At 54.2% G+C, this 139,969-nt stretch overlaps 2 protein-coding genes across 9 annotated transcripts in view; both read left to right on the top strand.

The window, feature by feature from the left end:
- MANBAL (mannosidase beta like) overlaps nt 1-14,997 on the top strand; it is a 22,934-nt gene extending 7,937 nt beyond the window's left edge. For 3 of the 7 annotated variants that reach the window (XM_026503466.4, XM_026503467.4, XM_044385810.3), the window contains 2 exons: nt 1,427-1,635; nt 14,056-14,997. In XM_026503466.4, the coding sequence (XP_026359251.1) occupies nt 1,486-1,635; nt 14,056-14,163 (258 nt within the window). In that variant the 5' untranslated portion in view covers nt 1,427-1,485 and the 3' untranslated portion in view covers nt 14,164-14,997. Of the gene's footprint in view, nt 1,096-1,426; nt 1,636-14,055 lie in introns of all 7 variants that reach the window. The other 4 variants (XM_044385811.3, XM_044385812.3, XM_057312533.1 and 1 more) reach the window with 3 other exon arrangements.
- A 21,043-nt stretch (nt 14,998-36,040) lies between these two features.
- Nucleotides 36,041-86,040, top strand: SRC (SRC proto-oncogene, non-receptor tyrosine kinase). Of its 2 annotated transcripts, XM_026503471.4 has the most exons (14): nt 36,041-36,210; nt 53,601-53,671; nt 64,887-65,054; nt 65,915-66,172; nt 67,772-67,871; nt 75,303-75,401; nt 75,567-75,670; nt 77,502-77,651; nt 79,045-79,200; nt 81,040-81,219; nt 82,338-82,414; nt 83,094-83,247; nt 83,390-83,521; nt 83,801-86,040. In XM_026503471.4, exons 4-14 carry the CDS (start codon nt 65,923-65,925, stop codon nt 84,007-84,009), a joined length of 1,611 nt encoding a protein of 536 aa, XP_026359256.1. In that variant the 5' UTR covers nt 36,041-36,210; nt 53,601-53,671; nt 64,887-65,054; nt 65,915-65,922; the 3' UTR covers nt 84,010-86,040. The 2 variants fall into 2 exon arrangements, with proteins under 2 accessions (XP_026359256.1, XP_026359258.1); XM_026503473.4 differs by lacking the exon at nt 64,887-65,054.
- Nucleotides 86,041-139,969: the final 53,929 nt, after the last annotated feature.

The following is a 139,969-nucleotide window of genomic DNA, read 5'->3' as shown; positions in this document are numbered from 1 at the left end:
TTCCTGCTGTGCCCTAACTTGAGTGTGTATTTAACTTAACAAGCATCTCAGTTTGGGCCAGCTGTATTTCAACTCCCGATAACCACATGTGGCTCATGGCCACCATATTGGATAGCTCAGATTTAGCAGGAAATCGCATTGTGGCACAGATCTCCGAAAACACAGAAGGCTTTGGAGTCAGGTGGGCCGCGTTCCAAAGTCCGTTTGCCCCTTTCTCGTTGTGGTGGGCAGAAGGAAGCCACTTGTGGGCGCCGTGGTAGAGGGGAAGCGGTTCAGTCATACCAGGGTAGGAGGCCAGCAATAAGGAAGGCACGCTGGGGAGGTGACACTTGAGCTCAGCCTTGGAGGTGGAGTGGGGGCTTCACCAAGCAGTCAGAGTGGAGAAGGGCATTCTTGGCAGAGTGTGCAGCCTGGGCAGAGGCCCAGGATTTTGAAAGAGCCCATGCTCTTGAAGAACTACAGGCAGTTCTTTCAGCTTGACCAGGGTATTAGGAGTGGGGGCCCTGGCGAAAGGAGAGGCTGGCTGAAGCTGGACCTGCTACCACTGGCCAGCACTGCCCCTGTCATTCATGTCCCCAGCATCTCTTATTCGGGTTACTGGCAGTGGCGGCCGCCTCACTGGCCACTGTGTCTGTCTTCACCCCCTCTCCCCACCAATTAAAATGTAAGTCAGATAATGTCACTTCTCTGCTCAAAAGCCTCGGTGGCTTCAGTCAATCCAGAAATGCCAGGGTCCTAGTGGGTCAGCCCGCACTGCTCCCTGGTCTTCCCTCCTTCGTGAGCGCTCTTCTCTGGCCATTTTGGATGCATTTCCCTGCCCTGGGGCCTCCACAGTTGTTTTTCTCTCTCAGATGTTCCAGTGGCTCACTCTCACACTTCATGGCTCTGCCACTCAATTTCCATCTCTTCAGAGGGCCCCTCCTGTCTGTCACCCTGTACAGAATAAAACAGTGCCCTTCGTCAGTTCTGTTCACAACAGTTGTCACCAGCTGGCAAAGCACGTCTGGATGTGGTGTTAGCCGCTGCCCTGAGACGCAGGCCCCAGGAGAGCAGGGAGATGTCTCTTCTCTCTCTTCAGTGCTTGGTGTTCAGCAGGTATTTGTTGAATGAATACCCGGAGGAATAAATGAATATGTGAACAGAACCTGAAACGTAGCAGGCTTTCACATGTATGTTGTTTAGAGATTTTTGTCGAAGTGTTTGCCTTTACTTGTTTTCCCTAACTTTGTATTTGGAAAAATTTCAAATATACAGTAAGTTGAAATAATAGTCCAATGACTCTCCATATATCTTCCACTTGGATTCAAGTACTGTTAACATCTCACCACACTCGCTTTGTATATTCTTGCAAGTATGTGTGTGTTTGTGCAAGTGGAACCATTTAAAAGTCCGTTGTAGAAACATGACACTTAACCTTTATGTTTAGAAGTTGTCTCTGGAGAGTGGTGAATCAGAGAAGACCACAGGCAGCAGGTGGCCGAGGCCATGGCCTCCGACCTGGACTTCTCACCTCCCGAGGTGCCCGAGCCCACTTTCCTGGAGAACCTGCTACGGTACGGACTCTTCCTGGGGGCCATCTTCCAGCTCATCTGTGTGCTGGCCATCATCGTACCTGTTCCCAAGTCCCACGAGGTGGTGAGTCCTTCCCTGTGAGCCTCCGCTTCTCAGACTGGGTTCTAGGTACTAAAAACAGATACCATGGCAAAGAAGATCGGTTGGGACTAAGCCAGATTCCCGCCTTGTGGCATTGAACCACATGACCAGTGTTTTATTTGTTCATACGCATTAAGCAGATTTTTATTTACTGCCTACTACATGTCAGTCTGTGGCAAGATGTAGTGTCCGTCCTCATACAGCTTCTAGTCCTTGAAGGGCAGGGCAGATATGAAACAAATACGCAGGTTTCCATGAGAAGCCCAGGGCAGTGTGAGGGCGCATGTCAAGGGGAAGGACCTGGTCTTACCCTGGGTCAGGGGAACTGCATTTGCAAGGGCCCTAGTTCAAGTCTCGGGATGGCTGTGGCCACAGCACAGAGGGCCATGATGAAGGTGCAGCCAGGGGAGGGGGTGGGGCCCAGAGGGTTTTAAGACACTGACAGGATCAGGTTGGCTTTTTGTTGCTTTGACTTTATTCTATAGGTCTCTCTATTCTGTAGCATACTACCTCCTTCCACCACCCTCTCTCCCCACCCTCCCTTTTCTCTTGACTTTGATTTGTTGGAGAAAGCAGGTCATTGTCGTCTATAGGATTTAGCTGATTGCCTCTGTGCAGTGTCATTTAACCTGTGTCTCTGTTCCCTGTATTTCCTGTCAATAGGAAGTTCCATCTAGATGCTTGAGTCAACTCAGATAAGGTTATTTGGTGAGAATACCTCCTAGCTGGTGCTGTGGAGTTACTGTTACATGTCATTGATGAGCATGTGGTGTCTGCTTGTCACACATTTAGAGATTCCGGGATTGATCGGTGGGTTCAGGTGGTGTTAGCTGATCCCTTTATTAACAAATCCCCACCAGTTTTTCACCTAAGTGTTTTCAGCATCCATTGCTGAGCTCCAATATTTCCTTCTGCATTTATTAGCTGGCATTCTTCAACGAAGAAGACCTTTTCCTCATTGCCTATATGGTTATTCTGAAATGCTGTTCATAGTAAAGGCTGGATAAATGCTTGGTTCTTTCCATTTATTAATTTTTAGAGCAGTGAGTTTGGACTCCAGCAACCTCCAGTCTCGACCAACGAAGCTTTGATTTTCATATCATTTTGCGCACGCGCGCGCACACACACACACACACACACACACACACACATTTATTATTTATTTATATTTATATCTGGGTTTTTTTTTCAAGATTTATTATTTGAGAGAGAGATGGAGGGAGGGGCAGAGGGAGAGAGAGTCTTAAGCAGAATCCACGACGAACACAGAGCCCGACACCTGGCCCGATCTCACCACCCTGAGATCGTGACTGAGCCCAAACCAAGAGTCAGACGCTTAACTGACTGTGCCACCCAGGCACCCCTTGAACATATATTTTTATATATTTGATAAGTTTTTAGGTTTTTTTATGTTCAAATGGTTTCAAGGGGAGCCTCATCACGTTGTGTGAAATATTATTACCAGGGAAGTTCATTTGAGACTCATTGCCTAGGACTTCTCTTGGGGATGGGTCACATAAGCACCCTCTGTTTATGGGCCAGAATTCCAGACTTCCAGAAGGAAAGCAGGTATGTGGCATAAACCATATTGATTGGTTTAGGTACAGTGAGTCACTCTTATCAGTTCTGGGAATTGTGGGAACCACCCAAAATCCAATTTCCCAGGTGCTAGCCAGGGGCCAACCTTGCAAGTAGGCCTTTCTAAAGATAGCAGGTTTTTTTTTATATTGACTCTATTCCACATACTTACAATATATTTATTATAATTTAAAAATAACTACATTGTTTTTTACTACTAAGACTCAGAGTGAAAGATAAGATTTCTTTGTGGTTCTTTCTGGCTTTAGAATATATCCCAGTAGGGATGTATGGTCAGAGTACTGGGTTTAGTAATTCTTCTCTTCTTATAGTTATACTCCCATTGTGATATACAGTTAGGCTAATTTGCTTCAGCTTGTTTTGAAATTTTAGGGATTTTTTCCATTTTGATTTAATTAAAAAATTACATAAACTGTTTATGTACAATATTTCTCCCAAAGTCAAAATGATACAGATTTATCTATTTATATATATATAAATATTCTCCCCTTTGATACATAAAAGATGGCATACTATCAAATATAGTTTCACATGTTTCTTTTTTCACGTAACAACATATAGCATATTCTGGAGATCCATTTTTCTTGGAGATGACTGTGTCCCAGAGACCCTGCCCGTGTAGCTGAGAGGATAATGGCCATTTACTGATGCAGTGGGGAGCCCTGGGGAAGGAGCAGCGTGGGGTGGGGCTGGGGAAGAAGTGTGCTGAATTCAGTTTGAGACAGGTGCCTTTAAGGTATCCAGGTGGTTCTGCCAAGTAAGCAGGTGGATCCACAGGTCTCTAGCAGGAGGAGGGTCCGGGCTGAGTGCTGACCAACACGTGGGAGTTGAGACGGAATTGAAGCCGGGCAAGGACGAGGTCTCCGGGGCGAGAACATGGGCTGAGGTGAGCAGAGGACCCCGGCTGCAGCCCCAAGGCACTCCAGCATGTAGGGGGCAGGCGGGGGCTGGGGGTGGGCAGGGAGGCACAGCCACTGAGGGCACGGGAAACCTTGGTGAACATGGGCAGACTCATGGCCTCTGAGGGTTCTGTCCATCTCTGTTTCTTATTCTGGTATTTTGAGAAGGAGGTCACAATTGGAATTTTTCCACGCACAATTGTATCACACTCTGAAAACGTAATCCCTGTGCTCTGGGGTTCTGTCCTCACAGACACGGCATGCTATTGGGTATTAACAACCATTTTTATTGTCATTGGCCACTGACGAAGCCTGCTACGAGTCCCGAGGGAGGGAGGTGATGAATGTTTTTATTTTATAGGCAGAGATGTAGAGTCAGAGGTGTGTGGCGTTTTCGAAAGCTGCTCCTCACCTCCTGTTGTGTTCTTAACCCTTCCAGGCTGGCCATAGAGGCCTGGGTCCGTTTAGCAAACAAGAAAAAGGGGGTGATTTTTACTCATCTCTTTGAGGTTCTTAGTGGCACAGTGGGTTGAGGCCTCTTGAGGCAGGGAGTTGACAAAGGGCTCAGCCATATGCCTGCTCCGCCACTTTCCCCCTCTGCCATTTAGAAGTTAATTTGGGACAACAGCCTCGTCTTTTGAAATATAAATATAGTACATACCATCTCATTTTAATTTATCTTGCAGTTTAGGGGAATAAGGCTCACATAAGTGAATTGCCTTCATAACTGAAACTTACTGTTTTTAGCTTTTTTTTGTTTTGTTTTTTTTTAAGCTTTTCAATGGATCAGTAACAAAAAATACAGTACTGGTAATTAAACTTTTTATTGGTGTATCAGGCCAACAAATGGCCCCCAGTTATACAGGGATTCTACTGCCAGCTTTCCTCAGTGTGCCCCCAGAAGGCAGCCTTCTCTTACTCCCCACACTCCCAGATAGATGGAAGGGAACACAGTATTCTGTGCACAGTCTCATGAAGAGAGGGTGAGTGCTGGGACTGTGCTCAGAGAGGCTGACCTGCAGCTAGCTGGGATTTGGAATTTGGATGGGGATGGAGCAAAGAAGGGGATTTTACTTGGGGCCAGGGAGCTCTTAGGGAGGAAGGGTGCCTGTGGGGATAGCTGGTGGGGACCCCGGGCAGCCCGAGGGCAGGAGGGAAGTGGAAGGTGCTACTGGAAGTGGAGGGTGCCAGGAGGTGGGAGAGGGTAGAAGTGGGGGTTGGAGGACCCAGAGAACAATCTTGCTCTCTTTGCCAATTTACTTAGGGCAAAATCATCCCTCTTGCTTGGCCTATAGAAACAAGGTTTATTAGTGGCTTTTTGGGTCAGAAGATAATATTTTTGGCTCTAGATGATGGGAAAGCCTTTGTAAAGCAAAAGAATGTCTTTCCTGTTGTTCCAGTAAGCCGATTTTTTGCAACTAGTTTATGACTTCAGTACTTCAATACTTAGCAGATTATTTGAAAGCTCTTTTGGGGGTAATCAGGGAAGAAAAAAGGAACACATTCAAATGCTTCCCACCCCACCCCCTTCTGTTCATAGTGGGAGCAAGAACCAATTTGCAAAATCAAAACTAAAGTCCTTTCAGTCCTAAGCCAAATGAGAACGTGTTCATGTCGACACCTCATTAAACCAAGACCCGAGAAAACAAACACTTGTGTGACCCTGATTGAGGCCTGGGCCACACTTAATCCAAGCATTTTCTCGCAGGCTGGATTCTCAAATATGAGATAGTAGATCCTTACACCATTTCTGTCTAGTCCAGGATGGTACATACATGTCATCCCTCGTGCCACGTCTGATGGATTGTGTCGTGGCCATAGCGGGTGGATTCTGGGCCTGCTTCTAAGCTCCAGGTAAAGTAATTGATCATGGCTGTCTGCTGTGAGCAAGGGCCTGGGAAATCCTTGGGCTGGTCCACGATTTTCCATCTGCACCTGCCTGGGGGGTTTTCAAAGGCCTGGACTGCACCCCTAGAGATTTGGATTCTGTTGTTCACTGTAGCCCACTTTGGTATTTACTCGAAGTGCCCGGGTGATTCTATTATGCAGCCACTGGTCTAGTCTTTAGACTGTTTCTCTGAAGCACAGCCCAATTTTGGGAGGGTAGGAGGCGTTCAGTTCTACATGTGTTAAGTTTGAAATAATAGCAAGACATCCAAGTGGGAAAAAGGGAGCCAGTGAGAAGTTGGGGATAGAGACCAGGGGAGTATTTTATCCACATGGCTTTACTACTGGAAACCCGAAGAGTGAGTTGCTGAGTTTCTCAAGGGAAATTAAGAGTCAGGGAAGGCCTGAACTTGGGGCCTTCCTGACCTGCTTGAAGTAGCTTCTGTGCAGTGTGAGTATACCGAAAAGATGCAGGTGCCGTCCCAGAGCAGGGGTGCAGCTGGGCCTCTGGAAGAGGTGGCGACCAGGACCCTGTCCCTCACCATCTGCATCACCTCGGTCCCCACTCCCTGTCTGCCTCCTGTCTTTCACTTCTCTCACCAGGGCCCTGCTTCCTCTGCTCGGGGTCCCTGCGGTGAGATGAACCATGGCTGCTAACAGCTTCTAAGTGTATGTCTTTCAGCTGCAGTGTCTGGAGGCTGCCTTCTTGCTTGGTCTCAGTTCCAGAATCCCCAGGGAAGGAACTGTAGCTGACCCAGCTTGGGACAGCTAGGGCCTGTGTGGCAGGAGGGGCAGGCCACGTCCTAAAGGAGCAGGGGTGCTGTGCAGACAAAGCTGGGGTCTCCGTTCGGGTGGCTCTCTCAGAAGACAGGGCAGAGCAGCGGGCAGAGGGGCCTGCCGTCTCCCAGGAAACCCCCGTCATTTGAGGAGAGCACATGTCCATCCCGGTCCCCACAGAGACGGTGCAACAAGGGCTACGGAGCGACAGAGGAAAGGCTGCTCTCCCCCGGAGTTTGGCTTCAGTAGAACAAAGTTCTTAACAGCTCCTGAATCCCTAGGGGTTCCTTGGATAGGCTTCAGAAGTCTGCATGCTCCCTGAAAATGTGAACAAAAATGTGATGTTTTTATGCTCAGGCGTATCTTCTGGGAAGATAGGCTATAGCTGGTCTGAGAGTGGGGTGTGGTTCTTTGATGAGGCGGGGGCCAAATTCCAGGAGTTTAAGGAATGGGTAGTGAGGACATATAGGTAGGCAGCCCCTCTCCCCTCTCCCAGAAGCCTGCCGGAGCTTACTCCCAGCCTCTTTTGGATCAGTTTCTTCACAGAAGGCTGATCCAGTTAACCCGAAGCAAGTGGGTGTTGACTTTTAGTTCAGAGACTCACGAAGCAGATCATAGTGGTTCATCTGGAGTGAATCACAGATTCCCCTAGAGTTCGGGTGCTGACTGTTCCCATCTCTTCACATGTATATGTCACATCTCTGCAGCTGCTGGTACCTTCGCTCGCACTCTGCTGTCTCTGTGTGGACCGCCACAGTCTCTTCTTGCAGTAATGGGGACTCTTTCTGTTGAAAGTTCCGAAACTCACCTCCAGCAGTTTCACTGGAAAGAAACTGTATTGGTTCTTAGAACTGGGAATTTCAAGGCGCAGCTGGGCTCAGAGGCTCTAAAGGTCTTCAGGGCTCTGTCCCCGTCTCCTGGCTTCCCTGCGAGTGTTGGCCTCATTCGTAGGCCCTCGCCATGTGTCTGGAAGATGGCTGCAGCGGCCCCTGTCTGCTTCCTTACTGCTCATCATTTACAAGCAAGAGAAACCATCTCTCTGCCTATGGTCACTTTCCAGGTCTCATGGAAGGTCTCTGCTTGACTCTGGCTTGACCACATGCTTGCACCTTGCCCCATAGGTGGGAAGGGGCAGTGGTACCGTTTCTGGCCGGGCCACATTTAACTGGCCACACTTGTGGCCACAGTGACTGAGAGTCCCCCCTAGAACCACATGGGACCGAGAAGGGGCAGAGCCCCCATGGGAGGGGGGTTGGGCAGACAGACAGCTGATGCCCAGCATTGTGACCCAGTGGAACTCCCCAGAATAGCAAGAGTGGTGGCTCTCAGTGTGATGCCCACATAGGCTTCGCTGTCTGCTAGAAAGCTCTGCAGTGTTGGAGCCCTGAAAAGGATGGAGCCTTCCCGGCAGTGGCCTAGAAGTTCAGGACCCTGTTGGAAAATTCTGTCTGAGGCTGCCAGAGTAAATAATTAACTCGGGCAAGTGTATATTATACCTATTCTCAACACCTCAGGAGACAGGCTCGGAGAACGAACTTTGCAGTTTCTGCCCGGTATTTTTTTAAGCTTGGGAGCAGTTTGCAGCTGAATTGGGCTGCAGGGTGTTTTTTACTTAACGAGCCCTTGTGGAGAGATTGCTGTGTGGTGGGCAGGGTGACGGTCTAAACATGGTTTCGAGATGTGTCCCGTCTCATGGGAGAGACCGCCGGACACACAGACAGCCACAGGCCAGCCAGTGGGAAGGGCCTGCAGTCCTGCTGAATTGAGTCTGGAATAAGTTCCAAGGCTGTTCTCTGTAATCACAGTTCTCCTGGCTGCCAGGCGCGTCCTGGACACCGTGTCTTCGTTCGCCTCTCGGAGCCCACGTGGACAGCCTCCCCCACTCCCTGTTCCAGCTAGTCCCATCCTCCTCTCAAGGGCCGTGCCGGCACGACCTCTGCAAGGTCTTCTCAGCCCCTACCCTGCCCAGGGCCTGGGACGAGAGCACGCAGTAGGACGGACGGGAGCATCAGTCCTGGGTACACCTGGTCTGAGTGTGGCCCACCCTTCACGTCCTTAAGCCTAGGTCCTGAGCTGTAGAGGGACGGCACGCGCTCCCAGCCCAGAGATCCTGGGGATTGCGTGAGAGAAGGTGCGTGAGGGTACGTGCACATAGCACAGTGGTTTTCTTTCCCTGGACTGCTTGAGAGGAAAGAGTGGTTTTGGTCTGTATGGAATGATGCTTTGTTCTGATTTATCAGACTGAATCCACGCTGTATAGTGGAAATCATAAAATTCTGAATGCTTTCCCTGCTGGAAGGGATTGGATGCATTGTGGCACAGATTCGATTATTTGAATCTGATGAATAGCAGCAATTTTCTGGCCTCGTAAGCAGCTGTGGAGCTGCTTCATTATTGATGAGGCCCGTGTCCACAGAGGACTGGAGCCTCCGCAGAGCCAGGCACCACCTGGCGGGGGACGTTTTCGTTTACTCCCAACGGCGTGATTGCCGAGGAAACTTAAAACTGGCTTCAGAGGAGGCTCGGAGTTCCTGGATTTGAAGGTGGGGCTGTAGTGCTTGGAGCCTCCCTACCTTGTCCCAGCAGAATGCGTTTGAGGAGAAATTATAAGTCAGCCATTCGTTCAGAGTCGTTCTTGCTGGCTAGGAATTTGGAGCTACAGCTCTTTGTGGCTAGGACGCCAGCATCTGAATCATGTGCGTAAGAGCTGCTTTTGCTTCCCTGCAGCTGGGGGGGAACTCGACTGCACCCCGATGGACCAGTCACTGAGACTCAGTGAGCCTCAGTTTCCTTGCTTGTAAAACGGGCTCACAGTGGCTGGCTCGTTAGGGCGATGCAGGCTCAGCGAGTGGATGTTTGGTGCACATTGCTAAGCGTGTGTTCTCTTCATTACCCCGTGGCGCCTGGCACAGAACCGCATCCACTGGGCGCCCGCGGATAGGTGGGAGGTCTGGGAACCTTGGCAGAGCAGGAAAGGGAACAAAGCATGTGGGCAATACCGGTGGGCCGGTAGCCCGGCGGGACAGAGTGGGCTGCACGAGGGGGCGAGCCAGGAGGCAGGGCCAGTGCCGGAGTGGAGTGGCCCTGGGGGCCACAGGGAAGCTCTTAGAAATTTGTCTCCTACAAAGTGGCGGACCAGAAGCACATTTAAAGCAGCAGACAGACATGGTCAGGACTGTTGTTTTAGAATAGACTGAAAGCAGTGGGGCGGATGGCAAGGAGAATGTGGGAGCAGCGGGGGGCTGTGGGGTCTGGCCTGGGCACAGTACCGTGTGTCGAGGGGCCGGGTGGAGTCGAGAGCCCCTTGGAGAGTAGAATGCTCAGGAGCTGGGGCACATTGGATGTGGGGGTACAAGGGAACGTGAGAACCCAGAAATGACTTGGAGGTTTCTAGCTTGGGTAACTGGGTGAGGGACGATGCCAGAAACTGAGGTGGGGAAGGGAGGAGGAGGTCTGGGGTGAGGAGGAGACAGATAATATGCTCAGATGACTCGATGACTGTACTATGCACACACACCCACAGAGAGCTGCCTTCGGCTGTAAGAAACAAAGCCCGGCGCGAGGAGCGCTAACCCGCTCTCCTGACTCCTGTTGGAACCGCAGTCACAAACAAGCGGCCCGAATGACCCATCGGCAGAACGTAGAACGGGCCGTTCTTGTCATTCCCCCTGTGCAGCCTGTGGGTCTGGGTGCTGCTAAATAGAGAGTGGATTTCACAGTTAACTCGGGTTCTCGGTCTCTAGCCCTGAGGTCCCTAGGCCATCTGGGACCCTATAACCAGTAAGAGCTGTGGTTCACATCCTGACTCTGCCGCTCACCAAATGGCACCTTAGGCAAGTCACATAATCTCTCCGAGTGTTTCTTCTTCCGTCTGTGCCGTGGGGCTCAGCATGGTACTTCGTGAGGCTAAAATAAGATGTGTCCACACCACACAGCCCAGGGCCTGGCACAGTGTACATACAGCCGTTGTGGCTCTTGTTGTTACTGGTGGCTGTGCCGAGCCATACTTTAGGGAATGTATATTGGGTTTGACATCTGCTAGCGTCCTCTGTGCCCATGGGAAAAGTGAGACCTAGTCCTCAGTGTTATATATATATGTAAATGTTTATTTAAGTCATCTCTACACCCACCATGGGGCTCGAACTCATGACCCCAAGATCCAGAGTCACTCGATCCACCAACTGAGCCAGCCAGGAGCCCTTAAGTGTTTTTTTTTTCCATGATGACAAAAAGTTCCCATGGTTATGGGAGATCTTGCCTGATCTTCCATATTCATTTACTCATTCATTCATTCATTCATTCATTTATTCATTGACGATTGAAGCTGTCTCAAGGAGCTCACAGGCTAGTAGGGGAGACCAACAGGAGAAAGTGTAACTGGTGGCATGTAATGTGGCACTATGTTGTTCCTCAGTACCGGGGGTGGGAGGTAGGGGTAGAGGAAGGGATGTGCCCTGCAGTGAGTAGGAGTGCATTCTTAGCTGGGCCAAACCACAGGGAGGGGTTTGCTGGGTGGCCAAGAAGGGTGCTCCTCTTGTTAGGGGTCACCAGCAGAAGCCCTGGCAGCTGACCCAGTGTGGGGTCTGGAGAAGAGCCCAGAAGAAGCTAGAGATGTGGCCTCCTTAGATGCCATCTCGTGTGTGAAGCATGAGGCTGTGGGAGATAGAAAGCCCCTAGAAGGTTTAAGGTGGGCGGGGGGGGGGGGGTCTGCATGAGACATGGCATAGAGCAAGGAGGTCAGTTAGCAGTGGAGGAACTGATGTAGGGACTTTGGTGCTGGAGAGAGTGACCAAGTCAAGAGGTAGAAGGGGTTGAATCCCCAGAATCTGGTGCCTGATTGGACGGTTGGGAGGAGAGGGGGTGGGGTCACTGGGACTGTGGTGGCTGTGCCTACAGGTGGGGAGGAGGACCTGGCCTGCTAGAGAAGGGGCTGTGCTTGGTCTGGGACAGTGGAGTTGGAGGTGCCTGGGGGGCGCCGGTCCCGGTTGTCTGACAGGTAGCTGGGTCAGGAAAACGTCTGCTCAGGAGAGAGGTCAGAGAGGTACTGGCATGGATAAGGCACCTAAGAGAGGGTCTGTAGAGTGAGGGAGGCCCTGGGGCTGGCAGGCGGGTGTCACCGTCCCTGTGGATTCTGAACTGGACCCCCCTGAATGTGGAGGGGGCACCAGCTTTTAGAGGTTCGGGAGCTCTGGAGAGCCTGGCAGGCTTGGCAAGTTCCCTGTGCGGAAACCATTCATCCCATCAGGGCCTGTTTGTCTCGGGCACTCAGGGACTGACCGGTTTGCACTGGCCTCAGAGGCACTGCACTGGGGACAGTTTCCAGCTCCTGACATCTCCCAAAGACTGCGCCCTGTGGGGTTTGCCTTAAACAGTAGCCTTCCTGCTGTGCTCTGCGCTGGGGGTGGGGGGGTGCTCAGCCTGTGCACTTGACACGCTGGCCCCTCTGAGGTTCTGTTTTGTTTGTTTGTCTTTCTAATGGGCTAACGGTCTTCCTTTCTTTTTTTTTTCTTTCTTCCTTTTTTTTTTTTTTTTTTTCTTTTTGGACCAAGTTACATTAAAGTATCGGCCCAAGTTGACAGGCTGAGGTCGTCCAGCGCTACCATAGGAGATCTGGCCAGGGGAGGGGCCCGCCCCCTGGTTATCTTGGGAAGATCGCCCGTGGGTACCTGGGACTGGGCGGGGCCTTTACATCTGGTGTCTCAGCTGGCAGGCTGGCGGGCTGGCGGGGTGGAGTGGCAGCAACGGTGGCTGATAAGAGGGAGCTGACAGACCTCTGGAGTAGGCCCACATCGGTGTGGACGGCCCCTCTCCAGCCGCCATCACGCCTCTTCTGTCGCCCCAGAGCTTGAGGTGCAGGGCCAGGGAAGGACAGAGAGCAGAGCAAACTGCAAGCTGGGAGTCGGCCAATTCAACCGAGGACATATTTTTCTCTTCCAGAAGTGTGCTCCTTCTTAGTATTCTTCATCTGCTTTTTATTTTCCCATTTTAAATAAAAGAACACAGGTACCAAGAAACATTTCCTTACTCTTGTGCTGGAGCCGTGAGGGGTGTGGGCACCTGAGTAAAGGGGCAGCCACTGCCCATCCCGTTTCTTCCACCAGGAGATGAGGGGCTGCCATTGCTAGGCGTTTAATGTTTTCAAGAAAAGCTAGGGGTCTAGGTTGAATGGGAAATCTACCTGTTGGCTCAGATTTTTAAAAATAAACACTGTGCCAAGTGAACTCCACCTGGGTGCCGGAGGAGGCCGGGGGCTGTGGTCAGTGGTCTCCAGGCCAGACACGCCTCACTCACATCCTGCCTGACCAAGGCACAGTGGGACTTATCCCCTGGGGGTGGGGGAACACTTGATAGGACTGAGTCCCTTCCAGAGTCTTCTCTGACATGATTCTTTGTGACTGTGGCAGGCTGAGTCCCTTTCCCGGGACTGTCTTCACCGTGCAGTGAAGGCCAGGGCTGGGTCTATGGTTTTGGACCTGTTTTTAAAGCAGCAGAGCCTTTGCATAAACCAAATCTTACAGGGAACAGGACACACAGAAAAACCAGGGCTGCCCGGGTTGTAGGGCGAGTCTGGAGTTCTGCCCCAAGGCTGCCCTCTGCCCTCCTCCACAGGGTGCCTCCACCCGGCCCCACAGAACACAGTGTAGTGGTGGCCCAGCTGTGGGCCAGCACTCTACACCCCTCCCAGCCCTGGCATGCTGTGGGTTGAGTGGGAGAAGGAGGACAGCAGGGCCGGAAGGAGAGCGAGCCACGGTGGGTCTGCCCCACAGCCGGCTCCTCACCTGCACTCTGGCTGGTACGTGCGTGGGGCGAGCAGCCGGCCACTGGGTGCAGCCGCAGCCGCTGGGCGCTTTCCATGCATCTTGGCCTCCTCCCATCAGCCCTCCACAGCTCGCATCACTATTTCCATTTCCCAGGTGGGTAAACCAAGACCCAGGAAGGGGAAGTGAGTTGCCCACAGGTCACTTGGCTGGGCCTAAATTCCACCCAGGCCTCTGAGGCTCCAAAGGTTGCCTCCTCCCTTGGGGCATCTTTCTTTATTCTTCGCTGAGGACTTCCCTGCTCCCTGGGGGCAGCCCTGCCAAGCTGAGGCTCCCGGGTCCCAGCAGTGATGGTTCCCATCCCTGGTGTTTCTGGGGCTGTGTGCTTTAGCTTGCAAAGCCCCCTTCAGACAACGATCTCGTTTTTGCTGGTGTCAGACTCGACTCGTCTAAACAGGACTCTCCTTTCTGTTGCCACGCAGGAGGCAGAGCCCTCTGAGCCCAGAAGCGCGGAGGTGACAAGGAAACCCAAGGCTGCTGCTCTTTCCGCCAACAAGAGGCCCAAGAAGGAGGCCAAGAAGAAGCGGTAGAAGAGGGGACCTGCAGAGCCAGGCGGGTGGGGCAGGGGCCTTCGGGGGGCAGCCCTCTGGGACTCAACGTCCTGTTTCCTCAGTCGTCCCAGGGTCAGGGCTGAAGTGGCTGGGCCGCTGTCTGACCACAGAGATCTGGACAATCATGATGGTCCCCAGGCCCCAGCTGGGCAGCCCACCACTTCCTCTTCTTTCTGCTTCCGTGACAGTGTAGAGCCAAGGGACTAAAACAGCGTGTGTGCAGAGGCTGTGTAAGAGGTCTGTCTGTTCAGAAGTTGGGTCAGCTCAGAGTGACATTTGCATACTTAATCATCACGGCCAGCCTTCAGTCCCCCACTTGTGGATTTCCACTACATTTTAGAGTCGTGATCTCATGCTGACAAGCACCGCCCCTGCCGTTACGTGTGCGCTGCGGATCTGCTGATCAGCCGCCTTAGTGTCTGCTGCGCAGATGGAGCCAGGCCAGGTCGTCCCCGTGTGTTTAGGTCAAGACGCCACGGCCACTGCGATGTAGGTGGTCCCTCGGGTGCAACAGCCAGGTCCGAAGCTGGCTGGAGAGCCCGCGGGAAAGCCAGCCAGGGTTACGCCTGCTTCTCCGCTGGCAGACGGAAGGGAGTGGGCTGTATGAGTGCATGTTCTTGGGCCCAGACTTTCTTAGGCTCTGAAATGGGGGGCTTGTCCATCTCAGACCGACCTCTTTTCAACCCGTCTTGGCACATTCTGCGTGTGCCCTTTGGCTTCCATCTGTACACCTCCCCCCCCATTTCTTTCAACCCCAGAACAGTGAGGAAACGTCATCTGGGCAAGTAAATGTCAATAAACTGCTCCCGTGCAGCCTCCTGCGTGTTATCTGCTGCTGAGGGCGGGGCGGGGGGTGGGGGGGTCGGGGCCCTGCCCTGGGTGCCGGGAACTGGCTCCCCGCAGAGAAGTGGGAGAGTAGGGCCGAGGACGGTCCAAGCAGCGCTGCAGGCCGAGCCATTCCGGGACGGGTTTCAGGAAGGGTCCACCCGACCGCTTCATGCGGCCCTTAGTCATTGGAAACACTCGCGAAGGTCCATGCGTGTGTGAGAGTTTCCACCCGGGCTGGGCCCCCCTCATTCCCCAGTTCCCATTTGCCAGAGGAAGACGCTGCTTGTCCTCCAAGCAGCTTGAAAAAAACCAGCTAGAAGGCCTCACGTGGCGTGGGGTGGGTCTCGCAGGTCCGGTCACGTGCCCTGAGTCAGCTGCCAAGGAAAAGCCTCGAGCTCTGGTAACTCTGATTTGCCGGGCTGCTTTCAGCGTGCCAGACACTTCCCCAAATGTCGTCACAAAGAGTGAGGAGCCTGCATCACTTCCATTTTAGAGATGGGAGACTGAAGCCCGAAGTACTTCAGAGTGCCAGAAGTCGGGCTTGGGCCCAAGTCCACGGCCCTTTCCTTGGTACTGAACAAATACTCAGCGAGTGTGGGTATGTGCGGTGTGTCAGGGGCCCCGCTAAGGTCTGGGAAGTCGAGGGGCTGGAGCCTTGGCGGAGCAGGACCAGGCGTGGCCGGATGTTTAATGAGAGCCCCGTGAGATGCTGCATACCAGCTAGGCGCCCGGGATGCAGAAAGGAGGCCGCTTGCCTGGCCCAGTGCGCCTGGCCCCGTGGGAGACTCAGACACGGAAAGAGACTTGGGGTGGGGAGTTGTCCAACAGGGGAGCAGCAGATCCTGTGGGAGGTGAGCAGAGGGACACCCAGCTCCGTCTGGGTGGTCAGCACACACCTGGCAGAGGGGAGGTGACCAAATGGAGTCTTAAAGCCTGGCTGGAGGTGAGACCAGAGGCAAATCATGCTGGGAGAGTGGGGATGGAGAGTGGGGGCAGATCTCTGGAGCGGACCTACTCCAGCCTCCTGCAGGGGAGACAGTTTCTGGCTCACAGGAACAAGGCTGCCTCAGGTCCAACTACCTTAAATCGTCTCCCTTGGAGGCTGTTGGCCAGAGAAGAGCCCTCGGAAGTGAGAGGGTCATCTTCTGCTCCACCAACTCCTCGTGCCATGCTTACTGTGGACAGAGTTCGCAGCCTTTTCTGTCTTGACTGCCAGGACCCCACCTTCATGTGGTTTTCCTCCCGCATCACTGGCTCCCCCTCATCAGAGGGGCCCCAGGTCTCCATCCTCGGTCCTCTTATTTCTGCACACATCCCTCAGAGCTCTCATCCAGGCTCTTGGCTTTAAATTCCACCTACATACCTGCTGATGTCTCCCAAACAAATCCCTCCAGACCCCCGTACTGAGCTCTAGATGCGCATATCTGACTTCCTGCTCCTCTCTCCAGCTGGGTTCCCAACACACGTCTTGGCGCAAATTCCTGATTTCTCATCAGCAGTCCCAAGTCTGAGCTTTTTGTGGCTGTCCCCATCTTAAAGAGCGTCTTCATTCTTCCAGTTGCTCAGGCCAAAAACCTCGGACTCATCCCTGACTCCTCTCTTGCAACACCTCTCCACTTCTGATTCTTAAGTGGTTTCTTGTGACTCGACCTTCAAAATCCAGAATGAGACCTGTTTCACCCCTTCCCTCTGTTGCCTCAGCCCAGCCCCCAGCCTCTCACCTGGATGCTGCAGCAGCCTCCTCATGGGTAGTCCTTTGTCCACATGGCAGCCCGAGGGGTCCTGGTAAAACCTATAGTACCATGTCCCTCACATTCTCCCAGCTCACTCATGGAAAGGTCAAAGTCCGCACTGGGACCCACAAGGGCCTGCAAGAGCCACTCCACCTCCTTCACCTTTCTGCCCTTGCGAGAGGTCATGTTGCCCTGTCCGCTCCACTGCATCCTCATTGGTCAACAGCTTCCTCAGGCATGCCAGAGGAGCCTGCCTCAGGGCCCTTGAACTTGCTGTTCCCACTTTTAGGTACCATGTCTCATATGGTAGACAGAATAATGGGCCACCCACAGATGTCCATATCCTAATCCCTGGAACCTGTGACTAGTTACCTTCATGGCAAAGGGACTTTGTAGATGTGATTAAGGATCTTGAGATGGGATCTGGATGGTTGAGGTGGGCCCTGTGTCATCACAAATGTCCTTATAAGGAGAAGAAGGAGGCAGGAAAAACAAAGAGAAGGCTATGTGATGACAGAAGGAGAAGGTAGAAGAATGTGGGATCACAAACAAGGGAGGTGGGGGCTCTAGAAGCCCGAAAAGGCAAGAGGATGGATTCTGCCTGGAGCCTCCAGAAGGAACACAGCTCTGCTAACACCTTGATTTCAGCCCCGTGAGACCCATTTTGGACTCCTGACCTCAGGAATTGTAAAGTATGACATTTGTGTTGTGTAAGCCACGAGGTTTGTTAGAGCGGCAGTAGGAAATGGATACTCCTCACTTCCCTCAGGTCGGCACGGAGGGAAGCCTTCTCCAGCCAGCCAGTTTCAAATTCTCCCACTTATTTTTTTCTCCTTAGCTTATACCAACAGTGAACATACTAGGTATTTTACTTCCTTTGTCTGTTGTCTTACACCCCAATTGGAATGTGAGCACCAAGAAGAAAGGAACTTTATTGTTATTCCTGCTCCTAGTTGAATCCCCAGGGCCTAGAAGAGTGCTGGGCACATAGTAGGTGCTCAATAAATATTTATGGTATGGCTGATAGTAGGGGAAGGTGGCCTGCCCTAACAATACAGCTTAATGAATAGACATGACACCTGCCCAGATACTTTACATGAATGATGTCGTTCTGTCCTCAGAGCAACCCCACAAGGTTGGTAACATTATCATTCCCATTTTCTAGATGAGGGAATGGAGGTGCCTGGAATCGAACTCAGGCAGCCTGACTCCAGTGCCCGCCCTCTCAGCCATGTTGCTGTTTCCTCCCTTTCCACCCTGGAATTCTCATGGGGGATTCTCTGGGGGAGAAAAGATTGGGCCCAGGTGCTGGAGGCTTCACTATCCAAAGGACTAAATCACTAATGTTAAAATTATGCTCATCAATGTGGAAGACACTCCAGGGTGGAGTTGTTGCTATTTTAATCTTACTGAGGCAAGATTCACATAACATAAAATTAGCCATTTTAAAGTGTACAACTCAGTGGCATTGGTTAAATTTATGATGGGGGCGCCTGGGTGGCTCAGTCGGTTGAGCATCGACTCTTGGTATGATTTCAGGGTCATGAGATTGAGCCCAGTGTCGGGCTCCAGGCTCAGTGTGGAGTCTGCTTGTCCCTCTCCCTCTCCCTCTGCCCCTCCCCCGGCTCGAGCTTATGCGTGCTCTCAAATAAATAAAATCTTTAAAAATGTTTTAATTGAAAAAATAAATTTATAATGTGCAACTACCACCTCCATCTAGTTCCAAACCATTTTCGTCACCCCAGAAGACAACCCCATTCACCCCTCCCCCAGCCCCTGGCAACCACTAGTCTGCTATCTGTCGGTAGGTACAGGTTTACCCATTCTGGATATTTCATACACATTGAACCACACAGTATGTGACCTTTTATGTCTGGCTTCCTTCACTTAGCATGAGTTTCTGAGGCTCATCCGTGTGGTAGCAAAGTGTAGCATTCATTGCTCTTTATGGCTAAATTCTATCCCGTTGTGTGCGTGTGTGTGGAGATGTAGCTGTGTGGTGTTATCAAAGGAATTTACGTCTCTGATTTTCAGAGTCCACCAAGTGGAGATGATCCTATAACCTTATAGGGCAATTATAAAAATTAGACATGCTGGGCGCCTGCGTGGCTCAGTTGGTTAAGCGTCTGCCTTCGGCTCAGGTCATGATCTCAGGGTCCTAGGATGGAGCCCCTGCATCATTGGGCTCCCTGCTCAGTGGGGAGTCTGCTTCTCCCTCTGCCCTTCCCCCCACTCGCGCACGCACATGCTCTGTCTCTCTCTCTCTCTTTCTCAAGTAAATAAATAACTTAAAAAAATTAGACATGCTGGCGGTACCTGGCTGGCTCAGTCAGTGGAGCCTACGACTCTTGATCTTGGGGTTGTGAGTTCAAACTCCACACTGGGTGTAGAGATTACTTAAAAATAAAAACCTTAAAAAAAACTTAGATGTGCTTTGTGTATGTGGGGTGCCTGGAGCATAGTGGGTGGTTTTTATATGGTAGCAGTGAGACGATCACTCGACCAGATTTAACCAGAATTAACATTCTGACCTTGGAGCGCCTGGCTGGCTCAGCTGGTAGAGCACACAACTCTTGATCTCAGGGTTGTGAGTTGGAGTCCCACATTGGGCATGGAGCCTACTTTAAATAAATAAACAAAAAAGATACCACCCCCTCTTCCCCGGCAAGCATTCTGATCTCAGGTCAGCCACGATCTTAGCTTCTTCGGAAGACAAGCATGTCCTTAGCTGCTCAGTCCTGGGAAATGAAAGTTAAGGGAGGGGTTCTGAGGCTGAGTTCATGCTTGCTTTTGTACTTGCAGAGCTCTTAATAGTTCTAGTAGATTATGCTATCAGTGTTGCCCTTGCACATTTATTCAAGAGTTTTTCAAATAATGGAGGTTGAAAGCCACAGGGCAGTGAAGAGGGGAGGAGCTACCTTCAAAAAATTCTAAATAAGCACATGGTAGGAGTTCATTAGTCATCAAGCAAATGCAAATTAAGACCACAGTGTGATGCCTGAATGACTAAAACGGAAAAGACTGACCACACGAAATGTTGGGGAGGACGGGGAGGGACTGGAACTCTCATACTTCACTGATGGACATGTCAAATAGTACAACCCCGTTAGAAGACTGCTGGAGAGTGTCTTTAAAAAGTTCAACATACGTCTACTCTATGACCCAGCACTCCACTCCTAGGTGTTTACCCAAGAGAAAAGAAAATATTTGTCCGTGAAAGTCTTGCACTAAATTCTAGCTAGAGTATTCATAGCCCCCTTATTCCTAAAAGGCAAAGACTAGAAATAGCCCACATGCTCATCTTCAGTAGAATGGGTAAGCTGTAGCCTATCACACAGCAAGATACTACACACCATAAATAAATGAAACCTCCAATAATAAGAATGACTCTCAAAATTATTATGTTGAATGAAAGAAGCCAAGTATACCCACAAACACAAATACAATAAACACTGTCTGGCTCTATTCATATGGAATTCTAAAATAAACTAAAGTGTGGTGACAGAAATCAGATCAGTGGTTGTTCCCAGGAGAAGGATTGACTAGGAAGGGGCACGAGAAAAGTTTTCTGGGGTGATGGAAATGTTCTGTATTTTGATATGCAGTTGCCAAAACCGAATGCTTAAGATCAGAGCATTTCATTACATATCAATTACACCTTAATCAAACATCTTCCTGTGGGCCGGGTGCTAAGCTATGTGCTTTGTAAACATTATGTCATTTAACTTGTCAGCAAATCCCATGAAGTAGATATTATTGTCTCTGCTTTACAAATGAGAAAACCAAGGCTCAGAAAGGTTAAGCAACTTGCCTTGGGACACACAGCTCGAAAAATTAGATTGGAACTCAAGCAGTATGATTCCAAAGCCCATGCCTCAGAGGTTCCCTATTCTGCCTCAACCCATTTTCTTCTCTAAGGTTTTCCAGATGGGGGAATTGTGTCTCAAATAGCACCAGAGACATGCTCAATGCCACCTATGCTCTTTGGAATCAGAATTGAACTAGAACCCAGATCTCTGGAGCTTTCCTACTGTATCACACATCTTCACTTGGGCAAAGAGGTCAAGCTCTTTCCTACTTCTACCCAGCTCAGGGTTGGGAGCTAAAAGTACAATTTTTAAAGAGTCGAGTATAACATTCATACCATAGGAGACCCAAACCTAGAGCATAGATAATGAGACTTCAAAATGAGAAACTGAACTTTCTGGTTTTGTACTACCAGAGTAGTTCCAGAGGTTTTCTGTGAGTCGTGGAGGTGCACCATTCATTCTCCCCGCAATTAAGCCATGCTACCCCAAAGCAGCCCCTCGACTCCCCCCCCCCCCGAAGCCACACACATACCAGACTCACCTGTTACTTCCCTCCATGTCTTCCTGGGGGCAAGATGTCCAAAGCCTCCAGCACATGCAGCAAGCTTCCCTCTAATAAGAGGAACATGCATGAGTTTCTCACCCTCTCCTTGACAAATCGGAGTTCTAGAGGGATTTACCTCAAGAACAACAAAAACAGCCCATCTAATTTGGTTTTAACTCACATCCAATCAGTTAACATTAGGAGTGGTGGTTGTCAGGTTGAGCCCATCAAGTTGTTCTTTTTTTTTTTTTTTAAAGATTTTATTTATTTGTCAGAGAGAGAGAGAAAGAGAGAAAAGGGGCAGGCAGAGGGAGAAGCAGGCTCTCGCTGAGCAGGAAGCCTGATGTGGGACTCAATCCCAGGACCCTGGGGTCATGACCTGAGCTGAAGGCAGTTGCTAAACCAACTGAGCCCCCCAGGCGCCCTACGGCAAGTTGTTCTAAAAGCAATGCGATCTTTGGTGTTCTGAGAGGGCACTGCCTTGTGTTTTGGGGGAATTTGGCTTAAACCATGACAGCTGCTTTCTCCCAGAGCTTGGCTCTCTGAGAGGAAAACCATCTAATAGAAATATGTACATATTTGTAATACATAACTATGTAAAATATATATGTTCCCCCAGCCTGTGTCCATTAAAGAGGAACTTTGGAGAGTTCTTTGTCTCCTCTTGAAAAGTTGCAGAATGTATTTATGGTCTGCCTTTTCTCTGGAACTGGCAAATGGTGCTGTGAATGAATCACCCTGTTTCTTGGGAATGTTTTGCTCCAAGAGCTCAGGGGGGGTACAACAAGATGATAAACAGCCTCTTGAATGATCTCTCCTCCCCTCACTGCAGGGCCTGAGGCCTGTGAGCTCACAGGACTGAAGGAGGCCGAGCTTCTGGAGTCGAGGAACTCCGGCTTTCGCATTTATGGAAGGGGAGCCGCGGCGCAGGGCCCTGGCCGTCTGAGTATGATTCATCCCCACTGCTCCCGGGCCCGTGGCCTTCTTTGCTTTGAGCTTCAGCTTCCTCCTCTGGAAAATGAGGGCAGGAAGCTGATAGCCCTTTTAGTTTTCTGTCATCCGGGCCCTCCGCAGCTACATGGCTGCTTGGCGGCAGCGCTGAACCTGAAACATGGCGCCTGCCTCCTAAGCCAGAGAAGGATCAAGGCCTGTGGCCCCTCACAAGGCGCCAAGCGGTTCAGTTCAGCGGAGGATGGTTCAACAAACACACCCAAGCCCCAGCTCTCTCCAGACCCTGAGCTGGGCACTGCAGACACCAAAGTGGATCGGCCGTGGCCCCTGCCTTCGATTCGTGGGGCCAGGTGGACACACAATTACAATAGACTGTGGCAGGCCTGCTGATATCATTCCTGAGGGGCTTTGGGAATGCAGGGGGAAGGCCCTGACTCAGCCTGGAAGAGAGTGCTGGAAAGTTTGCAGGGGGAGGTGACAGTCAGAGGATTAGCATGGGGTGGCACTGATGAAAGGAGGGGATGGAATGAGACCTTGGGCAAGCCCCTTCCCCACTTGGGGCCTAAGCCTCTCTAGAATACACTCAGGGGGGATGGCTGACTCAGCGGATGGCCGCGATCTCTCCACTCTGGACTGCTCAGGTGGGGAAAGTTCGAGGTTCGTTGTTGAGCTTGGAGGGTGCCTGGTCCAGCAGCTAGGAGACGCTTGCCTTGTCCCGGCATTCAAGGCCTGGCCCTCCTCCGCTCCTAGGCCCACAGTCCTCAGAGAGCACAGGGGCGCCTACCACCCTTTCAGCTCTGACCAAGTAAGTCCCAGTTCGTGTGGGAATAGCCGGAGCTGAGAGAGGTGGGAGTGAGTCACCCTTCCCTCCCCTGACCCCGCGCCCTGTCCTCAGGCCGCTGGAGAATTGCCTAGGGCAGGCGGGGGAGAGCTCTCAAGGCTTAGGCGCTCGGCAGGCTGGATGATATCAAACGGGAAATTATTATTCAGAAGTGTCCGTCCCTCTGGCAAATTGCTGGAGTCCCTGACCCCAGGTGGGCAGGGCATCATCCTGGGGTCCTCAGTCCCATTAGCTGCAATGTCTCACTCCTGCCAGGCTGAGCCCCTGGAAAGTGTGAGGCACACTTGCTCTCCACCCTTCCTCCCTTTCCCTCTGGTCCCCCCACTCCCCTGCCCCTGCACGCCTGGGGGCAGCTAGAGCGGCTCTGTGACTCAGTCCCCTGGGCACCCTGTGTTCCTTTCTTCACTCATTTGGCTTTCTGGCAACTTCTGACCCAGACGCCCCTTTCGGGAAGCCCAGAGCCCCTTCAGAGGCCTCTTGCTGCAACCTTTGGTTCCATGACAGCTCCTTTGGGACACTGCCGGCTTTCTTCTCATCCTGTACACAACGTCCTACCCCGAGCCTCAGTTTCCTTGTCAGCGAAACGGGCGTAACAAAAGCACCTTTTCCAAGGGGATGGTGAAGGGATCAAATGAGTTAACACGAATAAGGAGTCAGTGCCTGGTGCAGCTCAGTCGGTGTTGGCTGAAGTAGCAGTGAGTTTTCAACATCTCCATGGATACCTAAAGGGTTTCTCCAACATAATTTGGCCAAAACTGAACTCTTGACTTTTTCCCCTCAGTGGGCTCCTACCCAGGCTTCCCCATCTCAGTAAATGGCAACTCCATCCACTCAAACTAGAAGCCTGGGGATCAGTCTCGATTTGGCCTCTCTGTGCGCCCACACTCCCAATCCAAGCGAGGACTGCGGGTGCTTCCCCCATGCGCTCGAGTCAGGCGCTTCTGGCTACCTCCCTTCCAGGGCTGAGCCCCCCCGCCCCAGAGGACTGCCCACCTCTCTCTGCCCCCCTCAATCCCCCTCCATGCAGCTGCCAGCGGGATCTTCCAGAAACATATGCTGATATGTCTCCCCTCCTTGCCCTTCCCCACAGCCCAGGAGGCTGGGCTCCACCTTCCTCTCCCATTGCCCTCCTTCCCCCCACTGCTCCACCCAGACCAATTCACATCAGTTCTCACCCCAGGGCCTTTGCCTGAACGCTCTCCCCCCAAATCTTTATATGGCCCTTCTTTTCATCCTTCCAGCTTTCTCCTCTGAGAAGCCCTCCCTGGCCTCCTGTCCTCATGCTCCCCACCCCCTCCCCACCCTGTCCACCACTGACTCCCTCTCTAGCATGTAGCACAGTTGGATTTCTGCATCAGTAGGTTTATTTTCTGGCTTATTGACCACCTCTCACTTCTCTCAAGATCTCACCCAGTGATCTTGAAGGCAGGGGCTGTGTGTATTTTATCGCCCACGGTGCAACCACCAGACAGGAAATGTTTCATCAACTCTTAAGGCCTCAGCCAGGTCTCCAGACCTGGGCTCTGTGACCTTGGGGAAGTTACTCACCCTCTCTGGGCCTTGAGTTTCGAATGCTTGGCAGGTAGAGGGGCTTGGCTGGTGATGGCGCAAGGTGCAGCAGGGAGGGCACGGCGGAGGGCATGGCGCGCAGGCTGGCCCTTTCACCTGCTGTGTATTTCCTGGGCCACGTTTCCTCCTGTTGACACAGAGAGAGCTCTGTGTTTGCGGAGTTGAATCAATATAATAGCCCTGCCCCAAGGCCCTGGAAACACCTATACCAGCATCTCTAGGAATGGGAAGGCTTCAGGGGAGCTAGTTCAAGGCCCAGGGAGCTAATTTAACTATTGGATGATTAAATATATTTAATGATTGGGAGGGAGCCGTGGTGGGAAGTTGAGCACAGACCACAAGCGGCAAGAGGCCTGGTTCAAATTCGTGTTGTGGGGAGAAGCCTCCCTGCCAACTCTGGGCCTCCCCCATCCAACCATCTGGATGGGAGAGGTCTCAGCCAGGGACTGTGGCCCCAGGGAGCTGAGGCCTGGGCCAACACGGGGGCTGGGATCCTTCCTGGCTCCTCATGAGATCCCCACCCCACTGAGCTGGCATGGGTATGGGGAGAAGGTGAGGCCACACTCAGGGTGTGACTTGGGGCAGGGTGGCTGGCTCAGTTCCTGGTCTGGAAGCCTGAGCGAATGTGCTAGCCTCAGGCAGGGGCTGAAATAGGCTTGGCACTACTCCAGCGGACCTGGACAATCCAGGCGTGAGGTTTCTGTCCCAACAAGCATGGGGCCTATTCAGGGTCAAGCCCTGGTCTGGGCATGACCCAGTCCCAACCTCTAACCCCTGGAGCTCTTGGTCTGTGGGTGGGGGTGGGGGTGGGGGTTGGGAAGTAGAAGGGTTAAAATGAGGCTTCCTTGTGAGAAGTGCGGATGGGATCCGTGAAGATTTGGCCTAGGCTGGAGGGTCAGAAGAGGGACCAAAGAATGAACAGAATTAACCAGGGAGGAGAGGCAGGGAGAAAGGATATCCCAAGTGAAGGGAAAGCAAGAGCAAAAGCCCAGAGGTGAGACAGTGGCATGGATAGGGGGCTGACCAAGATGAAGATGGCACTGGAGAGGCTGGCAGGGCCCCGTGGGGCCTCCTAAGTACGGGCTCTGGCTGGAGGCCACAGGGAGTCAGCGAAGACCAGAGCTATGGTTTGAAAAGAGGACCACGAGGGCTGTTATAAAATGAATCGGGGACAGGAGATCAGATGACAGGATGGTGGTGTCTGGATGAGCCAGGCTCCACCTGGACATAGGGGAGAGGACCTGAGAGGGGCGGTTAGGGTGGTAGAGGCAGTAGGTTTTGGGTGTGGGGGTGGGGGTGGGAGGCTGGAATGCCTGGTTTCTGGCCGAAGGGCCTGAGAGGATGAAGCAGCTATTCCTAAGTGGGGGACCCAGGAGGGGACCGGTTTCAGGGGACGGGGGATGTGTTCTGCTTAGGAAAAGAGGGATATGCTAGAGCCCAGGGTGGGCCCTGGGGGACTGTCCTGGGGAAGGATCTGGGGGATGATGGGTGGATATGTGCAGAGCCCTGTGGGGAGGCGGGCAGGTGGAGATGCTAGGGCTGGGGAGGGGGACAGGGTAAAGCTGGGTGGTAGTCCCTTCCTTCTCAGATCTTCTCCCTCTGGCTCCTTGGAGGCAGGGAGCAGGCTTGGTTAGGAAGTGTGAGTGGAAACATTTCTGGGAAGCATGTGGAAACCTATCGGAGGTCTCAGAGGACTGGGGCTCCTGTTGCCTTTAGCAGTGACCTGGATAACACTTCTTCTATTGGCTTCCCTCCTTCCCCGGCTCTGCAGCTTCTCAGATCTGTCCCAAGTGAGCACTTGTCCCAGGGTCGGCTTCGGGAGGGCCTAAGAGAAAGTCTGGTTGAAGCCATGGAACTGTGGGCTCCTCTTGGGCTAGCAGGGGCTGTGTCCTTGTCCTTAAACCCAGGCCCAGGGCCCAAGAGCCCCCCTGCTGATTTCTGCCTCTGTAGAGGGTTTGTGGAAATAAACAGGGTGAGCCAAGGCTGAGGGGAAGGGGAAGAGCAGGGTCCTGGGATGTCAGGGAGAGAACTGCGCACTTCCCCTGGGAGTTTCTGTCTTCCTCATCAGATGGGGCCAGGAGCAAAATGAGCACCGGGACCCCAGGCAGATGCACCTCCAGGGGCCAGCCGAGATCGGGTAGAGAGAGAGGTCAAGTACGTGTGACCGGCTCACCCTTGAGGACTTTGGCTCTCAGGAGCGCTGAGCTGTGGAGCTCTGGGACCAGGCCTTGAACTGGGTGTTCAGATCAGTCGGGAAGCAAAGACTGTCATCAGGGTCACAAATAACCTATATTACTTCTTATTGCCCCAGTAACATGAGCTTACATAGAAAACTGCAAAAGAAAAGACAAGCACAAAGGAAAAAAAATAATTCAGCTCATCTATGCTCCCCCGCCCCTGGGACAACCACTAGAAGCATGCTAGTGTTGATTTTGTCCTATGCCCACTTGTTTTTTTTAAACAGAGATGGGATCATATTATTTCTTATTATTTTTTAAAGGTTTTATTTATTTAGAGAGAGCACAAACAGGGAAGGGGAGAGGGAGAGAGAGAATCTCAGGCAGACTCCCCACTGAGCATGGAGCCTGACATGGGGCTCGATCTCATGACCCTGAGATCACGACCTGAGCCGAAATCAAGAGTTGGATGCTTAACCGACTGCGACATCCAGGCGCCCTGGGATTATATTATTAATACTGCAACATTTTAATTTACTAATATAGCATGAACTCTCTCCATGGCAAAATATATAGATCTACATTGTTAATTTTAAGGCTGCCGTTGTTATCTACTTTATTCGTGGAATCTTAGGCTGGCTGCACCAGAGATAATAGTAACAACAACAGTATATCCATTGACGGAACATCTAGAATGTGTGTGTCCTGCTAATCACTGAAGAGCCATGTGAGGTATGTGCTGTTATCTCCAGTTCACAAATGAGAGAAGTGAGGGCAAGAGGGGTCAAGTGACTGGTCAAAGGCCACAGGGCTATCGAGGCAGGATTCAAAGTGAGGTTTCTGTAGCTGCTCTTTTTTTGTTGTTTTTTAAAGATTTATTTTTATTTATTTTAGAGAGAGAAAGTGGGGGGGAGGGGAAGAGAGAGAGAACCTTTAAGCAGACTCCCCGCTGAGTGAGGAGCCCTACACGGGGCTCTATCCCATGACCCATGAGATCACGACCTGAGCCAAAACCAAGAGTCACCCAGGCGGCCCTCCATAGCTGCTGTTAACAACGGTGTTCAGCCGCCTGGTGGGTACCCCTCCTAGGGACCCCTTATTTGTTTCTACCCAGAAGTTTGGATGAATTGGAGCCCTGTTGTATGCATTTCACCCATGTTCCATGTTCCATGTTGCACTTGGAAGGAAGCTTTATATGGGGGTTGGCAGGGTGGGGTCAGGCAGTCCTCACCATCCCTCCTGCCCGTTCTCTTAAGGCTCCCTGGGCGTGTCACTGAACCGCTTCCCTCAGCGGCTATGGAGACAAGGCTGACCAGAGAGCGGAAGGGACTCGCCTGAGGCCTCACTGTGCAGAGACTGCACTGGACTGGGGTCCTGGTTTTTGGTTCTCTCCCCTGAGGCTGGACAAAGCACATGGGATGCACAGGGACATAGGGCTTAGAGGCCCAAGCTCCAGAGGACCATCCCTGCGGCGTCGGTCCCCAACCCTATATGGCAAGACCCGCCATATAGGAGACCTGTGAATGGTTAACGAGGCCAGGACTGGGAGGGGTGTCAGTGGAAGGCTTCCACGAGGGGCCCAGGGGCGAGGAGGGTTTGGACAAGCAGAGAGAGAGGAGACGGTGGACCGCACCACATGGACAGATGTGTGGAGGCAGAAATGGGACAAGGAGAAGACTGACCAGACAAAGGGTCTGGGAGCCTTCGAGGGGCCAGAGAAGACCCAGAGGCCCCCAGGCCAGCCTTTGGGGCAATCCCCTAACCACCGCAGAGCCTGCCCGGGTAATTCCTGAATGGGAACAGAAGGAGGAAGTTGTATAAGCGACACTCAGCCGGTGAGTGGGAGGCACGGCTTGGTTTCATTTCCAGACTGAGGCCTGGAGTCGTGTGGCTCTGGTGCCCACCCCCACCCTGGCCCATCCCCGGCTGCCTCTACCCTTGGCTCAGGCAGTGGTGAACCCCATAGCCCAGGGAGGCCAGGGAGGAGGCATCAAGGCCAGCAAACAGGGAAGTCCTGTCACATGGAAATGCCCCGAGAGAGTGGCCTGATGCCTCTTTCTCTGCCAGACCAGACAGTGAACTCTGGAGGCCTGGGCTGCTGCTTCCACTTCCTCCCTGCCTGACGAACCCTTTCTGGTCCTTCAAGACCCAACCTAAATGTCCCTCATCTGTGCGGCTCCTAGAGAAACCGCCACCCAGGCAAACTGAGAAGTGGCCACCTCTTCCGGCGCCTCCAGCCCTCAGACGGCCCTTAAAAGTCGCTGGAAAGAACCACCGTTCAGGGAGTGTGTGCAGCGCACAAGGCACCATGCTAGCTGCCTCTTGGCCTTGACACCGTATTGGATCCTCCCTCAGCGTCACTGGTAGTTGGTACAGTCACCAGGTGCTTGACGTCGCTGGCAGCAGAGTGAGGCTTGGCGCGGTCACACGGGCCGCACACGTGGGGCTGGATCTTTTGGACGGGGAAGTTCGCGGCTCCTGGCCCTCCAGCTGGGGCTGCGTCAGCATCTGTTTCCCCTTCTGACTTGAGAGCCCCCAACAGGCAGGGTCTGTGTCCTTGGACACCTGACCCAAAGGAGATGCTGAGCCATAGACACATCTTTGAGCTTCTTTAAATCTGTCTTCACCATGATGAGGACATAGGCTGGTGCCTTGTATACGACAGGGGTTTAATACATTCTTGTGACATCAAGAAGCTTCGATCCTAGTCCAGACCGTCCTCAACTTGTGGTATGACCTTGGGCAAGTCACTTCCATTCTTCTGTCCTCAGTTTCCCCAGCGTTAGAAGGAAATGTTTAGAGACATCTCTCTTGGCTTCCTGCCTGTCCTAAAATCCTTTCCTTTGCTCTGGAACCTAACGTGGCATATACCCCACACCAGTTTCCCTTATTAGTAACATCTTACGTTCGTACGGTACATTTGTGACAGCTAATGAGACAGTACTGGTGTATGATTATTACTAATGTCCACGCTTTACTCAGAGTTCCTTAGTTTTCCCTCTAATGTCCCTTTTCTGTTGCAGGATGCCATCCAGGATGCCGCATTACGTTTCATCATCGTGTCTCCTTAGGCTCCTCTTGGCTGTGACAATTTCTCAGACTTTCCTTGTTTTTGATGACCTTGACAGGTTGTTTTTTTTGTTTTTGTTTTTTGGGTTTTTTTTTTTTTTTGGCAGAGAGGGTGAGCACGAGAGGTGGGGAGGGGCAGAGGGAGAGGGAGAAGCAGGCTCCCCGCTGAGCAGGGAGTCTGCCGTGGGGCTCCATTCCAGGCCCCTGGGATCATGACCGGAGCCGAAGGCAGACGCTTCACCGATGGAGCCACCCAGGCGCCCCGACCTTGACAGTTTTAAGAACTGGTCAGCTAATATTTGTAGTATGTCTCTCTCCTGGAATTTGTCTGATGTTTTTCTCACGATTACATTGGGATTACGGGTTCTGGGGAGGAAGACCACAGAGGCGAAGTGCTGCTCTCATCACTTCACATCAAGGGTACATGTTGTTACCATGACTTACCCTGTTGGTGTCCACCTTGACCACCTGGCCGAGCTGGCGTTTGCCATGTTTCTCGACTGCAAAATTGCCTCCCTGCCCCTGTTTCCACGCTGTTCTCCTTTGAAGGAAAGAAGTCACTAAGGAATGGGGAGTTCTGGTCCCTTCCTCGAGGGCAGAGTAGAGTACTAGCATTTTTTCTTCTTGAGTATCTACTTTTCAAAGCACTCCCACAAAACATTGCTACAGTCCGTCTTTCCCACAAGCCTGGGAACCGGTGGAGATGGAGACATTCCGGGAGGGGAAGCGGAGGCTCAGGGAGGGGCGTGGGGTGGGGCTCAGCGGTTGGGTCAGGTTCTGTGGGTCCCGCCTCTCCCTCCTGGACGTGAAATAGGTGAAGGCCCTGAAGGCCGAGGCTCAGAGAAGGTCTGGGCAGGATGGAACCGCCAGAGTATCATTCTCAGAGGGACTTGAATTCCGCCTGGTTTGAACTCGAGGTTCTGCATTCCCTCACTGTGGCATGTGGCCTCCCTGAGCCTCAGTTTCCTCATCTGTACCATGGGGATAACAATAGCTCCTACCTCATAGTGCTGTGAAGAGCACACGAGATACGCACACAGTGCCCCAGAACGGGGCTCTGCCCAGGAAGCAGTGCGCACATGACGGTGAGCTGGTGCTATGATGATTATTTTTACAAGTATTCTTTGAAGCCCTCCTGTGGTAGGCTGTCTCCTGTCTGCTCAGCAGGTTTCTAACCCCCTCTGATCTGGGGGGTCACCGCTCTGGCTGCAGACTTCCGCCCTGCCCTCTGCCCTCCCGCCAGGCCGGGCGGATCAAGGGCCCTGGCTCCTTTCATCTCTTCTCACAAACATTCTGAGACATGGTGGAAGGAGGCCTCGGCTGGAGGGGGGCTGGCTCTGCCCGCCAGAGGAACCCCCCTGGCCCCCTGTGACCTTGGGAGAGTGTCTGTCCTCCTCTGGGCCTCTGCTGTGGCCTGGGGGGAATGGTGGGATGATGAATGGCTGAATTTCTTGGCTCTTGGCCTTCACAGGAGCCTTCACGGGGGGGCTGGGTATCTCCCTTCTCTTCACATGGGCAGGTCTTTTCTGCCCGTGACGTCCCCTATTTTGTCACCGGACCCTGGGCTGGACAGAGAAGCATTTGCACCTCAGGCTTCCCATCTGTGAATTGGCCATACATACCCAGAAGGGGGGGTGGCTGTGAGGATTTTGATGGTTAACGTCGTGATTTCCTTGGGCTCCGGCTCTTCAAGGTGCCCACGGTCACCATCACTTCCCTGGAAGTTGGGTGGATACTGGAGGAAACTGCTGGAGGCTGCCGTCCTGGTGGCTGGCCTCTGAGGGAGGACATGCTCACCTGCTCCTAGCTCCTTCTGACTCTCATGGGGCTCGGAATGCTTCTCTAGTGTCCTTGGGCTGGTTTGGCCTTTCTCCCTGGAGCTCCCATGTGCATACACAGCAGGGAAGCTGGGGGCTTGGCTTCAGCTGGCCCTCAGCTGTGGCTGCCATCAGCACAGAGGCCTCCAGACTGCTCCTCCCTGCCCCTCAGTCTGTCTCCCACTCAGTGATAGCACATCTCCCCAGGGCCTCCTCTGCCCTCCGTGGCTCCCCAAGGCCTCTGGGACAGAAGCTAAGCCTGGCATTCAGGGGTCCTTAGGCCTCACCTTAGCCACCCGTCCCCCTCACCTCCCCAACTCCAGCCTGCCCATCCTATTGTGCTCCATCGGCACTGCCTTGATCACAGTTCCAAACACAGTGCTGGTCTAGGCCTCCGTGTCTTTGCTCACGCTATTCCCTTTGCCTGGAACATCATGTGTGTGCTATTTTCACCTGCAGTGCTCTCCTCAGGCTTCTACACTCTCCTTCTTTTTTTCACCAGCCTCCTGCTCCATCACACACGCTGGGCAGCTATTGGGGGGGCTCCTCTGGGCCCCTCCAACCCCCAGTGCTTGCCCCAACACCGTGCCTGGTGCACTGGTCGAACTTCTCTCTCCTCGAGGCTATGAGCACCTCCAAGGCAGAGACCAGACTTGGTTTCTTCACTGCCACATCCCTAGCCCCTAGCACAGACCCAGCACCTAGTAGATACTCAGTAAATACTGACCGAACAGAGGAGGGAAGAGTAAGGCTTAGCCTTGCAGACAAAGGGACCAGCAGGTGCAAGGCCTCCAGGTGGAATGACCTGCTAGGATGGAGTGACTGCAGGGAGGCAGGCTTGACAAGGAGGGAAGGCGACCAGGGCCCACGTGGGAGGCCCGAGTGGTTGGTAAGGGCCAGATCAAGCCCACGTACTGAAGAACGGGGCATCTCTGTGTCAACTGTAAAGTGCAGTGCCACGGAAGGGGCCACACCCATCCACAGCCTCAAGCTAGCCCCCTCTTCCACCCTGTCCTTTCACCTTGAGCCCTGTGGCTTCGAACAGACAACTTGCAGTGAACCTTCTGGGGAATGACAGGGCTGGTCTGGAATTTCCCGCTGAGAATCTGTGATGGGTCAGCTTCCTAGCGGCTGCGTCAAGGGTGAGCTGGCCTCTGGATGGGCGTGGTCACTAGGCCACCCTTGAACCCGAGCCACCAGTGCCTTGGGTGACGTACAGGTGGTACTTGGGACTGCTGCCAGTTGTGTGGGGCCAGGCCTCCCTGACACCTTCCACCCTGTCTTCCGTGCAGCTTTGACCCAGGTTGGGTGTCAGAGGGAAGAGGAGGTTTCCAGAGATATAACGTGTTGACATCAATAATATCTGTCATTTGCTGGGTGCTTTGGGTTGGGAGATTGTCCTTGTGGTATTCCAGGCCTGGCCCAGGGCTTTGTATACCGTTGGCGGTCCCTAAATGTTTGCTGTTCATTAATGACGATGAATACTTTGCAGGTATTAAGCAATGAGTTGCTGTTTTGCTAACGATGTTTTAAACAGAATAACGCATAGAGAGTTACTTTTCCACCAGACCCGCGACTCTTGTATCTGTATCATCACGGAAGCTGGTACAGTTGTTGCCCCCCCCCCCCACTTTACTGATGAGTAAATCGAGGCTCAGAGAGGGCAGGATCATAGCGTCAATGAATGGAAGAGTTGGAATTTGAACTTTTGTATGTGGACGTCCCTAGTCTGTGTGATCTCTCCAGCTGCCTGAGCTGTATCTGCTCTGTGCCGGGCATGGGTCAGACCGTAGTCCCTGCCCTCAGGGTGGGGACAGATTTGGAGTGGCCTCATCAGGGGTCTGTCAGGAAGCATGCCCTGGAAGAGGTGGCATTTATTCAGTACCTCGATAGGCAAGGGAGGTTGGGAAGCTAGAAATATGGGGCAAACATTACTGGCTGGCTTACAGCCTGAGCAAAGGCACGGGGGTGAGGGGTGGTTTGAAAATAATAAACACTTCCACCACTCAATAATGAAACCATCATATTGGCCACATCCTCCTGAAGGGCCGGCCTCCTGAGAACCTCAGCCTCTGAGCCAAGCCTCAAAACCAGCGGTGGTTCCAGGTGGAAGGCCAAGGCCAAGACTTGTCCCAGTCGCCCCCGCCTCCTTCAAGAGAGCATGTAGGGATATGAATCCTGAGGGCTCACACATACTAAGTGTAGATCACCTGTTTCATCTTCATGAGAGCCTTCTGAGAGAAGCACGATCTTCAGTCCGTATTGCAGACTGGCACACTGAGGCTTAGGGAAAGAGCATGCTAACTGTCACATATACAAGAAGTGGCAGAGTTGGGACTTGAACCCAGGTCCGTGGATCCAAAGTCTGTGCTTTTAAAGCCCTCTGTCCTCCCAGGTCCAGAAGAAGCCCAGAACTTTCAGTTGAACTCCTAGGGATGAATGTACTGAGTTTGTAAATATTTAGCTCACTGGAAGGAGAAAAAGTCTTTTTTTTCTTATTTCCAAGGTGTAACTATTCCCACCAACTGTGGCCAATATCAAGCTACCATTGTGACATCATTGACCTTGGAGTTGGAAAGAGATGAGCGCAAGTAGCTCCTATAAGTGGTAAGAGTCAGTTCCAGCACCCACGGGGTGACTATCGTATCCCGGCCCAGCGTGGCCAGTGAAGGTTCAGGAGTGAATAAGAGAAACTGAGAAACTTGTTCCTCCAGCCAGGGGCTCGGCCCAGAATCCCAGGAAGCGGGAGCTGCGATTAATCTTGAAGTCAGCCTTGCAAACAAGCACAGCTATTCTAGCAGCCCAGGCTGGCTTCCGGCGCTGACTCTGCAGCCGACCTGCTGTGGGACTTCAAGCGGCTGCTTCTCCCCTCTGGCCTCAGTTTACTGACCATAAGAGCTACCATTAGTGGATACCATTAGCTGAGCCCAAACTAATGTTCTCACCCTAGTCTATTCTGACCTTCTTAGGAGTCCTCTGCGGCCATGTTCACTTCTGTTTTACAGGCAAGGGGACGGGGCTGGGGAAGTTGGTGGGCTTATACACCGTGCACCAGGTGGGCAACTCGTCTAGATTTGAACGCAGATTGGTCTGGCTCTAGGCCTTCCTCATTCCTGGTCTCTTGGAGGCTCTATTGTCCTCTGAGGCCTTTGCTTCCTATATTCTAGGGTTCACCACCTAGCTCCTCTCAGGAGGAGAAGCCTAGGCCTGGTGCTGTTGGACCTGGCTGGGCCTTAGTTTCCCATCTGTGAGATGGGAGAACTTTCAGAGAAGGAGTGAGGAAGCAGGTGGTGGTATTTAAAGCTGGATTCAGACCCACCCTTCCCTATGCCATGATTTCCAGAGGACGAGTGAAGAGCCAAAGGTGGGGTGCAGTTCCGGAGCACGGGCCAGGAGGTGGTGGGGGTAAGACTGTTGGCATAGTGTTTGGGGGAGACTTTGTGGCATAAAGCAGCATTTCCTTATTGTCCCCATTTCTCTGCTAAACTCCTTGCCCCCTGCATCCAGATGTAATTTGCCTCTTTATTTACTTGGAAGTGTGATTGCCACTAAATACTGGCTTCAGCCCCCTCATAAGCAGGAATATCCAGAACTCAGTGACTTCTGATGAGCTGCCTTAGTTACTGTTTTGTTTTTTAAATGCACATTAAAATGAACATATATCGGGGCGCCTGGTTGGCTCAGTTGGCTAAGCGGCTGCCTTCAGCCCAGGTCATGACCTCAGGGTCCTGGGGTTGAGCCCTGCATCTGGCTCCCCACTCAGTGGTGAGTCTGCTTGGCCCTCTCCCTCTGCCCCTCCCCCTCCCCTTCCTCATGCTCTCACTCTCTCAAATAAAATCTAAAAAATAAATAAATAAAATAAAATGAGCACATATCTATTAAAATAAATGTTGTTCCTCCCCAAACTCTTCCTCCTGCCTCTGTCCTTACTTTGGGAAACTCAGGTCAAGGCCAGGGTCCAAGGCCTGGTTCTTGTCAGGTGACTTCCTTCGCTGTGCCTCAGTTTCTTCATCCATAAAATGGGGATAATCATCAGTCTGCCCAGCCTAGGTGTTGTTAGGAATAGAACCTAAAGTCCACCTGAGCCATTCGCGTGGTGCCTGGCAAAGAGCGAAGGCTCCATTAGTGCTGACATTATTATTATTATTAATTATTATAATTATTATCATCCTCATCGGTAATTGCGGAAGAGATGGATTTGGGGCAAATAGGGTGGGTGGGTTGGGGGCGGTTAGGGAGGGCATTTTGGCTTGAGGGTATTTGGGGGTCCGACAGGGTGGGGCGCTATCACGGGGCGGGGTGGGGGCAGGGTTTCTGTGCCTCCACCCCCTTTCCTGCCCCTCCCGGACCCCCGGCTCCAATGGGGTGGGGGACGCGCGTGTGGGTCTCTCCTAGGTCACCGGCGGGGAATCCGTCCCCGCACGCTTCCTCGTTCCTCCTCCTCCCGGAGGCCTGCCGGGCCCCTCCTCCCTGCTCGCGCGCTCCCTCCCTCCTCTTCCCCTCCCCGGGCCGCCTCCTCCTCCTCCTCCTCCTCCCTTTCTCTCTCGATCTGTCTCTCCCGGCCCGGAATCCATTCCGGCCTGGGAGCCGGAGCGGCCAGGCCGCCGTCTGCTCGACCCCCTGGCCGTCCGGCGGTCCGCCCTCCCGTGCGTCTGTCTGCCGGTGCGCCCGCCTGCCGACCGGCCCAGGTGAGCGCCTCCCGCTCCTCCGCGGGCCCCCAGTCCCGGCCGGCATGGGGGAGCCCCCACCCGGGACCACCGTGGCGTCGGATCGCCGGGCCGCGGGGAGCTCCTGTCCACCCCTCCAACCTCCACCCCCGGGTCCGAGCCGCGATCCCGGAGCGCCGGGCGGGCGCACGGGGACCTGCCCGGCGCGGCCTTTTGTTGTGATGCCGCGGGGGGAGGGGGCTGGGCGGGGGGCTCGGGGGTCCTGTCGGCGCGGGGACCACCCCCGGCTCCCCCTTCGCCTACGAGCCCCCCGAGAGCAGGAGCCGGGCCGAACCCCCGGGCCAGGTCTAGGCCAAATCTGAAATCTGAGCCTTTCGGCGCCGCCTCTGGCCGCGGCTGCCGGGCCTGGCGCCCCCGGCCGGGGATGGGAGGTGGAGAGGGGGCGGGCAGGGTGGGCCTGGGGGCGCCGAGCCAGGGGCGCCTGGCCGGGGCACCAGGACCTCCTTATGCTCCTGGGGCTTCCGGTAGGGCCTGGTGCCGCCGGTCTGGAAGGGACTGGGCCACACTGTTGGTCCCCGCTGCCCCCAGCCCCCAGCCTCGCCCCTGGCAGGCCCAGCCGCCTGCCTGCTCAGAAGTTGGCAAAAGTTTTGGGTTTTCTCCACCAGGCCGGGTCCATCTCCCTGCCTGGGCTTCGGCGGGGGGTGAGTTTGAGTGCCAACAGGGCTAACCACTTGCCCTGCTCTGTGTGGTCAGACGACTGCCTACCCTCTCTGATGTGGGGTCTGGCTGGGACTCCTGGGCTGGAGGAAGCATGGGGGTGAACAGAAGAGGCTCGCCTGTGGGGAATCCGTTTGGCCTCTGGGGACTTCAGGCTCAGCGGACAGTGGGTGGAACAAGTGAGGCTTGTCCAGGTGGGGTCCCTGAGCTTCAGACCTCTGCAGTGCGGTCAGTGGTCCCTGTGTTACCTGAGGGGGGTCCAGGCCCAGCCACAGTGCCGCTGACATCAGACTTGGTTTCAGAAGAGGCCAGGCTGGCCCTGTTACTGACCCTCTTCTCAACCTCCTGCCTGGGCAGACAAGACACCGAGACTGCTTGTTTCCCCGGGTGACCTGGGCCAAGGGACGGCCCCTCCGAGCCCCCACATGTGGAACGGGGGAATCTCCGTGTAGGAGCTTGGAGTGTAGTAGTTGCTCAATAAATGAGCGCTTCACTGGATGAATTGCCTAAAATGGGTGGGGGCTGAGGGTGCTGGTCCTAGTGGGGCTGTGTCCAGAAGAGGATGGATTGGTGTCCGAAAAGCCACCTCATCACCCTTGAGAAAGAAACAGCTCCGGCACAGTCCTGCCATCCAGCAGCTGGGCGGCCTTAAGCACCTCACTGCTTCCTCGGGCCTCAGTCTTGTTCAGTATAAAATAGACCGAATGGAGAAACTGAGGCTCAGAGAGGGGAAGTGAGTGGACTAAGCGCACACAGTTTGAAGCTGGAATTACAACCTACACTTCAGAGACCCCAGTCTGGCTGCCCTTGCACCCCTCTCCAGTGCTGCGGGAGCAGGGGTTTCCCAGTCTGAGAGCAGGATAACAACAGTGTCGGGAAAGACTGTACTGATTGATGAGTGATGGCATGGAAGCCACGAGGCCCTTTTGGTGGTGTGGTGGTGTGGTGTGCCTTGGTGATGTGGTCTTTCCACCCAGGGAAGTGATTTACAATGTGTCACCTCTCTCAGCTGACTGCCTGCCTGGGCCCTCCTGAGCAGCCCCTGGCCTTTTATCCTGAAGGTGTCCCTGCCAGCACTGCCCCCTCCTCTGTGAGCTGCTGATTTGTTCTTGCTCTCGAAAGCTTAGCTTCAGGCCCCCCTCTTCCAGGAAGGCTCCCCTGCTCTGCCTCCTCTCCCCAGCCTCTTCCTGGAGCCCGGACGGTCTCCAGCTCAGAGCACCATGCCTGCTCTGGCTTCTTCCCTGATTGTGACCTGGTGGGTGGCTGGGTGGGGGATGTCTGGCTCTCCTAAGCCCCAGGAGCCAGGGAGGAGATGGTTCAGTGACCTGCTGACAAACTACCCCTCCCCCCACTGCAACCCCCTGGTCCTCAGTTGACCCCATTTTGCCAAACCTGCCTAGATGCAAACATCCGTGGCCCTTTATGAGCATCTGCTCTGTACTAGGAGTTTCAAACTCGGGCTGAGCAGTGTGGTGCTAGGGTTAGCAGTGGGAGTGGTAGGAGGCATCAGTCAGGAGGCTTCCAGGAGGTGGTGCGGAAGGAGAGCAAGAAGCTTGCTCAACAAAGAGGGAGAGAGGGTGCTCTTTTCTTCTATTCAGACACTTCCCAGAGTCCCTGGGGTTGTGGAGTGTGGTCAGCCGGGGTAGGTTCTTGCTGCGGAATTGTGAACAGGTCCCTGGCCTCCCAGATATTTGAGTCTAGAGAGTGAGCCAAGTAGCAAACAAGTTGCCAAATAAATTAATATATAATCACAGATGCGATAAGGGCTCAGAGAGAGAGGCGTGGGGTGCAGAGGAATCTTGAAGGAAGTATGTAGGAGTTGGCCAGGCACGGAGCTAGGGGAAGGGCTTGCCAGGCAGAGGGAACTGCATGTGCAAAGGCCCTGAGGTGGGGGAGTGTGTGTTGTTATGGAGAAACAGTGGGAAAGCCTCTGAGTCTAGAGTGTGGAGGATTAAGGAAAGTGGGTGAGAGGTGAAATGGGGGGTGTCGTGGGGGGCGTTATCAGCAGGTTGGACCATGTGGGGCTGTGCGGGCCTCGGGGAGGAGTTTGACCTTCATCTTCGCACGAGGGGCTAATCGGTGTCCCCTGTGTGAACAGCCCCAGAGCTGTTCCGGGCACCTGGTAGAAATCGATCTGTGGGCTGGGCTCCCGAGGATTCTGTGGGGGCCTAGACCAGGAGTCAAGAGGAGGAGGTATTTGAGGCTGGGCTTTGAAAGTGGAGTAGGAGTTCACTGGCAGGAAGGCAGGAGAGGGTGGAGCTCGCGGTTGGGGACGTGCATGCGGGGCGCCTGGAGGCTGGGACTGAGGTGGGGAGCCGGCAGGGGTCAGCTGGAGACCAGAGGTATGATAAGGCCTCAGGAGCCAGACAGGTCTGTGTTTGAGTCTGACCGTCTCCACTTGTGTGTCATTGGGTCGTTCACTGTATCTTTCTGAGTCTCACTTTCTTTGTCTTGAAAATGGGGACAGTAAATATCTCCCCATCAGGTGACAGTTAAAGGAGGACTACGTGAGCGCAGTGCCTGGTGCCAGCAGGTGCTTAGGGACGGGGACCTGCCTTGAGTGGTGTTCCACTGGGTGGCTCAGTGGGTCCAGTGGGTCTGGCCTCATCAGCTGTGTCTCGAAGGCTTTAAATGGATGAGATCACGGAGTCTGAAGGTGCTGGTTTAGGCAGGAATGGCCCGGGAAAGGGTGTCGGCAGCCAAGGCCTCCCCTGTGCTGGGTGATTTGAGTCCTGCTCTGCCCTTGCTGTGCGAGGAGGCTCAAGTGGGGAGAGCATGGCTGGTCTAGCTCAGCCCAGCTTCTCGAAAGCCTGCTTTAGGTGAGATCGATCCATTTTCCAGATGTAAATATTAAGACCCAGGGAGGAGAAGCCACTTCCTGCCTGGGTCGTGTGGCTTCCACACCTCTATCTCCCCTTGGGTCCCTCCAGCCCTTTACTTCCCCCCCACTGCTCTTACCCCCTTATCTCCACAGTAAACCACTCTGGTTTCCACTCAAGCCACTTTGCGGGGTTGGCGGGGGGAGGGTCCTTCCTCTGGGGCACCTCAGTTTCCTCATCTGTGAAGTGGGATAATATGAGTCATGGCTCCTAGGATGCCCCAAGAGGACTGAGTAAAGCATTTAGCGCACACTAACTAGATGCATGGGGGTGGGGAAGACCCAGACCCGACTCAAGTCCTTCCCCCTCTGGCAGCAGACACCCCCTTCCTGTGAGTCAGTTTCCGAAGCTGTGAAAAGGGCCCGGGTCTTCCCCTTAGTAAGGCCAAAGGGAGAGTGGGCTGAGACTGTACCTGCCGTTACCTGGTGGCTGGCTGTGCATCGCAGTTCCGGGAGGGGTCGGCCCAGTACCTGCTTCCCCTGCGTTCACGCCCCGTTCCCACCGCGTGTCCAACGGAACCTCGGCCTCTGCCCACCTCCCTGTGAAGATGGAACCCGCTGCTCTCTCCCAGTGCCTTGAATCTACGGGATGCTCAGTAAATGTGACACCTTTCTCCCGCCCCGTCCCTCGGGGGGGCTCGGATAGGATGGCCCAGGCCTGCACCGCCGAGTGGAGAAGCCTTCTGAGGCCAGTCTCGGCTTCCTGGGGGTGCGTGCTGTGAGGGATTAGTAATGTGTGCCATCGGCAGAGGGTTAGAGCACGCCGTACACGCGCCGTGGGTTTGTCATTCCTGCTCTGTTCTGACCTTCTCCTTTCACAGATGGGGGAATCGAGGCCAGAAAGACCCAGGACATATTATCCAAGCTCGGAGAAAAATGCACATCTCTTGTCTTTTGGTCCAGGGCTCTCGGACTCAGCCAGCCTGCCCCTTCCCACAGGACAGCCTGGGTGGGGCCGAGCCAAGGGGTAGGTGAACGGGGAGGATCCCAGAGCCCACAGACGGAAGCAAAACCCCTGCTCCCCTGCTCCTGCTATAGGACCTTAAGCAAGTGACTCCCTTCTAACCTGGGCCTCAGTCCCTCTCCTCCCAGCAGAGCTACCCAGAGGAGTTCCGGAATAAAATGAGAAACGTCTCCTGCCCTGGTCCTCAGTTTCCTCCTCTGTGCGGTGGGGACTTTTTCCTCACTGAGGGTCTGTGGCGGGGATCTTAGCCGGGGGGGGGGGGGGTCCTCCAGGGCAGGCCTGACCGAGTCCTCTTTGAGCCCATGTGGAGCTGTTAGAGACTGTGGGAACGAGTCCTCTGGGTCCCCAGACCTGCTGGGCGGCGAGGCCGGCACAGGCCGACTCCTGGTGCCGGGGGCGAAGTTGGGGTTGGGGTGGTCTCAGGACACTCAGCCCCCCTGTCCAGGCCTGATCATCTTCTCTGCGCCCGCCCAAATTTGCCTCCCTGACTTTTACTGCATTTGATATGGATGTCTTCCTGCCGTGCCCTCTCCATCTAGGTCATAAGCAAGGTGGCCCATTCCATCCTTGGCCCCAGCGTGGGGTGGGCAGAACTTTTGTTCCCATGACACAGGAGAAGAAACTGAGGCTCAGAGGGGACAGGGGATGGGGCCCGGTCTCCCAGCACAGTGAGGTGTGAGGCCAGACCTCTGGCTTCTGGGTGATTTGTACCATCTGATTCCCTCTGAGTGTGCAGCCAGCTTGCCTGAAATCTTTCCCAAGGAACAGGGTTGGTGTGTTGCTGGGGGCAGGTGGTCCTGACTTTCTGGGCGTCTGGTGCTGGCTGATGGGTCTCCATTCAGCTCCAGAGTATTGGATCTTGCAGGAAGCCCCCAGCTCCACGGATTGGCATCTCCTAGGTGCTCAGGGGATACTCATGACCTAAGGGGGTAGACGTAACCAGGCTTTTGGAGCCAACTGGTTCTGGCTTCAAATCTTGACTCTGCCATTTGCTGTGTAGGATTGTGGGGAAACAGTTGCTTGGGGCCCTAGTTGCCGTGTCTTTGACCTGGGGACGACAGTGGCAGGGCCAGCTTTGACAAGGTGGTGTCAGATGGGCTAATGTGCGGCTGCTTTGGGGTCCGCACACAGTAAGTGCTTCATGGTTGTGAGTGCCTGCGATTTTGCAGGCAGTTCCCTGACCAGGCGGGAATTCTGGACGGGCACTGCAGGCCAGTTGATCCGGAATCCCTGGGACTGAGACTGGATGCTCGTGCCTGTGGCAGGCTTGTCCTATGGGACGGGGCCGAGGGGAAGGTTAACTAGAAACAGACTGTTTTTGCAACTGGGTGGATTGGAAACCACCAGCGCCGTCCAGCCTCCCTGAGCCCGGCTCCCGCCTCGGCCCACCTGTCACTTGCCCACCTGCGACTTGTCAGGGCCTCCCGGTGCCCTACTGCCCGGCATCCGAGGCCTCCTTGCTGAATGGTGCATCTCTCCGAGGGTGACCACTGACGGCACCGTGGGTGCTTTGCGTCTTCGCCTGCTTGGCCTGCGAGGCCGGAGCTCGTCCTGTTCGGGTGCTTTCGGGGGGGGGGGGGTAGTGGAGGCGCAGAGGGGGCCAAGGTGGGCCCGGGCTCCGCAGCAAGGGCTCCTGGAGGTGAGCGCTTCCTCTGCCCCGCCCCGGCCACACCCCCATTTCCCTTGTACTCAGGAGGCGCTTCAGCCTTCCAGAACCCTTGGCTGTCTCCCCGTGTGCCTTGCCCCCCCCCCCCCCCCCCCGTGGGCCCACAGGCCAGCGGCCCTCCCTCTCCGTGCCTGTCAGGTGGCTAAGACGCCCCTGCCTCCGCCTGCGGGAAGCTCTTAGCGAGCGCCCCCTGTGCCCCAGCCCGCTGCGCCCCTTCTCTGCCTTCCCTCAGGGCGCTGACACGTCCTGGCCTGGATGGCAAGTCGTAGGCGGTAACCGTCGCTCCGGGTGTCGCGCTTCACAGTTTATAAAGCGCTTTCCGCAGCCCCCTCAGAGCAGAGCCCGTAATCATCTGCATTCATTTGGCAGATGAGGAAACTGAGGCCCCAAGTCAGGGTCACCCCGGCTGCCCTCTCTGCTTGCGCGGATGGGACCGAACCCCACCCACAGCCCCATGAAGGCCCCGTCTCCCGAGGCAGGAACCCCTCTCTCAGAGCCCCATGAAAGGATTTGGAGGTTCGGAGAGGTGAAGTGACTTGTCTGAGGTCACGCGGCCTGCAAGGCTGGCAGAGCTGGGAGGGTTCCTTCCAGGATCAGCGGCGCGCCCGCGTTCCCGGACCTTCTGAGTGGAGAACCAGCTGCAGCCGTGATCCTGAGGGACGGTAACCAGCCCTTGGGGTTCCTTCAGAAGTCACTGGCTCCCTCAGCACATAGTTGGGCCCCAGGTTGGTGCCGGGCAAGTGGTTGTGTCTGGTCCTCTCAGCGTTCTGCAAGGCAGCGGTCCTGGCCCCATTTCACCTGACAAGCGACCAAGGCTCAGACAAGCAGAGAGACTGGCCCAAGGTCCCGCAGTTCTTAAATTTGGACCCAGGGCCCCGTGAACTCTACAGGCCTGTCCTGCCTCATCCAGGCTGAGCCCTCCTTTGCCTCCTGTCTGACCCCTGACCCTCCTCCAGCCCCTCCCCCGCATTCCTCTCAGGGCGGTGAGGCCAGGAGACTTCTCTGGGAAGCCACCGGCCCCCAACCCCAGGGCTTCTCCTCCACCTCCAACTGCTGTCACCCAAAAGCTGTGTGACTTTGGCGAGTGTCAGCTTCCCTATCTGAAATAATGGGCCTAAGGACAGTATCCAGGTCATGGGCTTGTTCTAGGATCAAGCGAGGTGCAGGATGCTCTCGGCAGAGCCAGCACATAGTATGTGCTGAGTAAGTGTCAGCTGCTATGTTGTGTAATTTGTATCGACTTGAAGAAGAAAGGAGTGACAATCCCATTCTCCAGATAGGAAAACTGAGACTGAGAGAAAGGAAATAGCATCCACCAGGCCACAGAGGGATGTCGCAGGTTCCTGGGGGCACATCCCACTTTCCAGATGGGGAAACTGTCCCCTCCCAGGACTCAGTTTTCTCATCTGCGCAGTGGGTTTGTGCATATTGTGGGGAGATAGTTCTGTCACATCAAACCAATGTGGTTCCTCAGTCAGCAGCCACCCTAGGGTGGGGGTTGGGGGAGGTAGGGGCTCCTGTCTACACCGGTGGGGGCTGTGCCCTGTGCCCTTGGTCCCTGAATTATGCCAAGTTCTCAAGGCTGGGCTTGCCTAGGAGGCTGAACCAGCCCTGGCCAGGCCTTCTGGGTGCCCTGTGGCTACTGGCGCCCAGGTCCCACCACATCAGCCGGTCTACCTGCCGCCTCTGCTGTGTGCCCTGGACACGCGGCTTCTCTTAATCAGCCTCAATTTCTCATCTATGAGATGGGGGCAGGCGTCTTTCTTCACTGGGCTGTTGGGAGGACTGGATAAGCTCATCTCCCCCCAGACGCCTGTCCACACCAGGCTTAGAGAAAGGCCCCAGCTGGTGGTTATGGTTATGAGGATAGGCAGGATTCTGACTGGCAAGATAAGGGGAACAGCATTCCAGGCAGAGGACCCACGTGAGCAGAGGCTCAGAGGTAGGACAGTTTAGCGAGCACCCTGTAGTTAGGTGAGGGTGAGTGGGAGTGGACCGCCACCTTCCAGGATTTGGACCGACCGTGGGGGGGGGGGGGGCGCGCGCGCAGGTATCAGCAGTGACTGCGGTGATGTTGACCTTCCTGCCCTCCAAACTTCCGAGCCTTGGGAGCAGCCACCTGTGCTCCCCACCCCCCTCCCTGCCAGGTGTTCCCGAAGGCCCTGGAACCAGATGAGCCACAGTTCTATTTGGGGACAATTCTGCTGTTCCCGTTTCTCTCCTGTGCCCTAGTTTTAGAAACGACGTGGGTTTGGTTACCAGTTGGCCATTTGCAGAAAGCACCCCCCACCACCACTCCGCCCATACCTTAGATCTGTGGGCAGCATGGGCAAAATAGGACTCATTATTGCCTCTGGGAGTTGTTCCTGGCCTCTGTCCCTGGATTCTCTGGGTAGGGAGTTGGCAGCTGGACTCTTGATTACCTGCTGCTGGTGCCTGGGCCTTGTGCTGGGTGCTGGAGACCCCAAGGATGCCCCCTGGGACCAGCCCGCACCCTGTTGGAGGCCAACAAAGCCTGATCATTGACTTACCGCAGGGCAGGCCCCGTGGGAACTATGGCAGCCCGCTGCAAGGCCAGAAGGGCTTCCTAGAGGAGGTGATACCTGGCTCGAGTCTTAAAGGTTGAGCAGGAGCTCACGAGGAAAAAAGAATGGTGAGGGCATGCCAGGAAGAAAGGAGATCCTGGGTGAAGATCTGGAGGTGGGAACTCACCTGGTGTATGCAGGCACAGCCTGGGGAAGTGGGGAGTGTCAGCTCACGTACAAGGTAGTTGGAAGGTGACTAGGTTGACCAGGCAAAGCCTTAATCCCTTGCCAGGCTTTGCTGAGGCCTCCTGCTGAAGGTGTGAAGGGAAGACATAGAGAAGGGTCAGACCCGGCTCTCCAGCGCTCAATTGCTGTTGCCAAGTGAAGGTAGCCCAGGGAGGCTGGGGTTCTGGATAGAGATCAAGAACCCCTGTCTAGGGCCTCGGAGGGAACAGACCAGGGAGGACTTCCTGGAGGTAGCGGTACGTGACATCCCTGAAAGGATGAGATAGTTCTCTGTGAGGAGGTGGAGCTTGAACCAGGGCTTGAAGGTGTGATATGAGTAGTTCCTCTTGTTGGAGCCCCAAGGAGTGGTAGAGTTTTGACTTGAGAGGGGCTGGTGCCCATCTGTGGAGAGCTCTGAGGGCCTGCTCAGGGAGTCCACATGCTGCCCTTGGGCCTGAGGAGAGACTGCTGGGCAGGACTGATTCATTTGGCATTGTGGCTTTGGTGAAGTGGCCCTGGAGAGGAGGTGGGTGCTGGCCAGACAAATGGCAGGTCTGGGATTGATGGGGGAGCGGCAGGGTGAGGGGTGGGAGCCTCAGCCCCACTGTGCCTGCCTGTACATCCGTTCCCTGCGGGAGCCCACCTAGCAGGAAGTGGTGGAGACATGTTGGGGCCTGGCTGGCCGATTCGGAAGGGGCCTGGGACATGGACTGTGCATGGGGCAAGGGCTCTGGGTTCAGGGCCTGGCCTCCCTGCCTTGTTGGGTGAACCTTGCCAGGGCCAAGGTCTTCCCGCTTGGGTGCAGGGCTAGGCATGGCTCCAGAAGGTCCCCTCCACCCTCTTGAACCCAGAGGGTCTGTACTCTAGACAAAGTGGGTTGAGAACCATGGCTGAAGACTCTGGTGCCAGAAGGGCATGGGTTTGAAACCCAGCTTTGTTGTCTGTCGGCCTGGAGACTTTGGCCAAGTATCTTTGCTGTTCTGAGCCTCAGTTTTCCCATCTGTAAAATGGGGGTCACCCTAGAGTCTCCTAGGGTTTAATGAGATTTCAGAGGGCTGTGCCCAACACCATGCCAGCCCCTGGGGTCTGGCTTTGGAGCTGTTGGCCCAGCTGACCAGGGGTGGTGGGACCTGCTGGGCGGCTGAGGGGTGGTTTCTGGTCTGCCCCGGGCTCAGCACAGGCACCGAGGACAAAGCCCCTTTGTGGCAGGACAGATGGAGCCTGGGAGCCCCCCTCTTCAGGGACCAGAGGGCCGCCCGCCCCTCCTCCTCACCCAGTTCCCCTGGGGGAAGGAGCTTCCTCAGACAGAGAAGATGGGAAATGAAAGTCGGGTTGTGCAGGAAGAGAGGCTGGGCTGGCTGCAGCTGTGGAGGCCAGAGCCTGGCTGGTGAGCTTGGGCGGATCCGTCCCTTCTCTGGGCCACTTTCTCAGGGCCCTGGGCATCCCTGGCAAGTCCCAAGCGCACTGTGTGTGCCCTGTTGACTTATCCATCCATCTATCCATCCATCTGTCCATCCATCTGTCTGTCCGTCCGTCCATCCATCCATCCATCCATCCATCCATCCATCCAGTAATTACCAGGCATCCACTCCATGCTAGTCCCTATGCTTTCGGCCAGTGTCCACTCTGGCCAGCTGGTAGCTAAGCATCCCTGCTGTTCACTGTTTTGAATGGTACACCTCCTGCAGGGCATTCAGCTGTGAGTGAGACCGGAGTGGCCCCTGTGCTCCTCAGGCGTGTGTTCTCACAGTGAGCTGTGTCATCAGAGCTGTGGGCCGTGCTAGGAAGGAGAAGTTGAAGGTCCTCGCTTGGGCTGGAGGAGGTCAAGAGAGGCCTTCTGCGAGGACGTGGCTTTTGAAATGAGACTCAAAGAGAGGGCAGAGCCGGCTGGGTGTGTTGCCATTTAAACAGGTGGCCAGGAAAGGCCCTCTGAGCCCGTGACGTCTGAGTAAAGCACTTGAAGGAAGTGAAGGAGGGGGGTATGGACGTGTCTGGGGACGTGTATGTGCTCTGGGCCGCGGGAGCAGCAGGGGCAAAGGCCTGAGTGAGTGTGTGCACTGGGTTCTCAGGGAAAGGGGAAACAGTAGACAGTGTGAGCAGATCAGAAGTGGAGGGGGTGGGGCTGTAGGGCTTGGGAGGCCCCTGTCAGGACTTTGTCCTTTGTGTTGTAGGGGCTGTGTGAAGCAGGAGCGATGGTCAAGGCTGACATTCCAGAAAGGCTCTCTGCCCCCAGTTGGCCAGCTTGGAGGAGGAGGCTGGGCCTGGACTAGGGGGGTGGCCATAATGAGAGGAAGTGGCTTCAGGATGTGCTTGGAGGTGGGACTGACGGGACTTGGCACTGGGTTCCATGGGGGCAGGAGGAATCATGTTTCCTCTCTTGGGCAGCTGGTGATGAGGAGCCGCGTCCCAGCCACAGACCACTGTGGCTTCTGGTTTATGTTCGTTCCCTCTCCCTGGTTCATCTGAAGGCACAAACTCCCAGTGCCTTCTTCACCTTGTCCTGAGGGCTGGACTGAGCCTTCCAGTTCCTGTGGCTCTAAACAGCCGGACACATCAGGTGAAACTGGCAGGATCCTACCCATTTCACAGATGAGAAAACCGAGGCTAAGAGGGGTACACCCATGGCCTGGATTACACAGTGGGACAGGGTTGAGGCTTGGCCTCTCAGGACTCAGGGGATCTATGGATTTGGGGAATATGGACCCTGCCTCCCCAGTTCCATCTAAAGATTTCTGGGTGTACCTGAGATTTCTTTCCTGCTCTGAACTGTCTTGGGGAGATGGAGATTGCTCAGTGTGACCTCAGGGGTGGGGTCAGGAGCCTGGACTCTCACTTGCCATGTGACCTGGACCTCAGTTTCCTTTGCCGGGGGTCCCTAGCTCACAGCAGTGTTGGGAGGGCCAGAGAAAGTGGTGCATGGGCATACAATAAACATGAAGTAATCAGCAGGCGCTTTTATTATTGTTGTTTCTGTGGAGAGTAAGGACAGGTGTGTAAGTCTGGCCTCTAACTATGTCCACCTACAGCGCTGGGCTTTGGGGCAGGGCTGCAGTTGGCATGTGGTCCCTTCTAGATAACTCCGCACCGGGGGATTGAAGGTCTCTGGAATCCATGCCCAATACCACTTTCCACGTGGGGAACTGGCCACGGAGCAGCTAGCGGACAGAGCAGGGTTTTACAGCAGGTGGCCAGCTGCCTGGCCCGGCTCCTGCGCCGCTCACTTCCGGGCCTTACCTTTCCCCTTCCCTCTAGGGCTTCTAGGCTGTGGACAGGTGGAGGAGACAGGTCCTAGCGGGAAGGGATCCTGCACTCTACAGGGCCTGGAGTCTGGAAAGGAGTCCCCTTCCTGCCCGAGAAGAAACCCATGAGTGGCAGGGGCTGGAATGGTTCTATTTCTGCGGGGCTGGGATTAGTGGGAGCTCCAGGGTCCACTTAGCCTTTGCCTTCTCTGGGCTGCGGGTCCTGTCCCCAGCAGCACCCCTCCATTTCTCGGCTGGCGCCAGCCTGAGCCTGCAGGGCCCCACCCCGCCCCGGCCTCACTGGCAGAGCCGGTTTGAGGCCTGCCAGCCCCGAGCGTGTTTGCTCCACAAACACGGGACCAGACATGTTGCAGCGGCCCCGGCCCATGGATGGCCCCTGGCTCACTCTTCCCTCGCTCCTTGCTCACTCAGCAAACATCCCCTGGTCCCTGTTCTGTGCCCGGGCCTGTGCCGGGTGGGGCCTGGGGCCTGGAGTTGTCTCCGACTTGCACACTGCCCTGTGTAGGTCAGGGAGGTCAGAAACTCTGCCCCAGGGACGCGTCCCGCAGTGGCAGGAGAGGGGGGTGGTTGGGGTGTAGGCTGTGGGGCGGGACAGACCCAGGGCCGAGGCCTATACCTCTTCATTGTCTGGGGCCCTGGGCAGGACACATTCATCCTTCCCTCCCGCCCCCCATCTCTTCCTCCCTCCGTCCTGCCATCCCTCCTTGCACTGGAGTTTGTAAAGGGTCCAGGGAGGCAGGTGGGGAAGCTTTTTTTTGGGGGGGGGACAGCATGTGCCAGGTCTCGAGGCTAGAGGGTGATTACCAGTTGAAGGAAGGGCCGAGGGGTAGGGAGGAAGGAGAAAGCAGCGGGCCATCGTCCCGTGAGCAGCAGGTAGGAGCTCTAAGGCCATCTTGCCGACCACTGTCCCCAACCTGGCCCAGAGGCTCCCTCCCTCAGGTCCGGCAGAGGCATCGTTTCATGGGCGAGGTAAAGGGACGACTGGACTTCCTGAGGTCACACATCGGGGGGCCACCTGTGTTTGGGTTCGAGGTTGGGGGAGGGGTGGAGCTCAGGGCTGACTGTGCGGAGGGGCCAGGCCACCAGGTGCTCCTGCCCACCAGTGTCCCTACACGGAGTTCCTGCCTGGGTGTGGGCGGGGCGGTGGGGCACTCTGTGTTCCCGGAGCAGAGGCAGAGCTGCTGGCAGGGAGTAGCGAACGCTGTGAGCCCCTGAATGCAGTGGGCAGAGGCCGCTGGCTGGCAGTTGTCCCCCCAGGGCCCATCAGCCACCAGCCAGCAGGGGTGGGGCAGCCTGGAGCCCGGGAGAGATGACCTTGGAGAGGCCGGGAGAGAGCAAGACTTGTCACCTCAGTGGCACGGGGGTGGGGGGTGGGGGTGCGGTCGGGAGTGGTATGTGCTAAGGAACCCTTGGCATGCCAGGGCCTCTCTCCGGGTCCAGACACCGAGCCCGGGGTGGGGCGTGACTTGCCTGAGATCACACAGCGATTCTGATGGAGGCCGGTGGTACCTGGCTGGGTCCCTGAAACCTGCCCTAACTGGGCCTAGTGCTTTAAGGAGCTTCTCTTCAGTCCCCTTGCCCACACCCTCGTTCAGGGGCCAGACTCGCCTAGCCGTGTGACCCGGGCCCGGGTGCCCCCTCCCCGCCCCGAGCCTCAGCTCTTAGTCTCTGCGAAGGGGGGTGTCTCACGAAGGCTCTCCGACACTGGGGCCGTGACCTCCTGGCCTGCGAGCCGCCCTGCCCACCCACTGGCCGGGCTGCCTGGCCTAGGCTCTGGGGTAGAGGCTGGACTAGGGTGGGTGAAACCTCCTGAGCCCGCCGACCTCACTGGCCCCAAGATGCTCCCATGGGCAGGAGGACCCGGCAGCTCCCGTCCAGGGACTGACCTCTTGGGCCTTGGTCGGGGGGATGGTGGGAAGTGGATGTGGGAAAGCTGGAGCCACCACTGTGTACCGACCGGTCTTTTTTCCCATTTTGCTGCTGGAAGACTGAGGCTGCATGACTTGACGCTGACCAGCTCCCTTCCTTTCTCTGCATGACCCTGCCTTTACTTGCTGAAGCAGTCGCTTCTGCCTGGATCATACTTCCCCTCCCTCTTTTCACATACGGCTCAGCCTTTGGACCTCAGCCAAGATATCCCCTCCTCTGGGAAGTCCACCATGGTTTAGGCCCCTTCTTGCTCCTCCAGCCTGCTGGGGCTGGAGTTTACTCTGCTCTGACAGGATCGCTGTGGGCTGAAGGCTCAGTAACCTTACCCTGCCCCACCCCACACCCTCAGGGGCCTGAGAAAACCTTCATGGCCTCCCCCTCTCAGTTCTTCAGGACTTTCTGATCTAAATTACTAGATGGATCCCTCTCTGGGCCTCCTTCAGACCTCTTCAGGCCTGGGCCAAACACCAGCAATGGCCCAGTTAAGCTGGGATCCACACAGTCCAGACCTCTCACTCGATAACCCACTGCACATCTGACCTTCCTGCCTCAGGGCCTTTGCACATGCTGTGCTAACTTCCTAGACTGCCCTTCCCATGCGTCCTTTAGGTCCATTGGAGACAGGATGGGCTATGGGATCCCTGGGATCTGTGTTGGCATCTGGGTTTCCACTTCCTGGCTGGGTGACTTCCTGGAGACTTTAGGTCCTCACATGTGACACAAGTATGGCCATGGCTCATTTCAGGGCATTTGGAGCATTTGAAGGGGTAGTTTGAACCCTAGGTGGGAGGATGTGAGGGGGGGAAGTGTGGCCATCAGCATGCCCCAGTCCACCCCACCAGCCTGCATTGGAGCAGCCAATAGCACTGAGTTCCAGAGGGGGAGCTGAGGTGGCCCTAGACCCTACCCAGAAGAGCCCCGCCAAGGCTCCTTCCTCGGGCCCTTCCCTGTAGGGGGAAGCTCCGAGAGGGGGGGACTTGCCAGTTAGCTGCTAAGAAGTGAGATTTTAGTCCCATTATTTAATCGGTGTGTGTCAGTTTCCTCATCTGTAAATGGGGTAAAGAGAGCGGCATATAGTAGGTGTTAAGTAAATACTAGCTATGTCTATTGTCATTGTTCAGATTCCCCCACTCTGGAGCCAGAGAACCTTCCATATTCCGAAACCGCTTGTAGAAGAACACCCCAGTTTGACAGGGAATTCTTCTGAGAGTGTGAAAGGAATGAAGGACTCAGGTGAAGACCCCTGCCTGTGGGGAGCTTCCTTCGAGTGTGGGAGGCCGTAGAGGAGGCAGGAAAGGGATTCAGGCCCCCTCTGTGAAACCCTCATCACGTTCCTCTGGCCTCCTCCGTGGACAGGGCAGTGCTGGTGGTACCTGCCCCAAGGGGCTGTTGTGAGGAGAGAGGGGGCGTCAGGTGGGGACCCAGCCTTGGAGGTTCAGAAGGGTCCCATGTTCACTCCATACATGGCCTTAGGTCAGCCACTCCCCCTGTCCTGGCCTCCATTTTCCCGTATAGACAATGGGCTGGCCGCGGAGCCCTGCTTAGCTGTGCGGATACCTGCCAGAGGCCAGCTGGGACCAGTGGCCTTGGACAGAAGGGCTGATGGCGGCCTAGGGCCCGGACAGCCGGATCCCCAGCGGACCGCTTCTGTCTTGGGTGGTGGCCAGGGCACCTGACTTGGCTTCTCTGAGCCTCCCTCTGTCCCCTCCTCTGCAAGATGGGGCTGACCGTCCCTGCGTAGCTGGGTCCTGGTGAGAACCAGGGAGCTAAGTAATAATGGGAACAATCATGTTCACAACAGTAAGGGTCCCATTTATGAGGCGTGGCCTCTGCGCTCAGGGCTCTGCATCGGTTAGCTCATTGCCTTTGTAGCTGCCTGGGGATGACCATGGCATCTCTGTGGTACCGAGGGAGGCTTTGGTCAGTTTACCCAGAGTCCTCCCATGGGCCGCGGCGGGATCCCCCAACCACGAGGCTATAGCCTACCTGGCTCAGGCAGGTGCCTGATGGGGCCTTTCCAGTCCTTCTCTCCAGACGCAGACTGATGGCTGCCGATGGGCTGTTTCCCTCCCCGCTACCTCCTCCCTCCTCCACCCCAACACATTCCTGGTACGACCTCCACCGCCCATTCTTCCCCACCCCTGGCTGGGTCACTGTTATCAGGAGACATTCCTAGACTGGCTGAAGAGCTCCCACCTTGAGCCCTTCTGAGAGGGGTTGTGACTGCTGATACAGGCCCTGTTGGTGGCTCCCTTGGGGGTGGAGCCCTGGGACATGAGGCCGCAGAGCCCAGACAGTTCAAGTCTGCTTGTGGATGCTGCCTCTTACGAGCTCTGTGACCTTAGGCAAGCACCGTGACCTCTGTATGCCTCAGTTTTCTCATCTGCAAAATGGGGCTGGCCACATCGGGCTGCAGTGGGTTCACTGGGATTCATGCATGGAGTGCATCCACCCATCAACCAGCTGTTGTTATCATCTGAGAACCAATTGTCCCTCCTTTTTGTGGGGCCCCCAGTTGAGATAGTATGTGTCCACCTTCTGAGGGGTGCACATCAGCAGGGCCCCTGTGGGCTGCTTCTTCTCTAGGCCTGTGGGACGAGGGAGAGGGTGGAGCTCTTTTCAGAAGTTGAGAACCTGCTGTGTGACCTTCGGCCGCCCCTGTCCCTCTCTGAGGCTCCTTTTCCAGGTCTGCTCTCTGAGCAGTAGGCTGTGAGGTTCTCCCCAGTCCCTGCTTGTCCCCATCACTGTACTGTCTGTAATTCCTCCCTTGGCTGGTTTAGCCGCTTGACCTTTGCCTGCCATTCCCCGCACAGTGCCTGGAGTCTAGCAGGTGCTCAGCTAAGCTTGGTGGGAGGAGCCAGCGAATGCACAATTGAGGGAATACCCAGGGCTTTCCTATTTCCAGGTCTTTGGGTGCGTGGCTCCCTTTGCCGGGAGCACTGCCCCCAGTCATCTCTGCTTGTGGAACTCCTCATCCTTGAAGTCCTCAAATGCTGCCTCTCCCAGCAAGCCTTGCCCAGCTTCTCCGGGTCCGAGAGGATTACTGGTGCTCCGTACATTTGGTCTGAGGTCTCTGCTGGCACCTGTTACAGTCCAACTCCATGTTCAGGGTAACCTGTTAATAAGCAACAAGGTCCGTGCCCTGAATGGGCACCAGCACAGCGGGGAGCCCTGGGCACAGGCTGTCCTATTTACTCCTTCACAACAACCTTGAAGGTAGATGTTATTATTATCCCTCTCTTTGCAGAACACAGACACTCAGAGACGTGAAGTGACTTTCCCAGCTATGAGGGAGCGAGCACCAGGATTTGAGACCAGGTAAGCCTGCATTTTTTCTTGAAAGGAAAAGAAAAAACGTTAACACACACATAGTAAAAAAAAAAAAAATTCAAAGTACAAAGTACAAAGGAAGACAGGGAAAAGCCTCTCTTGGACCCAGGTCTCGTTGCCAGAGGCAACCATTGGGAAGGGTTCTGGTGTGTCCTTCCAGGGAGATGGAGGCATCTATAAGCATGTAACACACACACACGGTCACATGTGGTATACCCTCTTCTACACCTGACTGTCTTTTCTTGACAGCGTACTTTGGGGATCAGTCGGTGTCACTGCTGTCTTTTTCATGGTTGCATAATATTCATGGTGTGGCCGGAGACCGTGCTTTACTGAATTAGCGAAGAATACTTCGGCTGTTTGCAGTCTTTTGCTTCTTACAGACGGTTCTGATGGAGATCTGCAGTCGAACACAGTATTCATGTGGGAGGACTCCTCTAGGATTAATCCCAGGCTGCAGGGTCAGAGGGCATGTGCCCTTGTAATTTTGACGCACTGCGGGTTGCTCTAGGATTTCGGGGTCTTTGCCAATCTAATAGTGGAACAGCGGCCCTCTGCGGTAGTGTTTTGTCTTGTTTTTTAAATATCACAGCTTTACTGAGATATAATTCACATGCCAAACAACTCAGCCATTTAAAATGTACTATTTAATGGTTTTTGGTATAGTTGGGTAACTGTCACCACAATCAATTTTAGAACATTTGTCTCACCCCAGAGAGAGCTGTGTGCCCGTTAGTCACTCCCCGCACCCCTCCTGTGTCCCTCCGCTAGCTCCAGGCAACGACCAGTCTTTCTGTTTCTGCAGGTTTGCCTATTCCGGGCCTTTTATATAAATGGAATCCACCAGAATGTGGTCTTTTGTGTCTGGCTCCTTTCACTCAGCATCACGTTTTCAGGGTTCATCCGTGTCACGGCATGTTATCGGTCCACCATTCCTTTTTCTTGCCAAGGAATATTCCATCGTCTGGATGGAGTAACCACGTTTGATTTGTCCATTCATCGGCTGCTGGACATATGGTGGTGTCCATTTTTTGGCTATTGTGAATAAGGCCGTTATGACTATTCACATACCCAATTTTTATGGGAATGTTTTCTTTTCTCTTGGGTACATACCTGGAGCAGACCTTCTGGATTGTACGGTAACTCTGTGTTTAATCTTTTGAGGAAATGCCAGGCTGTTGTGCAAAGCAGCAACACCACTGACCATTCCCACCAGCAAGGTGTGAGGTTTCCAACAACCTGCTGTTATCTGACTGTTCAATTGTAGCCTTCCTAGTGGGGGGAAGGGGTAGCTCGCTGTGGTTTTGATTTGCGTCTCCTCAGTGACTCATGAGGTTGAGCCTCTTATGCAGTTATTGGCCATTTGTAGTTCTTCTTTGGAGAAATTTCTGTTCAAATCCTTGGCCCCGTTTTTAATTGGGTTGTTTGTCTTTTTGTTGTTGAGTTGTAAGGGTTTTTTATATATCCTACGCGCAGATCCCTTATCGTATATACGATTTGCAAATATTTTCTCCCATTCTGTGAATTCTTTTTACTTCCTTGATGGTGTCCCTTGGACACAAAGGTTTTTAATTTTGATGGCATCCAGTTTATCCATTATATTGAAGAAACCGAGGTTGTGAATTTATTCTGTATTTTCTTACAAGAATTTTTTTCAGCTTTACTTTGCATGTTTAGGTTCACGATCCATGTTGAGTTAATTTTTGGTATAGGGTTTGAGGAAGGTATCCGGCTTCCTTCTTTTGCATGTGTATATCCAGTGTTTCCTGCACCGTTTGTTGAAAAGACTGTATTTTCTCCATTGTGTGGTGTTGGCCCTCTTGTCAAAACCCAACTGACTGTAAATGTGAGGGTTTATTTCTGTTCCTTAATTCTGTCCCATTGATTTATATGTCTGTCTTCATGTACCATGCTGTCATTCATTCGTTCATTCATTCATTCATTCATTCATTCATTTAAAGTAATCTCTACCCCCAACGTGGGGCTCTAACTCACCATCCCGAGATCAAGAGTTGTGTGCTCTACCGTCTGAGCCAGCCAGGTGCCCCCATGGCGTCTTGATTACTGGAACTTTCCCCTAAGTTTTGAAATTGAGAGGAGTGAGCCCTCAAGCTTTGCTTCTCTTTTTCAAGATTGTTTTGGCTATTTTGGGTCCGTTGACCTTCCATATGAATTTTAGGATCGGTTTGTCAATTTTTGCAAAGAAGATAGCTGGCATTTTGATAGAGATTATATTGAGTCTGTAGATGAATTTGGGGAATATTGCCATCTTAGCAATGTTCAGTCTTCCAATCCATGATCATGGGGTGTCTTTTCATTATTTAGATTTTCTTTAATTTCTTTCAACAATTTTTGAAGTTTCTTAGAGTGTAAATTTTACGCTTCTTTGGTTACTCTTATTCCTAAGTATTTCTTTGATACTATAAATTGGTTTCTTAATTTTATTTTCATTGCTAATGTTTAGAAATATAATTTAGTTTTTATATGTTGATCTTATACCTTGCAACCTTGCTGAACTTGTTTATTAGTTCTGATAATTTTTTAGTGGAATCCTTAGGAATTTCTGTATATAAGATCATGTCATCTGCAAACAGAGATAGCTTTACTTCTTCCTTTCTAATCTGGTTGCCTTTTATTTCATCTTCTTCTCTATTGTCCTGCCTGGAACCTCCAGTACAGTGTTAAATAGAAGTTGTAAGAGTGGACATCCCTGTGTTATTCCTGATCTTAGGGGGAAGGCATTCAGTTATTCACCTATAAGTATGATGTTAGGTAAAAATAAAGATGCCCTTTATCAGATTGAGGAAGTTCACTTCCAGGGAATTTGTTGAGTGTTTTTATCATGCTGGATTTTGTTAAATACCTTTTTCTGCATCTGTTGAGATTTTTGTGTGTTTTTTGTCCTTTATTCTATTTGTTACGGTGTATTACATTAATCAGTTTTCAGGAAGTTAAACCAACCTTGTACTCACCTGGTCGTGATGTATAATTCTTTTTATATGTTGTTGAATCCAGTTTGCTAGTATTTTGTTGAAGATTTTTATGTCTTTTTTTTTTTTAAGATTTTATTTATTTATTTGACAGAGATAGAGACAGCCAGCGAGAGAGGGAACACAAGCAGGGGGAGTGGGAGAGGAAGAAGCAGGCTCATAGCAGAGGAGCCTGATATGGGGCTCGATCCCATAACGCCGGGATCACGCCCTGAGCCGAAGGCAGACGCTTAACCGCCGTGCCACCCAGGCGCCCCGAAGATTTTTATGTCTTATATTCATAAGACATAGCAGTCTTTAGTTTTCTCCTTTTTTTTTTTTTTTTTTAAATGATGTCTTTGTCTGGGTTTGGTATCAGGGTAATGCTGGCTTCTTAGAACAAGTTGGGTGGTGTTCCCAGTGAAGACTTGGTATTAATTCTTCTTTAAACGTTTGGTAGAATTCACCAGTAAAGCCATCTGGGCCTGGGTCTTTATTTGTAAGATGTTTTAAAATTACTCATTCAATCTCTTTATTTGTTTTAGTTATATTCAGATTTCCTATTTCTTCTTATTTTGGTAGTTTGTGTTTTTTTAGGAGTTGGTCCATTTCATCTGACTTTTCTTTTTGTTGGAGTAGGATTGTTTATAGCGTTCCCTTATAACTTTCTTTATTTCCATAAGGTTTGTAGTATCGTTCTCTCTTACATTCTGATTTTAGTAATTTGAGTCTTCTCTCTGATTTTCTTGTTCAGTGAAGCTAAAGGTTTGTCAATTTTGTTGATCTTTTTAAAGAACCTACTTTTGGTTTTGCTGATTTTTCTCTGTTGTTTTTTTAAATTTTCTGGGCCATTAATTTCTGCCCTAATCTTTATTTCCCTCCTTTCACTTGCTTTAGGGCTAATTTGCTTCTTTTTTTGCTATTGTGTTAAGGTGGAAGGTTAGGTTATTGGTTTGCAATCTTTCCTCTTTTTTATTTATTTATTTTTCTTTCTTCTTTTTTAATAGAGGCATTTACAGCTATAAATTAACCTTTCAGTTCTACTTTTACTGCACCCCATACATTTTGATATGTTGTGTCTTCATCTTCATTCACCTCAAAGTATTTTCTATTGTCTTGATGATTTCTTTGACTCATTGGATTGAAGAGTGTATTAATTTTTACATATTTATAATCTCTGTTATTGATTTCTTAGTTCATTATATTGGGTTGGAAACATACTTTTTATGATTTCATTCCTTAAATTGATTGAGGCTTGTTTTATGGCTTAGAATATGGTCTATCCCAGACAATGTTCCATGTGCCATGTGCCCTTGAGAAGAATGTGTGTTCTGTTATGGTTCGGGAAATTGTGTACTTTTAATTTGCATAATCTTATAACTGAGGTGAGCATTGTGTTGTGTGTTGAAGAGCCATTTGGTTTGCTGTAAACTATCTGTGATTATTTTTCTTATTTTGTGGGAGTTTATTATATATAAGGGGAAAACCCTTTTCTCTCATAGGAGTTACAAATATTTTTCTTAGTTTGTTGTTTGCCTTTTGAATTTGTTTATGATATTTATTTTGCCATGCAGACATTTTAGATTTTTATGTAGATAGATTTATCATTTTAAGAATGATTTTTAGGTTTTGCCCTGTGTTAAGAAATGTTTTTCCCATTTTGAGATTAGAAATTTTATTCTCTGCTCCCCTTTTTAAACTTTCTGGTTTTATTTTTGTGTGTTTTAAATCTGATCGATCTGGAATTTATAGGCATATGGAGTAGGTTTGAAACCCAACTTTGCTTCCTGATGGTGGGTCATTGATCTCAGCTCTATCTTAAAAATAATCTACCTTTTTTGCCACTTTTGTTATGTGTTAAATCCCTGTATGTTTGGGGCAATTTTTGGACCCTCTCTTCTTTTACATTGATTTGCCTGTTTTTGTGCTGATATGACACAGTTTTAATTATAGTAATTTTCACTACATGGTCAGGCTATTTCCGCATCATTACTCTTCTTTTTAGGATTTTCCTGGCTACTTGTATACATTTACTTTTACTTGTAACTTTAAAATTGATATACCTAGATTGAAAAAAATCTTGTTGGGGTTTTTATTGGGATCACATTCAGTTTTTAGATTAATTTAGGAAGAATTGATATTTTCATAATGCTAAGCTTTCTTTGATTTTCTTTTCTCTCTCTCTTTTTTTTTTTAAAGATTTTTAAAATTTATTTGACAGAGAGAGAGACAGCCAGCGAGAGAGGGAACACAAGCAGGGGGAGTGGGAGAGGAAGAAGCAGGCTCATAGTGGAGGAGCCTGATGTGGGGCTTGATCCCATAACGCCGGGATCATGCCCTGAGCCGAAGGCAGACGCTTAACCGCTGTGCCACCCAGGTGCCCCTGATTTTCTTTTCTCTTTTAAGAGATTTTGTTTATTATTTATTTGAGAGCAAGAGCACGGGCGTGAGTGGGGGGAGGGGCAGTGGGAGAAGGAGAGAGAGAATCCTCAAGCGGACTCTGTGCTGAGCACGGAGCCTGATGCGATGCTGGATCTCACGAGCCTGAAATCATGACCTCAGCTGAAATCAAGAGTCAGTTGCTTAACCGACTGAGCCACTCAGGTGCTCCTGATTGTACTTTCTGATTGCTGTTGGTATATAGATACATTGTTGATTTTGGGGTATTAACTTTTAATTTCCTTCCACTTAATTTGCTGTTTGTTTAATGGTTTTGCGGCAGATTCTCTTGGATTTCCCAGATCTGTGCTGATAACATCTGCAGATGATGATACCTGTCTTCTCTTTTCTAATTTCATTTTATTACTTCCATTTCTTATTCTTAGCTCATTGGATTGGCAAGGATCTCAGAGCAAGGTTAACTAGTGGGCATGTTTGTCTTTTCTGGACTCTTGCCCTGTGAAGTGTGAAGTGGCTTTTCCAGGCCTGGGCTCCTCGTGAACTCTACCAGACAGTCCCTCCACGGCCATGCACTGAGCTTGGCACAAGTAGGAATCTGGGAGGCCTTTGCCTCATTGTAAGAGCGATTACAAAAGAGCACGGATCTGGGGTGCGTGGGTGGCTCAGTCGGTTAAGCGTCCGACTCTTGATTTTGGCTCAGGTCATGATCTCAGGGTTGTGAGATCAAGCCCCATCTGGGGCTCTGTGCTCAGCGTGGAGTCTGCTTGTCCTTCTCACTCTGCTCCTCCTCTCGCTCATGCACTCTCTTTCTGTCTCTCAAATAAATACATAAATCCTTTAAAAAAAAAAAGAGCAAGGATCTAAAAAAGGTCTTCCACAGTAATGATGATGATAGCTAATATTTATTGGGCACTTCCTATCTGCGAGGCCCTCTATAAGTATTACCTCATGTTTTCTTACAAGACTAGTTATGTGGGAACGATTATGCTGATTCCCATTTTTGATAAGGAGTAGACTGAGGTCCCCTTGGGGCTGCATGACTAGGAAGTGGCAAGCCGGCATCTGAACCTGGCATTCTAGCTCCAGGTCTGTATTTTTGTGATGCTTCTGTTTCTCTGGAAGGTCCAGAGTTTCGGTGGGTGATGTCAGGGGTTGGCCTCTGACCCCTGCATTGCCTCTGTGTCTGGGAGGCAGAGATCGTGGAGTGTGGTGGATGCACCAGGAGCCGTGGGGGCTGCACAGCGGGTGGTACACCAGAGGTGCTGCCCCTCTCCTAGACCTCGAGCATCCCAGCCCTGGTGCACTCACCTGCTGTGTGGCCTCAGGCAAGGTTTGGCTTCTCTGAACCCTGGTTCCATCTGTTAAATGGGCACATTTATAGTCCCTACTTCATTGTGCTGTCAGGACAGTGGAGTATCAACTGCATGTAAAGTTCTTGGCTCTGTGCTCGGCATTCAAGGCCTTGACATGTAATGCCTGCCTCCTCTTGCATTGTTCCTCTGATAATGTTATTCTGTGCCTGGCCCTTGGCCTCTCTCGTTTGATTCTCAGATGTTAGGTTTATTATTATCCCCATTTTAAAGATAAGGATGCTGAGACACAAAGTGACTTGCCCAAGAAGATTTAGCTAGTAAATAGCGGAGGCGGGATTTGAACCCAGACCTGACTGGATTCCTCACTCTCAAATCCTAATCCCCTGGCCTCCCTCTGCCCCTAGAAGAAGTGGAGGCAATGCTCTTGAGAGTAGGGGAGGAAGGGGTGGGTGTGCTGTGACCGAACAGCAGTTTATTCCCGAGACTCTTCTGGAAGTTGTGAGCGTCTGTGTGCCTGGGGAGGGGGCACGGCCAGATCAGGAGGTGAGAGAGAGTGTGGGGCCCTCCAGCAGAGGGGCCGTGGGAGAGGGCGACAGCACCAACTGTGCAGGGCCGGGTGGACCCAGAGAGGGCTTTAGGCCTCATCCAGAGGGGAGTCGCGGGAAGCTCTTCAGTGTGTGTATTTTTTTTTTTTTAAGTCTCATTAAAAAACAATTCTTGACAGGGGCGCCTGGGTGGCGCAGTCGTTAAGCGTCTGCCTTTGGCTCAGGGCGTAATCCCAGCGTTCTGGGATCAAGCCCCGCATCAGGCTCCTCCGCTGGGAGCCTGCTTCTTCCTCTCCCACTCCCCCTGCTTGTGTTGCCTCTCTTGCTGGCTGTCTCTCTCTCTGTCAAATAAATAAATAAAATCTTTAAAAAAAAAAACAATTCTTGACAAAGTAATTTCTAAATGTCAAGTGATACAGCACATAAAGTAAAAAAGGGATTTTCCTCTCTGTCCCACACCTTTTGGATGAAACATCATGAAGAATTTGGAATCCTTCCAGAACTTTCTCTGCACCTCGACTGCACATGCACGTGCTCTCGTGGACACACATACACACGCACTTGCCAGCTTCCTTTACGGAATCATTGTAGCTCACGCGTGCTTCGCGCCGGCACCGCACCGAGCCCATGGCAAGCGCTGGCGCCTTTACTGCTCTCGCTAACCCTGTGACTTAGGTAGCATTATTGTCCCCCTTTTCCAGTTGAGGCAACTGAGGTCCCGAGAGGCCCAGGGGACATTCTGCCCTGGCCGTTCTCTCTCTTGCCCACCCGCGGATCTTCTCAGGCCGTGCTGCACTCTCCATCCGTCCGGTTAGCTGTGCGGCTGTCCACGCCGTGCACAGACCATCATGGATTTATCCAGCCCCTCCCTCACGAACGCGTAGGCCATTTCCGGTTTTCCGTGGAGAGCGCTAAGCAGAGGAGGCCCCCGTGGTCCGTGGGGTTTACAGAGATGCCGCTGGCTGCAGGGGGGAGGGCGCCGCTGGGGGCCAGACTCCCGCGTCCAGGCCCTGGGAGACACGCGCCCGGCTGAGGGAAGGGACACAGGGTTGGGGGAGGGGTGCGTTTGAGGAAGATTTGGGGAGGTGGCCGAAGCAGCGCTGACACGGTGACACGTGACGCAGGGCTGGGGCTACAGCCTCGCGGGGAGATGCCAAGTCAGTCGGGGACCCCTGGGGCATGAAGGGCTGGGGCGGGGAAGTGTCGCTGGCCTGCTTCCTGGTGCCTCTCGTGCACAAGCCGTCCGTCTGGAGACTGCGGTCAGGAGCTTGAGGTTAGGGGCGGCTCCCCAAAGGAAAGGGGCCTCCTTCCTCTGGGAACCTCAGGCACCCCCAGCTTGGAGGCCTCACCACTTCCCCTGGGCCCCCCAAGGGTCTATCTGTACCTCAGAGTGTGCAAGTGACGGAAGAGATGTGGGATTGGCTCCTCTCAAATGGGCAACTCATGGTGACTTGGCGTTTGGGCCCCAGAACCAAAAGGCCCGGAGACACGGTGCCGCCTCAGGAAAGGAGCCCGGGGTCTGGGCGGGTGGTCTCTGCTGCGGTGGCAGCAGCCCTGCAGGGACTCGACCCCACCCTAAATGGCCTGTCTTTCCTGGAGCGCACTCTGCTTTGTCGAGGCCGGAAACCTCTGGCTTTCTCTGGCAGAGGGGCCTGGGCTGCCTTACCTGCCCACGCCCCATCCGCCGAGGGCATCTGGCTGTTCCACCTGAGAGACGTCCTGAGGGCAGGAGGTAGGGCCACAAGTTCTCCCAGCAGACCCCATGAGCAGGCCCGATTCCTGCCGGCCCAGTGTAGTTCCCCGTCCCCTCTCACCCTCGCTGTGGGACCTCACACAAGTTCCTCAACCTCCCTGTGCCTCAGTTTCCTCATCGGTGAAACAGGAACACTACTAGTATCTACCTTCTAGGTTATCGTGAGAATTTGACGAGTGAGTATTTGCAAACCTTGTCCGGGCCCTGGAGCTTCTTGAATAGCCAGGAATGATCCTTGATACTTGATACAAGGAGGCATGGCGTTGTAGGAACAAAGCAGGATGCAAATCGTGTCTGTGCTCATTTAGTCTTTTATCTATTCTGCAGATATTTCCAGAGCCGTTGGTAGATGCCAGGCCTGTCCTGGCCCCTGGGGAGGTGGAGGTGGGTATGACCCAGTCCTGCCTTCAGAGAGCTTGGTCAAGGGCACTAGATGGATCCCTGCTTTGTTTACAGTCATACAAACCCAGGACGCCCAGCTGCTGGTCTTCCTGGGGCAGGGCCAGCAATGTGCCGCTCTGTCCTGAGCGTGTTCCATGTGCCTTCCTCACTGATTCTCCCAGCAGCCCTGTGACATGGGCAGTGCTGTTCTCCCCGACTGACAGAGGAGGAAACTGAGGCACAGGGTCCCATGCTGGGGTGGCAGGGCTGGGATTCAAACACCCTAATACTCTAGCTCTTAACCTCCACACGCCTGCCTCTCCACAAACACGTGTTACTTGTATAATCAGATTTAACCACAAAGACCAACAAAACAAACAGAACAGAAACCTCACAAACCGACAAACATTGCAACCGGAGAACAGGCCACCTTACCTGGATGTACTTTTTCTGAGTGCCCTGCTGGGAGTGGTCTTGGTCAATGTAAGAGGTTGGGACCAGGAACTGTCTTTTTCCCCTCACCCCCTCCCAAGAGGGCACATGCATTTTCTAGGTGCTGGGAGGGTACTCAAGGTCCAGGCCTGGCTCTTCCTCTTTCTCTACAGCACACCAACCAATGACTCTTTCTCTTTCCTTGATTACCTCCAGTGACAGGGTGCTCACCCTTTATCATTTAGTTCATTCTAAAGAAAGTTCAGGCTCCTAGAAAGTTCTCCATTTAAAAAATTTTGAAAACTATACTTAAAAAATATTTTTTTATAGTTTTTATTTCCTCTGAAAGTCCCACCAACAAGTGTCCTGCTAGAGCATGTGTCCTTGGACACAAGGCCTGGCCAGTTCATCTCTGTGTCCCTCTGTGGACTGGCATAACACCTGCTGCACAGTCAGTGCTGTGAATCGAGCCATTGGGTAGGGGGTGCAGTGGTTGGGGCCCAGCCTCCATCAAGCCTGGGGCTGCGAGTAACTGGGTCAGTAGGACCCATGGGACACCGACTGCGTGAGTGCTGATATGACCCCAGTGGATTGGATTGCCATAGAAATTAGTCTTCTTTGTCCCCAGGCCTGTTGGCCTCTCCCTCAGGAGGCCCTGGGGATCCCTTGGGGGTGTTGAGCAGGTCTCCTCAGGGCCTCCCCAGCCCCACATCCTCTGAGCTGGGTGGTCCCCAGGGAGCATGCACGCATGCCCACATGGTGCAGCCTGTCAGCCTGAGGCCCAGGGGGTGCAGGAAGTGGCTAAGCTTCCCGTAGGGAGGAGAGCTTGCAGAGCTGGGCTTGGTGCTCAGGGCCATTAGTCTTGCCTAAGCCAACCGGTCAGGAGCACTTTTTCCCATCCATGGGTTCCCAGAAGAGATTCTGGACTGAGTCCAGGGCTTCCAGCATTCCCTGGAGAATATTCCAAACCCACCTTGCCAGTATGTCCAGAACCACACAGCTGATGTGCTAGGATGACCTGCCATGTTCCCAGCAGGAACATACTTGCCTTGTTCACTTACCAGGGACCCTGATGACCCCATCATTTCCAGATGAAGAAATAGGGCACAGAGAGGTTAAGTCATTTGCCTGAGGTCGCATAGCCGATTAGGGGTAAAGGTGTGATCTGAGTTCGGGGAGTCTGTCTCCAGAGCCCGCCCTGCACCACCATGTCATACCCTGCCTTGCTCATGCTCATAACATGCTTTGGGAGGGTTGAAGGAAGGGAAGGTCTGAGAAGCTCTTAGCATGGGAACTTTCGGGGTCAGAGCCTGATAAATGGTGACCCAAGAGTCAGAGCCATGGCGATTTCTCTTTCTAATCATATCCATACAACAGCCCTGAGAAGTCTGCTTTATCCTTGTTTTGCAGATGAAGACGTTGAGGCCCAAAGAGGGGAAGTGAGTTGCTTAGGGTCACATAGCGGGGAGAAGTGGAGCAGGGCCTCTAGTCCAAGACCCCTGACTCCACACCTGGTGTTCGTGCTGAGACCTCAGGCTGCTTCCCAGATCCTCTGGGACAGCCCCTGCCTTCCACCAGGTGAGGTGATGACCCGTCAGGGCTGCCAAGATGAGGGATTAGGGAGGGGTGGCCATGATGGGTGGGAAGACCCTGGCCAGGCTCACTGGGAGCTGGGGCCAACCAGGATCTGTGGATTGGGAGGCAGGAGGCAAGAGGGGGTGGCAGGGTGGTGGGCATCACTGGTGAGTTTTTAATTTGCTTTTTTCTGAGCCGTGTGTTATCAAGGAGAGGTACAGAAGTCAGGGGGACTTAGACCAGAAAGGATTTGGTGAACATTTCCCAAGGAGGTGGCTTTTGAGCTGAGAACTGAAGGAAGCATGAGTTATTCTGGTGAAGTTGTCAGGGAACAGCATTCAGGCAGAGGGAATAGTATGTGCAAAGACCCTGTGGCTGGGGTGAGCTCCCAGACATCTCTTCTTCTTGCAGCCTCCTGCTGTATCCCTGCCTTGGTTGCAACTTTTAGCACCTTTCACCCTGGTGTGAGACCATTTCAGTCAATCATGTATTTGCTCAGCAAACCCTCAGTGAGCCCTCTCCTATGTGTTGGGTGCCTGGGATATAGACATGACTCAGATACTGTCCCTGCCCATGATGGACAGAAACTGACTCAGGGGGAGGTGGGGGAGGTTAGGGCTTCTGATTGTGAGTCATTTCTTCTGTGTTTGGCCCTGTACCAAGGAAGCCATTTATGGGTTCCATCATTATCCCTACTTTACAGAATAAGAAACTGAGGTTCTGAAAGTCTTACTTACCCAAAGAGGCTAGTACCCTTCTTTGGGCCTCAGTGTCCTCATCTGTAGAATGGGTGGGGGAGTGGAGAGTGTCTGAAGGGCCCTGGCCCAGCAGTCCTTCACCCCAGGGTGCTTTCTCCTCTCCAGCCAGGACCATGGGCAGCAACAAGAGCAAGCCCAAGGATGCCAGCCAACGGCGCCGCAGCCTGGAGCCCGCTGAGAACACCCACGGTGGCGGCGGGGGTGCCTTCCCCACCTCACAGACACCCAGCAAGCCAGCCTCCGCTGATGGCCACCGAGGCCCTAGTACGGCCTTCCCCTCCGCAGCTGCCGAGCCCAAGCTGTTCGGGGGCTTCAACTCGTCAGACACAGTCACCTCCCCACAGAGGGCGGGGCCGCTGGCTGGTCAGTGGACCTTGGGAGTGTGGGTGCCTGCAGGCCGGGCTTCCCCAGGCTGCTGCTTCTCTCGCTGAAAGGGAAGAGTCTGTGGGTTTCTTGGGTTTGGGGACTGTTGGGAGTTTCCTGGAGGCTGTGGGTGGGGAAGAGCTTTATAAACTGGAAAGTGCGGTGCACATCCATTGCCTTTGAGGGTGAATCCCAAGTGGTGCATAAAAGGGTCTAGAGAGATATGGGACTGTAGTGGGGAACAGAGGCCAGAGCGTCAGGGGGCTGTTTGCTCAGGGCAGCATTGGGGACCGGGTCTGAGGCTTTGCTTTTTGCTCTGGTCCGCCCAGAGATGGGTCAGGTCAGGAGGCCTTGGGTGGCAGAGGGGCCAAGGGAGGTTAGGAAGGAGTTTTCGGTCCTCAGGGGCCCGGTCCAATGCCGTGATGCGCCCCTGCGCCCTCTGCTGGTGCTGCGGGGGTATGGCAGCCCCAGGCAAGGGAAGCTTAGTGAAAGATTCGGATGTGGTCCTAGAGCCACACAAAGAACCGCACACACAGTGAACAAGTCCTAAGATACCTATGCAGACGCTTAAACAAGCTGAGCTGGAGACACCATCAGAGATACTCATAGACACGCCATGTACATAGAGACCTGCTTAGGGACCCGTGGATGGGCACAGACCCACGACTATGCAGATGTATGCAAATACAAACACACATGCACCAATAACCTCATACTCCCAGATTAAGACACACACACGGGCAATCAGAAGCCCCTCAAAGACACACACAGGGTACAGACACAGGCTCGGCTAGCAGCACCGTCACAATACCCAGAGGCTCACGGATGCACACGCGTGCAGTGAGAACACACAGAGACACAGGAACACTCGTGGACGCCTTAGACACAGACGCATCCCCAAGTGAGACAAACAGACCCACAAGCACATCCATTCATTCGTGGTGCCCCTTCTGTGCGCTGGGGACACGGCTGTATGCAGAGTATGGGGGAGAAAAACAGAGCAAGGCTTGAAAAATGTGTAGGGTGTTCGAAGGTGGGTCTGCTGGGAAGGAACACAAAGGGCAGGGAGGGGCCTTGGGGGGTGTGGGCGGAAGGTTGTGGTTAAAATGGGGGACAGAGGGGCCTCTTTGAGGGAACAGGTCCTGGAGCCAACATCTCCCCAGATACATCGAGGCACCCAGTCATCACACAGAGAGAAACAGGACCACCCAACCAGGCGCAGAGGCCTTCATTCACTGGTTCATTCACCCACGGTTGCTTCTTGAGCACCTGCTATGTGCCGGGCTCTGGGAACAACACACAGATGCCTGTTACTGGGGGCTCCTGGGTCCGCGGGGAAGACAGGCACCTGCCCGAAGCTGACACGCAGGATCACAGCCCAGTGGGCACATTCACATGTGAAGAGATGTACGTGCCTCCCGAGCACCCTCACAGGGCTGCCCAGACACACGCACACAGGCGGGCACGCTGCGGGCCCACCCCCTGCAAAGGCGACCTCGCCTCTGGGCTGGGCTGTGAAGGTGGCGGGAAACCCTCCCATCCACCCCTCTTTGGGACTGTGGCCCTAGCCATTCTGACACATCCCACCCCTCTCTGCAGGTGGAGTGACCACCTTTGTGGCCCTCTACGACTATGAGTCTCGGACAGAGACCGACCTGTCCTTCAAGAAAGGGGAGCGGCTCCAGATTGTCAACAACACGTGAGTGACCCCCTTTCCCATCTTCCCTTGGGACCCTGGCCTCTGGACCTGGTCTTGGGCCAGAGCCACTTCTGAGCGTCCCAGAGCGAGGGGCAGTGTGATGGGCAGCAGGCATGGCTAGTGCCAAGGCTGGCTGAGGTCCAGGGAACCGTCCTGGGCCTATGGGAGATGAGACAGGTGGTGGTGGTCAGAGCTCCCAGGGTAGGGATCCGGGCTCAGTAACTCAATAGAATACGGCATCCCAGACCTCACAGAGGGTCATATGGTCAGGGCAGGACCGAGCCTAGGACCCAGGACTGCAGAAAACAGGGCCTGAAGCTGGAGGCTGTGCCCGCAGAGGTGCCCTCTTTAGGGACCTGGGGTTGGAGGGCCTGGGCAGCTGGCTGAGCTCTAGCTGCAGGGGGTGGGGCCCAAATGGGAGCGGGTGGAGGACCCATACTGGGCACTCTGTGTGAGGGGGGTTATGACTGGGCATGGGGATGAGATGGTGGGATGGGGTGTGCACATGTGGGTCACCCCCAGAGACTTCAGCCTTGGGATGGGACATCCTAGGGCCAAGCTGGCTCTGGGGCCCCTGTGGGCAGGAGAGCAGGGGCAGGGGGGAATGAACTAGTGAGGGGTGGGTAGGGCTCTAGCCATGGGGTGGGGGTCCTTCCTCTCCTGTTTTCCTCTCCTTTCCCTGTCAGGAGTGTACCGGGGTGGGGTGCAATGCCTGTCATGGGGGGTGGGTGCAGGTTTTGGGCCATATGCCCTGGGGTGAGGGGTGGGGAGCGTCACAGTGGGCCAGGGGGTTACTCTTGCAGGCACTGCCAGCAGAGGGCGGGGCAGAGCTCAGCACCTGCTGCATTCCTGCCCTTGGCGGGGCCTGCTGTACCCCCTCACCTCAGTTGGACTCCCCCCAATTCCTGGCTCCTGCTTGCTCCCTCCAGCCCCCTCTCAGCTTCTCCCTCTCTCTGCTTCTCTCTCGCTGGCCCTTAGGAGGAAGGTGGATGTCAGGTGTGTACGTACTTCACAGGTGGCGGGCTGGGGTCGGGGGGCTTCTCTGGTTAAGGGGGGGGTGGGCTGCTGTCTGCATGTGCCCCCACTGCATGTCCCTGCCTGTGGATCCTGGCTTCCTTGGCTGCCCCCCTCCAGCTTCCCCAGCAGAGGCCCTACCCCCAACCAGTGTGACTAGGTCCTGACCTTAACCCTGGGCTGAGGTTGGGGAGGGCCCTACCATCCCCCTCCTCACTCACCATGTCATGCCTCCTCCCCACCCACCTTCCTGCTAACCCGCCCACTCTCCATCCTGACTGGTCAGCCTACGCTGAGTACCAGCTGCTCGCAGGGTCCGGTGCTGGCCCAGTGAGGCCTGGGTGGGGAAGGGGCCTTCACCAAGCCAGCGTGGCGGGGGCCCAGCTCCAGTCCAGACCCAGTGGCAGGCAGAGGGCAGGGCCAGGGCCTGCTCGGGCATGTGGTCCGTGCTGTGTGCTCCCCTCTGGTGGGGACTACAGGGACTGGAAGTTTCAAGCAAGTCCTCGAAGGAAGACTGTGGCCGGTGGAAGTGGTGGAAGGCGGTGCCTCTCAGAGGGGCAGCTTGCGGGAGGGTGCAGGGCTCGAGGGGCCGGGGTGTCCTCAGGGCTGTGGAAAGGCCAGAAGGTGCTGGGGATAGAGTAGAAGTGGTCCTTGGGTGTCCTCAAAGGCCTGGCGAAGGTTGGACATCACCAGCTCCAAGTGTGTCTTGCTCGTTCATGCCTCCCTGCCCTTGCGCATGCTGTGTGTTCCCTCTGCCTGAAACACCTTTCTCCCGTCTCTGCCTGGCAAACTCCTATTCATCCCTCACGATCCAGCTCAGGACGGCCTTCACTGTGAGGCAAAAGGGAAAAGAGGTGCCAGGTGCTGTGCCAGGCGTTTCTACCCATGTCCTTGTATTTACTCCTCGATGCGATCCTGCCAGGGCTCTGGTGACGGGGGAGGGGCTGTCTCCATTTTGCAAGTGAGGAACCTGAGGCTCAGAGATGTGAAGGCCCTTGACCAAGGTCACACAGCTAGCAGGTGGCAAAGCCGGGATGGGAACTCGGGCAGCAGCTCTCTCCCCATCTTTCCGCCCCCTCCGTGTCAGAGTCCTGGGGCCCCTCAGTGCCCTGGTGGTTCCAGCGGTTTGCATCTGCCTCCCCCACACCTGGAGCTCCAGAAGGGCTGCTCTCGGGGCTGCCACCTTCGTGGGTCCCCGTATCACCTGTTAATCAGCACGGCGGGGGCTGCCTCCCAGCAAGATGAACGACTAGTAATCGGCCCCCGTTTCCTGTGCTCCACGTGCCAGCCTGGTCTCGTGGGGGCGCCCTATTTATATGGCACCAGAGCCCTGGGAGGGGGAACTCTGATTTGCTTTAGTTTGCACAGGAGGAAACTGAGGCCCCGGGAGGTGAGGTGACTTGTTCAAGGTCATACAGCTGGTGGTGGCAGAGCTGGGAGGGGTGGGCAGGCCCTCCTACCCACGGCCCTTGCAGGAGGGGCTCCACAGGGGCCCTGACGAGCCAGGGGGAGGAAAGGGCCCCTGCAGGGGAGGCTGTTTCAGGGGAATCTCTACCAGTGGTGATGGGAAGGGCACCTCAGGCAGGGTCACTGCGTGAGCAAACACCATATGGTGGGAGGGAAGGCTCTGGAAACTTTGGTTCTGCCCCTTTCACCTAGAGCCGGAGGGCTGTCCTCCCCTGTCCCCTGTCCTTTGTCCGGCCCCTCCTCTCCCCTCTTCCCACTTTCCAAGTAGGGCTGAGGGTGTTGGGCCAGGACTGGGGCTGCAAGTGGTCGAGCCCTGTCCATGGGAAGCCCTTGGATAGCAGTGAGGCGCCATGACTGGAGAGGGGACCGGGAGCCCTTCCTCCATCACAATGCTCCGCCACCCCTTTGCCTGAGAAGTGAGGTGGTGATGGAGTTGGGGCACCAGAGGAAGGGGAGGGATGGGGGGCTGGGGGCACTTAGTGACAGATGGGCCACCCAAATTTGAGGTGTTCAGGCCTCATAGCCACCCAGGGACTGCCCTTCATGTCCTTCTCCCGTTACTGCTCAGGGCCCATGATTTATCCCTCCCGCCCCCACCGCCAGCCCCAGCCCGGTCTGAGTGAGGGACTTTCTGAGGCCGGCTGGTGGCTGGGCTGGGTGTCAGGGACACGGAGAGCTTAAGGACCAGCCCATCTGTCGATAGGGTTTGGCCAGGGCTCACTGGGTCTGGGTCATCACAGTAGCTGGCCTGAGACCCTGCTCCCTGAATCTTCATGCCAAACGGCCCTGGGTCCCAGAATCCCGTGTGCCGTGTGGCCTGGGTCTGAGGAGGTCCACTGGGGTCTGAGGTCCGACTGTCCCAAGCCCCTAGCCCTGGTGTCTGAGTCTCTAGGAGTCGTGGCCCTTCTGGGTCTGACTCTGGGTTGTTCCCCAAACTGCCCTTTCCTCCCACACAGATTCCAGCAACTTCTTTGGGGGAGCCATCTGGCAGGCACTGATGTCTCCCCCCTCGTTCTGGGCACTCCAGTTCCACTTCCCATCATGGGGCAAGGGATACCTTTTTACCCTCCTCACACAACCTGCCCTGGCCTCTGCCTGCTGTCCCCCCACTAACCATGTGCCCAGGCCTCAGGGAGCCCTAGCTTGCCTGAAATCCCCAAAGTGCTTATCTGACCGGTCCCAACAACCCAAGCGAGTTAAATATAAGTGCTCAAACTGGAGTAACTTCCCAGGTTCTCAAGCTGCCAAAACCCCGATCCACATGCCAGCCTGGCCGGCTGAAGGATTAGGGTCCAAAAAGAGGATCCTAGGCTCAGAGAGGTAAGGTCAGTTGTCTGAGGTCACACAGCTAGTGAACAGCAGTTGGGATGTAAAACTGTAGCTCGAGGACTCCCAGCCCAGTGCTTTTTCTCTGGCCACATGTGGGAGGGCGAGGGGTAGGGCAGGGAATGTGTGCAATTCGCTTCCTTCCTTCCCTTCTTCACGTCCATCTGATAAGGACCAGAGCCCCGGGGAAGGTGCTAGATGTGGTAAATCTGCTCAGCCTGATTACTTCCAAGTCTGGGCTTAGGTTGGTGTCCCCGCCTGACTGGACCCATCTGGGAAGCTGTGGGGCCCCTGGTGTGGGGCCCCTCATGTGGGACCGCCCCGCCCTTGGCAGCTACCCAGGGCAGATTAGAGCCTGCTAGACCACTGACTGACCTAGGAAGATGTGGCTTGACAGCTCCATTTCGCAGGTGGGCCTAGATGACCGTCACAGTAATTATCTTCATTGACCCTACGCCCAGCTTGCTGCTGACTGATTTATACACAATGCCTGCAAGGGAGATTCTGTGAATATTACTTCCTTTTTATAGACGAGGAAATTAAAACCCAGAGAAGGTAGGGTACTTGCCCAAAGTTACACAGCAAATCCTTACTGGAGACTGGGACTGAGCTGCTTTGGTTTTTATTTGTTTACTTATTTAATTAATTTTGCTGCTTTGGTTTTTAAAAACATGTTGGAGAGTGGGGAGGGGCGCCATAGAGACACAGATTTAATTGTTTTTCTTTTTAAGCCAAATCAAGATGCTAACAGCTCGTGCACATTGAGCCCCTACTATGTGCCAGGCCCTGTGCTGGTATTTTATATCCTTGGAGGGAGGCGTGAGTATCCCCATCCTACAGGTGAGGAAACGGAGGCAGGGCCAAGGTCACGTAGCCTGCAGGTGGTGAGTGGGATGGTGCCCAGGGTGGTCTGAGTCTTGCAGCTCCAGCTCTTAGACCCCTCTCACGCTCGGGCCAGGTCAGAGTTGGATCTTGGGTCCATTGTGAGATTGTGGTGCACCTCATCCCTGCCTTGTGAACTAAATAAAACCCCAAACCTGGACTTGAAACCCCAGACTCATATATGGGCTGATGTCAGGGAGCTGGAAGATCTGCTGGCTGAAGTCTGGGTAATGTCAGCAGGGCTGAACACCGCCCCCCCCTTAATTCTGGGGCCCTGCTTGGCTGGCCTCTGGGCACATTGCTCCTTGCCGGCCTTCTACTCTGAATGCGTGGCTGGAGGCTCCCCAGAGGCCGGCTAGTTTGCAGACTCTGGCTTTGTCAATCTGTCTCGTTTTGTAGCCTCTGACCTAGACCTTGGCCCAGTCTCCTGCCCCCAGCCCTGCTGCCTCCTCCTCTAGCTTCCCCTGGCTCTCCTGAGGGTCTCTGAGCCTCTGAGTGACCTGGGGAAGCTGCAGGGGTCCAGGGGGCCTGCTGTGTCTGGCTGTGGGCACTCGGGCCCTGGTTCTTACCCTTGCCCTGCCATTGATTTGCTGTGTGGCTTTTGGCAAATCACCGCCCTCTCTGTGGCTTATTTTCCCATTGGTGAAATGAAGGCTTTGACTGGAAGATCTCAATTGTTCCCTGTGACTTGAGTTCTTGCTTTGTAGTTTTCGGTAAGTCTTTGCCCAACTCTGTGCCCCAGTTTCCCTACAAAGAAAGTACTAGGTTACTCCAGCCTGGGTGCTTGTGACTTTGGGCTGTCCCTCTGAGCCACAGTTTCCTCATCTGGGGGCTGAGGCCTGCCTTCCTCACAGGGTGGCCTTGAGGATCACATGGGACAGACAGATGTGGACACCCCTGGGTATTTGCACAACAGGGAGATGGATGGTGGTCCTGGGCTTCCAAGGGCCTTCCCTGAGGGTTGGCCTTGCCGCCTTACTCCAGAGCCTTCCCTCTCCAGCAGAGACCCCCATGTGAGCCTGTACCCCTGCCTGAGCGTGCGTGCAGCAATTGCACGGCTGAGCGTTCCTCACAGCCCCAGTCATGCTCCCTTTGCTGTCCAGAAGGTACTCTATACCCTCTGCTTCAGCCTTGACCCACCCCACTGAGCCCCCAGGTCTGGGTGCTCACCTGTACTCTGACCAGTCTTTGGAGAGCTCTCCCCGTCTGTTTTCTCCTTGCTTCAACTTCGCTATCTTCAAAATGGGCTGAAGAATATGTCAGAGGCAGCTCAGAAGAACCAGGAGCCAGGGATCCGGGTTCGAGTTCAGACTGTGCAACTGTGGGCAAGGGCCTCTTTCTCCGGGCCCTGGCAGTGAGGAAGGGGGAGCATACCCTGCGTGCTCTGTGTCTTCTCAGGGTCGTGGTCGTGGTGAGGTCCAAAGGCAGCCTTGGAGCGAGAAGCTCTGCAAGCTCTCAGGCCCCACTGCACCCTGTGGAGGAAGATTCCTTCTGATCTGGGAGTCAGGATCCTGGGCCTGGCTGTGTGACCTTGAGCAGAGGCCTTTGCTTCTCTGGCCTGTCTTCCCATCTGCACGGTGGGAATGGAAGGGTCTGAGCCCTATTTCCCAGGCAGCCTTTCGCATTGGCCTCCCCTCACTCCCCCTGGACCCGTCCCTGTCCCCTTTGGTTGCTTTGGATGTGAGGCCTCTGTGGCTGCCCCGCCTTGTCCCTGGTCCCCAGCACCGCCTGCTCTCCTGCTCTCTTCCTTGCTCTTTCTGCCTCTCTCTCTCACCACCCCCATCTCTGCCTCTTCTTTCCTGTTGGGCTCTCGCTTTCTCCTCTCTCCTCTGTGTCTCTGGACCCCCGCTCCAGCCAGACCTGGTTCACATTCAGATGGCTGCAAAGGTACTTTGCCCCCTCCCCGCTCCCACCCAGGCCCAGGGGACCCGACCGTGCGGGGAGCTCCTCTGCCCCTGTCCCCATCTCCTCCTCATGGGGCAGTTAGTGTAGAAGTGCCCTGGGCATTGGGACTCTGCCACCTCAGCCCCTCTGACATGACTCTGTGTGACTCTGGGCAAGTCCCAGCCCCCTTTGGCCTCAGTTTCCCCTGTAGATGGGTAGGCTGCAGAAGGAGGCCCGTAGTTTTCAGCTGAGGAGTCCCTTAGGGATGACCAGTGGTTTGTGACAAAGGCAAGCATTGCTCTAGTTGGCAGGGTTAGTGCCTGGATTGTCACCAAGCCTCCAGAGGGCTACCCCCTACCTCCACCCAGGTCTCACCCGCTTCCAAATCTCAGGGCTTGGGGAGGCTTTGAAGATCTGACTTGACATCTATCTTAGGTAGGAATCATCTCTCCTGTTACAACTTGCTTGCTTCCCAGAGACAGGGAGCTCCCTCCCTCCTTCCTGAGACAGCTCTTGGCATCTGGAGACGGCTTGGTCTATCTGAAGGGAAGCAGGTTACTTCCCATCCCAGGACTCTGCCCCTGTGAATTTAGGTCTCAGGCTGACCCAGGTCAGTCCTGCCACAGTCCTGGACAAAGTCCGTCTGAGTCAGCTTGGGCCAAGAGGCATCTGGGCTGGGGAGAGAAAGAATCCCAGGCCAGCTTGGCCTGGCAGCACGAGGACTCAAGCTGGCCCCACAGCTCCCAGCGCCTCACTTGGCCTTGGGGACCCCCAGCACAGCACCTGTGAAGATTGCAGCATCGGGGCCCACCACTGATGGCTCCTTCTCCTTTGCTCCTTCCCTCTCCCCCTCCTTAGAGAGGGTGACTGGTGGCTGGCCCACTCGCTCAGCACGGGACAGACGGGTTACATCCCTAGCAACTATGTGGCGCCCTCCGACTCTATCCAGGCCGAGGAGTGAGTATGCCACCTGGTCTCCCCCCCACTGCTGGTTGGGAGCTTCTCTCCTGGGCTGGAGTGGGTGGTCTGGCTGCCTAGGGCCCCAGCCACATCCTAGAGAGAGGCACGGTGGGTGGGTGGAAGCCTAGATCACCAACACCACCCTCCTTCCTCCTGCCCCAGGTGGTACTTTGGCAAGATCACCAGACGGGAGTCGGAACGGTTACTGCTCAATGCGGAGAACCCGAGAGGGACCTTCCTAGTGCGAGAAAGTGAGACCACGAAAGGTAGGAGCCCTCCCGCGGGCCAGAGGGAATGGAGTCTTTTGTGGGTTGTTTGAGCTGGGTATTGTGGAGTGAATAGGAGTTTGGTACCTGGAGTGGGGTAGGAAGAGCCCTCCAGGTGGAGAAAGTGGTAGGATCAGAGGCAGGGAGCTGCATCTGAGGAGCACTGAGCTATCTGGGGTGGCCAGAGATGCAGCAGACGATGACGCTTACCCCCTCTGGCTTCAGTTTCCTCAGAGGAGGCATGGGCACAGGCTGCTGGAAGGCCTGAGGGTCACACGGCAAAAGACTTGTTTCCAGGGTGGGTGCTGATGAAGTAGGCCCCTCTTTGTCTCCCTCTCCAGGGGCTTCTAGAGCTGGACTGGGTGCTAGGAGCCAGCTTTGCCCTTCCCCAGCAGCCCTGGTCCCTGTTCCTTTTCTGTCCCACCCCAGCCAGAGAACGCAGGTCACCCCCTTTCTCTCTGGCCCCTCTGCAAGTGGGTTGCGGTGACCCAGCAGCATGGGAACGAAGCCGGGCCACGTCCCGTGGGCCTGGGGTTCAGCGGGAGGTGGGGAACAGAGCTTCCGTGTCATGTGTGTGCATTTATGAGCAGTTGCACGGCCGTGCAGGTGTGTGTGTGAGTCCGGGCGTGTGTGTGCACGTGGAGGGGGAGTTGTCTGGGTGTTGCTGTGTGGGAGTGTATCGTTGTGGGTTTGTCTTTGTGCCTGGGGGCCTGGGGAGTGTGTCCCTGTGTGAGCATGGGGCCACTGGGTGGGGGCATGCCCTAGTGTGCAGAGACAGATGTGGGCTGGGCCTGGCTCTCGGCTCAGGCCACAGGTGTCTACGTGTACGTGGCCTGGGCCATCTGTTAGTTGTGGTTGCCCGATGCAGGAGCTAGAGACCTGATTACAGTCTTGTGTGCCTGACTTACTGGGTGACCTGAGGCTAGCTGCTTTCCCTCTCTGGGTCTCAATTTCCCCTTCTTTACACTGGAGATTGTAACCCACACCTGAGCACTGTCCAGAGGGCCATGGGCTGTGGGGGCTCTACCCTACCTTCTGAAGTGGGCTTTCTCTGGCTGTTGAAGCCTCGACCCCAGGCCTTTCTTGGGCTCGGGTTAACAGAGGCTTGTAGCTAGGCCTGCTAGGCAGGAGGAAACTTTTCCAGCCAAAAACTTTTCCAGGCTCAAGAGAGGCAGGGAGGAGGCCACCAGGGCTGGCCCCTCTTAGCCTTGGTGGCCTGTAGGCCACACCCAGCATGTGGCCTTCTGCCCATGCCGCAGCCCCAGCTAACCACCCGCTCCAGCTTGGGCCCGGGGTCTGCAGGAAGGTGTGGGGCACAAAGAGTGCTCTTGTGAGAGGGAAAGCAGGTAAGCCAGAGGAACACAGCCAATAGGGCCATTCCTGGCTCCCGGCAAACATTTATTGAGCACCTACTATGTGCCAGCTCCTCTTACATGTGGTCTCAGATCTTCCCGGCATCCCTGGGAGTCGCCCTGTTGTGCAGAGGAGGAAACTGAGGCCCAGAGTGGGCACGCGACTTGTCCAGGTCACACAGTTGGGATATACATTCAGGGTCGGAGGTCTTGCTAGGGCCAAGAGTGCATGGGGAGGTTCTCTGATCAGGGGCCCCTTGGCTCACTGGGCCCCGCCTTGATGGCCGCCCCCGGGCTGGGTGCTCAGAGATAGGGCAGACCGGACCTGGCTCTGCCCTGGGCTGGGGCTGCCGCACTGGCCTCCCTGTCCTCCTGTGTTGGACAGGCACAGAACAGCACTTAGGGCTGTGGCCTGGAGGGGTGGGAGGTGACGGTGGGGTGCGTGGGGGTCACTGCCGCTCTCTGGCCCCGCCTTGCAGGTGCCTACTGCCTCTCCGTGTCTGATTTCGACAACGCCAAGGGCCTCAACGTGAAGCACTACAAGATCCGCAAGCTGGACAGCGGCGGCTTCTACATCACGTCCCGCACCCAGTTCAACAGTCTGCAGCAGCTGGTGGCCTACTACTCCAGTGAGGCCGGGGCTCTGCCCTCCTCCCCGAGTCCTTGTTTGGGGGTGGGCTTTGGGCTCACAAGGGCTGGGGCTTCTGTTATCCTGAGAGTATGGGGCTCCTTCTCCTGCCCCTCCTTTTTCTTTCTCCCTCCCCCCTCCACTCCTCCCCCACCTCTTTCCTCCTCTTTCCTCCCCGTCCCCTCCCCCCACCATGCCCACCCTCCTCTTTTCTCCTCCTTTTCAGCTGGCTGGGGAGGAAGACACTGCTTCAACGGGAGCAGGGAAGGGAGGGGGGCTTAGGCTGCTGTCATTTGTCTCCGCAGCCCTAGGACCGGTCTGAACCGGTTACTGGGAGAGGAGGGGGCTGCTAGACCAGTCTATAGCAGAGGGAGAGAGCGCAGGCAGGCGGCAGGCAGAGGGAGCCAGGGGCGGGAGCCAGGCGAGGGCGCAGGTCTCAGCGGTGGGCATGTGTTCAGGGTCTCCCTGGGGGCACTGAAGCCTCGAGCGTCTGTGTGTCCTCGTGTGGGCGGGTCTCTGTGGGTGCCCGTGTGCGTGTGGCTGTGCCCGGGCCTATCTTGAGAGCGCCAGTTACTCCCCACCTGTGCCACCTGGGCCTCCTGATGTCCCTCTACCAGCTGCCACCCCTCTGCCCCCTTGGCTATCACTGCACGGTTCATTCTGAACACTGTTCCCCGACAGCAAAACCTTCCAGAGATCACCTGGGAATCTCAGGATAAAGACCCCCCACCATGTGGCCTCTGAGGCCTTGGCTGCTGTAAGCCTGGCTGGCCTCCCTGCCTTACCTGGGGCCCCTTGCCCCCATTCACTCTCCTGCAGCCCCTCTGGTCTCCTTTCCGTTCATGCAACCCAGAGGCTTGTTCCTCTCTCAGGGCCTTTGCACGTGCATGAGACAGTGTGCCCTCTGCTTGGAGTGGTGGTCCCTAGTCAACCACTCACTCTCCTGTGGCTCCAGGCTCAGGTACCACTTCCTCCGGGAAGCCTTCCAAGACTCCATCCAGCCCATCTACTGTTGCACACACTGCTCTCCTCTGTCACAGTCGTGGACCTGGGAGGCAATGAAGGGAAGATGGGCTCCCCCTGCCCTGGGAGCTCCCTGAGGGCAGGATTCCACTGGACTTGTCCCCCTCTGTGTCCTTGGTTCCTCCTGAAGTGACCAGCCCTTTAAAGTCTGACGGATGAATGAGTGAATAACTCCGTGAGCAGATGCGTGAGGCAGTGTGGGCCTGTGTGAGATGAGGGTGTGTGACACTCAGGTGTGGATGCCTGGCCTCGAGGGCAGCCCATGTGCCCCCAGAGCCTGCGTGCATACCATGCGTATGTCATACCGTGGGGCAGGGAGGCCCCAGGGCAGACGCCCTGCCTGAACTCTACCTCCCTGCCTCTGTCTTCAGAACATGCTGACGGCCTGTGCCACCGCCTCACCACTGTGTGCCCTACGTCCAAGCCCCAGACTCAGGGCCTGGCCAAGGATGCCTGGGAGATCCCTCGGGAGTCCCTGCGGCTGGAGGTCAAGCTGGGCCAAGGCTGTTTCGGAGAGGTGTGGATGGGTAAGGCCTTGCCCCTGCCCCCCAGAGGAAACCATGGCGTCCTCGGGGGGGCTTTGATGTCCCCATGGGAGAGCCAGGCAGATGTCCACCCCATGGGACGGCTCGAGGCCCCTGTGGCCTGCCCCCTGCTCCCCCACCATGAGTCTCAGTCGCCCGTGCTGACCGGTGGGCCCTATCTTAAACATGGTGCTCCCCCACACCTCTGCGGCACCTGTTCGCCAAGAGCTGCTTGGGGCTGGGCACCCGATTCCCCGAAGACGTTGTGTGGTCTGGGCCAGGTGGCTCCGCTCTGAGTCTGGCTTCCTCAGGGTAACATGGGGGTAGGGATAAGAGCCCCCCCCACCCCGGGGTGTGAGAGAGTGCTGGCCCAGCGTGCATCCACACGTTAGCACTTCGCCATGGGAAGAGAAGCCTCAGCTCGCAGAGCGAGTGCTTGGAAGCCCAGGGTCTGGCATGTTCTGGGCCTGTTAACGATCTCCTGTCTAACCCTGGAGAAATGGCAAAACTGTCTTTGAAAACAAACACCATGCAGCCCTGATGAAACCCAGGCCCCCTTCTGGTGCCCAGTTCCTGCTGACGCGGAGGGAGCAGGGAGGCTGGTGTGAGGCGGCCATGACGGATGTAAGCCTGTGGCTTCTGCTCGGGAAGCTCCGTGTGTTGTCCTGTAAACCACAGCGTGCACTTGGCATCACTGTCTCCACGTTCCTCCCTTTGGGGGAGAGCAGAGAGGGCTCTCTGCAGGGACAAAGGCCTGCAGGCTGGAGGTCAGGCCAAGTCAGGAAAGGGGAGGTGCCGGCTTTGAGCTGGGGAGAGGGGTGAGGGATGTTCCAGAGGCTGTGAAAACTCATTCCTGGCCTGCGTGTGTGGTACTGGCCGTGGATGCTGCAGGCAGACTCAGGAAGGGCCAGGTACAGATCCCCAGACGTCCTGTGCCGCGAGGGCCCTGGAGATAGGCCCGGGCCCCGGCCCGCAGGTGGAGGCCCAGAGACTGGGAGGAATGGGCCCCGCCACTCATCAAAGGACCTCAGGTCCAGCTGGCACAAGAACTCGGATTCAACACACTGGCCTAGCATACGGCTTCCCCCATGGCCTCACAGTTTGAAAACCCAGATAATAATCAAATGACAAGTGTAGCTATTATTTACGGAGCCCTCACAGTGGGCTGGGCCCAGTGCCTAAAATTTCACTTAATTCTCGAACAGCCCCACAGGGAGACGCTACAATGTCTGCATTTTCCAGACGAGAAAACAGCTCCAGAGGAGGGAACTGACCGCCCCACGGTCTCACTGCTGTCAGGAGGCAGAGTTGGGAGTCAAACCCTGGCCAGTCTGACCTCCAGGCCCTCGTGTGCCTGCTCCAGGCCTTACTTTTTAGAGAGCATGGCTCGAGACAGCCTTCCCTTGCGGTGGCTTCGTTCTGAGGCCAGCTCTGCTTCCCCCTCCCCAGCCCCGCTCATTAGCTAACTCCTGACTCACCTTCCGTGTGCTGTCCAGAAGGAACGTGGTCACTTGGGAGAGAGCGGTTGAGTTGGAGACATGATCTTCCATCTCTTAGGTGAATGTGCTGCTTTTGGGGACATTCCTCCTGATAATGGCAGTCCCAACAATAGCTCAGTGGCTGCTGTTTCTTGAGCGTGTACCAGAGACTCATTTAATCCTTGTAATAGCCCCCTGCAGAGTGTCCTGTCATGGCTCAGAGAGGGTCTGGACCTTGGCTGGACTTGTCATATGGCTCGGGAGGCCAGAGCCGAAACTGGTTCCCAGGCAGGCAGATCTGGGTGCCTGTTGAGTGGGAACTGGGGGGCCTTGCCTGAGGCAGCCTGCCCTCCTGCCCACACAGGGACCTGGAATGGAACCACCAGGGTGGCCATCAAAACCCTGAAGCCAGGCACGATGTCTCCGGAGGCCTTCCTGCAGGAGGCCCAGGTCATGAAGAAACTGAGGCACGAGAAGCTGGTGCAGCTGTATGCGGTGGTGTCTGAGGAACCTATCTACATCGTCACGGAGTACATGAGCAAGGGTGAGGCCCGAGCGACTGGCACACAGATGCAAGGGGCAGCCCCTTGCTGGGCAGGAGGGGACGTGCTTCACGTCCCCCCAGATCTAGAGTGTCCTTTTATTTTATTTTTTAAAGATTTTTATTTATTCATTTGAGAGAGAGAGACAGAAAGAGCACAAGCAAGGAGAGAGACAGAGGGAGAGAGAAGCAGACTTCCCGCTGAGCTGGGAGCCCAACGTGGGGCTCGATCCCAGGACCTGGAGATCATGACCTGAGCCAAAGGCAGATGCTTAACCATCTGAGCCACCCAGGCGCCCCTAGAGTATACATTTTAAAAGGTGGAACAGAATAGAACCAGCTTGTCATATCAGTGGAAAGTCAAACCAAGGGTTGCCTTTCTCGTTTCATTTTGTTTTTAATGATTTCCCACAATGCATCTTATCGCCCCCAGCTAGCTGGTTTTCCTGCCATTCTGCAGCTGAAAGAGAAGTCCTCCAGCCCTCCAAGCTGAGCCACTTCTAGGTCAAGGCCCTGGCTTGACCTGTACTTAATTTTTAAATTAATTAAATTGTTCAAAATTTGCTTTTTGGAGGCATAATTTACAAACGATAAAATACACCATTTTAAGTGTGCAGTTCCGTGAGTTTTAACAAACGGACAGTCTGGGTAGCCCTTACCACAGTCGAGCTACGGGAGCTCTCCATCACCCCAGAAGGCCCCCTTGTTGTCCTGTGCAGACGGTACGCTCCAGCCCTACAGCCAGGCAATAACTCATGCTCTCTGTCATCCTAGGTTTGTTTATTCTAGAACTTCACATATGCTATCTTTCACGTCAGAGTTCGTCCTTGTCACACGTATCCACAGTCTGTCCCTTTTTTATCGCTGGGTAGTAGTAGTCGGTTGTAGGCACTGACCACAGTTTCTCTTCTCCCGGAGGGAGGCATTTGGTTGTTTCCCATCCTGCTTTGCCTTCTGAGTGACAGATGCTGAGTGAGACTCATTCAGAGATGGGTTTGCGTGAATTCTGCTGTGCCGCTGAAAGCGAGGCTGGCCTGCCCAGGTGGACAGGATCTGGGAGTCGCTGCTTCCTGGCTCCGGGACGACAGGGCGGGGGCTAGCGCTGCTTTCTCTCTGTCCAGGGAGTCTGCTGGACTTTCTCAAGGGGGAGACGGGCAAGTACCTGCGGCTGCCTCAGCTGGTGGACATGGCTGCTCAGGTGAGTCAGCCCCTCCCACCTCCCACGGCCTTGGCCCTGGAGCACGCAGGCCCACTTAGCTCAGCCGCTTCCAGCCTCTCGAGGGCCCCCTCCAGGCGGCCTGCCTTGACCGCCCCCCCACGCTCTCTGATCCCACCACATTTATTACTGGGCGGAGAAAAGAGCCCTTCGCCAGGTACCAGAAGTCAGTGACATGCTGTGGGACTTCAGGCCTCAGTTTTCTTCTCTGGAAAGGTTATTCAGTCACTCAACAAACATGCATTAGTACTTGGCTTGCTGTAGGTGGTGCTCAACAATCATTTCTTCATTAATCCTTATCCCAGCCAGGGGAGGTAGGGATGGCTGTCCCTCAATTTGACATGAGAAAACAGGTTCAGAGAGGGGACTCGGGACAGCAGGCAGGGCCTGGCACTCATCTGTAGCTGTGGGGCCTCTGGGGCCTCTTTCTCACAATCGCCCTGCTTCCCCGGCTGGATCTTGTCTGTGTTTCCCCTCTGCCCTTGCCCTTTGTCCTGCGTTTCCTCTTTCTTCCGAGTGCTGGTCCTGCTTTTTGTGCCAACGGTGTCTGTTGTAAGCTGACTTCCCTAGCCAGAAGACTGGGAAGGGGAGGGTGACCCGGTGGGGGTGCTGCGGGGGCTGGGGTGGTCCCTGAGCCCGGTTCCTGGGGTTCTGCCTGCAGATCGCCTCAGGCATGGCCTACGTGGAACGGATGAACTATGTCCACCGGGACCTCCGTGCTGCCAACATCCTGGTTGGAGAGAACCTCGTGTGCAAAGTGGCTGACTTTGGGCTGGCTCGGCTCATCGAAGACAATGAGTACACGGCCCGGCAAGGTGGGCAGGGTCTGGGTCAGGGCCGTGTGGCCTTCTCGGAGCCTGTTTCTACATCTGTCCGGTCGGGGATGAGAATGGTACCTCCCGGCAGCGCTGTCCTGACATTCTACTGAGGCTCCCTTGAACTTTCTCCCTCCGGCAGGTGCCAAATTCCCCATCAAGTGGACAGCTCCCGAAGCGGCCCTCTACGGCCGGTTCACCATCAAGTCAGATGTATGGTCCTTTGGGATCCTGCTGACGGAGCTCACAACAAAGGGACGGGTGCCCTACCCTGGTAAGAGGGCTGCCCCATCTTTGATCTCTGAACCCCTTTGCCCTGGTGACCTTGGGCAAGCCACACTCCTTCCGAGGCCTCAGTTTCCCCATCTATATAATAAAGAGGTTGAGCATCTGATCTTAGGAGCTCTCTGGTCAGGGCTCTCAGCCTTGGGGAGGGGACTTACCCATGGTCACATCCCCTGATCCTGGGCGGGAGGCCCTCTGTTGTCCTCATCACCCTCCCCCCACCCAACTTTCCTCATGGAACCAGTCTCATGGCTCTCTCCTCGCACAGGGATGGTCAACCGTGAGGTGCTGGACCAGGTGGAGCGGGGCTACCGAATGCCCTGCCCGCCCGAGTGTCCCGAGTCCCTGCACGACCTCATGTGCCAGTGCTGGCGGAAGGAGCCGGAGGAGCGGCCCACCTTCGAGTACCTGCAGGCCTTCCTGGAAGACTACTTCACGTCCACCGAGCCCCAGTACCAGCCTGGAGAGAACCTATAGGGGGCAGGCTATAGGGCCAGACTGGCTTCTCGGCTTGGATCCTGGGCTGGGCGGCCCCTGATGGAGGGTCTTTCCTCCCTCCACCTGCCCGCGTTGATCCCCTCTGGGGGCTGAATTGCCAGTGATGAGGCCCCTCCCTCTTTTGTGGCACGGAAGGGCTTGGGGCCTGGGGCAGCCCCGAGGACAGGGTCCAAGGCTGGCACAGTGACTGCGTCCTGGCTCCTGCTCCAGCCACATGCGTCCTCCCAACCTTCCCTCCGGGATCTCTGTGCGGCTCAGCAGGAGGAAGCGGGAAGAAGGACGGGCTGAGGACACCCTCTCCCGGCCTCAACCTGCTCCTCGCGTTGGCTCTTTCCTGCTTCCATGTCACCTAGGTCTGCCTCCGGAGCTGGCCGAAGAGCCTTTCCAAAGAGGAGTGACGGGGCCCCTGGCCCTCGGCCTGCCTGCCACCCTGCCCCTTGCCGTCCATTTCTGACACACCTGTTGGTGGAAGCTGCTGAGTCCAGACCCCTCTGCCATGGCTCCCAGGCTGGGCGGCTGAGGCACAGCTGGACTTCATGGTGGTGGGTAGGGTGGGCATCCCCCTCAAATCCTGTTCTTAGACCCAGGGGACCCTTAGAGATCACCAGTTCCTTGTCCTCATAGTACCCGTGGGGAAACAGTCCAGAGAGGGGATGTGACCTGCCCAAGACCACAGAGCAGTTCAGGGTTGAGGTGGGTTTGGAACCCGGTGCTCCCTCTGTCTTCCTCAGGAACCACCAAGATTGTCCTTGGAGGCATCATGGACAGACTGGGGCAGCCCAGGGGACCAGGGGCCCGAGGCTGAGTTAGAGATAACAGAGAGTCCTGTGGGGCTGTTGTGCAGGGAGAGAGGGGAGGCGGTCGGAGGGCGGAGCTAGGAATGAGGGGTGACAATGCACGTGTCGGGAAGTAGATGTCAGTCAGAATGTGAGTGTTTTTTCATCCTTGGAGCTAGCCAGCCATGAGAGCGAGTGAGCTCCCGGGCTCTGGAGGCAATCAAACAGAATAGAAGGTCCAAGTGGTTGGGAGGCCCTGGCCTCAGGAGGGAACCCCTGGTCTTCCTTCCCCCAGTGTGTCCTGTGTCATTTCAATGCCTGGCGCCTGCTCTCCTCCCCAAATTGGCACCTCTGAACTCACGAGTAGGGAAAGGAGTACCTAATGCTGGGGTGGGAGAGGATGAGTGTCCACTGCCAGGCGCCGGGACTGGCTGTATGACCTCGGGTGGCCCCTGTGTCCTCTCTGGGCTGCAGTGTCTGCCTTCCTGAGTGTCTGTGGCCTCTGCGACCGCTCTGCTCCAGACCCTGTGGCCTGGCATCCCTTGGTGAGCCCAGTCTGGGGCGTCCGGAGACGCTCTGGCCCTAGCTCTGGTGTTTAGCCTTAGGGTATGTGGTGGCTCCTCCCTGGGCCTCAGTGTGCCCATCTTAAAAGGGGTGGCTGACAGTTTGTGGGCATCTTGCCAAGGGCCCCTATATGTGTGTGTGTTGTGTGTGTGCACGTGTGTGTTCCTCCATGTGTGTCCATATTTAACATGTAAAAACGCTCCCCTGCTCTGTTCCCCAGACACGTTGTACATTTCACCCGTAGCCCCCTATCATAGCAATAACATTCCTGCTGCCAGGGGTTCTCGAGCCAGCCAGGCCCTGCCAGTGGGAAAGGAGGCCACGCGGTGCCTGCCTATGAAATTTCAACTTTTCCTTTCATACATGTTTATGACGCAAGTCTGCTGTCCGTTCCAGTCAAATCTGGGCTCGCTTACCCCGGTGCGCTCTCAAGCCCCCTTGCAGCTGCCCGGGGCCCTTTGTATAAGGTGTCCTAATACTGTTCTGTTTTTTTTTTTTTTAAATAAACAGTGTTTTGTAGATTTCAGATGACTATGCAGAGGCCTAGGGGACCCCCAACTCTGGGCGGGGCCTGGGGGTCCCGCATTTCACGGCCCAGGCTTGGGGGGAGGGGGGATCCAGAAATGGTTGTAAATACTTTGCATATTGTCTGATTAAACACAGACCTCAATGTTTGGCCAATGGTTTATTGAGCATCTACTGTGTGCTGGAGAGTGAGAGGGGTGGGATGTGAGCACTGACTGCAATCAGAGGGGCCTTTGCTCAGGCCATGCGGGTGGCTAGAGGGCTCTGGGCCAGGGGGAGACCTGATCAGACTGGAGACAGCCGCTTTAGAACATGGCCGTGTGCACATCTGCACCTGCACTTAGGCAGAAGGCTGACTCCTGTCTGACATGCACCCGGGGAAGCCAGGACTCCCAAAGCGTGAGCAGTTCAGGACGCAGATGCCCTGGGTGGATGGTGACAGGTGACACGCTGGGGGCCATGTGGGACCGTCAGGCCTGTGTGGGGTTGTGGACGTGTTTAAGGGGAGATGTGGCAGTGTGTGCTGTGTGTTGGGCTGGGGTGGGGCTGGAGCCACAGAAGTCTCAGGCACTCTAGAGAAAAATCCAGAGACCTTTCCTCTCCTCCCTTTTCCCCCACCACGAAGGGACACAACTGGGTAGTTCTGTGCAACAGTCTATACAAAGAAATTTCTTTTACATCAGATCACACATGTGTCTGTGTGTCACCTCTGGCCGTAAGAATGGTCTAATGAAAAACAAATTTCAAAATTAGGACGTTTCTCTCCGCAGTAGTAGTTTCACAAGCCAGATCCCCTAGTATCCAGGCCAGAATGGACACCCAGAGACTCCATGCGTGTGTGCAGCTCTTGGCAGCATAGTAGTGTGGATGTTTGCGGCTTGCGTCTTGTTTGCTCCTGGGAGTGTGCGCCTAGGATGTGTGTGCCTTCGTGTGCATGTGGGTATGTGCGTGGGCCCATTTACTCACGGGCGTCTGTGTAGGTGTGTGTGGACATGTGTGCAGGGCGTCTGTGAGTCTGGGCTCCCGGGACTGTGCGTAGCTGCGTGAACCTTTAGTTCACAGGGGTGTGTGATTGGGAGGCTGGGCATCTGTTTGCCCAGGGCTGTGTGTGTCTGTACACACGTGTCCAGGGTGTGTGCTAACCTGCAGGCTGCTGGGGTGAGTGTGCACCTGGGAATCAACGAGGTCCGAAGCTACTGTCTGTTTTCTCCAGCTTTGTGTGTATTGCGTGAACACAGATCCAGGTAGTTGGTGCCTGAGCTCCGGCCTCCTGGGGCCTGGTCACTGATGTGTACGGTGGTTCCGTGGGCTCGGAGGGGACACACAACACTGGCCACTTCTGGCAGGGCCCACATGTGCTGGGGCAGGGCTGTGGGGGCTCTGGAACACGCGCCAGCAGGCCAGGAACAGGGACAAAGCGCTCACCCTGTCTGGCAGGTGGGGAGTGCACCTGCGCAGGGCTGGGTGGTGGTCAGGACCCCCCCCCCCCGGTTCCCAAGGTGTGGGGGAAGTCTCTGAGCCCCTTTCTCCGCACCTCTCTATCTCGCTCTGCATTTCTCTGCGTGTGTCTCCCTCTGTGTCTCTCTGTCTCAGTCTGTCTCCATCTCCTGCCCCTGTCTGCCTCTCCAGCTCTCTCTGGCTCTCTGGCCCTGGCTCACTGTCTCAACACTTTTTTTTTGTTTCTTTCTATTCCCTTCCCTACCCTCCCTTCCCCCACTTCTCTGTGGTTTCCAGTGCAGCTGTGTGTGCTTTTGATTTTCTGTCTCTGTTTCTATATGTGTCTCTCCGTTTTAGGCTGTTGCTGGTTTCTGTTTGCTCTGTGCCGGGCTGCTGCCTATTTCTCCAGTTTCTCTGTGTCTCTGTCTTGCAGATTTTCTTCCTTATCAATCTCTCTAGCTTTTGGCTCTTCCTCAGGCGCTCCCACACCTGCACGCTTTTGCCCAAGCTCTTTACACTATGGAGAATGCCCTTTCTTTTCTCTCTACAAGCTAGCAAACTCCTATTCATCCTTAAAAACACAGCTCAGAAGCCACAGACCACCTGCTGGAGCTTTCCCTGAGCCCCTGGAACTTGTAAGCGGTGTTGTACCAGTTCCCGAAAGCTCACCAACAAGAGCTTGAAGGACGGGAAATTCTAGCTGATGCACCCAGATCTGGCCCACATGGGTGGTGCCTGGTCAGGGAAGGGAAGCAGGAAAGCTGCTGTCTCTCCCACCCCTGGTCTCTGGCTCCTTCTCTGGTTTTGACTCCCTTACTCTGGGCCTCTGTCCAGTTTGCTTTTGCTTGACTTGCCATGAGAGAGACAGGATGGAGAGGTGAGAGGTGTGCAGTCTGCTGGGACCACTGTCTCACAGCCTCCCTGCCTGCTCCTCCTGCAGCCCTGTCCCAATTCGAGCCCACTTCAGGGGACTGGGCACCCTGGCACCCCCACGTCCTCCCCACCTTCCCTTCCTGATTTCAGTGGTTTTTCTCTCTTTTTTAAAAAAAATTCATCAGAGAGAGAGAGCTAGATTGAAAGAGGGAGTGGGAGAAAGGGCAGAGGGAAAAGCAGGCTTCAGGGAGCCTGCTGCCGGGCTCGATCCCAGGCCCTGGGCTCATGACCTGAGCCGAAGGCAGACGCTTCACTGGCTGAGCCACCCAGACACCCTCGGTGGTTTATCTCTTATTCTGCATACACTTTTTTCTTGGAGGAAAATTAGATATTTTCCCTCATGAAAAACATAATATATATTCCTTATCGCAGAGTAGGAAAGATACAGAAAAGTACACACAAAAACACCGTGATTGGCGCCCCCTCCACCAGGCCTCCGACCTCGAGAGGGTGGGGCATGTGTCTGTGTGTGTGTCCTTCGGGGTCTGTCGTCTGTTCTCTGCCCACTGGCCTCTGTGTCCCCTTCTCTCTCTGTCTCTCTCTCAGTGTGTCTGTCTGTCTGTCTGTGCTCTGGCTCACAGTCACTGGCTCTCGCTGTGGGCTGCTGGCCCGGTCAGTCAGACATTCACGAGGAAAACTCGTAGAGAAGATGTGCCCTGGGCCCGGGCTGGCGGCGGCCTGCGTGGAGGTGTGAGCCGGCTGTGTCTCTGTGGCGGGCCCTGCGTGCCGGGTGTGTCTCTCTCAGCCCCTCCCTGCCTCCGCTCCCTGGGGTTTCTCCAGCCTCCTCTCCACTGCGGCGCCTCCGGGGTGTGCGGCGTGTGCGTGTGTGGGCTGTGGGGGCACGTGCGCGCCCCTGCTCCCTGCTGCCTCCCAGGCTGTGGCTCTGTTCCTTCACCCTCTGCTCCTTTCATCTCCTCTCCCCCTCATGAAGTTCTGACCAGACCCTGGGCCGAAGGCACGCGCGCGCGCACACACACACACACACACACACGTACACCGCCCCCCCCCCAAGAGGTCCATTGTCTGCGTTTTCTCTCATCTCATCTTTTCCCATTGTTCTCTCATGGGCTCCAAAAAGCTGTGGTTTACAGAGAGACAGAGACTAACAGAGACAGACAGACAGACAGAGATGGAGATGGGAACAGCCAGGGAAGGAGGTATGGGGGGAGTTGAGCTCTGTCCATCTGTCTGTCGTTCATCCAGCCCTCGCTGTCCCCACATCCCCACCTGAGGGCTTTTGCCACCCAGTGTCCAGGTCTGTGCTGCCCTCAGAGGGTGACCCATGGGATCCTGGGTCTGTGTCTCCCCCTAGCTCTGCCTGTGTGTCCATCTGTCTATCGTCTGTCTGCTTCTGCTCTCCCCATGCCTCCCCCTTGTGGTGGGCTCATTAGATGTTCATCTTTTTCTTTGTCCCACCCCCGGGGTGGGGTGTATGTGTATGTGTGTGTGTGTGTGTGTGGCTGGATCTCTGCACCAGCCAGTCCGTCTGTCTTTCTCTACCTCCTGCCTCCATGTCTCTGCAGTTTTCCTAAAGATCCTCCTTCCCTGCTTCTTCTTTCTGGTGTGTGCGTCTGTGTACATGTGTATCTGTGCACAGGCCTCTCACCTACCTCTCTCCCTTCCCCAGGACTCCTGGGACTTGGCCTCCGGAGTGATTTTTTGCTCACACCCCATCTTGGCCCCAGACTTAGCCCCATGTTCCCTCCAGCCTCAACTTCGAGGCCTCCCTCCTGGTTGGTTTCCCTGGCGACCCTTCCCCAGACACCTCATCCTTAAACGCCCCAAACTCAGCTCACCTCCTGCCCTCTCCCGCCCCCTCTGCAGAGGGCCCCATGATGACTTTGTGGGCCCTCCTTAGCTTTGCCTTCATGGGCCCCTTCCTCCAGAAGAAATAGTCAGAATTATATTACAGTATTGGTGTAAAGTCAAATAAATTGTTATATATTAAAACATTGTTTGAGGGGCGCCTGGTTGGCTCAGTTGGTGGAGCATGCGCCTCTCGGTCTCTGGGTCACGAGTTTGAATCCCACACTGGCTGTAGGGGTAACTTAAAAAAAATTGAGCTGAAAGTTTGTCTTCTGATTTTAAGAGAAATTCAATTTTTTTTTTTTTTTTTTTTTTTTTTTTTTGTGGGCGCCTCAAAGTACCGCGGGCTGTGGATTTACCGAGCATCGCCTCTGTGCCTGGCCTGGGTAAACGCTGCTCCTGGCCGCGTGTGCCCTGCTTGCTTTCTGTCCTTTCAGGAACCCCTTCTCGCGCCCCCTGGGGTTTGCCCTTGACCTCAGTGCGAGCGCGCCCCTCTCCCCCGCCGTCTCTGTCTGTGTGTCCCGCTCTCTCTCGCCCTAGCAGCTTTGGTCCTTTCTCTGGGGTCCCCCCATGCGTTCATTTATCCCCCCAGCAGCATGTGGCCCTGCCAGCTGTCCCCCCCTTCTGCCCTCCCAGCTCTGCGGGCCTGTGGAGCCTCCCCGGGGCTGCGCTCCTGCGACCCCGGCCCTCACTCCTGCCGGGGGCTCCAGGGCTCTGCCACCCCAGCCTCCATCTTGTTACTCCCCGGTGCCTGCTCTCCGCTCAGACGTGGGAGCGCCCGTCCCCTCCCCCGTCCGTCCGGGGGTCTCCACGGGGCCCCTGCGGTGTGTCTGGCCCCCGGGGCTGGCGGTTCGGAGGTGGGGCGAGCGGAGGGTCGGGGGCTCCCCCGGGAGGCCGAGGGCGAGGGGCAGCGGGTGAGGGAGGGGACGACGGCCCGCAGGGGAGCCGGCAGAGCCCGCTGTGCCGTCGTCAGTCATCACATCCTGTCTCGTGGGGCCGGCGGGGTGTGAGAAAGCCCCCGGGGAGCCGCCAGGCGGACGGGGAGGGCGAGAGAGGCGCATGGCAGGGTCTCCGGCTTTCTGTTGGTCTCCCGTTCCCTTCCTTCCCTTTTCTCTCTGGGGCTTGTCTGAGCCGCGGCTTTTGTCTGAGCTGCCTGCATCCGTCTGTGTGCGCGCACGTGTGGCATGTGTGCGGCGCGTGCGGTGCAGTGGGGGGCACGTGTAACGTGTGTGTGGCGTGTATGTAGTGTGGCATGTGTGGCACGTGTGCGGTGCGGGACGTGTGTGATACAAGTGTGGCGTGTGTGGTGTGTACAGTATGTTGTGTGTGTGACGTGTGTGGTGCCTTCTGTGTGCATGTGTTGTAGTAGGTGTGGCATGTGCGACGTGTGGTACGTGTGTGGCATGTGTGAGGGGTGGTGTGTGAGGGGTGATGTGTGGCGTGTGTGTGAGGTGGTGTGTGGTGCGTGTGTGAGAGAGGCGGTGCGTGTGTGAGAGAGGCGGTGCGTGTGTGAGAGAGGTGATGTGTGTGGTGTGTGTGTATGTGTGTGAGGGGCAGTGGTGTGTGGTGCGTGTGAGAGGCAGTGTGTGTGTGAGAGGTGATATGTGTGGCGTGTGTGTGTGTGTGAGGGGCAGTGGCGTGTGGTGTGCGTGTGAGGTGGTGTGTGGTGCGTGTGAGAGGCGGTGTGTGTGTGAGAGAGGTGATGTGTGTGGCGTGTGTGTGTGTGTGAGGGGCAGTGGCGTGTGGTGTGCGTGTGTGAGGTGGTGTGTGGTGCGTGTGAGAGGCGGTGTGTGTGTGAGAGAGGTGATGTGTGTGGTGTGTGGTGTGTGAGGGGCAGTGGTGTGTGGTGTGCGTGTGTGAGGTGGTGTGTGGTGCGTGTGAGAGGCGGTGCGTGTGTGTGAGAGGTGATATGTGTGGCGTGTGTGTGTGTGTGAGGGGCAGTGGCGTGTGGTGTGCGTGTGAGGTGGTGTGTGGTGCGTGTGAGAGGCGGTGCGTGTGTGAGAGAGGTGATGTGTGTGGCGTGTGGTGTGTGTGAGGGGCAGTGGCGTGTGGTGTGCGTGTGTGAGGTGGTGTGTGGTGCGTGTGAGAGGCGGTGCGTGTGTGTGTGAGAGGTGATGTGTGTGGCGTGTGGTGTGTGTGAGGGGCAGTGGCGTGTGGTGTGCGTGTGTGAGGTGGTGTGTGGTGCGTGTGAGAGGCGGTGCGTGTGTGTGTGAGAGGTGATGTGTGTGGCGTGTGGTGTGTGTGAGGGGCAGTGGCGTGTGGTGTGCGTGTGAGAGGCGGTGCGTGTGTGAGAGAGGTGATGTGTGTGGTGTGTGGTGTGTGTGAGGGGCAGTGGCGTGTGGTGTGCGTGTGAGGTGGTGTGTGGTGCGTGTGAGAGGCGGTGTGTGTGTGTGAGAGGTGATGTGTGTGGTGTGTGGTGTGTGAGGGGCGCTGCGTGTGGCATCTGCTCCCTCCCGACTCCCTCGCCTGAACCCAGCACGGGTGGACCTCACACGCGTGCAGACACTTCTTTCATTCACTCGGATTTCAATCCTAATTCAGGCCGTTGCTAAGCGGCAGCCCGGGGGCTCGGGCGCCTCTCTCTCCCTCAGTTCATCTTTCTCTTCATCCTCCTTCATTCAGGCTCCACCTCGCTTTTCGCTTTCCGGGCTCCTCTCAGGGTCGTTCCGCGCTCGGTTTTAGACTTCGGTGTCCTGCTTGCATTTGCGTCCGTCTGTCACCTCCCCTCCCCCCACACTGTCTTCCTCCCTTTCTCGCTGTGTTTGCCTGTCTTTCTCTGTCTGTCTCTGCCCGTGAGCTTTAGCGTGACTCTGTGTGTCCCCGCAGCAGGTAGCTTTTCCCGCCCAGGTGTGACAGCACGTGTGTGTGCGTGTGTCTGTGTCCCCCACACGCTCCCCCCGCTCATTTCCTCAGCCCCCAACACTTATTCGGAGACTCTCAGCCTTGCGCTCGTGTCTGTGTGGCCCCGTCAGTGGTCCCTGAACCTGCACCCCCCGCACCCCGCCTCTGCAGGCTTGTTGGGTTTCCAGGGTGGGCAGCTGCCGCTGCCCTTCAGCTCCTGGAGGGTCACGGCCATCCCCGGGGGCGGGGGTCCTCCTCCTCGGCTCTTCCTAGAACACTCATCATGAGATGAGTGTGTGTGTGTGTGTGTGTGTGTGTGTGTGTGTGATGGATCTCCTCTCGCCGTCTTGCTCTCTACTCCCCATCCCCTCTCCGGCTCCTTCTGGATTTTTCAAGACATGCTGGTATCTGTCTTTCACCCACTTGCCCAAACTCTCTTTTTCTCCTTCCACATCCATCTCTGAGGCTCTGTCCAGCATTTGCTTTCACTCTGCGGATAAGCATATGGGGGATCTGTCTGTGTATCCATCCACCCGGCTGTGTGTCTGAGAGTTAGTTCTAGGCCCTTTTCCTAACCCCCCTGCCTGGGCCCCCTGTTGTCTTCCCCTGCACACTGCTGGGCCATCTGGGCCCCCACTTCAGCCTCCATCTCCCCCTGCCCTTCTGTGTGAGCTCCTGGGCCCCTCACCAATCCCCGCCCCGCCCCTGCACCCCTTGAGGCCCCTCCCAGACTCAGCATCCTCCCTGCCTCCTTGTCCCACGTGTCTGTGTCACCGTCCTGAACAGATCACCCTGGCCGGGCCATTCCACAGTGGTAGACGCTTGCTCCAGGAACCCCCAGCCGTGGGTGCCCCCAGCTCCGGGGGCCAGTGTTGGTGATTTCCTTCCCGCCCTGTGGGACCCCCTCCTCATTCAGGTCTCTCCTGGAGTCTCTCTTCCTTTCCATGTGAGGGTCTAGACGTCAGTGTTTCTTGGTCACATTACCTTTACCTTCTTATGTCCCTTTTCATCAGGGTTTGTTCTTACCTGGGCATTGGGGTGTGTGTGCGTGTTTCCGTTCCTCTCTCCCTGTCTGACACATACCTCTTTCCTCTTATCCTTTCTCTCAATAAAAACAAATAAAATAACTTACACACCATAAAATACGCAGACCTTAAGTGGACAACCTCAGTGAATTTTACACATGTCTACACCTGTGGATCCACCTTCCTGGGCAAGACCCAGACGGCTCAGTGCCCAGCAGCCTCCTTCTCCCGTGACCACCCCCACCCCCCGCCCAGGGAACCCCTATTCTGACTGTTCCCGTTTATTTCTCATGGTGGGGGGGGAGGGTTCTCACTATGATACGTGTGACATTCTATCTGTCTGTCTGAGAACTTTCTTAGTTGTTGCTTCCCTTCTGGGAGTTCCTCATCTTTGTTCCTTCCTTCAACCATTGTTAGTACCTCCTAAGACCCGGCTGTGTGTCTAACGCCCTCCCTCTCTCCCGCTCCCCCTGCTTCGTCTCTAAGCCATTATTGAATTCTGCTTCTATTCTGTGCGTCACTGCAGGAGTGTGTGTGTGTGTATGTGTGTGTGTGTGTGTGTCCCCGCTCGCCCACTGCCTCCCCCTCACTCACAGCTTCCCCCCCACCTCTGCCTCTCCTCTCCCGCTCCTGGGGGCTCCATCTAGATTTTTCCAGGTGAGTCTGGCTCTATTTCTCTCTTTCTCTCCTCCTTTCTTCCCTCGCTGTCTCTGAAGGGTGGGTGAGAGTTGGCTGATGCTGTGTGTGTGCGCGCGTGTCTACCCCAGCTCTGTCCTCGCCCCTGCCTGCTGCCCCTCACATCTCCCCAGCCCCCTTGCAAACCCTCTTTGCCCACAGTTGGCCTGCTGCCATCGGGTCTCTACCCGGGATCTTGGACCTAAGCCACCTGACCTGTCCACGCACCAGGTCCATCTCTCCCAGGGCAGAACCCCCTCCTCCAGGCCTCATCCTTCTCCTCCCCTTCCTGTCCCAGGGCTGTCTTGGTGTCAGCACCTCCCTCCCCCTCCCCATCCAGCTGCATTTTGTTCTCAACCCCCCAAAATGGCTCCTACCATGACCTTTCCCACCTGCCAGCAAACCCGGGGTCTGTCTCTGCAGACTCAGGGACTGTGCGTCTCTGGACTCTCCCCCTACCTCCCAAATGGTTCTTTCTCTGTGTCTTGCCCTCTTCTCCCTTCCCACCGGAGCCTGGTGACCTCACTCATTCTAGGCCTCACCTCTCCCTTTGCGGGGACCACCCCCAGGGGGCAGATCTCCCTATATATCTGCCTCCCGGACAGTCCATCGGCACCACTGCCCACTGAGCACCCAAGTCACCCCTGGGCTTGTCCTCGCTCCCCTTTCTCCTCCTTGCCCACTTCCTGTTCTCATGGTCCCCCAAACCGGCCTTGCCCGATTCCATCCTCTCCATTCCAGCACCTTGCCTTCACTTGGGCTCTGTCCCCTCTCCTGGGCTATGCTCCAGTGTCCTCACTGGCTTCACTGTCCCCTGCCACCTGTGGCAGTGCTCTGGCCTGCACTTGGCCTCCCAGAGTGACCTTCAGACATCAGGCAATTCAGTCATGCGTTCAGTCAACAAACAGTGAGTGAGCACCCATGGTGGGGCAGGCCACAGGGTCAAAGCCTCTATGTGGCCTGGTACCCTAGTGTGGAAGGGGAACCTTGAGCCGGATGGGCTGGGGGCAACAGACCTCAGAGCGAGGGTCTTTACATCTCTGTCCACGTCAGGCATTTTGAGGTCTGCCTATGATCTGTCCCTGTGCACCAGTGCATGTGAGCAGCTAGTCTTCCTGTCTCTCTGTGGGTCTGGATGTGTGTGTGTGTGTGTGTGTGTGTGTGTGTGTGTGTGTGTGTGTTGGCCAGTCCCATCCCTGTGCAGTGATGAGCCTGAGGGGATGTCTGTCTGTATGTCAGGGAGGGCCCCTCCTGGCCGTGTGTCCCTGTGTTGTAAGGATCACTGTGTCTCTGGTTGTGTCTCCCCGAGTGCAGGGGTCTGTCTGGCTGATTTTGTCTATGTGTCCTTCTCTTTGGGGGCTCTGGAGATGTCACAGGCTTCTTGTCTGTCCAGTTAGCCACAGATCCTGCTGCCTGGCTATCTGTCTCACGACTCTCACCCCCTCCTCTTCCTTCTCTGCTTCCCCTCTCCCTCTCCTGGGGGCTTTGTTGGGGTTGCACGTCACTGTCTGCGTCTGGCCGCCTTGCAAGCCTGCAAGCAGGCGGTGTGCGTCACACCTCGTGCCGAGCCCCGGCTGCCACCGCTGCCACTGCTGTCCCCTTGTGCGTCATCCTGGAGCCCCTGGCTGTGTGGGGTTCTCGCCTCGCTGCTCAGCTCCCCTGGCTCCCTCCCGCCTTCTGAGCCTTTCCTGAGCTTTCTTCCCCTTCCTTCGTGTGGCAGGCCTGCATCTGTGTGCAGGCATCTGTCTGAAGTTCCCTACTCTCACCTCCTGTGGTAGGGTGCGGCTGGGGGCCTGACATGACTCCTTTAACTTTCTGCCCCCTGTCCTCACTAGGGTCCACCTCTCTCAAGGGGCATGTCTCTGTAGAAACAAATCAAAAGCACTTACCTCAACCTATGGGAAGGCCTTTTGGCTCCCCTTCTGCGGTCCCTCCTCAGCTCCCACAGCTCTAGCCTCCCTGCCCTTGTTTTTCTCTAGATGTAACACGCTGCTCCCACCTCAGGGCCTTTGCATTTGCTGTCCATGCTACCTAGAAGGCTCTTTCTTGAGATCTGTATGCTTGCTTATGCCCTTCAGTTCTCTGCTCCGCTTGGTCTAAAACAGCATCCCCATGATCTCCTACCTACCCTGCTGTGTTTTGTCTTCAGAGCACTTATCACCACTGGCTGTTATTCTGTATGGGGATATATTGGCTTATCTTCAGTCTTTGATGCTAGTGTGCTGTGTGCCTCAGGACGACAGGGAGAGTCTGTTCGGTGCCAGGTCTTCAGCTCCTAGAACACAGTCCTGCATACAGAAGGCACTCATGGTTGATGACTGAATGAACGATCTAATTTCTAAGCCCTGTCTGGCCAGGATGCAGGAAAGTGCCTCTTCCTGTTCACCCCATCTCCTAGTTCCATCCTGGTCTTCCCAATCTGCCCGCCCCTCACCTTGGCTAACTGGTTCCAGCAGCCAGCACCTGGTGGCTCAGACGCCCGCCTCCTCCCAGTCTCCCTGTCTCAGGGCTTCCCCCATTCTCCTGGCAAGGCAGCATGGATCATACACTCCCACCTCCAAGAAGTGGTCAAGCCCACCCCACCTCCTATCCAGTCTCCTGCTTCCACATCCTTCCCCCCATCAGCCATACCTCCCCCCTCACCTGCCTTCAAGCCTCTACACCTTTGTATGTGCTGGTCCTTCCACCAGGAAATCCCTTCCCCGCGAGTCTGCTTAGTGAACTCCTACTTTTTAAAAAAATTAAACACATTTTTATCAAGGTGGAATTCGTATAACAAAATTCACCATTTTAGTGAACAGCTTAATGGCGTTTAGGACATCTACCATGTTCTGCAGCCTCTGTCTAGTTCCAAAACCTTTTTTATTCCCCCCAAATAAAATCCCATAGCCGTTAAGCAGTTACTCCCTGCTTCTCCTCCCCCTTCCTGTCCCTGGCAACCATGGACCTGCTTTCTGGTCTGTGGATTATCTATTCTGGATATTTCATATAAAAGGAGTCATCAGAAATGTGATCTTCTGAGTCTGGCTTCTCTCACTTAGCATAAGTTTTTTGAGGTTCGCCCACACTGTAACACGGATCAGGACCACATTCCTTTTTTATGGGTGAAAAATAATGCATGGTACGATTTATCCACAATGGCTTTTGAGTCTCAGAGAGGCCCCCTGTCAAAGGCTGGACTCTCCCTTCTCTGGCCCTCATGTTCCTGGGATAATCTGGGCCACCCTGGGCTGGCTACATGCTGTTTCCATTTGTGGTTTCTAGAAGGAAGGGGCTTCCAGAAAATCCCCTGCCCCACGGTGTGCTGGTCCAGGCTCCTGGTCACCCATGCCCAGGATGGCGCTCCTGGCAGGCAGGTGCGGGAGGGACTCATGGGTGAGGAAAAGAAGGGGACGACAGAGGGGCCCATGTGGCCTGGCTCTGCGGCCCCGGCTCTCCCTTGTCTTCCCCTCTTGCTCTGAGAGCCTGAGGCCCCAGTGTCCTTTCACCCCATGTGAGGGTGGCTTCTGTCCGTCCAGTTGTCTGTCACATCTCCTTCTCTGGAGCCCTAGCTGACTTTTGGGCATCACATGCTTTCCCGCGTGTGTGCATCTCCCTGTGCTGCATGCACACGCTGTCCTCTTGCTCTTGGTCCATCTGTCTGTGCATCCGACTGTCCCACCACACTGCACTCTTGCTTTCTCCCTGCGCTAGCCCCGGGAGTCATTGTCATTCTCGGTGTGTGTGTGAGACACACACGCACACACATACGCCCCCAGAATGAGAGAAGGGGTGAGAGAGAGCCCCCCGCATGGCCCCTGGCTGTGGGCTTCTTGCTTCTGTGCTCAGTCTGAGTCACTGGCTTTCATCCCTCTGTTCAGTCAACACCCCTCCATGTGCTGGGCTGCACTTCGTGCGTGTGTGTGTGTGTGTGTGTGTGTGTGAGAGAGAGAGAGAGAGTGAGAGAGAGAGAAAGTGCACGGGGAGGGAGAGAGAGTGTCTCTTCCCCTCCCTCTGCCCTCTCACTGTCTCTAAAGCAACACTGAAATCTGCCCCCGCCAAGGTCTAAGCCTCGGCCTCCATGTGTGTGACTTCCCAGCTCTGTCTCTGACTCTCTGGGTCTATCCTTCTCTCTTCCCCAGCACTAACTTTATCCCTCGCTCCCTCTCTCCGCACTGCACCTCTCTCTGTCCCTCTGCTTCCCTGCCCTCTCCCTCTTTCTCCTTCTCTGGGCCTCCCTCTCCTTCCTCCTTGATTTTTCCAGATGTGCCCATGTCTGACTCTGTCTCACACCACGTGTCTCCCTCCCTCCCCCTCTCTCAGGCTCTGTCTTCTCCCCTTCCTCCTGGTCTCTTGGCGCACGCGTACGTGTGAGTGCGTGTGCATGTGTGTGTGTGCATGCACGCAGGCCACGAGTGTGCCTTCACATCTGGGCCTCTTCCCACCCCCCCTGCCTGCTCCCAACCTGCTGGGGCTCCCAGGGGACACTGCCTGGGGGTCTTGTCTTCCCACCTGTACAACCCGCGGCTGTCACCTCACCCCTCCTCACATCTTCATATTTGCCATGAATCTAAACTCACTCTCTCCTTCTGAGACCGGTCCCTGGAGCTTTCAAGTTGGGGACACTCATCATTCCCCCTCTGCTCCCCACACCCACAGAAAACCTTCAGTCAGATGCTGTCCCCTAAGCTGCTCTCAGCCGATTCCTCTCCCTTCCTCACCAGGACGCCCCATCTCTCCCTGAGCTGCCTTGTGGTCTCTCTGCTTCTGTTGCCATCAGGGACCAGAAACACCCCCCACCTCCAGATCTTAAACCCTCTGCAAGGAACAAAGCCAACATCTTTGCCTGTCCCTGCGGCCTCCTCCCATACTCTGGCTCTCTCATCACTCTTCTGCTCCTTGCATTCAGGCTTTGCCCTCTGCCTGGCCAGCCGGCACACCTCTGCCCAACGCCTTCTTCCTCCCCTGTTTGGCAAATTTCCCGTCCTCCCCCAGAGCCCTAGGCTTTGATTTCTTAGGCCCTGGGACACTTTTCTGGGAGACCCCTCTCCTGCCCGGGTCTCTGGGTCAGCCCAGATGCATCACTCAGGATTGCAGTGGGCTTGAGGGGACCATCTAACCCTGGGAGCCTGCACACAGTAGGCAATCATAAATGCACAGCAAGGCCCCTCCAGGAGTTTGTTCTTCCTGTGTGAGCATGGATGTGCTTGGGGGTTTGGGGCTGAGTCTCTCAGTCTGCTCGCTTCCCCCTCCTCCCCACTGCCTCCCTGCTCCCCCTCCTCCTGTCTCCCCACAGTTTCAGGGTGTGCATGTGCACACACACACCTATTCACCTCCCCCTGCTCCCTCTAGCTTTATCTCCATTCACTCTCCATACGATTTTTCTTTCTTTTCTCTTTTTTCAAGGCACGTGATTTTTTTTTTATCTCAAAAGTAACGCATCCATCCTCATGACAGAAAGTTGAGAAAATACAGAGAAGCACTGGACAAACAATAGAAGTCCCGTTTCTCAGGAGGGGGGGGGCTCCTGGGAGCATATTGGGGAGTGGACCCTAAGCTGGGTGGTACCCTCGCCTCGCCCCGTGTGTGTGCATGTCCCTCTCACACCCTCCACTGCCCACCCCCCTCTGATCCTGCCTGCGGCTCTCACTCCCTGGTCCGTCTCTGTGCCTCCGACTCTGGGTGCATCACCTCCGCCCTGCCCTGGGGATTCCACCCACACTCACTTTCATTCATTCGTAAAACCCATTCTGCAGACCCGGGAGTGTGTGTCTAGGGAGAGTGTGCCCCCTCCCAGGTTTCACTGAATTCTGCCCCCACTCTGTGAGCTCCTGGGGGTGCATGTTGGGAGTGTGTGTGCACCTGCCTGGCTCCCTGGAAGTCCATCTGCCTGCCTGTCTGCTTGCTACCTCCCTCTCTCTGCAGCCTTTCTGAATCGCCACCTTGCTCCTGCCCCATCCCGTGTGTGTGTGTGTGTGTGTGTGTGTGTGTGTGTGTGTGTGTGAGCACGTCCCTCCATGCGGCTCTGGCCTTGCCAGCTTCCTCTCTGGCTTCCTCACAGTTTGCTCTCCCTCCGTCTCTGTTGGTCACCCTCATACATAAGTTCTTTTGCTCATTCAAAAAACAGAACATCGCTAAAAAAACAAAAAAGTTGTCTGCCAGGAACACAAATTGCATTATTACCTTTGTAATAAGACAACCCCATTAAAGTTATAACCACAACCACCATAAGAATAATGAGGATGTTAGATGCCCATTGTTAGCATCCACGCTGAGTCATGCCCTGGGCTAGATCTGGGTGAGTGTGCCTGTCTGTTCATCCATCTCCAGTCCTCCCTGTCTGCTTATTCTTTCTTTTCTTCTCTACCGTTTTCCTTCCTTGGAGATTTCTGGAATTTCGCTCTGACTGCTCCTGCTGTGAGTGGAAGGAATGGGTTGTGTGTGTGTCTGTGTGTGGGAGTATATGTACCTCTGTAGGTGTGTGTGAGTGTGCAAGAGCCTGTGTGTGGGCATGTGAGCAAGTGTGCACGTGTGTGAGCATGCGTATTCACTCCCTCCCCTCCCCCACCCCCCGCTGCCTCTGCAGCTCTGACAGCCTTTGTTCCCCGTCTGTGGACATTTTCTTTCTTTTAGAAATGACATTTATTGTTTTCCTTTGGTTTCAGAAGTAATACGTGTTCACTGCAGAAAAGGTGGAAAATACCAAAAAGAACGCGCAGAAGAGTATAAAATAAAAATCTCCTGTAATCCCACCTCCCAGAGAGAAAGAACCCACTGCTAATTTTGCGGGTCTTTTTACAATCTGTTCCTCCTGCCTGGGAGCCTTTTCTCTCTGAGTGTGTCTTTCTCTGCACTCTGTTTCATCGTATGCTCACTCATCCGTTCCTTCAAAAGCATTTGGGGGGCCCCCACTTGGAACACCCCCACGTGTCTTTGTCGCCCAGCAGAATGGTTGGAATGTCTTTGTCTGGGAAGGTCTGTCTGTCTGACCGTCTTCTACCTTTCTCCCTTCCTCCCTCTTTTTCTCTGGGGCTTTATCAAGTGAGTGTGTGTGTGTGTGTGTGTGAGAGAGAGAGAGAGAGAGAGGGAGGGAGGGAGGGAGATAGAGAAAGTGAGCAGAAGGAAATGGGGTGGGGGAGACAGAGAGACCCCATGTCCCCCCATGTCCCCTCCCCTCCCTTCATTGTCTCTGTCCTGCTGCTTCCCTCCGGAGGCAGGACCCACCGTACTGGGGGCCTGCCTGTGTCCTTCTGTTCCTTTTCCTGCCTGTCTCTTTGTTCTCCAGTTCCCTAGAATGAAGACCTGGAGGTTGGGGTTGGGGAGGGGATAGGATAGGATAATGCAGGTGGAGGGCTTCTTCCAGTGAGTGGAGCAGGAAACGGGGCAGCATTCCTGCAAGGGCTCCTTGTGCAGCCTGGAGATGAGGGTGACAGAGAAGCGGGGGCCTGGGCACAGAGGGCCTGCCTCTTGTGTCCCCCTTGTAAGGGCTGGAGAGGGGGACAGGGCTCCTGGGATCAGGAGTGGGGCAGTCTGGACCCTCCCAGCTTCTCCCCGAGGCCCAGGCTGCTTCCCGCTGAGAGCAAAGCTATCTCCCTCCAGGCCCCTCCAACTCACTGTTGGTCTCTCTCCACCTGCCTCTAGGGCTCTCCTCTGCATTCCTGCTCTGTCTCTGTCTCTCAGGGAACACAGTAGAGAAGTCTCTGGACTTTGGTGCCTGACACCTGGTTCCCATCTTACTATGATCCTTGGACTCGTGACCCTCCTCGGACGGAGCCCGGGTGTCGTCGCCAGCAGAATGGGGGTAATATGAGTGTTGAGGCTCCAATGTGACGGCTCCTGTAAGGGATGTCTAGCACAGAGCCGGGCCTCAGCAAGCACTCTGTACTCAATGGCTAGCTCTGGCTGCCACCAAGCAGCCCCACCCCTCTTCTCCCCATCTCAATCACAGGTCCTGTTCCCAGGCCTCTTCCTCTCTCCTCTCCTCCCCTCCCCTCCCCTCCCTTCCACACAACCTCTTTCCCAGCTCCAGGCTGGGCACAGGGCCTGGGTGAGCACACACATGTGAGAACAGCTGCTGGAGTTTCCAGCAGTCCCAGGGCGGGCTCTGCCCCAGCTCCCTCCCCAGTCCCTGCTTCAGGGAGCCCACTACTCCCCTCTGAGCAGCCATCTGGGGTCTCCCCAAGCCTGCACCAGTCACATGCTGTCAGCCCCCAGCGGGGGGCCCCTACTTGACTCTTGCCTTCCAACACCTGTTCTTGCACTGTCACGGCTTCCTGCCAGTTCTGTCCCCAGAACCTCTCCCTGAAGCACCTCCCCTGCCCCCTCCCCTGGCTCAGCCTTGGCCTTGGCACAGGCTAGCCTGCGGTGACTTGAATGGCATCCCCAGGGGCTGGGGCGTGCTGGGAGCAGGGGGCAGAGGTGGGGCTCACAGTCTCTGAGGCTCCTCCTTAACAGGGGGGCATTTGGCAGGGGCTTAGAGTGTGGCTTCCAGAGCCTGGTGGGTGGGAGGTCACTTCTTCCTGCTGGGCCTTGCCCCCGATGCCTCAGTTTCCTCAAGTCTGAGACAGAGGCAGGAGGAGGACTGAAGAACGCAAACGGGGGCTTAGACGAGGGCCTGGCCTGTGGCCAGCACTCCGTGGACATGTGCTCTAATTGTACCGTGGTTGTTCTTGTCGCTGTCTCTCCCCTAGGGGCTTGGGGGTCCTGATCCGTGACGTAGCAGGTCCTCCCTGGCTAGCATTTGAATGAGTGACTCAGAATGACTTGGAGAGAAGGCCTGACCCAGGCAGACGGACAGACAGACAGATGGATAGAGGTGTGAATGCACATGGGAGCACGCGAGCACTAGACACACAGTAGGACTGGTCCTCGGGGCTGGAGGGACATTGAATTCAACCCAGAGAAGGCCGTGAGGATGAGAAAACAAAAGTTGGAGAGTGGGTGGGAGAAGGACCCTCAGCAGGCACCCCCGGAGCCAGACGGGCTGGCAGGGAGACTGCCCTGCCAAGGGCGTTTGGTCTGTGCAATCCCGAACGCAGAGACAGAGAGACATACACACAGAGACAGAGGCAGAGGGAAGGAGAGGCAAAGAGACAGAAAGGAAGACAGAGGAAGAGAAGGAGAGAACCAGAGGGTATCAGTGATCCAGGGAGAAACAGAGAGACATCGAGAGAAATGTAGAGATCCAAAGGCAGACAGAGAGACAGAGGGACACACAAAGAGATGAGAGAGAGAGTCAAGGAGTGGAGTCAGTGACAGAGACAGGGAGATAGGGAGATGGGGGAGAGAGCGAGCGAGCAAGACATACACACAGAAGACAGAAACAGAGGAGAGTGTGTGTTTGTGGTAAGTCTTTGGGTGGGTGGAGAGGAGGCGGGGGAGTCAGAACCGCACCAGACCCCAAAGAGAGACAGACAGTCCATCAGTCAGTCAAACGTGAGCTGAGCCTATCCTGTGCCAGGATAGGGGACCCAGAGTTGGTCCAGCCCACCCTGGTCCCAGATGTGAGAGCAACCAGGAGGAATTCTGGGTTTTGCCCTGTGGGCCATAGGGAGCTAGTGAAGGTTGTGGAGCAAGGGAGTGATCCTGTCACCGTGGCGGAGTTTGGTGACATGCCTTCTGGCAGCAAGTGAACAGGAAGGATGGTGAAGGGGGTGGGAGCGGCTGGGCAACAGTTGGGAAGAGGCAAGGAGGTGGGCCCACCCAGGTGGGCTTTTCCAAGGGGTCAAATAGATAGATATTCAGGGAATGAGTGGGTGAGAGAAACCATGGAGGCCTGTGGGTAGCGGAGATGGGAGAGGGAAGGCTGGGGACACAAGCAGACTTGAGCAGCACAGGGTGGCCCCCTTGGAGGCTTTGGCTATGGCTGTCCCCTGGTGTGGGATGCAAGTTTCCTCCGTTCCCCATCCCACTTACCTGGCTCCCTCTTTCTGCTCCTTCCCCTCATTGGGCCCCTCCTGTCAGCCCCATTCTGCCTGGGGGCTCCCGAGCAAACCCCTGGTGCAACCCCATCTCTGCTGCTACCTTTTTCTTTCCCACCAATCTACAGCTGACCTTTGAGTAGCTCAGGTTTGAATGGCATGGTCCACTTACATGCAGATTTTTTTTGGATAAATACAGTGCAGTTTTGTAAATGTTATTTTCTCATCCTTACGATTTTCTTGATAATTTTCTCCCCTCTACCTTACTAGGTTGCAAGAATTCAGTATATAATACATAGAGCTTCAAAATATGTGTTAATTGATGTTTATGTTATTGGTAAGGATTCTGGTCAAAAGTAAGCCATTAGTAGTTAAATTTGGAGGGGAGGAAAAAGTCATACCCGATTTTCAAATGTGCCAGGGATGGCACGCCTAATCCCTGCATTGTTCAAGGGCCAACTGTATTTCTACCATGTCTGCCTCTCCCACCAGACTGCGAGTGACACAGGTCCAGCCGGGTGCACAGTCCCTCCCTGGAGCTTTGGCCTCAGCCCTCTGCCACAGGCCGGGCACTTGGGGGATGCTGGAGAGTAGCTGGAATAATGCATAAACCTTCTGTCTCCACCTGGCTAACTTGTATACATTCTTCAAGGCCCAGCTCAAATGACGCCCCCTCGCTAAAGCCTTTCCTGTCCCCCTATTAGGAAGAGGCTCCCTCCCTGTGTTCTCTCGTAAGTGTGGCTGTCAGAACAAATCTCAAGGGGCGCCTGGGTGGCCCAGTTGGTGAAGCATCTGCCTTCAGCTCTGGTTATGATCCTGGGGTCCTGGGATCAAGCCCCACATCAGGCTTCCTGCTCAGCGGGGAGTCTGCTTCATCCTCTGCCTCCCCCTTCCCCTGCTTGTGCTCTCTCCCTCTCTCAAATAAATAAATAAAATCTTTAAAAAAACAAAACAAAACAACCCAAATCTCAAGTCACATCTCTGTTCTCTTTTTGTATGTCTGTCTCCCCAAAGGCCACAGGTGCTCAAGGGTAGAGTAAGACAGCCTATAACAATGACAGCACCTACTTTAAAAAAAAATTTTTTTAAAGATTTTATTTATTTATTTGGGAGAGAAAGCGAGATTGAGAGAATGAGTGGGGGGAGGGACAAAGGAAGATGCAGACTCTCTATGAAGCTGAGAACAGAGGGACTGGATCCCAGGCCCCTGGGATCATGACCTGAGCCGAAGGCAGACACTTTACCAACTGAGCCACCCAGGCGCCCCGACCCCTAATTTTATGTAGTACTTACTACATTCCAGGAACTATCTCACGTTCCTTATCTGTGCTTTTCATTTAATCCTTAGAAAATGATATGTTATTATCCCATTTTACAGATGGGGAAACCAAGTCTCAGAGAGATCAAGTGACTTGCTCCAGGTTACACAGCAGGTAAGCCACAGAGATGGGATTTGTCCAGGCTGTCTGGTTCCAGAGACATCCTCTAAGTGATGCAAGATGATATGTGTTAAGCATTTTTCTCTCAACATGTAAGGGGTCCCAGAGTCTTTCTCTTCTCTGCAGCTCCTGTCATTCCCTGAGCACCTTGTGCCCTCGCTCTGTACCTTCGCCTTGGGCAGCACATACCCTCCCCACTGTGCTGGACCCCTGAGTCTCTCCCTGCAGGCCACGAGGATGGAGACACATGCCAGCACCAGCTAAGCCTTTCCACAGATGCCTCTAGCTGCCCCCCCCCCCACTTTGTCTCTGTAGCCCCCGAACATGTTTTTCTCCTGTTCTCATTAGTGCCCACCGGCAGCAGCCAGGAGCCCGCAGTCGACTCTGACTCCTCCGGCTCCTGCCGCCCACAGCCATCTGTCTCTGCTTCCTGCTGACTCTCCCTCGGGGGCCCTTCCCGGCCCCCCACCTCTGCGCCCACCCCTCTACTTCTTGCTCAAACACCTGTCACCTTCCCAAGTCCTCTGGTCTGTAAACAAAGCCGCCTGCGTCACGTTCCTCATGGGGTGTCTCGAGGATTAGACGAAGTCTGAAAAGCTGTTACGGCAGGGCCAGGCTCGCAGTCCGGAGCCGCTATTAAAGATTAAATGGGTAGTTGTTATTAGAGATTTTCTGAATGAATGAATGAATGACCCAGTGGGTGCACCATTCTTCTCTTCCTGGCCCTCCTCTCAGTCCCTGCTGCGTCCTCGAGCTGCTTTGTCTGTAAGGCAGTACTTGTTAACACTGTGCAAGGACGGCTACCCTTTGAAAAAATTTTGGATCCCTCCAGCTGGCATGCAGGTCTCTCCCATCTCAGAAGAAGATACCTCCCTTGACTCTATTTCTCCCCCAACTACTCCCCCCTCTCTTCTTGGAAAAGCTTAGGGGAAGAATTGTCCCCGTTAGCCCATTCCTTCCACCTGCTGCCATCAGCACCCCCACCCAAGGTCATCTGTGTGGCCTCCAAGCCTCAGGTTTAAGAGACGTGTACATTTTCCTGGAACTCTCAGCAGCATTTTGGTGCTGTGCTCTGCTTCCAGGACACCCAGCCCCTTCTCTCTTCCTGTGCTTCCATGACTGGCTGCTGGAGAAAAGCTGGAGAGCTCCTTGTAAGTGTGGATGAAGTGTTGGTGAGCTCATGGCTGTCTCTGGATATCTCTCTATCTCTGTCTCTCCTCACTTCCTTGGGAATCTTGATTCATCCAGTCCCATGACTTGAACCCCAGCCTTATGAGGATGACTCCCAGCCAGGACCTGGATACCAGACTCCTGCGCCCAACTGCCCTCTGGGCATATCCATGTGGAAGTCTATGGGCAACTCAACTTGAACGTGCTCCCAATGACTCTTGGGCTTGCATCCACCAAGCTTGGCTCCTGCCTCACCTCCCTCACTTCAATAACTGGCACAACAACCACCTAAACCTAAGAGAAGGGCCCCACTTCCGACATGCCACTGCCCCTCATTCCCAGGCCCGTGTCCCCAGACCTCTTCATTTCTCCCTCCACCAGTTTCCCTGTCCTCTGCTTCAATGACCACTCAAATACTGATGACCTTTGAGTTTCTCCTGCCTAATCATGATTTTGAGCCCCAGATCTGTATGTTCAGCCATTTCCTAGATGCTTCTACCTGGGTATCCCTTGGCACCTGCCACTCCATGTGTCCCATAGTAGACTCAGCATCTGCCCCAACACATGTTCCTCCTGCTGGGGTCCCTGGGTTGGTCAATAAGATACCACATGCCCTGCTATAGATGGTGGTAACCTCGTATCACTCTTGACTCTGCTTTGCTCACTCCCCCACTACTTCTCATTGGTTGGTCATTTGCCAATCTCCCATTGTGCCCCCAATCACTGAGGATTGTATTTCCTGGCTCTGTCCTCTCTCTATTCCTAGTCCTGTGGCCATCCCTGTTGACTTCACACCCACTGGTTCGTGCAGCTGACACCATGGTCTTGACCTCCCAAGTGCGGACAATCTTGTCCTCCACTTGACCTCAAGCATGGCCACATCTTTGACCTTGTCACCCAATAAATGCTCTGATCTGAAACCCCAATTTCAAGCCATCCCAGTCTCCAGCCATTATCTGCTGTCATCCCACCTCATTTTCTCATTTCATGGCTTTGATCTCAACAAGACCTTGGAAGTCAGCCTCCAACCGTTCTTTCTCTGACCCCTGCTAATTAACATTTCATCCCCCCTTGCTACTGACACTGCTCTTGGCAAGGTCACCAGTGCTCTTGTCTCGTCAGATCCAATGGTCAGTTCTCCAGTCCCCACCTTCCTTGTGCCGTCAGCAATGTTGCATGGGGTCAAGCACTTCCTCAGTTTGGGAGCATTCAGTTTTCTTGGCTTTCATGATATAATGTTTTTCTGATTTTCCTTCTTGGCTCCTCAGCCGGATCCTCCCATTTCCCCAAATCTCCAAATGGCTCCCTTCTCTTCTTCATCAACACGCTCTCTTTAGGGGAGCTCATCTGGTTCAATGGTTGGACATACTCTCTATTTGCTGATGACTTGCGACCTTTTGCTCCTCCTGAACTCCTGACTGTACTGCCCATTCAGCTTCTCTACTTGGATACCCAAGAGGCCTTTCAAACTTTCTGTGTTCAAAACTGAAATTGTTCTATCTCCCCCACAAACCTGCTCCCTCCCCATATCAGTAAATGACACCACCCTAACTCCCTAAATTCATCCTGGAGTCTCTTATTGCCTTCATCACTCATACCTATCCATGCTTAATACACTGGTAGGTCCCACTGACCAAACTTCCCAAAGATCCCAAATCCATTCTGTTTTCTTCACTCTACTGCTCCATCCTAACTCAAGCCCCCGTGGCTTCTCTGGGAAACAGCCCAGCCTTCTCCCTGGGATCCCTGCTTGTACTTCTGTGTTCAATTCATTCTCCATCCACAACCAGAAGGATCTTACAGAGTGAATCAGACCACCACCTGCTTAAAACCTTCCAGTGGTTTCCCACTGTGTTGAGCAAAAAACCTAAGCATTGTGCCACACCTGCAAAGTCTGACATGTGTGGCTCTGACCACATCCAGCTACCCCTCCTGCCACCTCTCCCTCTTACTCACTCAGTTCCAGCTCCACTGGCCTCCCTGCTAGCCCTCCAACATGCCAAGCTCATTCCTACCTCAGGGCCTTAGCTTCGCAGCTCTTTCATCCTGGGAGCCCCTTCTCCAGAAATTCACAAGGCTGCCTCTTTCTTCCCTATCCCTCAGTTCTCAGCTCAGATTCACCACTTTGGGAGGCTTTACCTAATCTTCTATTCTGAAATAAAACATCCACTCCCCCAGGGCTCTGTCTCACCACCCTGTCTTATGCTCCTTCTAGTTCTCATCAGTATCAGAAATGATCTCCTTAACTTACATGGCCTTTTTTTCTGCCTTCTGTACTGGAAGGCCCGTTCTGGGAGAGCAGGGGCTGTCTGTTCTGTTTTCTGCTGTAACGTTCTCATTCAACAGTGTTTGGCTCATAGTAGTTGCTTTGTAAATACTCATGGCTGATATGCATGAAGCTGATTGGAGAGTCTGTTCCTTGACAGCTCTCATCTCTGCGCCCTCCGTTCCAGCCTTCTGCCACCCTGACTTTCTTTACTGCGCTTTCTTCATTCTTTCCTAGCTTCTGAGTTCTCCCTCTGAAACTTCACAGGTGTGGTCCTCCCCTTGAGGGTGGGTCATCCTGAGTGTGTGTGTGAGCGTGAATTCACCCACACCTGCATGTGTGCAACTGTGTCTGTCTCACCAGGGGTCATATATCTGTCTCTCTCGCTTAATGGGTTTTGATCAAATTTCTGATTTGCTTCATTCATTCATTACTTTGTCAGTTTATTACTTTATGAAGTTATTCCATCTTTAAATACCTTGTGGTAGATGCTATGTTAGATAGTGTAGGTGTGTGTTGTGTGATTCACATTTATGTGAATCACTCGTATTCTGGGCCTTTGAGGTTTTGTTCTCATCTCTAGATTGCACCATCCATCCATCCATCCATCCATCCAGCCAGCCAGCCAGCCAGCCATCCATCCATCCATCCAGCCAGCCAGCCATCCAGCCATCCATCCATCATCTGACAAGTGCCAGATTCTGTCCCAGTGAGTGAGAATGTGAGTGTTTGTGCACAGTGTGCCTGTTTCTGTGTCCCTGTTGTCTGTGTGAGGGTCCCTTTCTCCCTCCTTCACTGCCTTTGGGCAAAGCCACATTTCCTTTATTTCTACAGAGGAGCCTCATTGAATTTTGACACTGAGTCTGTGAGCATTTGTGCTGTGTGTGTGTGTGTGTGTGTGTGTGTGTGTGTGTGAGAACATCTGTCAGTCTCTCACATCTTTCCCTCTGGGGCTTAGGCTCAGTCTCTGGGTCACTGTCATTCACACTTTGTCCACTTATTTGTTGATTCATTCACAAGAGGTTTATTAAACACATGTTTCATGCCAAGACCTGGGCCAGTCTGTGGTGTACGTGTGTGTTGTGTACGTGCACGGCTGTCTGCTGTCCATTGCCTGTCTCCTTCCCTCCTCTCCCTCCACCTGCCTTGACACCCTGGGGCCCCCAGTGTGTGCACTGGACCCCACTCCCCTTCTGCACATGCTTATCCTGCCCTCGGTGCTGACAGCCCTGCAGGCCACACTCCCTTTTTGTTCGTAAGTTGAAAACTCAAAGCCAATCCCCAGCTGGCCTTGGTACTTCAAACCCAGCATATGACAAGCTCGCCACATCATTTCCGCACCTTTAATGGGTTTCTCTCCCTGTTCTCATTAGTGCTGTCATTGCCTGCCTGGGTCCGCAGCCAGGAGCCCCGAGTCATCTGAGTCCTCACTCTCCTGCCGCCCACAGCCCATCTGTTCTCCTTCCTGTAGAAGCTTTCTCCAAAAGCTGCTCAGCACCCCCCACTCCCCACTGTCTTATCAGCCCCTGTCTCAGCCTGGGCCCCGAAAAATGAAGCCTGGATGACTGCATCGATCCATTGATCCATCCATCCGTCCATCCACCCATCTACTTACTTATCCATCCATCCATCCATCCATCCATCCATCCACCCACTCAACAAACTTGCTCTGAGCACCCACTGGGTCTCTGCTGAAGACAAAGTTCCCAAAACCATGTCCTACAGGAGCTCAGAGTCCAGGGAGAAGACAGACTAATTATCATTGGATTAGAAGATGTGTGATAGAGGGTGTTCCAAGAATTTATGTCACTGTGGTCACTACACTGTGTATGTTTGGGGGGGGTGACATCTGTCTTAATTTCTTTGGCCACTTTTTCAGACCTTCTTCCTTCCAAATCTCTTGATTTTGTGCTCCCCAGGGCTGCAGGCTGCCTTCTCTTTCCATGAGTTCTCCTGCAGCACGCTGTCCATGCCCAAAGCTCCAGAGACACCTCCATGCAGAAGCTCCCTCACGTTTATCCACTGACCCTTCCTCAGCCTCACCCAGATGCCCCAGCAACATCACAGACTTACCAAGATGGGATCCAACTCCTTGTCATCCCCACCTTCATCCTCTGTGCCACTCCTCATCTCCAAGATCAGAAATCCCGACATCATCTTCTCTTTTCCCTTGCCTTCCATCTCCAACTTAACTCCAGGTGTTTTTTTTTTTTTTTTGGCCAATTCTTCCTCCAATATCTTTCTCCAGTCTTCCCCCTTGTTCCTCCCCATCTTCATGGCCAACATGGTTGTCCTGGCCATGGCTGTCTTCTCCCTTCTTTCCAGGCTCCTCTCAGCTGGATCACTTCTAACTTGTGAAGACACACTCCATCTTTCCCTGTCTCACTCTTGTCCACTCTCTTCTTCCATCTTCAGAAGAGTTGGGAAGCTTAAATCTTGGCTTGAGCTTTGATGCCCCCACTTCATCTGTACCCACCATAATGCTCAGGCAAAACCCTCTACCAAACTCCTTTTTGCTAGATCCACAGTCTCTTTTCCCTTACTTATCCCAATGAAGAGAGCCCCATGGATGTCCCTCAGGTTCCTCCTTATTGTCAGCAAGGCTGCAACGGCCTCTTTCCCTTCCTCTTCCACACCCATCTTTCAGGAATAAGGCACTGTATGCTTTTTGGTGAAGCTCCAGATGGCCCTTCTCCCTATATCCCATCACATTCCCATCATTTTGTAGGAGATCTCCTCCAGGAACAGCCAGGCATGCCTTGGTTTGGGTGCCTTTCCCCACACCAGCCTGAACCCTGCATCTGGTTTCTTCTCTTGATGTCAGCATGGGATGCAAGGGGGACAGCTAGGGGATATTTGGGTCTGGGTGGGGAGGACGGATGAACAGATGGATGGAAGGTAGATTTCCTCTCCTTCCTTGCTCTTCACCAGTGGTCCCTGTCTCCCCTTTCTGCCACTCCTCTCTCTGTTTTTAAAAATAAACATAACTTTTCAGTCTCACCAGTGATATACGAATACATTGTCTTCTTGGAAGATTAAAACATTACCTATAAAACTAAAGTCTCTTCCACTGTCTCCCTCATTCTATATCCTGGTCCCCAATTCTTTTCCCAGGTGGAAACTAGAGTTATCAAATAAGTGGGGAAAAATTAATCACACACTCATATGCGTGCATGCATACACACACACACACACACACACACACACACACACAATCTGAAAGAGTAGCTAAAATCACACTCAGTGGTGAAAGACTGCTTTCCCCTCAAGATCGAGAACAAGCCAAGGACATTGCTTTCACCATTCTCATTCAGCATCATACTGGAAGTCCTAGCCAGTGCAATAGGGTAGGAAAAGGAAATAAAAGAACATATGGACAGGAGAAGAAGAAAGAAAACTGCCTCTATTAGCCGAGGACATTATTGTTTACATAGATTTCTAACGAATCTTCAAAAAAGCTCCTGAAACTACTAAGGGAGTTTACAAGGTCACAAGGTACAAAATCAATACACAGAAGTCGACGAACAATTGGAAATGGAAGCATAGATACTCCTCTGAAAAATGCAGAGTATCTCTGGTTTGGTGAACAGTATTCAGAACACTGTTGCCCTTGTTTTTAAAAGAAATTGCCTCATACTGTGAGTATTATTCTCCAGTGAGTGCTTACACTCAACAGCTCTCTGAGGGCCCTGTTTTCCTTCTTAGCACATTTATTGCCATCAATTCTCTTCCTCTGCTGCACAGGGCTTCAGGGAAGGGCTGCACCGGGGTTTGCCTTGCCCTTCCTTCAAGGAGGGACATTCTGGTAGTTTCTACTTTGTCGTTATAGATAAGGCTGTACTGAACACGTGGGCATCTCCTTCTGGCTCCCTCTGCTCTGGGTTCTCGGGGCCGGCTGCCTGTCTGTGTGTTCAACTGCCTCATGGGGCCTCACGGAGCTCTCTCTCTCCTTCCCTGCCTCACTCCTTCCTTTCTGCCTCATCTTCCCCCCTTCTGTTCAGACGTAGCCCTAGCTCTGGAGTGCTCGTGTATGTGTGTGTGTGTGTGTGTGTGTGTGTGTGTGTGTGTGTGTTGTCTGTTCCTCACTCTGAATAGGGATCCGTAAAGGTACTGTCAGGAAATCAAAACCTAAGAAAGGCCCTGGAGAGAAGACAGCTCGTCAGCCTATCCTAATTTGACTGTGACATTGATTTCCTGGTGGATGTGGCCCTAGCTCCTGAGCGCGTGTAGGGTCCCCCGTCCTCTCCTCCATCCTCGTCCTCTCAGCCACCGGGTGCCCGCCCACAAGGACACACCTGGCCTGTTCCAGGAGCAGGGCCGAGGCGCGGCCTGTGTATGTTAGAGTGTGTGCCCAGGCACCTGCCCGTGTCTCCATCGGCCTGCCTGTCAGTCCCTGAAGGTCCCCCCCTTCCTTCATGGTTATTTTCTGACTTTTCAAGTTACCCATCATCGTGCTCCTCTTGCTGCTGTCTTCATCTCGCTCACTCAGCCGCGCTCTTTCCCACCCTCCTGAGAAGCCTTAGTCAATTTTGCTCTGAGTCTGTGTGTCATTCCTGTGGGGGGTGTGTGTGTGTGTGTGTGCACGGCCTGCCCCTTCAGCTCCATATCTCTTTCTCAAGCTCGTAAAGCTTTCTGCGTTCTCCATGCCTTACCCTGTGTTTGCGCGCACACATGGGTCCACAGGTTTGGGTCGTGCTTCTCTCTCTGAGGCAGGGTCACCATTGGGTTCCACCCTCTCTGTCATTCTCTGTGACTCTTCATCCATCTGCCTGTCCATTTATCCAAAACATATTTGTTGAGCTGCGTACTAGGGTCCATCTGTCTGTCCTGGCCATCTTCCTTCCTGACTCCTCCTGCTTCACACATTTTCCATCGTGGTGCCCCCAGTCCCCTGTCCTGGATCCTTCTCCTATTTCGCCCACTCCCTGGGTGCAATCAGAGTCCTTTACACAGACACTCCAGCGTCCCTCGGCCACCCAGACTCTATTCATTCTCTCCCCCTCCTGCCATGGACGCTGGGCCCCCACCCTCAAACCCAGCACATCCTCTTCCCAGCCCCATGTGTGTTTCTTTCCGGCTCTCATTAGTGCTTAACATCACCACCACCTGGGACTTCACAGCCAGGAGCCCCAGTCCTCTCTGACACCGTCCACCCCCCCACCTGTCAACTCTCCCTCGGAGGGGCCTCTGCCACAGCTTCGTTCTCAGCTTTGTGATGCCTGGACCATCCATCCATCCTTCCATCCATCCATCCCCCCATCTATCACTACTTATCCATCCATCCATTCATCCGTCTACCCAACAAGCTTGTCCTGAGCACCCAGTGGGTCTCCACTGAGGACAAAGGCCCCTAAACACTAGGCCGTGTCCTGCAGGAGCTGAGTCCAGGGGGAAGATAGACCAGTTATCGTGCACTGCACTACAAGATGGGTGACACGGGTGCCCCAAGACCTTAAGTCACTCTGAGCATCATGGGGTGTGTGTGTGTGTGTGTGTCTGTCTGTCCTAGTATTGTTTCCCAGTATTGATGCCCCCGCAGCTGCGCTCCCTCCCATTACTTCTCTCCCTCCTAGTTTTCCTGGACTTGTTGTCCTTTCCTGAGGGCTCAAAAGCCCCTTCCACAAGATGCTGCCTCACCTCAGTCCCCCCCAACCCAGGCTCTTCTGCTCAGGCCCCAGACCCTGTGTCCGCTGCCCCTCCTTGGCTCACTTGGTGGTCCCACCAGCACCACAGACTCCCCAAGTAAGGACCAAACTCTTCATCCTCTGACCAGAGCCATTCCCCATCTCAGAGCCCGAATTCTGGCCGCCCCTCCCCTCTCACTACTCCCACCTCTAATCTACCTCCCATTCTTCATGATTCTTTCCCCACAGGCTTTCCCCCACGTTCCCCTGGCTCTTCTCCATCCTCAAAGTCAGTATCATTGCCCTGGCAAAGGCTGTCCTCTCCCCTCTGTCTGGGTCCTCTTGACAGGTGGATTCACTCCCTTCCTCCCACCTGAGAAGTGAGGTTCCTAGCTTCCTCCTGTCCTCTCTCCTTCCATCCACAGACAACTGAGGAGGGAACAGTAGGCACTGGTCACTTCTCCCCCTTCCCCTGCAACACACCCTCTGCAGTCAAGGACCCTCCCCCGCCGCCCTAAGTCCCTTGTTACAGCTTGACAAGGTTCCCCCCCCTCGCTTGTTGACAAACGTGGCCAGCCCACTCCTCACTCTGTCACAGGGACCCCTGTGCTGTGGACACTGAGGGCTCTTGTTTTCCTCCCACCTTTCAGGCTGAGCAACCTCTGTTTCATTGGGAGGTTTTTTATATTTTATTTTATTTTATTTTATTTTATTTTATTTTATTTTATTTATTTTTTGCTGGCTTCTGTGGAGCTTCTGAGCCTCCCAGGGCCCTGTCCTGGTTCCCATCTCTCTCCCACCCCACCTCCCCCAGGCTTACCCCTGCCGCACTGTGGGGGCAGTGAGGAGGCTCCGGCCCAGGCTCAGGCCGCTCTGCATTGCATGAGGGAAGCTCCCTTGGAGTGGCTGCGAGGGGTCCCTTTACTTCCCCAACCTCCCACCCTTCACAGAGAAAAAGGCCCATTTCCTGTGTGCTCCCCAGAGAAGCCCCAGATGATCCCCTTTGAGGCCCTCTTGGCCCCAGCGAGCGCCCCCTGGGAGCACCAAGCACTGAGCATGGGTCTGCTTTCTCTTGGGGTCTGCACCAGAGGGAGGCTGGGCAGGAGGCGTCTGTGGACCTCTTCCCTGTACTCCCTTGTTTTTCTACCCTTCTTGCTTCATCTCTCCTTTTTGAAAAATAATTTTTAATCCCACGATTGATGTAAGGACTTACTGTATTTGTAAAAAAAAAATTAGGGCCTTCCATATACGGCAGAGGTCTCCTTTGAGTCCTGTGCCCATCTGAGCCTCACAGGTCCCACCAGGGAAGAGATGTCTCCCTGAATGAAGGGAGTTTGAGGAGTGTGTATTTGCACAGGTACTGAGGCAACCAGGAGGGGTGGCGCAGGAGCCCAGGGATAGTGGCAGTGAGCGGTGATTACCACGGGGAAAGTTTCCAGAGCCTTGTAGAGAGGGCTGCCTTGAGAGGAGAAGGACACAGCAGCCTGAGCTGCAGGGGACTAAATGCGCTGACCTCCCTCCCCCAGAGCTCCTGCTGGGGGTCCCTCCTGGCCAAGGCCAGTGGGAAGCTGGGGCGCAGCGACCTCCAGCTCAGCCTCCTGGGGGCCGAGAGCAGGGATAGAGAGAAGGGAGCTGCAGGGCCAGAGGGAGTTATCGGCACCCTGTGTCACTCCGGGGCCTTCCGTAGGCTTTGTCCTCAGCCCTTGGGTTGCCCTGTTCACCTGTCCACCGTGAATGCGTGTGAGCATCTCCCGTGAGCACCTCGAGTCTGGGAGCCAGGGCCCGCCGGCTCTGTCCGTGGGTAATTGGGTGTGCCCCTCCACCCCTGCTCCCTGCGGGCTCTGCTCTCCTTGACTTCTTACCCTTCCTTTGACATACCCGCCCCCCAACTTCATCTTCCTCAGCCACGCTTCTCACTCTCCAGGGCACCGTTATCGAATTGTACTCTGTCGTGCGGCACTCCTGCTGTGTGCTGCGTGTGGTGGGGGTGTGGCTGCTGCCTTGTCCACAGCTTTCTCTCTTGTTTCTGAGGCTTGTAGAGTTTTTCTTTCTCTGTGCCTCACTGTATGTGTGTGTGTGTGTGTGTGTGTAAACTTGTGTATTCAGATGGACAGGAGCTGGGTCTGTCCACAGGGTCTCTGCTTCCTTCACCTCTCCTGTGCTTTCTGCCGTTGCCGCTTCCCGCCTTTAAAAACTCATATTTGACTACATAAGTGATGAACGAACGCGTCATCTCTGTACGCAGAGCACAGTATCGCATACAACGAAGGGGTTGCCCTGGACAGTCTTTCCGTCTGTTCTCAGGCCACTTCCTCAGGGGGGAAGCTGCAGTTCATGCTTTAGCAAGATGATCCCACACTAGGTAATTACCCTCTCATACACACATACAGACATGTCTCCACACACAGGGAAACGATAAGATACGTATGTATGGATATACTTTTTCCTATGGAAATATAAAGTGTTTTTAGTAAGTTTTGGTTTATAGTGTTTCCTCCATAGAAATTACATGGAGCTATGAGACCTTCTCAGGGATTGTTCACAGGGATTTTTGACTGATTTTTTGGGATCTCTTTGCATCTCAATACATAAAGATGTATGTCAGCCTTTTCACCAGCTGCATGGTGTTCCATGAGGAACCGTCATGGTTTACTTCACTTTCTTCCAGTAATAGGCGTTTAGATGATTTCTACTCTCTTGCCATTCAAACAAGATTGTCGTGGACGCCTGTGTCCCTGCTGCCCTCACGCACGCACTCTCTATTCCGCCTCCCCGGCTCTGACTCTGAACTAGTCTGTCTCTTCTTCCTTTCCTCCTTCCCTCTCAGCTTTTCATCGCCCCCTGTTCTTTCTAGATGTGGTTGTCATGCTGTGTGTGTGTGTGTGTGTGTGTGTGTGTGTGTGTTAGTCAGGGCCCCAACAGGAAAGAGATGGAACATTCAAATTAGGAACATTTGAAGAACGTTTCCCACAAAGGCACTACATTGCAACGTGTGGAGTGGAAAAACCCAGAGGGACTTTGCAGAAAGCTGGGGCTCAGAGCGGTGAGCTTGTGACCCCTCTACTACCTAGGGGATGAGGGGTGGAAGTAATTACCAGAACCTGGAGTCGCAGAGAGGCTGTGCCGTAAGAGGAGCTGTAACTCTCAGTTGAAGGGCCATCCAGCCAAAGTGGACCCAGGGGAGTCACTCTCCTCCCCCGCCTGTCTCCTGCCAGGGCATTCCATTGGCCAAACCCAACCGGAAACCAGAGGGCAGGGAGCCTAATGATGGTAGTCTGGGCTGTCAGCCTCCTGGGGCAGAGAGGTGTGGAGGGAGACCCATAGGAGCCAGTAGAAGACATCTAGAATATTCTCTGCCTTGGCCCTCTATCAGGTTTCGTTTTCATCTCTGGGTTACTTTACTCATCTATCCATCAAACCCTTTCCACACATCCATCCATCCGTCCATCCAGCAAACTGCACAAGCCTCTCCCAGGTGCCCTGTGTGGGGGTGGGCGTCTGCTGAGGGGTGTGTGCGCGCACACGTGAGCCTGAGCCTAGGTCTCTGCCTGCCTCCCACCTGTCTGCCTGTGGGTCTTGCCGCCCCTGCTTCTTTTCAACTTTCTTATTGACATATAATCCCCCTTCTCTTCCTGTATCTGACTGTGTCTTGCTCATCTCTGCTCTTTCCCTCTCTCCAGAGGAGAGTTATTGAATTTTGCTCTGAGGCTGTGCGTCATTCCTGCTGTGTATGTGCGAGTGTGCGTGCGTGCTTGGGCTGCCTGCCCTTCCCCCGTAGCTCTCTCTTTTCTGGGGGCTTGCAGAGTTTTTTTCTAAAGCCCTGAAATTCTCTTTTATTCCCCTGATCCTGGTTCCCACAGCTCTTCCCCACGGGACATCTCAGGGAGGTGACCAGCAAAGTGGTCACACATGAGCCTTTCTCTTTCTGGTTCTGCTGAGTTTATTCTTATTTCTTGAGCTCTCCATCACTCCATCCATCCATCCATCCACCCACCCTCCATCTGTCCACCATCCACAAACACACAGCAGCTCCTGGGTGCCAGGACCCGTGTCCCTTCTTTGTTCCATCTCATCGTGTGACTACGTGTGGCTCACGTCTTTTCCTCTGAGGCATGACTAGACTTGGCTCCTACCCCCTCACTCTCCTTGCCCGTTTCTCTGCCTGTTCTTCTGTATGTCCATACACTGCTTAATTAGTTCAGTGTCTGTCCTGTCTCTCCTCCTCTCCTTCCCCAACTCCCCTCTTTCTGTTTACCCCAGGGCTCCCAAGGCCCTGTCCTGGGTTCTCTGCTCACTATATCCACATTCCCTGGATGCGCTTGTCTACCGTCCTCTGTGCTGATCCCCCCACTCTGCCTCCTGTAGCCCGGACCTTCTCTCTTTCTTCCAGCCACAGACTGGAGCTTGAGGCAACCCTTACTTGGCTCCCCAGTCCTCTTGCACTGTTTCTATACCTACTGGATGTCTTTCTGTCTCCATTCTTATCGGTGCTGATATCACTGGTGTCCAGGGTTCCACAGTCAGGAGCCTGTAGTCATCTCTGACTATTCCTACTCCTGCCTCTGTGGTTCATCCATTCTCCTTCCTGCCAAGTTTCCCTCCAAGGCACAGGTCAAGACCCTCTCCAGCCCTTTAGCCCCTACCTCAGCTCAGATATAACCATCTTATGCTTGCACCAAATATATCCATCTGTCCGTCTGTCTGTCCATCTGACAAGCATGCACTGAGCACCCACCAGGTGCTATGGAGCTGAGTCCATAGGGACGTGGTTAATGAGAATATGGGGGTGAGTATATCCTATGTTTTTGTTTCCCTCTGAGCATCAGAGTGTGTATGTGAAAGAAAGAGATGCCCCTACTTCTCTAGGCTCCTCTGCTCCAGCACCGTGCATCTCACCAGGCACCCCACTGAGGAGCCAACAGCATCATAGCCTCACCAAGTCCACGGCCAGCTTAGTGTTCCCCAACACTTCCCCAAACCAGGGCTGAAAACATAGATTAGCCCCTTTCCCTCTGCCTGCCTCCCACTTCCAACCTATGGCTGATTCTTCCCCCAAAGTCCTATCTTCTCCATCCTCCCAGTCAACGTGGTTGCCTTAACAACAAGTGTCCCCTTCTTTCTCTCCGCCCCGCCCCCAGGGCTCTGTCAGCAGGTGGACATGCTCACCTGCCTCCCACCTGAAGAGTGGAGTTCTCCCTTGACTTTTTGTTCCCGTCTTCTTCCTGTCCTCTCTCTTTCCATCCACAGGACAATTGGGGAGGGACTCATTGCTGGCGGTGTCTACCCACTCCTTCCCCAATCCATCTTCTTGCGTAGCTTCCCACGGCAGCCATCCTGCACCCACCAGGGTGGCTGGACGAGGCTTCCAGACCCCACGGTGCATTTCCCTCCCTCATCTCTTATCCATCCAGGGCTTCTGATGCGGGGGGTCCATCTGGTGACTGGACTCCCTTTACTTCCTCGACTCCCATTTCTTGGGACATCGCTCTGTCTCCTTTGTGCCTATCCTCCTGCGGCTCCCTCCTCCTTTTTCCTTCTGCTCTGTCTGCTACCCTGCGTGGTCTTCCTTGAGGGCCTCATGCTGACCCCATTTCCCCATTACAGCTCTGCTAAGCAGGGTCACGGGCGCACTCCAGGAAGCCCCCATCCTCCCAAAGAAGTCTTTGCCACTTCTCCCTGGGGGCCCCACCATACAGGGTGAGGATTCCCCATCCAGGGCACCCCACCCCCCACCAGGCTGTGGGTTCCTTGAGGGCAGGGTCCGCACCGGATTTCTCTCTACTTCTCAGTACAGGGAAATGGGTTGGGGAGCACTCTGGCTGAGGGAAGGTTGGTTGGATGGACAGACAGAACAAAGGACTAGAGACCTCTTCCTTCCCTTCCTCAGTCTCATTCTCTCTCCCTTTTCCCCTCCAATTTTTTCCCTCTCCTGATTTAAAAAAGTGTTTGAAATTATACATGTGATACATGAGGACATTCTTTTGGCAAAAACTTACAGCGCGACAGAAAAGACTCCAGCGTCTTCGCCCCTCCCCCATCCTCTTCCCACCCCCTCCCCCACACCAGGGAACCACTGTGACGGGTTCGGTGTGAACCTGTCCACACTGTCTATATATGCCTTCTCCTCTAGATAAATACAGTTGCTTTTTGGGGGAGTGGAGGGATTTATTTTAAAATGTAAATGCTGTTTACTAGGCATAGGTTTTGCCAACAGGCTTTTTTGCCCAATGCTGAGTGTTAGAGCTCTTTCCATGAGCAAGTCCACACGTGGCCATTGCCAATCACCAGCATCTCTGCCCAGCTCCGTCCAGCGAAGATGCACGGGTAGCTTGGAATTGGCCTTGGTCATAGTATTTATGCCACAAAAGTAGGCAAAAGATATAAATTGGGATTTTTTTTTCCCCTCAGAGAGCCGATTTGCCCGCACGCTGCAGGATACACCCTGTGTTAAAAATCTGCTCCAGACTATATTCTGGAACACAGCTGTGTGTCCTTCTGTGGATGCCCACGAGACTGCTTTCTCTTTTTCACCATGACAGATAAGGTTGCCTCAAACATCCGTGCCCAGGCCTCCCCTTCTTCCTTTTCTCTTCCGAATTCTGGGGAAGCCTCCAGAGTGAGTCCACAGCGCGTGGGTTCTCTTCTGTCTGTCCGTCCGTCTGTCTGAGCATTCAGAGGGCTGCCCCTCCAGGGCCCTGAGGGATGCCTGCTTCCCCTTCATCCTGCCTCATCTCCTCCCTCCTGTCTCCTTCTCCCCAGATTTGGCCCTTGCCCCCAGGGTCACAGTGGGTGTCTGCTTCTGTGCGGACAGGGGGGCAGGGGGCCAGGCTCTGGGGCTCTTAATCAGGTTTCTTCCGCGCGTGCCGCCCTCCCTGCTCCCTCAGCGCAGTGTGTGTGCGCACGCACACGTGTGTCTGCATCTCGGCAGCTGCCTGCCTCTGCCTCCCTGAGGGTCCTCCCCCTCTTTGTTTTATTTTTTAACTTTATTATTGATGTGCCCCCCCCCCCCGGTCTTCATCTCGCTTTGCCGCACTGGCTGCCGCTCTCCAGAGGAGCTTTATTGAATTTTGCTTCGGGTCTGTGCGTCATGCCCACTGTGTGTGTATGTGTGCGCGTGTGAGTGCGCCTGTGTGCCTCCAACTTTCCGCTCCGGCTCCCTGCCTCTCTTTCTGGGGCTTGTGGAGCTCTGCTCTTTCTCTGTGTCTCTGTGTGTGTGCACGTGCACGTGTGTGCACATGCGTGTGCGTTGAGTCTCTCTGAGGCATGGCCAGGGCTGGTTCCCACCCTCTCCACCACTCTCGCCCACGTTCATCTGTCGGTTCATCCACTCCACTGTCCACAGAATGCCTGGTGGGCTCTGGACAAAGGTCTGTCTGTCCTGCCCCTCCTCCTCTCCTTCCCCGATGCCCCTCATCTTACGCTGCACCTGTCCCCTGCACAAATTTACCTACTGCCCTGAGAGGGCACCCAATCTCCTCCTGCACCCTAGAGCCACCCACTCCCATTCTCTCCCGAACCACAACTTGGAGCCAGTGTTGATCCACCCCCTCCACCGATGCCTCCGACTCACCTCATTGTCTCCACGCCCCAACAAGCCCCTTCCCTCCTCTCACTAATACAAAATGTCTCTGCCTTGTCCGCTGCGGTCCCGCACCCGGGAGCCCTCGGTGGTTTCTGACTACTCCTGCTTGGCCGCCCACAGCCCATCTGTTCCCCCTCCTTGCCAACTCTCCCTTCAAGGGGCTTTAGAGCCTCCCACCCCCTCGACCCCTGCTATGGCATCGTGTGATGGAGGAGTGGACAACTGTCCCATGCACCTGGCCATCCACCAACAGACGTCCACCGGGTACCTGGGTGCTCTGCTGAGGGTAGGAGCTCCAAAGCCCGGGCCGAGTTCTAAGGAGTCCAGGGGAAGAAAACCCAGTTATCACAGACCGGCGGGCTTCTGAAGTCTTCCGAAGCCTCTAAGTCACTCTCAGCATCACAGTGTGTGTGTGTGCATGCGACTGTGTGGTCTGTCTTGCCCACCTCTTCAGACCCTTCTGTCTCCTCCTGCTCCTCCTTCGCAGTGCTCCCCAGGACTGTGTCCTCATCCCTCTGCTCCTCTTGCTCCATGTGCTTTCCTGGACCACACTGGCCACCCCAGGGCTTCAGGGATGCCCTCCACACAAAGGCCCCCTTGTTTCTGTGCTGGCCTCCCCCTCCCATAACCTTCCTAAGCCCCCTGCACCTGCTGTCCCCTGCTCAGCCCCACTCAGTGGTACCACCAGCATCGTAGACTCACTGAGCTAGACCAGACGTTACCCTCTCCACTCCTCGTCTGTGCTCTCCCTGCTCCTTCTCCAGAGACGGAATCTAGCCTCACTCCCTGACTCTGGCCTTTGCGCCACTTCTTCCTCCAAAGTCTTTCATTGTCTCTTCATTCCCATGGCCAGTATGGTTGCCTTGGCAACAGCTATCCTTTTCCCTTTCTGGGGTCCATTTTCCTCCAGCATGATGAGGGGCATTCTCCTGCCACCCATTCTTTCTCCCTTTTGCTCCGTCCTCTCTCTGTCTGTCCACCAAAGAGCTGGGAAGGGAACTCTGGGCTCTGGTTGTCTTCCTTCTCTCCCCCACCCACCACGTCCTTTGCAACTGACCACAGCCACCCTGAGTCTACCATGATCTTGAGCTAGGCCTCCACTGATGCCCTGCTTGCCACATCTTATAGCCCCTTTGCCTGCTCACCCCCACTGGCCATCAGAGGCCTCACCATGGTGCCCACCGTTGCTTCCAGATACTCTCCCCTCCCTTAGTACACCAGGTGCCCCTGGCTTTTCTCCTATCCTACTTGGGCGGTTCCTCCTCCTCCCCATCCCGGTGCTGATACTCCCCAAGGCCCAGCCCTCCTCATCCCACTCTGTCTGCTGCCCGAGGGTGGCTCCCTTCCCTCCAGGCCATCTGTTGCCATCATTGTCATTCTCGGGCATAGAGCTCTCTCCTGAGCTGGGAGCTGCACATCCATATACCAGAGCAGGGGAGGAGGGGTTGGAGGCTCTTGTCTGTCCCTGCCACGGTGGTTTTCTCTACCACCCACCGCCCACAGCCCAGCTCCTCACACCTGGTGTAGGTGGACCAAGTTACAGGCATCTTCTTGACTCTTCCCGGCCACACCCCGTCCCATCCAGGGCTGTCGGGTCCCCTCCAGGACACCTGAGGACCCTCCTCTGCCTCAGCAGACCACCATCATCTTATCTGGATGCCAGTCCCTGTCTTGCCCCCTCCCGTCCACATGGTGAAGCTGCCCAAGCCACCCATCCAAGTCTCCCATCTGGCCACTGGCTCTGCTCAGCCAGCACCCCACCGCCCTCCTGGTAAAGTCACTATTTCATATTCCCTCGAGATTGATCCTCACACCATGTCAGTGTTATGTCTGTGTGTCCCATCACCTGTGGGTTCCTCTTTCTCTTTTTTCTCATCCTAATTCACACCTTCTGGGTGCTTCTACACACCCGCTCTCCCTCCCAACCACCCCCCTACCGCGGACACTGAGCATCTCCCTGGTGTCAGAGCTGGGGTGGCTCGCATGTGTGGGTCCATGTACGTGCCCCTCCCCCTGTGCTGTATCAGTGTCTCTGTCCATCTGGCTGTCTGTCCCTCTGAGCCCCCTTCCCCTCCTCCCTTCCTCTTGTTTTCTCTCTCTTCGTCTCACCAGCCATGCTTCTTCCCGCTCTCCAGAGGAGCCCTATTGAATATGCTGTTTGTGTCTCATTCCTGCTGCGTGTGTGTGCCCGCGCGTGCATGGACATGCCTACTGACCTTCCCTTCGCTCCTTTTCTCTTTCTGGGGCTTGTGGACTTTTCTCTCACCCTCTCTGTGCCTTCTAGTGTGTGTCTGGGTGTGTACTCACCTGTGTACACGCAGGTGAGCCGTGTCTCTCCGAGGCTCCCACTTTCTCTGTCACTCTCGCTCTCAAGAACTCTACAACTGTCTGTCCATCCATCCATCTGTCCACAGCATGCTGAGTTAGCTCTGGGCAGTGTCTATCTGTCTGTCCTGTCTCCCTTTCTTTCCCTCCTCTTCTCTCACTGCCTACACACTCCCCAGACAAACTCGCCGCCTGCCCTCTGTGCTCACATCCCCCAACTGCTTCTGAGCCAAGACCTTGTGTCTTGTTTCCTTTCCCTCAAGCCATAGACCTGGAGCCAGCATTGGCTGGATCCGTCCACAGGTGCCTCAAACCCACTGCATTGTCCTCATAGCCTGAAATGCTTTTCTATTCCGTCTACCCCTGAGCACCGCTGCGTGCCTGGGGCTGTGGCCCGGGACCCCAGGCATCCCTGACTCCTCCTGCCCCGTTGCCCATGGGCCATCTGTCCCTACTTCCTGCCCAGTCTGCCTCCCAGGGGCTGCTCTGAGACCCCTCTAATCCCAATCTCTTCAGCCTGGGCCTCTGACCAGGGCCCAGCATCGTGTCTGGTTCACTGCAGAGACCTCCCCCAATCCTCTGACCACCTTGTTTCATCCTCCATTAATTTCCAGGGGGATCACGATTCTCCTTTGCTCAAATCTTCCCATGGCTCCTGCGTCATTCAGAGTAAAGGCTAATACCTCGCCACGGCCCACAGGACTTCCATAGTCTATTTCCCTATTACCTCTCCACCTTCCTGCTCCTTCCCCTGGCTTGTGTTGCTCTGGCCTCTTTGGTGTTCCTTGAACAGCCCGCATAAGGGCTGGCACCCATGGTTGCTTTGTACGCACCCTGCCTGAGGGCGCCCCATTGAGGGTGTGAGCAGAGGTCAAAATCCAGCCCTTATTCTGTTCTCTTAGGCATGAGCTCTGGTCTGGGATTACTTTTGCTTAGAAAAAGATTGCCTTTTTCTTTTAAATACACAGATACAAAAGCCCTTTAACATTCTTGCCTTCTTCGTATACCATCTCTGTTGTTTTTGGATCTGTTTCTGCTTACTAAGTTTTCTTCTAGTGGTGGGTCATATTTTTCTGTCTCTTGGCCTGCCTAGAAATTTTTTGCTGGGTGCTGGATATTGTGAATGTTATATTATTGTTGGTCTGGGTTTTGTGTTGTCTTCCTTTAAGAAGTGACATGCAAGTAAATTACTTGCTAATTACTTCGATATTTTCAAGGCTCATTTTTTTTTAAAGATCTTATTTATTTACTTGACAGAGAGAGAGACAGTCAGTGAGAGAGGGAACACAAGCAGGAGGAGTGGGAGAGGAAGAAGCAGGCTCCCAGCGGAGGAGCCTGATATGGGGCTCGATCCCAGCACTCCGGGATCATGCCCTGAGCTGAAGGCAGATGCATAATGACTGAGCCACCCTGGTGCCCCTCAATTTTTTTCTTATAAAGATTTACTTACTTATTTTGGAGAGAGAAGGTGTATGCAAGTGGGGGAGGGACAGAGGGAGAGGGAGAGAGAATTTCAAGCAGGCTCCACACCGAGCCCAGAGACTGACATGGGGCTTGATCTCATGACCTTGAGATCATGACCTGAGATGAAATCAAGAGGCAGACACTCAACCGTCCAGGTGCTTTCTGAGGCTCATTTTTAAAGCTCTCTTAGGGTGGGTTCACAGCGGCCTTCACTCACTGGATAGTTTATCCCTTCTGCTAAGAGATGATTGCATGACCCAGATTATCCTCAAGGACTAGGCTTTAGCTAGTCAACACTTGTAGCATCCTCACCCTGTGTGAGTTCTGGAAATTGTTCAACTTAAAACTCCGTAATCTTTCTTTGCCCAGCCTTGTGGGGGTTCACCCCCCACACGCACAACTTTGCATTTACTAATGACTCAAGGGAACTTACCTCCAGATGTCTGCAACTATTTTTTCTGCATCGCTTTTTTCAATCAGGTTCTCTGCCCCTCAACTCACAGCCCCTTCAGCCCACCCAAACGTTGATTTTTGTCTCAAAGATCAGTTCACCTCAGGGCCTTTGCCTTGGCTGCTCCCTCTACCAGGAACACTGTTTTCCCTGCTATCCACGTGGCTAACTTGCGTATTTCCTACATGTTTGCTCAAATGTTACCTTCTCAGTGAATTCTAAGTAAGTGGCTCCCTACTTAGAATCACAACCACCCCAACTTATAATCCTCATAACCCTGTGCATTTCTCTCCATGATTTATTTATTTTTAAATTTTGTTCATTACCTGTCTCTTTCCACTAACATGGGAACTCGATAAGGGCAGGAAAGTTTGTCTGCTTGTTCACTGCTGCATGCCCAGTGGCGGTAGGCCAGCACAACTATGGGGCTCATGGGGGATTTAAGTTGAGCTGGGTTTTTGGTAAGTGTCCAGCACGTCCTGGAGCAACAGCTGGGGCTGGTCAAGGCGAGGGTGGGAAGGGGTGGGAAGGCCGATCAGGCTCTAAGCATCTCACTGTCCATCCACACTTGTGCTAACAATCTCATTTTCCATCTGTACCCAGCGCCCCTGACACCTGGCAACATCTGCCCTCCTTGGCTTAGCACATGCTGTTTCCTCTGGCCAGAGTGTGGTTCCCTGACTCAGCCACCTGGCACAGAGACCCAGCTCCAGAGTCTCTGCCTCTGTCTAATGTTCTCTGGACCCCGTGACTTCCAATCCCTTCTCCACTCTGGGACCAAGAGACTTCTTCCTAAGTTCAGCCCTTTCTTTAACACCTTCCAGAACTCCTCAATGAGCTTAGCAGAAATTCCAAACTTCTTAATTTGATGTCATATCTTTTACTACATAAAAAATTACCTCCAAACTAAGCAGCATAAAACAACAAGTATTTATTCTCTCAGTTTCTGAGGGTCAGAAATCCAGGAGAATTATGGTTGAATGGTTCTGGCTCAGGTTCTCTCAGAAGGTGTGGTCAGGCTAACGGCTGGGACTCTGGTGAGCTGAAAGTTTGGCTAGGGCTGGAGGATCTGTTTCCAACATGGCGCACTGACATGGCTTTTGGCAGGAGGTCCCAGTTCCTCACCATGTGGACTCTCCAGAGGGCTCCTGAAGTGTCTCGGGAAACAGCAGCTGGTTTCCCCCAGAGGAAGTGATGAGGGAGAAGGAGAAAGGGAGAGAGGGAGAGAAAGAGAGAGAGAGAGAGGAGAGAGAGAGAGAGAGAGAGAGAGAGAGAGAGAGAGAAGAGCTGCAGTGCCTTTTATGACTTAGTCCTCAAAATCTATTGTAAGAAGCAAGTCACTAAGTCCAGTTCACACTCAGGAGAGGGGAATAGGCTCTGCCTCTTGAAGGGAAGAGTGTAAAAGAATTTATAGATATATCTTAAAACCACTACACTTGGCATTCAAGACCTTCTGGTATTTGGCTCTGACTAGCCCTCCAGGGCTGGATCAAGGTCTTCAGAGGGAGGTTCCAAGATTACAGCTCTTCTACCTCAAATATAAAAAAAAACAATTGATAAACTGTAAAGTAAGTATAAGGGAAGTCCATAAAGTTCTAGTTTTTCTCATGATGACAATTTTAATAATATTTTAAAATTATCATGGTGTAACTTACATATAGTGAAATCCACCCATTCTAAGTGTACATTATGATGAGTTTTGACAAACTCCACAGCAATGTAACCACCACTACAATCAAGATGTAGAATGTTCCATTCCCCCAGAAACTTCCCTCAATGTCTCTTTACAAGCAATCTCCCACCATTCCCTACCTGAAGTAAGATTACGTGAAGTAATTGCTTTTCCATCATCATGGATTAGATTTGCATTTTCCTGAGTTTCATATAGATGAAATCATGTTGTACACATTGTTTTGCTTCTGGCTAATTTTGCTCAGTATCACATTTTTGAGATTTTATCCATGTTGTTGCATGAATCAGTAGTTTATTCTTTTTTTTTTTTTATCGCTGAGTACTATTCCATTGTGTAAATATATAAAAACTTATTTACCCTTTTGCATGTTGGTGAACATTTGATTTTCTCCCCCATTTTTAGGCAATTGCAAATAAAGCTGTTATGATGTTTGAGAGCTGCTCTTTGTGGGAACATATGTTTTCATTTATTCAGGGTGAATATAGAGGAGTACAACAGCTGGACTGAATGGTTAGTGCATGTTTAACTTTATAAGAAACTCCCAACATGTTTTCCAAAGTGGTTGTACCATTATATACTCCCACTAGTAACGTATGAGCATTCCAGTTGCTCTACATTATTGTCAACATTTGCTATTGTCAGTTTTTAAAACTTGAGCCATTCTAGTGTGTGTACAGTGGTAGCTCATTGTGGTTTCAATTTGCATCTCCTAAATAATGAATGATGTTGAGCATCTTTCCATATGTTTATCTGCCATTCCTATATTTTCTATGGTGAAGTATCTGTTCATATATTTCCCAATTAAAAAAATCAGGTTGAGTATTGAACCCAGTATTTACCCCTTCTTTATATATTCTGGATACAGTTGATGTCGGTAAGAGTTGAGGTTCACTTTTTTTCCTATGGGTTTCCAATTGTTCCAGCACCATTTGTGGAAAATTATCTTTTTTCCGTTGAATTGCTTCCGCACCCTTGTTAAAAATCAATTGACCATATATGCATGGTTCTATTTCCGGACTCCATATCATGTTCCATTTCTCCACAGGCCAATACCACGTTGTCTTGCTTACTGTAGGTTTTAGCAAGTCTTGAAATTAGATAGTACAAGTCCTCCTACTTTGTTCTTCTTTCTCAAAATTGTTTTGGCTGTTCTAGTTCTTTACATTTCTTTATCCATTTTAGAGTCAGTTAGTCAATTTCTACAAAAAGCCTACTAGGATTTTGCAACTGTGTTGAATCTCTACATCAATTTGGGGAGAATTGACATTTTTACAATGCCGTGTGACCCTGAACCAGTCATGTGCCATCTCTGAGCCTCCATTTCCTCCTGGTCCCTCTTGGAGAGGTTTTAGTGAGCAGGTGAGCTGAGCAATTCTGGAAACACAAGGCGGTAGGGCTCTATAAGTATTTGGGTTGGGGGGTAGGGGGCTGCCATAATGCTCTTCACTGTGTGCTGGCAAATTTTGCAGGATCACTGGGGGCTCCCCAAGCAGAAAGTCCGGTTGCCACTTACTTGTTGCAACACCTGGGCATGTGGTCTCCCCTCCCTAGGCCTCAGTTTCCTCATCTGTAAGTCAGAGGAGGCCAGCTTTGCTGGGCAGACTAAACGAGATGGTAGATGAGCAGGAGCTCAGAAAACCATCTGTTTTCTCCATTCTGCCTCTGGGCCGCCAAGTGCAGCAGGCAAAAATCACATCACCACGCTGATTGGCGCCAACACAGATTAGTTTTCTTCAACCTCAGCTGGGTCTTAAATGCAGCTCAGCACCCCCTCAAGTGGTCCCCAAACTCTTTCCCATTCCATCCTGCAGCAGCTGTTCTGCCTGAGCCCCCCTGTGCCCCCTGTTCCCCTGAACCAGGCAGGCGACCTGGGCCCCGCTCAATAGAGAAAACAGAGGCCTTTGTGGGGTGCTGGCTTCTGCCACTGCCCCCCTCCCGGCTCGGGAGTGATCTGCCAGCACCTTCTCACGTCTAAGGCCAGCTGTCCCTTGCCTGTCTCCTCGTGGGCCTCACCCCCCTTCTTCTCCTTCCTCTGATTTCTCCCTCTCCGCTGGCTCTTTTTCCTCTGCCCGTATCAAGTCTCAACAGCTCCCAACCCACCATCTCTGCCTCCACCTCCCTCTCCTCTCCTCCCTGAGCCAGCTTCTCCATCAAGCGATCTCCATGCCTGCCCCCATACTCACTTTCCACCCCCCAAGCTGGCTTCCAAAAGGCTCCCAGAGTCTCACTTGCCCCCTCGCCCTCTTGGGGGCTTACAACATTGGCCATAGTTCAGTGGAAAACTACTGGGGACCCTGGTGGGAATGTTGGGGACCCCATGAGGTTCACCCAGGACACGGGGATAAAGTTACGAGCTGAGGACTTAATTAATTCACCTCAGGCAGCTCAGCCCAACACTGCGGTATTGTTTAAATCTAACCCTTCCACTCCGCCTGGATCCTGTCAACGTGGGCCCCCCCACCCAGCCCGTTTCTTCCTTCTTAAAATACCCTCTTTCTCCTCCGCCCCCTCCGCCCACAGTCCTCCTCCTTCCCAGGTCTGTATCTGGCTGCCCCTCCTGGTCTTGCTCCAGGCCCTCTGGGCAACTGCAGCCTCCCTGGCCAAAGACATCAGGGTGTTCCGTGGGTCACTGCCAGGAGCTCTGGCTTGGCAGAGTCAGGGATTGCTGACCACCTTTCTTCCTCAAATATGTTTCTCCGGGTTCCTTCCCTGTCTCTGGGCACCTTCTCCTCAACTTTGGTGGCTCCTCTTCCCTGGGCCCTAAGCCTCTCAGACTTCCCCTCCCACCTCCTCCCTCTTCTCTTTACTCACACTTCCGCGGCCCCTCTCCTGGGCTCCAGACCTGTTACCCATCACCCCCTCAGAGTCATCAGGCCCCAAACCCAACTCTATCTTTCCTACTGAACCAGCTCTTCTTCTTGAGTGTCCCGTCTCAGTGGCTTCTGCGACTCCTTCAGTCAACAAGGATTTACGGGACATCTGCTAGGTTCCAGGCACTGTTTTAGGAGCAGTAAGACGCGCTGGTGGTGGATAATGTGGATGCTCTGTCTACGTGCTTTCAGCTCCCTTTTGACCAGTTTTCTCTGCTCCCTCAACCCCATTTTTTTTGTTTAATTTCTTACAACTAGCACCTGAAGTTGTTTTATGGAGGACTCTGCTTAGGCTCCAGGACCTTCTTTCCCCACAGGTTTTGCGAGCCAGAAGTGCATGGGGATTTATATCATCCCCCTCCAACCCCACGATGTGCCCCTAGATCCCTTCGCCGATGCTGACTGGTGCAGGAGTGTGCAAGCCCAGCTTCCTTGCTTCCAGGAGGGACAACTCAGAGGGGCCTGACCCTCTAGAGCTCCCTGTGGGATCAGGCTGGGGCTATCCTCTGTGGGACCACCTCCTCCCTCTTTCCTGTCCTGCTTCCCCATTCCCTTACCTCTTTGTCTTGGGATCACTTCTTTAATAAACCAACCACTTGTACCTCAATTCTGCATGGACTGCCCCTGTGGACCCTGACCTAAGTCAGCAGTGAACCCAACGGCCAAAGACTACCAGTTCCTCCTGAACGCCTTTGAAACCCTCTTCAGATGCTCTCACTCTGCATCCTCTGGGCCACCCCTGACGTGGCCTTGTCACAATGCACCGAGTTCCTCTCAGATCCCAGGGTACAGGCTTGTCCACACTGGTACTGACCGCCCCCGCCAGCTCAAACACACATCTGACTGTGCCCTTTCTCCACTCAAAACCCTTCCAGTCAACCTGATAAAATAAGGGCTTAATACCTGAACCACTGCATACTCACGAGAGTGGCTAAAATACAAACGAAACAAAACGCTATGAAGTGCTGTCAGGGGCGAGGAGCTACTGGAACGCTCATCTGTTGCTGGTGGGAATGCCTAATAGCAGAGCCTTTAAAACCGTTGGGCAGTTTCTTGTAGAGTTAAACTGAAGAACATGCGATCCCCTCTTGGGCATTTAACTGGAGAAACAAAAACTTTCGTCCATACAAACATCTCCACATGGACGTTTAGAGCAGTTTTATCCACAGTTGCCCCAAACTGGAAACAATTCAAATATCCTTCAACTAATGGAAATTAAAAGCAACAACCCAAAAAGGTGGCACGTCCGCACGGCGGAGAAGCTCTCAGCAATAAAAAGGAACGGATACTGAGACACACAGCAGCACAGGTGAATCTCAAATGCATGATGATAAGTGAAAGAAGCCAGACCCCAAACACTCTGTGATTCCACTTATATGACATTCTGGAAAAGGCAGAAACGTGGGGACAGGAAACAGACCAGCGGTGGTCAGTGGTGCCCGAGGGAAAGTTCTGCAGTGACAGAAATGTTTTCTACCTCAATTATGGAGAAGGCTATGCTACGATATGCATTTGTTGAAACTCCACACACCAAAAACAGTGAATGGGGCACCTGGGGGGCTCAGTCGGTTAAGCATCTGCGTTCAGGTCATGATCCCAGGGTCCCGGGATGGAGTACCACATCGGGCTCCCTGCTCAGCGGGGAGTCTGCTTCTCCCTCTCATTCTCCCTCTGGGCTCTCCCTCTCTCTCCCTCCCTCCCTCTCTGTCTCTCAAATAAATAAATAAAATCTTAAAAAAAGAAAACAGTGAATGTCATCCTATGTAAATCATATGTCAATAAACACTACTTTAAGAAAACCTACCTTGTTGGGTATAAATGGGTACAATCACTTTGGAAAACTATTTGGCACTATTTATAAAAGCGAATTATACGCCTGCCCTCTGACCCAGACGGTCTGCTACTAGGACCACCCCAGTGGGAAGTCATGTGTTGGTCCACCTTCCGATGTGCACGGAACGTTCACAGCATCTCTCTCTGTCATCACGGAAAACCAGAAACAACTCAAAGGTCCATCAACAGGAGAAAGGGCACATAGATCCATTGGCGGCATGTTCACATAAAGGAACATTCCACGGCAATGAAAAGGAACAAAGTCACTCTACCTGCACCAGCGTGGGTGAATCTCATAGACTTATGTTTAGTGGAAGAAGGCAGGTGCAAGGAAGGCACCGGTTCCGTTCACGTGAAGTTCAAGAACAATAAAACCACTCGTGGCTGATGCACATCGGGGTAGTAATCGTTTCTGGAGGCTAGGTGCAAACTGGGAGGGGGTGCCACGGAGCCTTCCAGGGGGACGAGCCTGCTGTGTATCTTGGTCTGGGGGGCAGTGACATGGGTGTATTGAGCTGCACACTTCAGATCTGCACGCTGTGCTGCTTGCATACGAGGCTTTAATGCAAAACTAAATATATTCAGCACTTGTCAGTTTCACTCACCATTGCAAGTGGCCTGGGGGAGAGAAGATGAGCAAGGACCCCATCCCAGCCTAGAGGCAAGACGGAACTTGTGCCCACGTGGATCACTGTCACCGTGGAGGGGAACACAGGGAGATCAGGTTACCCAGGAAAGGTAGGCAGTTTAACTACGCCCCGTTTAGCCTAACATGTGCTGTCTGCACCCTTGGCCCCATCCGGTCACTAGTTGTCACACCCATCCTTGCTCCATGTCCCTGCTGCATCCCCTCGGGACACTAACATTGCCAGATCTGACGCTGGAGACTGAGTCCCACTGGCCCTGCCTCACTCCCCTGTCTCCTTCCCCTCCCCTCTCAGGTGGTTTGCCAGCTGCTGGGCACTGCTCTTGTGGGGGGCGCCAACAGCTTTCCAGTCCCCAAGCCCAGGGGCCCAGTGTCTCATCTCCATTCTAACCTTCCTGCTCACAGCCCACAGGGGACTGCTCCCGCCTTCTGGACACCCCCACTCCTTCGCCTGACAGCCTGTCCTCTCCTGTTCTCAGGCTTTCTCGTGAGTCTCCTCCTCGGTCCTCAGAGCCTGTCCTTTCTCCCACAGCACTCTCGCTCACTCCTCCTCACTTCTCAGGTTCAGGTGACCCCCGCATCCACACTTGCTCTGTGCCAATTACTCTCTGCGAGGCAGCCAGAAGGAACTTTACAGACAGAAGTCCTAGTCCTATCTCGGACTCTCCATGCTCCCCCCCACCCCCCGCACGTGGAATAAACTTCACCAAGGCCGTGTGTGCGAGGTGCCTCCCTGTCCCACCCCCGTCGCACTGCTCCCTGCCCCCCACTCTCTCTTGCAGCCACACTGGCCTCTTTGCTGCTCTGGGAACACAGCAGTCTTGCTCTTACTGCCAGGCCTTCCCTCTAGAAGCTCTCTGTTATGGCTTGTGCTCCCCCAAATTCGTATATTGAAGTCTTCACCCCAGTAGCTCTGAATGTGGCCTTCCTTGGAAACGGTCACTGCAGATGTAATTCGTTTCGTTAGAGATGGGGTCATATTGGAGCAGGGCGAGCCCCTAACCCTATAAAACCGGTGTCCTTATAAGAAGGAGAAATTTGGACACACACTCAGGGAAGATGAAGGTGAAGGTCAGGGGATTGCGTCCACGGGCCAAGGGATGCCAAAGATTGCCAGCAAACCCCCAGAAGCTAGGAGACAGGCCTGGGACAGATTCTCCCAACTGCCCTCAGAAAGAACCGACCCTGCTGGTGACTTGATCTTGGACTTCTGGCCTCCGGAGCCGTGAGCCAATGAATTTCCATTGTTTACACTGGTGGTACTTGTTCCAGCAGCCCTAGCAAACCAATCCCCTCCCTCTGCCTGGCAGGCCTCCTTCCCCCGTCCTCACTTGAGTCTCTCCCTCGAGTCACTTAGGTCTCTGATAGAATGCCACCTCCTCAGAGGTCTTCTCTGACTGTCCTATCTAAAGAGCCTGGCCTGCCCTCATCCCACGGCAAGGACAGGCTCTGGTCACCCTTGAGCCTTGTGCCCTTGCCCGGCATTCCTGTCATCACACTTATGAGCCCTGAAGGCCGAGGATGGAATGATCTGTGAACCTGATTGCTGTCTGTCTCCTCTACCTGCTTCTTAGCTCCACACAGGCAAGGGCTTTCGGCATCGTCCCTGAATCCCCAGCACCTGGTGCACGGTTCTGTCGGTTAATAGCTCTGCTGGGATACTTTTAGCCAATCAACAAATACTCAGTGAGAATCCTTGCTGGGAACAGAACAGCCACAGTCCCTACCCTCATGGAGCATACCAATCGCAGGTGAAAGACCCATATCAACAAGCAATCTCACAAAAGAAATAAAGCTACAAGGGAGACAGATCCGGTGTTTGCTATGAGAGTGTGTTGGTCTTCAAGGAAGACAGCTCTGAGGAGTGATGTTTGGGCTAAGACCAAACTGTAGTAGGCATTAGCTAGCTGAAGCAGAAGGAGGCATGTGCAAGTGGGAAGTATGTTCAAACAGCAGAGACTGCACGTGCAAAGGCCCTGAGGCAGGAAGAAGAGGATAATGTGTGAGGGACGGTGGGACTTTTGTGAATGGAGTGTCATGAGCGGAGGACAGAGTGGTAGGTGATGAGGTTAGAAAAGAGGGCAGAGGTCAGAATAATGCAGTATGGATTTTATTCTGACGGCTGTGGGGAGCCACTGATTGTTCTAAGCAGTGGAGATTGTTTTAAGCAAGAGTGGACCTGGGCAGAAGAGGTAAGAGGTTATCACAGTCACAGGCAAAGTAAGAATAGCACCCGGAACTGGGAGGCAGTGGAGATGGAAATGAGGGGGTGGGTCTGAGAAATATCAGCAAGACTGAACACTTGGGACCTGGTTCTGATTGCTGGGAGAGGAGAGAGAGAACGACCCCCACATTTTAGCTCGAGCAAGGTGGTGAGCTGCCGGGTGAGCATTGTTACGTGGGTGTGGAACCCAGCACTGGGCTGGACTTTTGGGGATCAGAGGCAGCAGCGTACGGATGGTACTTGCAGTGATGGGTGGAGAGGATGTGAGTAAGCAGAGGCAAGGGCTTTGGGGACACTGCGAGGGATTTCAGCATGTAGGGGCTGGGGAGAAATCCGGTAAGGGACATGGAGAGGGAGCAGCCAAGAACGGTCTCGAGGTCCCAGGTGGAGTGGATCTGGCTTGCAGGGTGGGGAGCAAAAGGGAAATTCGCCACGATGTTGAGAGAGGCAGGAGCTGGAGAGGCATGGGGTCCGGGGAGCATGGCCTCAAGCAGGTTTGGGTGGGCTTAGGGTCTTTTACCAAGGACGCGAGGGCTTGGAGATCCAGGAGGGAGGGGTGAGCTCAGGGAAGGCTGGTGGGAGGTGGATCTGGAGTCTCGGGAAATTCAGGCCTGCTGATATTGGGCGGAGGGGCAATTCCTGCTTTATAGGGGATGGGGTCGGAGGCAAGGTTGTGCCCACCCTGGAGCAGGGGTAGGACCGTGTGGTGGGAAGGGGGCCAGGTGGAGAGGGGGCCAGTGTTCTCCGGAAAGTGGAGAATGTATGGAATAGTTGCTGGGACCATGCAGGGGAAGCTTCTAGAGAGACAGGGAAGGTTGAAGTTGCCTTTGTACCTGGTGAGACATCCCTGGCCAGTCCGCTGTGCCAGGCAACTTCCTCCTGGACCTTTGGGCCTCCCAAAGCCCAAAGTGTCCTAAACCCAAGGAGTTGTCTCCCACTGAGAATGTTCTTTACAGATTGCTCCCATGGGAACACAGCAAACACTCAGCAGCTCTCCCAGGCAGAGGCCTGGGCACAAGCACCCATTGCTCCCCATCCTGCCACCCCCACATCCGACGGGTAGATTCTCATGTGCACCCCTGGTCCCTCACCTCCACCCAGCCCAGATATGGCCTCGAGGATTCATAACAGCCAGGTGACAGGTGGCCTCTAGGAGGGAGACTGGAGCACTCACCCCATATCTGTAGTTATTTTTAATTAAAAATGTACATAAAGAGTGTTAGGGCCTCAGAGCAGTTTCCCGGGTGCTCATTCTCCGGCGTCATAGCACTTCACAAGGCTGTCGAAGGCCACTTTCCAAAGCAGGAGAGCCGAGGGACCAGGCATCGTGAGGGTGGCAGCGGCGGCACTGGCCTGAGCTCGCCCTGCCGGTGAAGCCGTGTACCTCCTACTTGTGACCTGTGACCTGGTGACCTCCATCTGGCTGCCCCAGGAGGTACCACCCGAGGCTCAGGGGGACCCTAGGGCCCAGCCCCCATTCCTCCACCTTACCAGAAGCTTGTCTTCAGTTGTGCCACTGACCTCAGGAGCCCCCCAGCTCCGGATCCACCACGCTGGTGTGTGCCGGGCAGCGGGGTGGACGGCGAATGGGGTCTTGGTGGCTGCAGGGGCATCGCTACCAACAGGGAAGGTAGGCCATAGATCCTCAGAGTCCACCATGGTCAAGGCCCAACATGATGGAAGCAAGGATGGGTCGTCCCGTGCAAGCTTTCCCCGAAACCACTCGTCCATTTCTACAACCAAAGGGACCCAGGCCCATAGAGGAGGGCCATCTGCCTCGAGCCACAGAAGGAGTCGGGGCAAAGGCCCTGGGGAATGCGGTGACCCCCTGGCCGAGGGCCGGGCCCATAACCCCTTGGGCTTCCTCCTCAGCCCAGCCCCTGACTCCTCGCAGAGACTGAGGCAAGGGGGGGCGAGCTCCCCTTACCAACCGTGAGGGGGGCCCCAGTGGCCCTGGGAATCATGGCCCTGCTGTGGGCAGCTTCTCTTCCCTGGGCTGCAGGCCCCCGGCACGCAGGGGCCCTTCCCCCTGTCACCCTTCTCTCAGCTCTAGAGGCTCCGTTCAAGTCTCTTTGACACTCCAGTTGGTTTCAATAATTAAAAAAAAAAAAAGAAAGAAAAAGCTGGAGCTGCCTCTCAGACATTTCATTTCATGTCAGGAGACGCTCCTTCAGCAGCCACCGGGATTGATGTGGTTGCCAGGGGCCGGGGGTGTCAAAGGCCACTGGGTCCCGCTGTGGGGCAGGACAGAGTCCCCAGCATGCGAGCTGCCACTGGGGCCCGGCAGCCGAGGGCGCCCCGAACACCAACCTCGCCGTACTTGGGGCTTGGTAGCAGGAGGACGATATAATTTTGTTCCATGCAATGAAACACGGGTTCTTGTCGAAAACTAATGTCCCACCACCACTCGGGACACCCGCGCCTCCAGCTTGTGAGTCCTGTTCCATCGCTGGCTCCGTGAGGCGTTCTTCCCCAAAGAGCTTCAGTGTCCTGACATTTATTTTCTGTGTATTTACAGAAATTAGAGTCCCACATTGTGAACTTGGATTTTCTGTCTCTGGGAGGATACGGTGGTTGCCTTCGAGAAGGGAACCTAGGGGACGGGGCGGGAGGCAGGAGGGAGACTCTGCACTGGACATTCTTTTGTAGGTTTTGAATTTTGCCATGGGAATGCATTCTCTAATTAAAATTTCTTAATTAAAAAGACAGTTTCCATTTAAAAATAGTACCTTTCTGGACCCTGTTCTCCCCCCTAGCGCTCCTCCTCCCTTCTTCCTTCATAGCCAGACCCTTGACTGCCTCCTTTGTTGGGGTTCCTATCTCTTCCCCTGAGACTCCTCTGGCAAAGATTCTCAGAGGTGTCCATGGCCCAGTCACCCCCCTGACCCCTCAGGACAAGGCGTGCTATCGGCCACCTCCTGGAGTGACAGCTCTCCCCACATCTGCCCTCTGGCCCTGTCTTTCCCATTTCCCTGGTTGGCCTGCTGAATGCTGGAGTCGTCTGGGCCTTCGCCTGGACCCTCTCCCACGCTATCACTTGTCGGTGAAGCTTCAACCCCATCCTAGACCCAGTGACCCCCAGCATGTACCCCCCGCTGGCTTGAGTCACCCTGCGTGGTGACTGCTCTTACACCTCCAGCCAGGACCTCCCCGCCAAGCCCTGGAGCCTGGGTCCACCTGTCCCCTGACATCCTCATTGGTTTATCTCGGGGACCTCACACCAACATGCCTGGTTTGCCTGGCTTCAAATCTGTACTCCGCTCCTTCCTTGCCATGAGCAAGTTTCTCTTTGTTTCTTTATGTGTAGATGGCGGTAAATGTGGTAGTAGCTACCTTATGGGGGTAATTATAAGTATGAATGAATTAATAGTAGTAAAGTTCTTAGAATATTGAGCACAGCGTCAAAGCAAAAATACGTTTGTTAGATAAAAATGTCCCAAACAGAACTCCTTGTCTTCCTCTTGCAAGCCCGATCCTTCCTCAGCATTCCCCATGGTCATCCAGTCCTTTCTGGACACCAGAAAAGCTGGGGGTCTTGCTTAACACTGTCCTCGTCCTCCGCCTCTTCCTCCTCCTGCAATACGCACCCCATCACCAACTCTGGTCCATTTTACCTCCTAAATCTCTCTCCATCTTCACCCCCTTGCTGGTCCACAAGCTCCTGAAATTGCTCTTGTTAAGCTCATCAATGTTCTACTAATTGCCAAATCAAAAGAAAATTTTCAGCCTTCATCGGTTTGGAATTTTCTGCTACATTTGGTCCTGCTGATCCCTCTCTCCTAGAAACGCTTCACTAGCTCAGTTTCCATGACAACCTGCTCTTGGCTCTGCTCACGTGGCCACGTGGCACTGACATTTCCTTCTCTCTGCC

This window comes from Ursus arctos, unplaced genomic scaffold, assembly GCF_023065955.2.
Source record: "Ursus arctos isolate Adak ecotype North America unplaced genomic scaffold, UrsArc2.0 scaffold_16, whole genome shotgun sequence".
NCBI classification, from domain to species: Eukaryota; Metazoa; Chordata; class Mammalia; order Carnivora; family Ursidae; genus Ursus; species Ursus arctos.
This window is presented reverse-complemented; position numbering and strand designations above follow the sequence as displayed.

Coding starts and splice junctions, on each gene's coding strand:
- SRC (XM_026503473.4), top strand. CDS start 65,923: ATGGGCAGCAACAAGAGCAAGCCCAAGGATGCCAGCCAACGGCGCCGC. Junction 79,201..81,039: donor TTTCGGAGAGGTGTGGATGG/GTAAGGCCTTGC, acceptor CTGCCCACACAG/GGACCTGGAATGGAACCACC. Junction 81,220..82,337: donor CACGGAGTACATGAGCAAGG/GTGAGGCCCGAG, acceptor CTCTCTGTCCAG/GGAGTCTGCTGGACTTTCTC.